Genomic DNA, 144,179 nt, shown 5'->3' on the forward strand with positions numbered 1-144,179 from the left:
GCAACAACTTTTTCACACAAAGGATGGTGGGTGTATGGAACGAACTGCCAGAGGAGGTTGTTGAGTCTGCCACAGCTCCCCTCCCCCCCTCTCCCCCACACACTACCACCCCACACTGACCCCTCCCATGTCCACCCCCACTGCTCCCTGTCCGTCTCCCCCTTCCCGGCCCTGCCCCTCCTGTCCTGTACCCACTGCCCCCCCCCCCCCCCCCCCTCTCCCTCCTATATCTAGAGCTGGACTGCAGTGTGTTATGCCGGCAGCATTCCCATTGGTGGTTGCCTCGTTCAGGTGAGTCAGTTACCTGGGCAGGTGAGTCTGTCACTGGGACAGGTACGGTGTGACCCCCCCCCCCCCTGTCCCCGCCCCCACCTCCCTCCCGCCGGCCCGGAGCCCAGCCAGCTACAGGCTGCCACTGAGCATGCAAGCCCTCCAGTTCGGAGCGCTCTTGGCCTCCATGGTCTCCACCGCCTTCCTGGTCGTAGCGACGTGGACGGACTGCTGGATGGTCAACGCAGACGACAGTCTAGAGGTGAGGACCGTGTGGGGTACCTCACCCGAACATGTCTTTGACCGCTAGACCCACGACCCACTCACTACATGCAGCCGGCTCACAAAAGCACAGAGTGCTGGAGTAACTCAGCGGGTCAGGTAGCATCTCTGGAGAACATGGATAGGCTACGTTTCGAGTCGGGACCCTTCTTCAGACTGATGGTGAAGGGGGGGAGCTGGAAAAGAGAGGTGGGGGCGGGACAAAACCTGGCAAGTAAAATATACACAATGAACGGCAGGTGCTGGATTACAAAAGAAGGCACAAAGTGCTGGAAGACTCAACGGGTCAGGCAGCATCTGGAGAGGGAATGGACAGGTGACATTTCGGGTTGGCTCCCTTAGAGTCATTGAGTCATACGTCGTGGAAACAGGTCCTTTGGCCCAACTTACCCACACCGACCAATATGTCCCATCTGCACTAGTCCCGCTTGTCTGTGTTTGGTCCATATCCCGCTAAACCTGTCCTATCCATGCACATGTCTAAATGGTATTTAAACATTGTGATGCCATGATTAGAATTGGATTGGAAGGTGAAGGTGAGGCTACAATTAGATCTACTGTCACCCTGTGGAAAGATGCCTGTTCTGAATTCATAGCGATCAATATGGGTGGAACCCAGGAACAGCGAGGGGGAGACGGTGGGATGTTGTCAGACACGGTGAGGGGTAGACAGCACTGTGGGGGTGTTGTTGATTTGGCCACAGACAGCTGGTCCTCGTACTGCATAGACCAAAGTGCTGGAGTAACACAGCGGTCTACGCAAGATTCCAGCATATGCAGTTCATTCTCCCCGTCTTCATGTTGGTTTATTATTGTCACGTATACCAAGATAGATCGGAAAGATTTATTTTGCGTGCTATCCAGTCAAATCACACCAGACACGAGTACAATCAATCGATACATGCGTACAACGGATAGAACAAAGAGAAAAAATAGAGAGCAGAATATTGCAGAGAAAAAGTGCAAGGTCTGCAATGAGGTTGGTTGGAAGATCAGGACCACGCCTTAGCTTATGGGAGGGACGTTCAGTAGCCTGATAACAGCGGGGAAGAAACTGTTCCTGGATTTAGTGGTTCGTGCTTTCAAGTTTTTGTACCTTCTGCCCGACGGGAGAGGGGAGAAGACGGAATGGCCGGGGTATGAATGGTCCTAGATTACGCTGGCTGCTTTCCCAAGGCAGTGTGAATTGGAGATGGAGTTGATCGTGGGGAGTCTGGTCTGTGTGATGGACTCCCAAACTGTTCCCTGTAGAGCTGTTCCCAAACCAAGCGGTGATGCAACTTATCAGGATTCTTCCTACTGGACTACATCAACATCTGTCGAGGTAGTGTTTGGAGACCTGCCGAATGCTCGTGGTCTCCCGAGGAAGCAGAGACACGCGTGTGCTTTCTAGGCCGTTGCTTCAATGCGGTTGTTTGTTGGTCTTTGATTCAATGTTTACCTGTCAGTTGCCACCTGGACCAAGTTTACAGGGAACAGTTGAGATTGTGTCTGTTAGAGCCAGCAAGAAGCCGATGGGCTGAATAGCCTGCGTCTGTGATGCAGTGTGTAAATGTGTGAGGGTTAATGGTGTGTTCCACGCAGAGGGTGGGGAGAGGCTGGGGGAGTTGGTGTCCCTGAAATCACTCGGCTGCCACGGGTTTGCAGGGACGGAGGTAAGGCAATGATTAACTCCATTGACCACTCATTAACCACTAATGTCCGCCTGACCGTGGCTGGCTCCGACCCTGCCTCTGGGCCGGAACGGGACCGGACAGCCTCACAGTCACCAGGGAGGGGTGGTCCCATCGACCCAGAGGACCCAAGCTGCCTCCAATAACGTTGCCCACCCCCGGCAGTGCCCCGCTTCCCACTGACCCACGACCTGGGATCCCGGTCTACACCCCTGCACCCACCCCTGCATCCCTGCACCCACCGCTGCACCCACCCCTGCACCCACCCTGCACCCACCCTGCACCCACCCTGCAACCATCCTGCACCCACCCGGCACCCACCCTGCACCCACGCCTGCATTCCTTCATCCACCCTGCACCCACCCGGCACCCATCCTGCACCCACCCCTGCACCCATCCCTGCTCCCACCCCTGCATCCATGCACCAACCCCTGCACCCGCCCCTGCATCCCTGCACCCATCCTGCACCCACCCTGCACCCACCCTGCACCCACGCCTGCACCCATCCTGCACCCACCCTGCACCCATCCTGCACCCACCCTGCATCTACCCTGCACCCACCCTGCATCCCTGCACCCACCCTGCACCCCTGCACCCACCCCTGCATCCCTGCATCCACCCTGCACCCACGCATGCATTCCTGCACCCACCCGGCACCCACCCTGCACCCATCCCTGCTCCCACCCCTGCATCCATGCACCAACCCCTGCACCCACCCCTGCATCCCTGAACCCATCCTGCACCCACCCTGCACCCACCCTGCACCCCCCTGCATCTACCCTGCACCCATCCTGCACCCACGCCTGGATTCCTGCACCCACCCTGCACCCACCCGGCACCCACCCTGCACCCATCCTGCACCCACGCCTGCATTCCTGCACCCACCCTGCACCCACCCGGCACCCACCCTGCACCCATCCTGCATCCACCCTGCACCCACCCCTGCTCCCATCCCTGCTCCCACCCCTGCATCCATGCACCAATCCCTGCACCCACCCCTGCATCCCTTCACCCACCCTGCACCCACCCTGCACCTATCCTGCACCCACCCTGCATCTACCCTGCACCCACCCTGCATCCCTGCACCCACCCTGCACCCACGCCTGCATTCCTGCACCCACTCGGCACCCACCCTGCACCCACCCTGCACCCACCCCTGCACCCATCCCTGCTCCCACCCCTGCATCCATGCACCAACCCCTGCACCCACCCCTGCATCCATGCACCCATCCTGCACCCATCCTGCACCCACCCTGCATCTACCCTGCACCCACCCTGCATCCCTGCACCCACCCTGCACCCACCCCTGCATCCCTGCACCCATCCTGCACCCACCCACCACCCACCCTGCACCCACCCTGCACCCACCCCTGCTCCCATCCCTGTACCAACTTTGTACCAACCCTGCACCTACGCTTCACCCCCTCTGCCATCCCACCCTCCCCCTCTATATCATCTCCCCTCCCACTTTACCCACTCCCCATCTGCCCCCTCCCCCACCTACTTTCCGCCCCATCTACCCCCTCCACCTGGCCTCTTCCACTGACCCCGTTACTCCCCCCAGGTGAGCAGCCGGTGCCGTGGGCTGTGGTGGGAGTGTGTGACCAGCACCCTGGACGGGATCCGTACCTGCGACGACTACGATTCCATCCTGGCCGAGCATTCTCGTGAGTACCCAGAGCACCCCCCCCCCCCCACACACCCACCCCACCCCCCCCCCCCCCCCCCCACCCACCCACCCCACCCCACCCCCCCCCCCCCCACACCCCCCCCCCACCCCACCCCCCCTCCCCTAACCCCCGTCGTCAATCTCCCTCCCCCACCCCAGCTCCCCCCACCGGTCCCTGAGTTACCCCTGGACCTCTCCTCACCGCTGGTCTCCGGGCAGGATCCTCGCCGGCCCCCCCCCCCATAACCGGAATCCCCTACCCCCTCTCCGTACCCCCCCCCCCCCCTCCCCGCTGGTCTACCGATATTGCCCCCCCCCCCTCCCCCTGCTGACCCTGCGTTTTCCGCCCTCTTCCCAGTGAAGCTGGTGCTGACCCGGGCCCTGATGATCGTGGCAGACATCCTGACGGGCTTTGCCTTCATCTTGCTGATCCTGGGGCTGGACTGTGTCCGTCTACTCCCGGACCACCCCCCCACCAAGGCCAGGGTCAGCCTGGTGGCCGCAGCCGTGCAGATGGCCGCAGGTAGGTGCTGCTCCGGCCTTGGGGGGGGGGGGGGGGGGGGGGGGTTCTGAGCTGTCCTTGCCCACTCGTTCAATGTGTTGTGTGTCCTTGGAAGTTCAGCTCCCAGTTCCAACCCTCCTTCAGCCACGTGATGCCCACAACGTCGGATGCCACTCACTCTAAGCCCATCCACTTTGTTTCATATACTGAGTGCGGTCCAATATAACACCTTTGGTTCTGTATTCACTTCTCTTCTCACAGTGGTCCCCGTTGTCTGACATTAGACTTTAGCTTTTAGAGATACAGCGCAGAAACGGGCCCTTCGGCCCACCGAAGCCTTGCCGACCAGCGATCATCCCATACACTAGCACTATCCTACAAAATAGAGACAATTTACAATTTACAGAAGCCAATAAACCTACAAACCTGCACGTCTTTGGGGTGTGGGAGGAAACCGAAAACCTGGCGCTGTGTGGCAACAACACTACTGCCGAGCTACTCCGCCATTAGATTCTCATCTCTTGCCGAACTTTCTGGCCTGTTTCTTACTCTGGAAACTCCAGTAACCTCTCCAACGTTCTCCTTCCCTTTAACTCGATTCCATCCTTTTCCAATATGTTGAACCCCCACCCCACTATTTAGGACTTTGGTTAGACTGTATTTGGAGTATTGCCGGCAGTTCTGCAGTGGACCCATTACTGGAAAGATGGGGAAACTCTGGAGAGGACGCAGAGGGGGTTTACCAGAAGCATGCATGGATAGGAGAGTATTAACTACGGGGAGAGGGACAGACATGGATTATTTTCTCTGGAACCCCCAAAAGTTGGGGAGGGGAGGGGAATGGGGAGGGTGAGAAGGGTGAGTGGACGGTCCTATGGGTTAGGGGGTCGCTCTGGAGATGTTGGGACGGTTCGGGGTGAGGAGACGATCCTGGGCTGGGCTGGGCTGGGCTGGGCTGGGGGGCGGGGATGGTTCTGGGGGTGAGCATGGGTGAGTGGAGGGCTCTGGAGGAGGAGGGGGGGGAAGGGGGCTCTGGGGCTGGGCGGAAGGGGGGGGGGAGGGTGGTGAGTGACCGTTGACGGTTGTGTTGGCCACAGGGGTGCCGGGCACGGTGGGCTCGGTGTGGTACGCGGTGGATGTATACGTGGAGAGGACCACGCTGGTGATACAGAACGTCTTCCTGGGCGTGCAGTACCAGTGGGGGTGGTCGTGCTGGCTGGCCATGGCCGGCGGCCTGGGCTCTCTGCTTGCGGGCACTGCTCTCTGCTGCTGCCTCTGCTCCCACACAGGTAGGGCACTCCCTCAGTACCGCCCCACCCTCACACTCGCCCACCCCGCACCCAGACACCACCCCTCCCTCTCGTCCCAGACCCACGCACAGGCTCTTCGGCCCACCCAGCCCAACACTAACCATGGATTAACTCAGCGGGTCCGGCAGCATCTGTGGACAACATTGAGTGGTGACGTTTCGGGTCGGGCTTACTCCTGCCCCTCTCCTCTTCCAGTCCGTCCCCCCCCCCCCCATAATATCTGAAGAAGGGTCTTGACCTGAAGCGTCACCTATCCACAGTCACAGTGGGTTCTGTGCTGGTGAATGGGCCGGAGTCTGGGGCCGCACTGATCACTGGCTCTGGCCACTGACTCTGGCCACTGGCATTGACTACTGCCTCACTCACCTCTGCGCCACTGATCACTGCATCACTAACACTGTCACTGACCACTGCATCAGTGGTCACTGCACCACTGACCAGTGCAACACTGACCACTGACTCTGATCATTGGGCACTGGCACTGACCAGTGCATCACTGGGCACTGCATCACTGACCACTGCCACTGACCACTGCATCACTGACACTATCACTGACCGCTGCATAACTGGTCAATGTCACTGACCACTGCATAACTGGTCAATGTCACTGATCATTGCACCACTGACCGCTGCACTGGCACTGACCGCTGCCCTCTCTCTCTCTCTCTCTCTCTCTCCTTCAGGCCAGGGCCACAGCCGTGCCCTGTACCAGGCGGGCAGGAGTGCCACCGGGAAGATGTACGCCTTGAATACGCGTGTGTAGACATCCCGATGTTCCCCAGGACCGCTCGAGTCTGCACCTCCCGCTGAACGGGAGAGTCACACACCCGGGCCAGCAGCGCACTGACGCAATTCAGCCCATCGGCCCCGACCGCGGTGTCAGCAGAAGGTTCCACTGGATTAAAGAGAAACAAATGTGAATTGCTGTGCTCAAAATAATTGACTGAGCCTCTCTCTGTAATAATAAGCATCTCTCTGCACTGTCCCACCACACACTCCCAGGGTCAGACACAGAGTGAAACTCTCGCTATAGCTCTGGTCCCCGTCCAGTCAACATCCCCGTAAATCTTATCTGCACTCGTTTAAGCTTAACAACATCCTTCCCATAGAAGAGACACACACACTCACATGATATCTATACATACGCACAGTGACACAGAACATAGAGACAAACATATATAGACACATAGACTCACAGACACTTAGACACTCACACACGTACATACACACACAGACACTGGTCTCAGCAGCAACGGGAGTGAGCACCGTGGGTGAGGCTCCCATGTGCTGAGGGAGCCGGCGATGGGTGGTGTCTGGCGCCCTCCCCTGTCCCCTCTGTGAACTGCAAAGCATAGTCGTACACGGCCCTGGACTTAGTTAGTGAATGAACGAATGGATGAATGAATACGTTTATTGGCCAAGTATGTACACATACAAGGAATTTGCCTTGGTGCTCCGCTCGCAAGTACCAACACGACATACAGTAACAATTAAGAATGACACATTAAACATTAAACATTAATAATAAACCATTATAGTTTAAACTATAACGCTGAATTGGCCAGTGGGGGGGGGGGGGGGGGTGCAGTGACCATTGGGGGGTGGGCTTGGCCACTGGGCCCAGCTGCCCACAGTATCTGCAGCAGTGGATGGCGCGTTAAGCAAAACACAACGTGCTGGAGGAACTAGAGGTCAGGCAGCATCTGTGGAGGAATAGGCAGGGTCGGGACCCTACTTCAGACTGATGGAGAAGGTGGAAGAAAGCTCGCAAGGACAGGTGGGGGTGGGGGGGGGGGGGACTTGGCAAGTGATAGGTGGTTACAGGTTAGGGGGGTGATTGGCAGATGGGAGGAGTAAGTGACAAAGGCTGGAGAACCAGGGGCCACAGTTTAAGAATAAGGAGTAAGCCATTTAGAACGGAGACGAGGAAACACTTTTTCTCACAGAGAGTGGTGAGTGTGGAATTCTCTGCCTCAGGGGGCAGTGGAGGCAGGTTCTCCGGATGCTTTCAAGAGAGAGCTAGATAGGGCTCTTAAAAATAACGGAGTCAGGGGTTATGGGGAGAAGGTAGGAACATCTGATTGGGGATGATCAGCCATGATCACATTGAATGGTGGTGCTGGCTCGAAGGGCCAAATGGCCTACTCCTCTACCTATTGTCTATTGTCTATTGAGATGAAAAGGAGACAAAGGGTGTCAGATAAGGAGGGAAGATGAACGAAATCTAAAGCTGGAGGAAGAGATATTGGTGGAAAGAGATACGTTAGGGGAAAGGGAGGTGGGGGGGGGAGGTGGAGAAAAACGGAGGACTCGGGTGGGAGATGAGTGAATGGAGGAGGCATGCGGAAGAGGGGAGTATGGAATCGGTGAGTTGGGCGTTGGTGTATTGGTATGGGATAATGGGGAGAGGAGCCTGCTGATGTCCAAAGGCAGGTGGCAGTGTAAGCTGTGAGGAGCAGGCGTATCTCAGGAGCCGACAGTCTGTAGACGGCAGATGCCGAGGCCACAGGGTGGAGATGAGGGTCTTCACTCTGTATAAACGTTGGGGGGTCTTCACATGGTGCGAGATTGAAATGAATCTGTTCAGAGGGATCTCTGTGTTTTTATACAGGAATCCCTGAAAGGTAACTTCCAGATATCGTGAACAGTTGGGAAGGCAAGCAGAGGTGGTTTGTGTCTGAAGAAGAGTCCTGACCCGAAACGTTGCCAGGGGTAGTGGTGGAGACGGATAGTATTGTGGTTTTTGGGAGGGACATAGATATGAGGAATTGAGGGGTATGGGTCATGTGCAGGTAGGTAAGAGTTGGTCTTGGCATTATGCTTGCCTTGGTGCTCCGCTCGCAAGTACCAACACGACATACAGTAACAATTACAGTAATACAATAAGAAGGATTCCTATGTTGTACCGTTCCATGTGGGCCGACGGGCCTGTTCCTATGCTGTATTGTTCTGTGTGGCGCCATAGGGTTGATTACAATTCACTGCAGTCCACATCCACATTCCTGCAGACAGGGTGGACGGGTTTACAGGCAGCTTCCTTTCATCAGTGCTTCACCTGGTTTGTTCCGAGAGAAACCTGCCTTCGGCAAAATAAAGCTGCGACTATGCAACACCTGTCAGTGTCAGCGATCTCCGCTCTGTACCCCAATCCCGGCTCCTGTACGGTTACCCGCACCCTCCCTCTCTCTCCGCCCACCCCCTCTCCACGCCCCTCTCCCTCCCTCCCTCCCTCTCCGTCTACCCCTCTCCATGACCCCTGTCACCAAACTCCACCAGTCGGTGCCATCAAATTGTAACATGGCCCCACCCTCCACGGAGGGAGCCCCACTGCGGGACCACTCCCAGAGAGGGAGCTTCCCCCACTCTTCCCATTACCGCTCTGCCCTTTGGGGTAAGGGAGACCCACCCTTTCGCTATCCAAGTGCTGCAGCTGACTTTGATTTGCCATTCATGCTGCCAGCCCTTCTCCAGTACAGCCACTATCACATTTTCACGTTGCTTCTACTTCTCGTGATCAGCCCGGATTCTACCGTGTTATTAAAAAAAACCGATTCTTGTTTAGATACAGTATGGAAACAGGCCCTTCATCCCACCGAGTCCACGCTGTCCATCGATCACCCGTTCACACTATTTCTCTGTTCTCCCAATTTCTGATCCGTCCCCTACATCATGCTAGGGACAATTTGCAGAAGCCGATTAACCTACAAACCTGCATGTCTTTGAGGTGTGGGAGGAAACAAGAGCACCCAGAGGAAACCTCAGCGGTTATAGGGAGAACGTGCAAACTCCACACAGACAGCATCTGAGGTGAGGATCGAATCCGGGTCTCCGGCGCTGCGCCACTGTGCCGCCCCAAATAAACACAAGGAACTGCAAATGCTGAAGGTTTGAGCAAAACACAAAGTGCTGAAGGAACTCAAGGGGTCAGGCAGCATCTGTGTGTGTGTGTGTGGGGGGGGGGGGGGGGGGGGGGGGGGGGGAGTGGACAGGTGGTGTTTCGGGTCGGGACCCTCATTCAGTTGTAAGCAGTCTGTTTGATTTGTCTTCCTCCGTATCTCTCTCACCATCCAGGGGTCCAGGGTTTGATTGTTGACCCTGCGGCCGGCTGGGAGAGAGCCTCCACTCTACCCCAAGCTCGACTCCACCCCAGACACCTCCTCCTTCCATTGATCTGCTCCAGCTCTCCCACTTCATCTTGGATCCCATCCCTTGGAAACCATCGTCACTGACACTGTTCACATGGGCACAGAGCACGGACACAGGCCCTTCGGCCCCTTGAGTCGCGTCCTGCAGGTCGCTGTAACAGAACACCCGTTTACTGTACTCGGCGGACAGCAGTTTCAGGAGCAGAACACCAGGAGATCAGGCGCTGTACAAATGCAGGTCTGGCGGGCAGAATTCACCCCAAACCATCCTCCCTCAGTAACCAACCTTCCCCACTCCCCCCCTCATCCCAAATCTCCCTCGCATCCCCTATCCACTCCCCCCCCCCCCCCCCCGCTCACACTCCCTTTCCCCACTCGCTCCCAACCTGCCCCTTACTCCTGCTCACAACCCCTCTTACCTCCCTCCAACTCCCTCGCCCCACATCTTCCTCCGCCTCACCCTCCCCTCCCTCCCCACACCGCCTCCTCCTCCCCCGCTCAGTCACTCCGACACCTCCAACTGGTTTTTCAGGTCGACTCGCATCAGAATCGCAGTCAGAATGAAGGTGAGGTCACTGGCTCCGCTCTCGGTGGCTCCGCGCTGCTGGGGAGGGGGAGACTGACGGACGATGCAGGGATGGAGGGAGTGACAGAGTGGGGGGTGGGGGGGGGGGAGTGGGGAGTGTGACAGGGAGGGGAGGAATGGGCGGGAGAGATGGGGGGGGGGGGGGTGACGGAAGCGGGGCGACGCGAGAGCCGCGGGTGCAGGTAAGGAGGCAACGGGCCGAAGGGGCGCAGCACGGCCGATGTGATCGTTGCTGATGCCCGGAGGGGAGGGGGTTCGCCTGCCGGGGATCCCCCGGAGCGGGACGCTAGGTGGATCCCTCGTCCTCCAGGACCGGGTCAGGGCGCGTTGTGTCCGGGTCTGTACCGGGGAAGGTGGTGGGTGGGTGACCGGGGAGGGGGCGGCTCCGGGTGGTCCCCGTCCCGATGAGGGGGGGGTGGGGTGGTCAATATATAGATCAGGTACCCAGTCTCTGCTCCTAACCTCACCCCTTCCTCGCACCCTTCCCTCCTGACCTCTCCCCTTCACACACCCCTCCTCACTCCCTCTGCTCCTCAACCCCCCCCCCCCCCCCTCACCCCTCCCCTCTCCTACACGGGGCCCCACTCCTGGGGCCACATCTCCACCCAGGGACCCTCGCTCCCAACCGCTGGGGAGGGTCCAGTATCCAGTGACAGAGTGGGGGGGGGGGGGGGGGGGGGGGGGGGTGGTCAGAGGTGGGAGGTGTTGATGTGCAAAGGGACCCGGGTGTCCGCTCAGACAACGGACAAATAGAGTGATGTTCTTCCGAGATACAAGGAACGGCAGGTGTCTTGAGCAAAACACAAAGTGCTGGGGGAACTCTGCGGGTCAGGGCGCATCTGTGGAGGGAATCGACAGGCGATGTTTCGGAAGTGATGGAGTAGGGAGGGGGAGAAAGCTGGAAAGGGGGGGGGGGGGGGGGGGGAGGGGATAAAGCCTGGCATATTGACTGAGGAATAAAGGTGAGGGGGTGATTGACAAATGGGTGGAGTGTGAGGCGGTGAAAAGGACTCTGAATAAGGGACCAGCGAGGAATTGTCTGACTAGAATGCGCTGCCACGGTCTGCGGTGGAGACAGATGTGTTAATGATGTTTAAGAGACTTTTGAATGGATACATGGATATGCAGGGAATGGAGGGATGTGGATCACGTTGGTCTTGGCATCATGTTCGGCGCAGACATTGTGGGCCGAAGGGTCAGTTGATGTGCTGTACTGTTTTATGATTTAATGAGTTTTTAAGACCTCTAGCATCTTCTCTTCACAATGTAGACGTTCTTCAACAATATCACCGTTCACCTAGGAGGTAAAATGATGTCAGATTAGGAGAGAAGATGAGATGAGATGTAAAGCCGGAGAGACATGGGTAGAAGGGGACTGAGGGAGGGGGATGAAAGGGGAATGGGGGACAGGGTTGGGAGCTGAGTGTAAGGAGGTGGGGAAAGGAGCAGAGTGACTGGACCGGTGGGAGAAGTGGGTGGGAACCCAAGTGGGGATGATCGTTTAGTTTAGTTTAATTAAAAGCTTTTTTGTTGCGTGCTATCCACTCAGTTGAAAGACTATACCTATGAGGTAGATAGTAGCTCAGGACACCTTTCTAGTTGTTGATAGAATGATTCGGTTGGGAAGAAACTGTCCCTGAATCCAGAGGTGTGCGTTTTCACACTTCTATACATCTTACCTGAAGGGAGAGGGGAGAAGAGGGAGTGGCCGGGATGAGATTCGTTCTTGATTACGCTGCTGGCCTTGCCGAAGTGTAGATGGAGTCAATGGAAGAGAGGTTGGTTTGAGTGATGGTCTGGACTGTGTCCACAATTCTTTGCAATGTCTTGCCGTCTTGGGTGGAGCTGTTCCCATCCCATGCTGTGTTGCATCCCGATAAAACTGACATCGGAATTACTTGGAATTGTAAGCTCCCCAAGCGGAATGTGAGGTGCTGTTCCTCCAGTCTACGTGTGGCCTCACTCTGGCAATGGAGGAGGGCCAGGACAGGGAAGTCAGTGCGAGAATGGGAAAGGGAGTGGTTCGCAACCAGGAGACCCAGTAGGCCTGCTGTAAAAACAGCTGGAATCTGGGAACAGGGAGTTCGCAGGGATATCAGCAGTGGGTACCCAGGATGCTGGGGTCACCGTACGGGGGAGAGACACAGCGAGAGAGAGACAGAGACACAGAGAGAGAGACAGAGACAGAGAGAGAGACAGAGACAGAGACAGAGAGAGAGAGAGAGAGAGAGAGAGGGAGAGAGAGAGAGAGAGACAGAGAGAGAGGGTGACAGAGAGACAGACAGAGAGAGAGAGACAGACAGACAGAGAGAGAGAGGGTGAGAGAGAGAGAGAGAGAGTCAGAGACAGAGACATAGACAGAGACAAAGAGAGACAGAGACAGAGAGAGAGAGAGAGACAGAGAGAGAGAGAGAGAGAGAAAGAGAGACAGAGAAAGAGAGACAGAGACCGAGAGAGAGAGAGACCGAGAGAGACGGGGAGAGAGAGAGGGGGAGAGAGAGAAAGAGAGACAGAGACAGAGACAGAGACAGACAGAGAGAGAGACAGAGGGAGAGGGAGAGGGAGAGGGAGAGGGAGAGGGAGAGGGAGAGGGAGAGGGAGAGGGAGAGGGAGAGGGAGAGGGAGAGGGAGAGGGAGAGGGAGAGGGAGAGGGAGAGGGAGAGGGACTGTGTGTGTGTGTATCGGGCACATCTCCTAATGACACAGGTGGGTGCCGTACATTCAACGCACACTAACAGGTTGTTGGATATTTTGCAACCAAAAGTGGCCCTTGTGTTAAAGGTGAGATCTGATCGTCAAATGACAGAGCAGGCACGATGGACCGAGTGGCCTACTCCACATTTTCTGTTCCTCCTTCATGTCTCCCCTGTGGGACCCTGGACTCGCATCATCACAATAACATCTCAGGGCCATTTTCCAGTTCTGCCCCCAATTTTGGGTGTAGTCCCAATTCCCCCAATCTACCTTGGGCAAAATGACACAAAGTGCTGGAGTAACTCAGCAGATCGACAGCATCTCTGGAAAAAATGGATATGTGATGTTTCCACACCTGAGGAAGGGTCCTGAAACATCACCTATGCTGTCTAACCATATATTGTCTTTCCACTGAATGGTTAGCACACAAAAGCTTTTCACTGTACCACGGTACATGTGACAATAAACTAAACTGACCTGCCGAGTTACTCCAGCACTTTGTGTCCTTTTCTATATTAACTAGAATCTGCAGTTCTCACATAGCTTTCCACCTAGCTGCAAGCTAATTTGCCGTATTGGGTCTGTATCCTTCAATGGTTTGCCTACTTGGTGTCCAAAATTTAAGTATCAATTTCTTTCCAATTATCAACCGATAATTAAAAAAACGTTTTGGTCTTTATTTAAATTGATATCTTCTACTATTATTCCAAATATAATCCATTCCGTTTTAGGTTCTATTCTTGACTTGAAAAGCTTTGTAAATATATCAAATATATCGCTCCAAAATTTATTCAACTTTGTACATCCTACAAATGAATGTGTTATATTAGCGTTTTGAAACAAACATTTATCGCATCTGGGAGAGACGTTTGGAAAAAATTGATTCAACCTCGTTTTTGAATAATATAGTCTATGTAATAATTTGAATTGAATTAAATTATGTCTTGCATTAATAGAACAATTATGTGTGTTCATCAGATACTTTTCCCATCTATCCTTCGAGATCTTTATCATTAGCTCATGTTCCCAATCTTCTCTTAGTGCTTCTGTTGAGGGTAATTCTCTATTTAATATATTATTATAAAAGTATGATATTAGTTTTTGTGAATCAGCCTTAATATTCATTGCTTCTTCTAATGGGTCTAAAAATATAGTTTGAAATCTATGTGTATATTTCTTCATAAAGTCACATATCTGTATATATTTAAAATATTGATTATCCTTCAGTTTAAATTTTAATTTTAAATGTTGAAATGATAACAGTTTGCGCAATTCATACATATCCCCTACTTTCCTAATCCCCAGTCTATCCCATTGTTGATATGTTTTGTCGATGAGAGATGGTTTGAATGCGGGGTTGTTCAATAGTGGGGTTAGTACTGATAGATTATTTAATTTCAAGGATACTTTTATTTGTTTCCAAATTCTTATTGTATTGTGAATAATTGGGTTCTTCTTATATATTATACTATTCAATTTTATCGGTGAGAGCAAGATCGTTCCTATATCGTGTGGATAGCACTCCTCTTTCTCCATTCTTATCCACTCCAACTGCTGAGTGGAACTATCCAACCAGTACATTATGTTCTTAATATGCACTGCCCAGTAGTAATACATAAAGTTTGGTAATGATAAACCCCCAACTTCTTTAGGTTTACACAAATGTTTTCGTTGAATTCTGTGTGCTCTGTAATCCCATATAAAATTAGTGATAGTAGAATCTAGTTTTTTGAAAAAGTATTTTGGAATATATATTGGGATCGCTTGAAACAAATATATTAATTGTGGTAAGAAAGTCATTTTTATAGCGTTAATTCTACCTATCAATGAGAGCGGGAGCGTTTTCCAAAATTTAATCATATCATTCAGTTTATTTAATTGTGGCATAAAATTGGCACTAAATAATGATTTGTGTCTTCTCGTAATTTGAATACCCAGATACTTGAATTTTTCTGTTGCGATTTTGAAGGGGAATTTTAGTAAGTGTCTCGAATCCTGTGGTTTTAAAGACATAATTTCGCTTTTATTCCAATTTATTCTATATCCTGAAAAAGAGCCGAATTCCTCAATGAATGTTAATAATGTGGGTATACGCGTTTGTGTATCTATTTAATACAATTTAAAGTACTACATAGACTGCATTATTCTAAAACAAAATTAAATAGAATTTTTCCTAATATCTCTCCTATCTGTGATAAATGTCAATACCAAATGGCTAACAACCCATACTTTTGTAAACTGTATAAAAATTAAAAATTACTGGATGGATATTTTTAAAATAATCTCTGTAGTTGTTAATATCCAACTGGATCACGACCCTAAATTAATAATATTGGGCATATCAGAACAATACCTATACAATAAACTCACAATAAACCAAAGAAATTTCCTTGATTACAGATTGATACAAATACATCGATAGATGCTCCTGAACACATCATCAGTGATGTAACCTGGGGTCATTGGGTGTTTCGGGTCTTTCAACATCAGACACCCTCACCCAAGCGACCCAGCCGTGGTTGATCAGACCACGACTTGTGTTCAGGTGGCATTCGCTCCTCCCCATGGACCTCCTCTCCTGATCCAGAGCCATCTTGATGCCTTCTCCGCTGCCTCTGTGGTGTTCTTGATGGCCCTTCTCCTTGCCACTCCGTTGATGCCCAGTGCATTCAAGGCTTTGTAGAGCGATTGCCCTGCAAAACCTCTGCAGCCAACCTCGATGGGCATACACCTTGCCTTCCAGCCCTGCTTACGGCAGTCTATGACCAGCTCTTCATTCTTGGCCATCTTCCTCTCGTGGGCCTCCTCCAGACGGTCCTCCCACGGCACTGTCAGTTCCAACAAGACGATGTTTTTGGTCGCCTCTGAGACCAGGAGGATATCTGGCCTCAGGGTGGTCGTGGCAATGTGCTGTGGAAACTTCAGCTGTTTCACCAGTTCTACGGAAAGCTGCCAGTCCTGCGCAGTCGCCAGGATTCCTGGCTTCTGCAATGGGTTTGAGAACCTGGTTGTGACGCCATGTGTACCGGCCCTGCCCAAGAGACTTTGGGCAACAGCTCAGGATGTGTTCCAACGTCCCCTTGCCTGAGCATTGCAGGCAATCTGGAGATTCCGCTTTGCCCCAGATGAAGAGGTTCCGTGCCCTTCAAATAATCTATAAATGGAGACCATATTCTAGTAAATAATTCTGGTTTGTCAATTAAGACAAATCTAATTTTTTCCAAATGTAAGGTCTCCGACATCTCCATAATCCACATCTTGATTGTGGGGGTTGTTGGGTTTTTCCAAAATTTTAATATCAAATTTTTCCCAATTATTATACTGTAATCAAGGAAATTTCTTTGGTTTATTGTGAGTTTTAGGTATTGTTCTGATATGCCCAATATTATTAATTTAGGGTCGGGATCCAGTTGGATATTAACGACTACAGAGATTATTTAAAAAATATCCATCCAGTAATCTTTAATTTTTATACAGTTTACAAAAGTATGGGTTGTTAGCCATTTGGTATTGACATTTATCACAGATAGGAGAGATATTAGGAAAAATTCTATTTAATTTTGTTTTAGAATAATGCAGTCTATGTAGTACTTTAAATTGTATTAAAGAATGTCTGGCATTTAACGAACATTGGTGTATATGTTGTGGGCTTTCGTCCCAAATATCTTTCGTTATGGGTTGAGCTAATTCCTTTTCCCATGCTAGTCTATATAATTCCGTCGACGGATTCTCACTGTCTACAAAAGTATTATAAATGTAAGATATTAATTTGACTGTGTTAGGGTGTTTATTCAAACATTCATCTAGAATCTCTGCATTTCTGATTCTGTATTCTCGTGTATGTGTTTTAACATAATCTTTAAATTGTAAATATCTAAAAAAATTATTTGAATGTAATCCGTAATTCTGTTGTAACTCCTGAAATGAGAGAAAAATACAATTTCTATAAAGATGTCCCATCTTTTTAATTCCATGATTTTTCCATTGTGCAAAACCTTTATCCAACTGAGGGTTTAAATGAGGGATTATTTGCAATGGGGAGAGAAAGTGATAAATCTCTTACCCCTCCGTAATGCATCTCCTATTTTTATTTTATTGCCCTTCTCCTTCATAGCGGCCCCCCTTCCACCCACCATTCATTCCTCTGGCTTTACATTTCCAGGCTAGTCCCACTAGCCTGTGTCTGGCCCATTTCCCATGAAACGTTTCCTATCCATGTAACACTCTAAGTGTGTCTTAAATGCTGGAATTGTACCCACTTCTAGTACTTCTTTCTGGCAGCTCGTTCTATATAAGCACCTGTGAAAACCCTCATGTCTCTCTTAACTCTTTCACCTTAAACCGATGCCATCTAATGTTGCTCCCCTACCCTGTAGAAAGACCATTCACCTTATCCATGCCCCTCATGATATTATAAACCTCCATAAGGTAACCCCTCAACCTCCTACATTCTAGGGGAAAAGGTGACAGCCTCTCCTTATCACTCCATCGTCCATCACCTGTGCCTCAACATATAGTTGATCCTATTAATCTTTAAGGGTCTCTGTTCTTTTCATGGTTATTCTTTTGCCATCAATATGCTTGTAGAATATCTTTGGAGTCTCCATGACCTTATGTGCCTAAGTTATCTCACGACCCTGTCTGCTCTCCTAATTTCCCTCTTAAGTGAATGTCTAGATCCAAGGGGTTATCTTGATCCTCCAGCCTACCCATATCCAACCTACATCTTTTTCTTGACTAAAGCCTCAAACTTTCTCATCGTCCAGAGTTCCCTACTCCTGCCAGCCTTACCTTTCACCCTAACATTACTAGGCAGCACACACACTTGGTTCACCAAGGCTTGCTGCATTTCCCTGTTGCTAACAATTTTAATTCCCCCTCTCATACTGACCTTTCTGTCCTGGGCCTCCTCCATTGCCAGATTGAGGTCACACATAAACTGGAGGAACAGGACCTCATATTCCACTTGAGTAGCTTACAACCTTAAAGCATGAAGATTAAATCCCCCAACTTTAACAGATGTATAACCCCCCTCCCCCTGCCTTTCTTGTGCTCCACCTGATGGGCATTCATTTCTCCCCTCACCTTCCATCTGTATTCCTTCCTCTGGCTTCACAATTCAGAATTCTATCCTGATCTCACACTTGGTCTTTTAATTTCTGGCCAATGTCCAACAAATTCATCTGCCAATGAAACCCCTCCCCCTCACTAGTATCGACCTATCACTTGCCATGCTTTGTTTTGCCCCTCTTCTCTTCCAGTTTTCTTGAGCCGCCCCCACACCCACAATCAGTCTGAGAAAGGGTCTCAACCCAAAAGGTCATCATGTTCTCCAGATATGTTGCCTGAGCCACCGAATTATTCCAGCACTTTGTGTCATTTGTTTTGTAAACCAGCATCTGCAGTTCCTTGGTTCTCCATATTACTAGGCAGCAAACACACTGTTTGATTCTTATCTCCCCAACTTCACGAGGCTGTGGTTTTCCTGAAGTCAGAAGGAATGATTTAATGTATAACAACCTTTCTCTTTCGCTGAATCCTTTAACAAGTTAAAAAGTGTCAATTTCAACAATGCATTAAATGAGCATTTCACTGAACAGAAATCTGTGAACTTCAATGCAATTGTTTGTGCCGAGTTGGAATTTACAAAAAGGAAACTGTTGTTCAAGTGTCAGATTGTCCACCCCACCCCAACCAGTGCCTGCAGTAATGTTCGTGACTTCAGTCATTGTTTTGGGTGGAGTGTATAAATCATTTCTCTGTGACTCAACCACGACAGACAACACTGCACCAATTAGGTATGTTGCAAAGCCTACCTGAAGCGTCGCTGAAAATCTGTCCCAGCCCGTGTGCGCGATTTTGGCGCCGTTTAGAGGGGGGCGGGTTTAAAACGCGATTTTCCCTAGGCTGTTCAAATCGCGGTTTTTCAGCCTAGTTGATTATTAACGAAAAATCGCTGGAAGATTCCCTCGCTTGAGCTATTATTAGTTTTAAGGGCTTTCCTTACTTGTTATAGTAGTTTAAAAATTAACCTCTAAACCCCCGACCGCCGACAACGGGCCAGATCTCATACAGGGGAAAACGGAAGGTAGGCTGTATATTTTTACGTTAAAAAGGGCTTCTTAAGATCCCTTTATACAAAGTTTAAAGTTGCGAGTAGCTCATTTTGGGCCCATTATATCCCGCAGTATTTTTCTCGGCATTTGGGGCACAAATCCACCGCAATGTGAACGTTCTAAACCAGCGCGTTCACAGGATCCCACTAGAAAGCTGATTTAAATGGACTTTAATTTACAGCAATTAAACACTAAATTCCTTCCATTTGGCCTATAAATTAATGTAAATGAGATTTAAAAATCATGTTTTATTGTGAATTATTTGTGAATATTATTTGGACACTTAGGCTATTTAAAAATGTTAATCATTTATTAAGAAATAGATAGATGTTTAGATCTAGTAATTGAAGTTTGGAATTAGCTACAATTGGGTAACTAACTAATTATATGCTTTAATTTCAGGTCATCCAAGTAAGATTATTTTATATTTGTTTCAGAATGCTTCAATCTATGATAACTGAAAATTTCATTCAGTTCCCTTAATTTTTAAGAAAGTTATGGGCTTTTGACTGTCCACGATCACAGCTTTTTTGTTATCTCCATAGAAAATCAATAGGGAACAAGATGCTAATTTCAAAGTATGAAAATGGCCATAACCTTTTAAATACTTGAGATATGAAAGTGAATTAGATGTCAAATTAAACTTATTTTTATGCTTTATCTGATGGGATAAATTGCAGACTTGATTTTTTAAATCTCAAAATTTTGTAACATTGCTACACCAATTACCCTCACCAGGTTACTGTGCAGCGGAGGCAGCAGGCACCGTGAGTTGCGAGCTGTTGAACTCGGGGTATGAAAAGAGGAACATGCAGCAGAAGCAATAACCAGTCATACAGCATGGAAAGAGACCCTTCGGCCCAACTCATCCATGTCGAGCAAGATGCCCCATCTACTCACCTGCCCCCATGCCCGAGTTTGGCCCTTATCCCTCTCAACCTTTCATATTCATGTACCTATCCAAGTGCCTTTAAAATTGTTATAATACATGCCTCAACTATCTCCAGCTGAAGATGGGTCTCTACCCGAAATGTCACCTATTCCTTTTCTCCAGAAATGCTGTCTGACCCGCTGAGTTACTCCAGCATGTTGTGCCTATCTCCATTAGACGTAGACGCCACTGGAAGCTCCTTTCATATACGCACCACCCTGAGTGAAAAAGAGTCACCCCTCAGTTTCCTATAAAATCCATCTCCTGTCACCTTGTCCTCTGCTTCTTAATTCTCCTACCCTTTGTAAAAGACTGAGGGGAGCCAGCAGTTTGAGCAGATCAACAGTGATGGCTGTACTCTGAGGAAGGAGAGCAGGTGAACATTCAACTCCCCCAGGTGACGATGATACAAGAGTTCAAAAACAACTGCTGGAGTGCACACATGGCAGGGCATTGCTAACTTCAAGTAGGACTTGAACATATATTAAAATCGCAAACCAGGACCAATCAAAGGCAGCACAGTGGTGCAGCTGGTGGAGCTGCTGCCTCACAGTGCCAAAAACCTAGGCTAGATCCCAACCATGGGTGCTGTCTGTGTGGAGATTGCACGACCGTCCTTTTTTTTGGCCTACCGCAGGGATTGCACTGCTGGGATTTCTGGTTCTACCAACAGTGCGGTTCTGGTGGTGTGAAGAGTGAGAGAAAGGGGCATGATCCAGAGGGTCTCACATTCCCCCATGTTTTGGGGCATTTATAGTTCATCCAACAATCATGGTGGCTCAGCGGTAGAGTTACTGCCCTACAGCGCCAGAGATCCGGGTTCAATCCTCACTACGGGTGCTCTGTGTGTGGAGTTTATACGTTCTACATGACCATGTGTGTTTTCTCTAGGTGCTCCAGTTTCTTCCTACAGTCCAAAATACCTACAGGTTTGGAGGTTAATTGGCTTCAGTAAGTTATAATAAAATGTCCCTAGTGTGTAGGATAGTGCTAGTGTACAGGGTGATCACTGGTTGGCAGACTCGGATTGCCGAAGAGTCTGTTTCCTCGCTGTATCTCCAAAGTCTGTGCTGGTCGTCTCACTGCTATCAATGGATTATCTGTCACGTTTATGCTGGGAGAGAAACACTAGATCCTTGCCTCCTCCCTCGCCACTGTTACAGCAAAAACTCTGTCCAAATCGTTTCAGCAGATCGAACCTCAATGGGATCAAGCACGAGTCCCGGCGAAGACAATGAAGAAGAGTCGTCACTGAGTCAACGTCAAGCAGCATTTCATGAGTTTATTGTCAGAAAAACACACAAGTGTTGTTGACAATATCAAACAATTAAAAAGATGTACAAAAATAATCTGAATCCCATTAACAGAAGCAGTTTGTTAGCAATCGGTAACGTGGTAATATAGTTAATAAACATAGATCAGAGCTTGTGATGAAGTGTGCTCAGAACAGCACAAAGTAATAATTTGGCAAATAAATGCTGCTATTGACAATAATATTTGGTCATATCTAGAATATATATAGATATATATGTGTGTATGTGTGTGTTAAATCAGCTGGAAGGAGCAGAGGTCAGACAGTGACATTGAGCAAAGAGAGCATTCAAACACTACTGGAGTACACTGGCCGGAGGCTCCAATCTAACTGCACCTTCGCATCACTTCACCACTCCCTGCCCCCCCTCAACTCCCACCACTTACTAAGCCTCAAAGCTTAAAACATGGCATCAACAAACCCTAGTTATTCTACTTCCTGATGTTGATGCATGTCTAGGATTCTCAATCTGAAGAATGAAACTATGAGACTACATTTGACCCCAGTCTTTGGCTTTAATTTTCCTGAGCCACAAGCCTAGACAGGAGCCAGCGATGTGGCCTCACCACAGCCGTGCCTCTTTAGGACACAAGCCATTCTCAGGAGGAGAGTGCAAGCGAAGCACTACTCGTGGGTAGAAAGTGAAAGCTGCTCTGATGAGTCCTATCACAGGTGTCCTGAATGAATTACAAATACCAGAGGCACAACATACCTCCCCTGCAAAAGCAGACAAAATTGCTTCTTCACGATGAATTTACCCTTTGAAGAATGATTTACTTTGCATCATACTCAGCCTGGAGGTGATGGAAGTGAAATCTCAAGTTGTATGTGGGTCGTGCATTGAAACGAGAGATTGAAAATCCAACCGGAGAATAATTAAACCTGCAAAATCCCAAATTACCTACCTGGGTCCCAGCTCTGAGCACAGAACCAACAGGAGAGCTCCTTTGGATGGGGAAGTCGACGATGTGTTTGGGAGTTTTGGGTGCAGGAAGGGGGCGTGGTTACTGTGCACCGTGATGGAGCCTTGGTGGGTGGGAAAGTCTGGGGGTTGGTGAGGAGCTTGACATCGAGGGTGTGGGCAGGGCAGGGCATGTGCAGGGACGGTCCCAACCAGTCAGCGAGCACCAGCATTGGTGCAAGGCCCAACTTGAAACTTGAGAGCAGCTTGAAGCAAACGGCGGGCCTTGGGAAGAGTGCCTGGTCAGATTGTCACAGAAGCTTCACAGATGCCTTTTGGGGCGGGAGCCCGCTGTTCCCATCTACCCTCCTCCCATGTGTGGCCCAGTTCCACGGCTGGTTCCCAACGGCCTTCTGAAGTCACCTTGCTGCGCTGGGCACTGAAGTTTAATGATTAACCTGACAATATCTCAGCTCACCTCGGGACTGGTGATAGTGACAGCTCAGGAATGGGGCAGTTCGGGAGCACCTGAGGAGTTGCCTGAGAAAATGCTGGGTGTTCCTCCAACTCTCTCTTCCTCTGCTCTAATACAGCAGTTGTGTGTGTGCAGCTGGCCAGATCTGGTTAAGGGTGGCGGACCAATGTGACATTATGACAAGGCGGCATTTTAACCAATAACCAGCATCTCTTTGAAATCCAAGAGGATTTACATAATTTAAATTCCACTCATGCCTCTGGGTTGCTGGTGCATTCGCCACCGACTTACTCCCTGACATAAAGGGCATACAAGAGGCTACACTGACATCCAATCCTATTCAGAGCAACATGTGAAACGGGATCAAAAATAAAGCGTTGAGCAGCAGGCTTTGAGGCAGGACTGTGAGGGGAGACAGAGAGGGGGGGGGGGGGAGCGACAGACAGATAGAGATAGGGACAGACAAACAGATACTGAGACAGTCACAGAGAGAGAGTGACAGACATATTCTCTATCTAGAGAGAGCCAGACAGAGAGGGAGAGACAGAGAAAGAGAGCAGAGAGGGAGAGACGGACAAAGAGAGACGGACACAGAAAGAGAGACACGCAATGACTGATCTCGACAGGACAGCATGGTGGTAACGAGAGCACATGAGAGCCTGAGCACCAAAGTGAGTGAAAGTCTCTGAGCAGTTTGATGTAATTTGGTCTCTCCCGACTGGGTGGGCACACAGAAACACAGGAACAGTTAAATCCATTTGATCGTTAATTGTTCATATTGGGATCCAATTAACTTTGTTTCTAAGATGGAGCAGAACTTCCCTGAAGATCAGAGTGAACTAGCAGGATCGCGTACCTGCGTCAATGTGGCTGTAATGCAGGCTCCTATCCCACTGGATCCCCCTTTCCCAGGGAAACGCTGGGCGCTAACTAAATCTGGAGACTGTGTACCATGAAAAGTGTGCCTCGTTTTCCTACCATGTTTAGCCTTCGAGCTTTCCATGGGTGATTGGATTAAAAGATTTGCAAAATGCAAAGTGCTGGAGGTACTCAGCGGGTCTGGCAGGATCTGTGGTGGGCATGGACAGATGATGTTCTGAATCGGAACCCTTCTTCAGACTGATGGAGTAGGGGGGAGAAAATTGGAAGAAAGAGGTGGGAAACAAAGCCTGGCAAGTGATAGGTGGGTATAGGTGAGCGGGGTGGTGATTGGCAGATGGGTGGAGTAAGTGACAAAGGCTAAAGGCCCATTTCCTTCCACAGATACTGCCTGACCTGCCAAGTTTCTCCAACACTTCATATTTTGATCGATAGCTACAGCATGGAAAAAGGTTTTTCGCCCACCAAGTCCACGCTGACCATCAATCACGGGTATACTTCTACGATATCCCACTTTCACATTAATTCCCTACACACCGTGGGCAATTTACAGGGAATCAATTAATCTACAAAGCTGCACGTCTTTGGGATGTAGGAGGAATCCGGAGCGCCAGGAGGAAACCCACACGTTCACAGGAAGAACGTGCAAACTCCACACACAGACCGCACGTGAGGTCAGGATCGAACCCAGGTCTCTGGCGATGTGAGGAGGCAGCTTTACCAGCTGTGCCACTGGGCTGCCCTGTTGCTTACGATTCCATCTGCTGTTTCATGTCTCTAAAGGATTTGCATAGCACTGCGAGTGACTCTGGTCAGTGCCTGAGGTGAACGGCCTGAGCTCATAGCCTCTGCTCACACCAGCTGCCGAACATACACCACGCAGCCTCAACACAACATGCATCAGTGACTTACATTGGCTTCACAAACACACATGCAGCATGCAGCACTGCCTGGACAGGCAGCACCTTCATTCACAGGGACACGTGGGGTCCTGAGAGAACATACAAAAGTCGCATATTATGTCGCAACTATTTCCTACACATCTATGCAAAGGTCATTCGATTCATAATGGGTTTGAGAGCCATTTTTAACTGTGGTGAAGGGTGGGCTTGTGACAATTTGTGGACAGCAGGACGGTGGTTAGGATTAAGTCTGCTTTCCCCTGATATGTGTAGCACACAAAGTGCTGGATTAACTCAGCGGTTCAGGCAGCATCTCTGGAGGAAGATGCGGCCCTGTGGCTTCCTCTGAAACATTACCAGTTTGTGCAGATCCTATATTTAGAACAAAAGTTTTCCCAGGTAACAACTGAACAGAGCCTGTGGTTTGTCCCTCACTGCATGGAGACAGTAGGCTGGTCCCATTTACCCTGGAGACTCAGGTTGGGTGGAAATGGACACCGTCCATGACTGTTCCACACACTGAGGAACATCCCGTCCTTCATTACCCAAGAGGGAAGAGTGAAGTAGCATGATATGCATTTCTTGAGGAGCTGCTCATCCAACAATGGAAATGGGATTGGGAAACGGCCCTGTCGAGGGGAAGGAGTCTCACCCACTGAATGTGCAGGTGGGGACTGATGTGTAGTTGCCACCGGCCATGGCAGGAACCCAGTCGTGCAGATCCTAACGCATTTCAAATAAAGCATTCTTCCAACGAGCCAATTAGTCACACAGTAGAACACCATTGGATGTCTTTGCTAATCCACAATCAAAATCTGTTCATACATCCTTCCCTTAGAATGCAGCCAGGTAGACTCAACCAGCAGTCTTCAGGCTGGAAAATCAGCTCCTTTGATCCTTTATATGCAGTGATTATAAAATAATATGGCCACATTACAAACTTGCACCAGACCATTGCCACTGAGACTGCAGCTTCTACAACTCTAGGAACCACAATGACAGCAAGAATAAGCGGGCAATTTCAAATTTAGATGTGGACACAGAAATTTATAATGGGTCAATGTTGATGGGAAGAGTATTAACTGCAGGATTTTAAACATGCTATAGATATGCAAAAGTGTTGATTATAATAACATTATATGCATTTCTTGAGGCAGCAAGTGCAGAGATATGGCAATTAATTACACATGCAGTAACATTTCTACTGTAACATAACAAAGGTCACAATGGACCAAATTACATCCAATGCAGCAAAGATTTTTGTGCTCCGAAGCCTGTTTGATTGAATCCTAACAGTAGCACCAACTCTCACCAGCACATCATGTGTTAATCCCTCCAATATCAAGTCATAAATTTACTCAAACATTCAGTCAAATGAAACCAATCCAAGAATTTGATGGCCTCATCAACATGAGGCAGAGCTGGAGGGACAAGAGGAGTGAGAAGTATCAGACTTCCATCACGAGAGCCAATCTTTGGTGCTGATGCAAGCCATTCCAATTGATGAGCACAATACTGCAGAGATCAACTGAAAGGCCCAGTTAAATGGTTAGAAACAAAAAAATATACAAAAAGTTAATACAACTTAACATTGTTAATTTAAAAACAAAATATTTTAGAAGTTCCCTCAAGTTATTTGTGCAAACACATTACATTTGAAGATTCTATTCCGCAAAGCAATACCGGAACTGTATACTGGCTCATTAAGGTCTGCTATGCCAAAGTCCAATGGTTTTCTCTCCACTTTGATGAGTCGAAGGGAAGCAATCTCTCCAGTTCTGCTGGCCCAATCCACACTGGATATAAATTGACGAAACTCTCAAAATATGAATCCCCTTCGTTCATGCAAGTGCCGGTTTTTCTCAATCATTGCCTGTAATAGGAAACTAAACACAAGCACCAGTCAGTAAATACGCAATACAAAATGATATGGCTGTCATGGTGGTCAGAAAGCCTCCGGGTGTTCCTGAGGTCTGTTCCAGGCCACCATACCTCAAGCAGGATGTTAGCCATGACTGTGAGCGGCACAGTCATATCATAGTCATACTTCGGCCCAATTTGCCGTTACCAACCAAGATGCCCCATCTATACGAGTCCCACCTGCTTACGTTTGGCCTATATCCTTTTAAACCTTTCCTGCCCAACTACCTGTTCAAATGTCTTTTGAATGTTGTTATAGTACTTGCCTAAACTACCTCCTCTGGCAGCTCGTTCCAGTTTCCTTTCAGGATCCTATTAAGTTATTCTCTGCTCACCTTAAACCTATGTCGCCTGGTTCTTGATTTCCCTACTCTGCGTAAATGACTGTGCATTTACCTTACCTATTCCCCTCATGATCTTATACACCTCAATAAGATCACACCTCATCCTCCTGTGCTCCAAGGAATAAAGTCCTAGCCTGCTTAACCTCTCCCTATAGCTCAGGCCCTCAAGTCCTGGCAACATTCTCATAAAAACTGTGACATGAGGAGCAGTGAATCAAATGGCACTGTTGGTTGTAAGTTCTAAGCTTGTACTCCTTTGTCGTTGGAAGGTATGATCTCCTCAGTTTAACTCGAGTACTGCATTGGAGAGTAGCCTTTGATTAAGAAGTAATCCAGGAAATGGTAGACTAGTGGGCCTCACATCACTTTGTCCAGAGATTTCTACACCGTGGACATTTAAGTATTTGTCAAACATATTGTGGAAGCACCTTCCCACATCACCCCCCTTTAGTTTAGTTTACTCTAGTTATACCTCATGGAAACACGCCCTTTAGCTCACCGAGCACCAACCAGCGATCACCAGTACACTAGTTCCATCCTACACACTGGGGACAATTTACAGAAGCCAATTAACCTATAGACCTTCACGTTTTTGGAGTATAGAAGGAAACCGCAGCGCCCGGAGAAAACCCCATGAGATGTACAAGCTCCGTACAGATAGCAGCCGTGGTCAGGATCAAACCCAAGTCTCTGGTGCTGTAAAGGCCGCAGCTGTACTGCTGCACCACTCTGCCACTTGTCAACTTCCCTTCTCAAATTCCTTTAAAATCTCTTAACCTATTATGCCAAAACAATACTTCCACCAGATCTCCCCTCAGTCGCCTACAAGGAATACAAATACAGCCTGGTCTTGCATAATGGACAATCATGACAACTATTTTTGATCTATCCCAGCCTTTTCAAGTACACTCGTTCATACCCCTCAGAGCTTCTTCCAATAACTCCCTAATTTCTGATATTACATCCACTTGGCTGCCCGGGTTGAACAGATGGACCACAATCACCGCGCCTGTGGGCAAAGATTTCAAAGCCTGTCAAGACCCCACCGATTCATCCATGCCGACCAAAATGCCTCATCTAAGCTAGTCCCATTTACCAGCATTTTACTCATATCCCTCTAAACCTTTCCTATCCACGTACCTGTCCAAGTGTCTTACTAATCCAACATTCCTTGGACTTGCTGTCCTTACCCCTCATCCTATGAGAATGCATTAACCCTGAACCTTCCTTGCTTTACTTCTGAATGACTCTCACTTGCCACAGGTACACCTTCACACAAGTAGCTGCTCCCTGTCTGTTGGTCAGGTCCTATCTTATGACACTGAAATTGACCTTCCATAATTCAGGACCTAGGCCGGCATGGATCAGTTGGGATGAAAGGCCTGCTTCCGTGCTAGATGACTACGACCTTATCTTCCGGGCTATCCTTATCGCTGGCAGGTGGTATTACAAGAGATAGGTAATGGATGGAGTTGGTGGGTTGAAGGGCCTGTTTCTGTTTGATACAACCCAATGACTCCGGTAGGCCACATTTTCCAGTTCCCCAAGTGGGGTATCAGGCTGCTCCAGGCCCATTGTTCCTGGATGGAGAGCTCTTAAGTGGACCTGACATCCAATATCGTTTACAGACTGCTGGAGTGTGGCATCTGCAGCTTGGTGAGCTCACACAATGGCTGTGACACAGGGGAGATCCCACATTCGATCATCTGAAGGGTCCCGACCCGAAATGGCATCTATTCCTTTTCTCCAGAGATGCTGCCCGACCCGCTGAGTTACTCCAGCTTTTTGCCACACTGAGTTACTCCAGCTTTTTGAGTGTTCAGTGAACTTTGCAACTTTGTCAGAGCCAAAACGTGGCGATGCTTGTGTACTGCCTTAGTGAGGTCTGCTATATGATTTTACTGTGTTGTATACAAACAACGCATTTCACTGCACCTAGGTACATGTGACAACAAAATATCATTGAATCATTGAATTGAGGATTATTAGCCGCATGTTACACGACTAGGAATTTAATGTCCACACATGGGAATGGTTAAAAATGTCTTAAAATCAAAGGTTTTACATTTAGAAGAGCAAACCACACGTAAAGAATTAAAGGCAGTGAAACCAACTAATGTAAACAAGCTCCCCATACCTTGCTCCTGATATTTCAATGGGACCATTGTGTGTATGCCAGGTTTAGTCTGGAGCTGGCTTCAGGATCTGGCTTCCCAGTCGGACTGTTGGGAAGTCGGCACAAGGTCAGGCTACCTGGCCCAACTCCAAGTGGGATCTGCCTGTGAGGCTGGCAGCCCAGCAATCGGCCGGGAACCAGGACTTATGCAAGGAAAACGTGGGCAAGTCCCAATATCAGCAACGGCGTGGGACATGATGACCCAGGCTACAACTTCTGCCAAACCCCCTTATTTTGCTTATCCGTGCGCACATCTGTGCTTTTAACCTCAAATATTCAATCATTGTACTCATTTTGGCTAAACACTGGGAATTATTTTTTGAGATGGATAGAGCACAGAAATAGGACCATCAGCCTATTCCAGGCAGGGCCTTCTGTCTGAAGAAAGAACTTAACCCGAAATGTTACATTCCCTTTCTCCAGAGATGCTGGCTGACCCGCCTAGTTACTCTAGCATTTTGTGTGTATCTTCGGTATAAACCAGCATCTGCAGTTCCTTCCTACACATTCAGCCACCATGTTTGTGATGACCAAGTTGGCATATTGCATGAGTCCCATTTGTCTGCATTTGGCCCAAATCCCTCTGAACCCTTCCTATCCATACCTCTGAACAAACGTATTTAAAAGATCATAATTATTTTTTCTTCTATAGCTTCCTCTGGCAGCTCATTCGAGATACGGACTACCCTCTGAGTGAAAAAGTTGCCTGGTCCAACATATCAAATAATTATATTGTATAATTTGAAAAAGACACAAATGTATATAAAAGCAGTAGTTTCAGTATTTTCCTTCTCAACCCTATTCTCCTGCCGTCTCCCCATAACCTTAAACGCCCTGACTAATCATGAACACTATCAATGTCCGCTTTAAAAATACCGAATGACATGGCCCCCCACAGCTGTCTGTCGCAATGAATTCCACAGATTCACCACCTTGAGCATTTTCTGGTCAATGTCTGTAACACCTGCAATCCTTTGCAATAGATCACTGAACTTTAATAAACCAGGTATTCTGGAACTGAATCCCATTGAAGAAACCATTGAAGTTCATCCCTGGAGAGTTCCCTATCCCAGCCAGTGTTCCCACCACCACTGTACGTTACCTTTCTGTGAGGACTCTGCAGACCTAGGGCCAGGACGTGAAGGACGCTGTGAGCTGAGCCTGTGGTCCAAGTCTTCAGACCCCGCTCGGTGGGCAGGAAGCCTGCAGGACAAAAAGCTGTAATAAGACTGACTGAATGAAGCCAAATAAAAACATTCTCAGTGGATTCCTCTGCACCTCCACTCCTCCAACAGTACAGTGCCAATCAGACATCGGAGAGCAAGACTGGGAGAAGAGATTTACTTTACATGTTAATTAACAAGGCAAATAACCCCCTCCGCCCTCCATATCTAAAGTGCACCCACTCACACACCCCTTCACTTCTCACCAGTGTTAGCAATAATGCTACTTGGTAATCAACTCAAACTTCAGTCAAATTTGGCTCTAATTTTAACTGTACAGGTTAAAAATTCACCCTGACAGAATTCACAAATGGCTACGAAAATATCTGAGGTATGTAATAAAAATGTGCTGTTTTGAAGTCAATGTGAAAAAGTAAATAAACACAACATGTTTAACTCTCGTTTCTTGACGCGTGCATTATTTAACAATGCAATGCCAACTATTTTCTATGAATGTAATCCTGCCCCGTAACTGAATCGTGGAGGGGCTATAATTTACAACAGGGAATTGAGGATTCGTTTTCATTGTTTAATCTGAAATTCAGTGGGTTTTAATAAGGTGTGACCCAGAGAATCTGTTTAAAACTTTAGCTATTTACAATCTCTGTCGATGATGAAGACACTGAGTGTGATGTATCAAATTTTGCTGAAGATACCAAGATAGGTGAGAACATGAACTGTTAAGATACAGTCTGATAAGAGACAGTGAAACATTCACTATCCATTTCATAATTATACCGAGTTCTACCATCACCTCTGGCAGCTCCACCCTCTGTGTGAAGAGGTTTCCCATCAGGTCCCCATTAAATCTTCCCCCTCTCACCGAAATCTTTGTCCTCTAGTTTCAGACTCCCCTACCCTGTGAAAAAGACTGTGACTCAACCTTATAACTGCCCCTCATTATTTAATTCAGGGACAGTTACTTCCCAGCTGTTATTGGGCAGCTGAACCAACCTATCAACAACATTGGAGACCCTAGGACTATTTTTAATCAGAGTTTCCTGGACTTTATCCCCTCTATCCTGAATCTGTATACTTTTGACAGCTTGATTGTAGTCATACATAGTCTTTCTGCTACTGGATAGCATGCAACAATAAAGCTGTTCACTGTACCTCAGTACACGCGACAATAAACAAAACACCCTTCAGCCTCCTTTGCTCCAGCGAAAACAGTCTATCTGGTCTTTCCTTATAACTGAAGCCATCCAGTCCTAACAACATTTTCGCTGGCAAGGCTCAGTCTCACACCCTTTAGATTCAGAGCCTCACTGTATGCATGCGAGCGTGTGAGCGCGCTGAGCACCAACACCTGCTAAACTCATTCAACTGTGTGTGAGCTGTAAGCCCTAGACAGGATGAAGTGATTGCTAAAAGTAGGATCGACCTCAGGTAATTTTCCCTCATTAGGTTGTTGTGCTCTCATTCTCTGGCACGGCTCCCATTGATGGGGTGATCAAGGTGTGTCAATTCCAGAGAAGGGCAACTGTTTAGGGAGGGGAACAGGAAACTCTGTGCACGAGCCAAAATTCCTGCATTTGGAACTTTGACTTAAATTTGGCTCAATGCCTAGGTTATTTTCAAAAGGTTATTTTCTGAATTTGATTCTTGAAGAACTGGCAATGCTGGGTCAGCCAGTTTGAAGAAAAAAAAGTATCTTTCCACCTCTACTCCCTTCATCTGGCAAGAGAAAAGGCAAGGCAGCTGGATTTAGTAACTTGAACGCATCCATCAAGTTTGCTGAGGCATCCCAAGTCATTTAGGATTCCACGAGAGAATGCACGGATAAACAATATCAACGGAATTCCAGTTCAATGTCAAATCAGGGAAAATTAGGGAGAGTTAACTTTGATGTTACTATATTCAATACATGAAGCATTTATAATTGGTGAAACTAATTTTTTCTTTCATCATTTGAATAGTTTTGATTTTTGACTGGGGGTAACAAGTCATTCAGCATGAAACAGGCCCTTAGCCCAATTTCTCGAATATGATGCCCCAACTAAACTACCACATTTAGCCGATATTACTCTTAAAAGTTTCATATCCCTATACCTGTCTAAATGTCTGTTAAATGTTCCTGCACCGGGCCCGTTTCTCACTCCCTATCTTCTCTCCCATCTGGCAGCTTTAAAAACGCATTCGGAAACAGTTTATTCCTAGCTCTTATCAGGCAACTGAACAGTCCTCTGATCAGCTAGAGTGTGGTCCTGACCTCCCATCTACCTTGCTGGAGAACTTTGAACTATCTTTAATCCGACTTTATCAGACCTCAATGTTATATCTTGCACTAAATGTTGTACTTGTTATCCTTCGTTTGTGCACTGTAGATGCTTGATTGCATTCATGTATGGCCTTTTTTTTGACTGGATAGCATGCAAAACTTTTCATTCTAACTCAGAATGCGTGGCAATCGTAAACAAAACTAAAACTAAACTAAAATGTTGTTTTTGTACCTGCCTTAACTACTTCCTCTGCCAACTCATTCCATATACCCACTGCCTTTGTGTAAAAAAATGTGCCCTTCATGTTCCTGTTAAATCTTTGCCTTCTCACCTTAAACATGCCCTATCCCTATACTGGGGAAAAAGCTCTTGTGCATTCACCTTATTTATTCCCCTCTGCAAGATCATCCTCAGCCTCCTGCATCCAAGGCATAAAGACCTAGCCTGCCTAACCTCTCCCTATAGTTCAGGCCCTGAAGTCCTGGGAAATCCTTAACGGCTTGTACTCATTAGAATTTAGAAGATTGAGGGGGGATCTTATAGAAACTTACAAAATTCTTAAGGGGTTGGACAGGCAATATCTTTAGAATGGAGATGAGGAGGAATTTCTTTAGTCAGAGGGTGGTCAGAATGTGGAATTCATTACCATGGAAGGCTGTGGAGGCCATCAATGTATATTAAGGTGTAGATTGATATATTCTTGATTATTAAGAGTATCAGGGGTTATGGGGAGAAGGCAGGAGAAAGGGGTAGAGAGAGAAAGATAGATCAGCCATGATTGTGCGGTGTAGTAGTTTTGATGGGCCGAATGGACTAATTCTGATCCTATAACTTATGAAATTGAAAGCTGTCCGAGTGTTTACCTGGCTGGCCGTTCGGGCTTCACCGTTGGTGACTCCAGCTCGTCCCACCTGGGCTTGACATACTCGCTGGTGTCATGCTGCACAGAGAGGAGAAAGAAAGAATATCACAGCACTGGAAATTAAATTAAATTTCTTTATTTATATAGCACATTTTTAGTCAACTTGCATTGACCCCAAAGTGCTTCACATAATTACATCCACACACACAGGCAAAGGTGGGTGAAGTGTCTTGCCCAAGGACACAACGACAGTATGCACTCCAAGCGGGATTCGAACCAGCTACCTTCCGGTTGCCAGCCGAACACTTAGCCCATTGTGCCATCTGTCGTCCTCTGGAAGACGGCATCAGCTCGCCCCCGGCCCACACAGAAAACCACTGCAGACATAATGGTGACAGGTTGTGACACTGGAACCTTCAGACTGCATAGAGAGGGCTGACCAACAGTTCCACACTGGATCCAACTAACCAAAGACTACAACACGGCACCCAAGCCATGCAACTTGCTACATGCTGGTCCCAGAAGTGGATCTGCAATCACTCATTAATCCACTCTTTTAAACCTCTGTTCCAACAGCAGCGTTTCTTACTTTAACTGTGCTCTTCTTAATTTCCTCTAGGATCTGTCAATTCTCCTTCTCCAGTGCGGTCTACTGCGACTGTCGAGACCTGCAGCTCAGTCATCCCAGAGCAACAACTGGAGAGCCTCCCTGACCTCCCATCTATCTCATTGGAAACCCTCGAACTATCTTTAATCTGACTTTACTGGACAATCTTGCACTAGACGTTTATCATGTATCTGTCTACTGTGGACGGCTCAATAGTAATTATGTATAGTCTTTCCGCTGACTGGTTAGGATGCAACAAAAAGCTTTTCACTGTACCTCGGTAACCGTGACATTAAACTAATGACTCCTACTCACCTGGCGAACCACTGCCCCTCCTATACTCAATGGATAGAACATTCATCCCACCACCGCATGGCCCTGCAATAACCAGTAAACCACTCTCGAGTTAACCAAACTTGAATTATCTTGAGTTTCCCTGAAGATGTAGAACTCGGAGAGCAGAGATGCTCTCATCATTTCTTCTTTACTCCAGCCCCATCCACACCCTCCTCTCATTCCTATCATTATTTATTCTCTTGCCAAGATCCAGTTTGAGATCAACACAATGATGCATTTACAAACCATCTCAACTGTAGGAAAACATTATTTGGTACACAAGAATGGTAAAGAAAACCCGATATGCAGTAGAAGAGGACACTGGGGCAGAGGACTAAAGGCTTGTTCAAAGGTAGCATTCTTCATAAGCATCTTAACAAGGAAAGTTAGCAGGGCAAGAGGTTGTGGAGATAATTCCTGAGCTTGGACTCTGGGCTGCTCATGGTGTGGGCACCAATAGTTGGGAATTGGAGGAGTGAAGGGTTGCGGGCAATGTGATAAGAGGCAGTCTAATTTCAAAGTGATTAGCGCCATTCCTTCATCAGCAGGGGAATGCCCAGGGGCTCTGTCAGACAGACAGAGGCGGCTTTACACTGCTGCCTGTCACCTCAGTCCCCAACTCCTAGAACTTAATTGAACTCTCGGAGGCCATTCACCCCATCATGTCTGAACCATCTCTTTGAAGTAAGCATTCAATTTGCAGTAATTCTCATATTCTTTGACCGCATGCCTCACTTGTTGATGAGGCTGAGCAGATGCATCCTCCTCTCTACCTACGTCTGTCCTGAAGAGTCCGATATCATAAAAACTATCACCTAGTTAATGAGCACAGAATCATCCATGAAAATGGGTTCTGATGGAACACCACCAGTCTGAAGAAGGGTTTCAACCTAAAACATCACCTATTCCTTTTCTCCAGCGCTGCTGCCTTGCCTGCTGAGTTGCTCCAGCTTTTTGTGTCTATCTTCAGTGTAAACCAGCATCTGCAGTTCCTTTCAACACATCAACTCTTTCTCTCTCCACAAAGGCTCCCTGGCCTACTGATCATTCTGATAGATTTCCTATAACCCGTACTCAAATTGTATGTTTGAAAGGAAATCAAGGCAAATGTTGGTAAGAGAAACAGTATATTACAGCCTGAACACTATACCTGCATTTACATTAAATAAAATACCAACAAAAACAGAAGGTAGGCCTTGGCAAATTATTGCATCAATGTAGTCTCCTCCTGCTAGCCACAAGATTGCAGTTCGACCTGTCAACATTAAATATCTAAAACCACGCATGGATTAAAATCTCACAACTGTTGTGTATTGTACTGAGTAAGCAAGCAGGACCACACGGGTTGGTGACTGAGGAGGGTAAATCCTTGGCCCTTCAGTGCACCATACGGAGTTCAACTGTAATAATGCACAAGTATGGTGTGGTACAGTACAATGAAAATCTTGCAGCAGCATCACAAGCATATAAACTCAGACAACACACAAAAACAAATGATACATAAATTGTGCATAAATTGTAAAATACAATGAAAAGAAAACTGCAAAAATGCAAGGGTATTAGTGCAATAGGAAAACAATTGTAAAAAAATCTATGATAGTGTGCTTTAGGAAAGACCCCTTCTTCTGATGGTGGTGTACAGCATCAGATGTACGTGATCAAACCAGGGCTTGGAAGGTTCACTGTAACCTCCTTGCTTTTGTACTCAACTCCTCCATTCATGATCCATCTAAGATCCCAAATCCTTTGCTACCGACTCCCAAACTGTCCCACAACCTTCAAAATCTCTGCACATAAATCTACTGACCGCTCTGCTCCTCCACACCTTAGATCCCCACCATTAAGTCTGTATTGACTTCCCTATCTCTACTGCATCATCTCATCTGCTAAACCTGCCTATTCTATGTTCTGCTACAATCAGTATCATACTTCATTTGTCAAAGCACCAATTTGTTTATCATTCATAAATATTGCAGTTTTACTCGGTATTGTAATACGCTCAAAGTGGCAATCCTAGCACTGAGTCTTCAGGAGAACTGTTCCTCCTCTCTTCCACTCTGAGAAACAATAGACAGCACAAAGTACCTGTCCCACTTGGGCGTCATTTGTGCGTCACGCAGGTGGCGCGCGAGGATTTTGAGAATCCCAAAATCCTGGGGCGCGTTTGACAGCCGCGCATTTGACAGCCGTTTTAACGAGCCTCACTGCCTACGCCACCACGCACCATGCACGCGTAAATGCACGCCATGCGCGCATTAAGAGCGCGGCATGACGCATAAATGATGTCACATAAATGACACGCAAATAACGCCCAAGTGGGACAGGCCCTTAAGTTTGTTCTCAAACCTTCCATCAAGAGGTCGACAGAGTCATTGCAGTGCCATCTAGTGACACTTCTCCTCACAACCCTCTAGCCTCCACATCCAACACATCAATCTCCCACATTTCCATGACCTTCAACGCCATCCCACTGCCGAGTCACATCGTCCCCTCCCCACCTCTTTCTGCTTTTGGTTGGTCTCAGAAGTGGATCTGCAATCATTCATTACAATTGCTCCACTCTTTTGAATCTCTACTCCAGCAGTAGCATTTCCACCCTTGGACTATCTTTAATCGGGCTTCACCTTGCACGAAATGTTAATCCCTTTATCATGTATCTGTATTCTGTGGATGGCTTGATTGTAATCATGTACAATCTTTCAGCTGACTGGATAGCACGCAACAAACCTGTTTATGAGACTATTCACTGTACCTTGGTATATGTGACAATAACAAGCTAAAGTTTGGTCCGCCTGCGATTCTTTGGTTCACTCACCTCTCCCCCTCCTTACGTTTGTTCCACTGCAATGGCAGGGATGTAGCACCCATCCCTACACCAGTTGGGACACCTCTATTCAGATACCCAAACAGCCCTTGTAAAACAGAGGTTTACATGCATCTCCTCCAACCCTGTTTATTGTGTTCAGACTGGAGGATGCTTGAATTGGAAAGGATGTGGCCTATTATACGTTGCCAAGCTTTGGCCAGGCGACCATTTTGCTGAACACCCGCCAAGGCCTGCTGGATCTTGCCAGCCATTTTAACCGCCATTCCCATACCGACCTTTCTGTCCTGGGACTCCTCCATTGATAGAGTGAGGCCACTGGAGCAACAGCACCCTCATATTCTGCTTGGGTAGGTTACAACCCAGCAGTATGAACATTGAATTCTTCAATTTCAGTCAAAAACCCCACTCCTCCTTCTCATCTACCCAGATTTCTCCCCACTCCCACCACACATCTTACTTTCACTGCCCACCTCCCATCACCCAGTTCATTTTCACATCTCCATTCATTCATTTCCTACCTCTCCTTACTCTGAGCGTACCCCACTTTTCTTCCCCATCCCATTACCCTCTACCGACCATCATTCCATCTAGTTCTACATTTCACTCCCCTCACATCAGATTCCACCATCCACATCGTTTTGTCGTTTCCACTGATCACCTCCATCATTGTTTATCATCTCCAACCTTCTCTCTCCCACCCAACTCATCTGTCAATCAACTGGCCTCCTAAGGCAGTGCAGCGTAAAACCATTCACCTTGCTACTTGCTATGCATCAGCAAACATTTCTGTGTTTATAACTTTAAAAAACTCCCACTGTCCCATAACTATCAGGTAGTAACAATTGAGCCATACAGCACAGGAACAGGCCCTACAGCCCACAATGTCCATGCCGAACATGATTCAAGTTCAAGTGAGTTTATTGTCATGTGTCCCTGATAGGACAATGAAATTCTTGCTTTGCTTCAGCACACAGAACATAGTAGGCATTTACTACAAAACAGATCAGTGTGTCCATATACCATTATAGACCAAGTTAAACTAATCTTCTCTGCTTGCATGTGATCCATATCGCTCCATTTCTGCATATCCATGTGCCTCTTAACACCACTAACATATCTGCCTCCATCACCACCCCTGGCAGTGCATTCCAGGCACCCACTACCTTGTGTGTGAAACATCTTGCCCGGCCCAGGAATAGTTACTTCCCCTCAGCCATCAGGCTATTAAACCTGGCTCGGACAAAACTCTGATTATTACCAACCACTTTCTGTTATTTGCACTATCAGTTTATTTATTCATGTGTGTATATATTTATATCATGGTATATGGACACATTTATCTGTTTTGTAGTAAATGCCTACTATTTTCTGTGTGCTTAAGCAAAGCAAGAATTTCATTGTCCTATACAGGGACACATGACAATAAACTAACTTGAACTTGAACTTGAAACTATGCCTGTCTCACCTTAAAGCTATCTCCTCTCGTTATTTGACATTTCCATCCTGGGAAAAATGACCAGGTACCTAGTTCTAGCTAAGGATCCAGTTAATTTCCCCCAGATTTTTCCCCCCGACAAATTTGAATGATGAACCGAGAATCAAATCTCACCACAGTGCAAGTTACCTTCCTTTCTACTTCGTGCTTCCTCCAGTCAGATGAACCTTTCCTCCTGTCTTCCTCTGCCCTTCGTGCAGAATCCTTCTCCTTGGATTTCCTGTGGACCTGCTTCTTCTCGTCTTCCGTCAGTAACCGAGCAATCTCCTGTCAACGACAAACAGGTATTAGGTTTGGCCACAAAGACTGAACAGAGAACCCAAGATAGACAAAAATGCTGGAGAAACTCAGCGGATGAGGCAGCATCTATGGAACAAAGAAATAGGTGACTGAAGAAGGGTCTTGACCTGAAACGTCACCTATTCCTTCGCTCCATAGATGCTGCCTCACCCGCTGAGTTTCTCCAGCATTTTTGCCTACTTTTGATTTTTCCAGCATCTGCAGTTCTTTCTTGAACAGAGAACCAATTACTTGCAGGATGAAGGTCAACATCCACTGCATTGAACATTATATAGAGATGATTCAAGGGCTCCAATTCTCGCTTATATTAATTGGAGAGGTTGGACAAACTCCGGTTGTTTTCTCTAGAACATCAGAAGCTGAGGGCCATATCGCATTTTTAATATATAAAATTATGAGGCATAATCAGACAGTCAGAACAATTCTCCCAGGGTGAAATATCAAAGATTACAGGGTATAGCTTTAAGGTTAGAGGGGAAAGGTTTAAAGAAGATGCGTGCGGCAACTTAAAAAAAAATACAGAGAGTGTTGGGTGCCTGGAATGCACTGCCAGTGGATGGTGCTGGAGGCAGATACAATAGTAGTGTTTAAGAGGCTTTTCAGTAGGCACATCGATATGCAAGAAATGGTGGGATATGGATCACATGCAGGCAGAGGACATTGGATTAATGTGGCATCGTGTTTGGCACGGACATTGTGGGCCGAAGGGCCCATTCCTGTCCTGTACTGTTTTATGTTCCATGTGGCCTATGTTCTGAACCCACAGGTTTACTTCCGTTTAGTTTAGAGATACAGTGCAGAAACAGATCCTTCGGCCCACCGAGTCCGTGCCGACCGGCGCTCCCCGCACACTAACACTACCCTGCACATTAGGAACAATTTACCATTTTAATCAAAGCCAATTAACCGAAAAACCAGTACGTCTTTGAAGTGTCGAAGGAAACCCGAGCACCCGGAGAAAACCCACGCAAGTCACGGGGAGAATGTGCATACTACGAACAGACAGCACCCTTGGTCAGGATCGAACCCGGGCCTCTGGCGCTGTAAGGCGGCAACTCTACCGCTGTGCCACCCTGCCGCCCCGGTTTCAGCAGCTATCTGATTGATGCAAGCTCTGAAGACAAATCTTACCTCGTCTTGTGCCAACTGAGCTGCTCTCTCCGAAATTTGAGTAGCCTGGATCAGGGAAGAGAAAATAAAGTTAGCTTCCTGCTCAGTGCTGTTACTTCACAGGTGCACACTGCATGCAGTCAACAGCTCCAGACGACAATCTCACATCTCTCCATTTTACACACAGCGGCTCACACACCAAAACCTCTCAACCAGCCCTCTTTCTCAGCTGACAAGAAGGAGTTATTGTCCACAAATACATGAAACACTACTATCATATCCATCAACTCCCCCCAGATTTACTTCCCACCTCCACCTGAGGTAACAGAGGAGGCACAGTGGCGCAGTGCTAGAGATGCTGCCTTACAGCACCAGAGACCCTGGTTCTATCCTGACCTTGGCTGATATCTGTCCAGAGTTTGTACATTCTCTCTGTGACAGCCTGGGTTTTCATCCACATTCCAAAGACATACAGGTTTGTAGGTTAATTGGTTTCTGTAATTGTCACTAGTGTGTAGGATAGAACTAATGTATGGGTGATCGTTGCGGAGTTGGTGGGCCGAAGGGCAGGTATCCATGCTGTATCTCTAAATTAAACTAATCTACAGCATCCAACTAGCTTACCAACCCCTACCTCTTTGGGACGTGGGAGAATCCCAAGGAACTAGAGATAAACAAAGGGAAAACGTGCAAACTCCACATGGACAGCAATCAACGTCAGGACTGAACTAGGTCACAGCTCTGTTCGCCGTGCCACCCATGACTGCTCTGAACTAGGTAAGAATACTGTGTCTATGACAATCAGGCCAAACTCCAAAGATTTACAGGATCGAAGGTAATTGTAAATTGTTCCTAGTGTGCATGATAGTGTTAGTATATGGCTTGATCGCTGGTCGGCAGGGACTCAGTGGGCCGAAGGGCTTGTTTCCACCCTGTATCTCTAAAGTCTAAAGTCTTACTAAAGTAAAGGCAATCTGCTTTTTTGTATTAATAACTAAGGGATAAGCCTCAGTAAGAATCCCTGTTACCTCCCATATTCTACTACCAGTCTGGTGTCTAATGGGACCATTTGCCGGCGCAGAGGGAGCTGATGGGGCCTGACGTTTAGCGGTCTCTCCGGCACTACATATTGCACACAGAGTGGTGGACACTGCCTGGTCCCTCACGGATACTGACCTCCTCACCATCGACGAGATTGGCAGGAGACCCTGCCCCAAAAAAGGCAGCCAGCATCATCAGAGACCCACACCACCCTGGCCAGGCTCTCATCTCATGTCTGCCATCGGGAGGAAGGTACAGAAGGCTGAAAACTATGACCGCTAGGTTCAAGAACAGCTTCCCAGAAACATCAAGCTCTTGAGCACTAATCTTAACTATCAATTTTATGGACTGTCTTTGGTTTCACTGACTTTGGACTCTTTTGTGCAATGGTATTGTGGTTTTGATTTATTATGTTTTTGTTTATTATATATTAACTACATGTATGTTTTCTGCAGGCCTACTATGCTGCAGCAAGTTAGAATTATTATTCCGTTGTTGGCACATATGACAATTGAAGACAGACAGTACAAAAAGGCACAAAGTGCTGATGTAACTCAGCGATTCAGGCAGCATCTCTGGAGAACAGGGATAGGCACTGTTTTGGGTCGGGAAGAAGGAACTCGACCAGAAAATCAACGATCCATATTCTCCAGAGATGCTGTCTGACGTGCTGAGTTACTCCAGCACTATGTATCCTTGTGTATTAACCAGCATCGGCAGTTCTTTATTTCTACAAAAATGGCCACAAGCCAGTTTTCTTCTCTCACCCTGATTTCTTCCTCCTGAAGTTTCCGTGCCAGTTCTGCATCCTTCCACTCCAGGTCCTTGGTGGTCATTCTCGAGATCCCATGCATGGCGTCATTCACTCCATATTCTATCCTGGGCTTCAGCCCTGCAGAATATTCATCAGTCAGACCATGATGAAAGTATGCCTTCCCCAAACAACACCTATTAATCCTCCAGCTGCTTCAGCCACAGCAGGGTGGCCTTTGATACCGGCTCTATGCAGCCTGGCCTCCCCTGGGCTTTGCACCCCACTCTCAAGATGAGGTGCAGGTGCTGAATTAACCAGCCCACTGCAAGATGTATTCCACTTCTCTGCAGTAAAGGGGTTGGATCTCTAGAACGCACAGAAGTACCACTGTCAGCCAATTCTCCCTATGCTGACATTTTGCTGAAACAAGTCAAAACTAATGCCTGCCTTGCTCTCCCTCCAAGGATCAGTTTCAAGATTTGCTCAATTGGAATGTCCAGGTTCAGGAGCAGCAGCTTCCCCACCTCATCAGGCTATTAAACACTACAACCTCCAAATAGGCTCAACTACATAGACATGGGGGCATTGTTTTGACTTTGCACTATTGATGAGCAGTGACAATAGACAATAGTTATCTTATAGAGGTGTATAAAATCATGAGAGGAATAGATCTGGTAGATGGACAGAGTCTCTTGTCCAGAGTAGCTGAATCGAGAACCAGACGGCATAGGTTTAAGATGAAGGGAGAAAGATTTTATAGGAATTTGAGGGTGTGCGCGTGTGTATATATATAGAACTTTATTGGTGTTTATTATGTTTTTAAAGAGTACTATGTTTACATATCTGTTGTGCTGCTACAAAGTAAGAATTTAATTGTTCCATTTCATGACAATAAAACACTTTTGCCTCTTGAGGATTCATCTGACAGAAGGGCAAATGAGAACAAAACCCAGGGGGCAAATGGAAAATAACTTCCAATTGCTGGATCACTTGAGACGGTTTACTTTATAAAGAACAAAAGTGATTTCTGATGTGTTTAAATTTATTATTGATTGTTTTGATGGTGTCATTGGACTAATGGATTATACGGGCAGCTGTCTTGCCCACTCAGGGATTAGGGAAGTGACACAAAAATCATCCCAAAGATTCAACATCACAACAGCCTCAATAACTGCTAGGCACTTTACAGCCAATTTAATACTTATTGAGATGAAGTTTCTTGCAATTTAGTTAATGTAAGACCTAACATGTCCATGGCCAGCTCTTACAAACAACAATAGTGCAATACAGATTAATGCCACTGGAGGTCACCAGTGAGCTGTACTGACCAACTCCATCACATTCACCACTGAAGTGCTGGTGGCCAACGTGACTCTTGTGCAGTTACGTATGCATTCTGGGGCGTGATTAAACAGGTGCAAAGTCATTGACAAATTACAATGGGCAGTTTCTCCTTGAGAAGGTTACTGAAATGGGCACTGGTACCGTCTCTCACAAAAAAGGTATTATGTGGGACAGGGTAAAAAAGGATAAATTGGGAACCGATGGCGAGAGAATTTAAGATCTCATGGCCTGTACGAATATCATTGTTCTGTTTTGGGACATATGGACAATAAAACACTCTTCACCCGAGAGCTGTGGACATGGACGTAGAACCAAAAGGGTAAACATTTGACAGCAGGGTGGGAACAAAGAGATCTGAGCAACTGAGGACACAAAGTCAAAGATAATGATCGAGTTGGAGGGACGGTTCAACCTTGGAATTATCAAACATCGTTTAAAGCATATTCCTCTATCACAATGGAAGATACAATAAAAGATAGACACAAAGTGCTGGAGTAACACATCCGGTCGGGCAGCATCTCTGGAGAAAAAGGATGGGTGATGTTTCGGTTGGGACCCTTCTTCAGACTAATTGTAGTGGGGCGGGGGGGGTTAGAAGAGGGGAGGGGCAGGACAAAGTCTGCAAGTAATAGGTGCATACAGGTGGGGGGGGGGGGGGGGAGTTGATAGCCAGATGGTTTGGACAGAGACCAGGGATGAATAGATAGGGAGCATGAGACAAATGGATTGAAGAGTTGTGAATTGTGAAGCTAGAGGAAAGAATGTAGGTGGAAGGGAATGGGGAGGAGAGAAATCAATGTGATTAGCCAGTTTGCATTAAGGAAGGCTTCACCCATTGGATGTGGGAACAATAACCGACACACTGACAATCAGAACTAACGTTCGCTGGGGTTCGTATGGTGCTCAGATGGAAGAGTGTACTGCGTGAGAAAAGGAGAATGGCCTCCAGCTTCTAGCAGCATAGAAGGGTAAGACAGCACAACACTGTGCCTCATGCAAGGCAATGTTGTGCCCTTTCATCAGGCATACTCCAAAAAAGCATGAAACTTCTCAAGGAGATATAGCGGGAAGATGTATGTTCAGTGGTTCAACACTTGGGAAGAGAGTACAATACGCATTTAATCTAAGAGGGTTTTGTGTGCACTGATCCAATCGTAAGTAGTGCTGGCAACATGTGTGCCGCTTGTGTCTGAGTATGGTACAAAATCAATGGTCCAAATTTTTATACCCTGAACTTCTTTTTGTTGTTTATTATAGTATTTACAGAGTACTATATTTACATATCTATTGTGCTGCTGCAAGTATGAACTTCATTGTTCCGTTTCGGGGCATGACAATAAAACGCTCTTGACTCTCTTTTGACTCTTGACACAGAGGTCATCTCAGGTGGGGCAAGAACAAACCATCTGGAATTCTTCAAGTGCTTGCCATCTCTGGACTCTCATACCCAACATTTTCTGATGAACTTATGGCCTCATAAGTTCCCCTCATTCTTTTCGGTGGAACAGGAATGGTACAGAACTTACACTGGGGTATGGGGTTTTGCCAATTTGTTACATGCCAACTTGATTCGTTTCTCGAGCTGGGTGAAGGCTGAGTGGGGTGGGCGGGGGTGATAAAACTACACATTGAATGAACAGAACGGCTCACTGTACCACATCCCCAATTTCCAACCAAAAATAACTTTACATTGCCCTCCCACCACCAAGTGGCCCGAGACTCCAACAGTTCACCGTCCGCACTCAGTGCACTGTTTGTCATTGGACACACCTGCCCTGATGGAAGTACCACGCTGAATTTCACACACTCTGCACAGTAACATGAGGGAAATGGAAGCCGATACCTTGTTCTGAGCATTCCTCTTCGCTTAGCTGCAGGTCCCGTGAGCGCGATCGCGCCTTCCTCCTCTTGCCACCATCTCCGTCCGCTCCCTGTCGTCCCCTCAGCTCATCTGCATTGTAGCCACACGCCCCAAGCACTTCTGGGCTACAGTCACGCCCTGCTCTGTCCCTGTGCTTCTGGCGGTGAGCTCCACGATCGGGTGAGTTGTGGGACCCGTCCCTCGGCCCAACAACCTTGGGTCGAGCGCCCTTGCCGTGGTAGCTGGAGCTTGGGTTTATGACTGGAGGAGGTGGTCTCATTGGGGGCTCCTTCTTGGGGCTGAAGCCCTCAACCTTGTGTCTTCCAGAGTCTGGGTGACTGTCTTCACAGTCGGCTTCAGGGCAGTGCAGCCTCTCAGTGGAGCCACGTGTTGCTGGCTCAGGGGCCAAGTCATTGGCTTGAACCTTTGAACTCGATCCTCCCACTGCTCCCCTCAGCAGGGAGTCCCCTGTATCTCTGCCCCTGTGGCAGCCACTGGCAAGCCTGCTGCTTCTATCAGGTTTGTGCACCCTACTTTTCACATGGCCTGAGTTACACATGGACACAACAGGACATGGGAACTGGTCAGAAAATGTTAGACATAAAATAAAACAAAGACAACACATTGATGGAGGACTCAAAAACATAAACGTTCAGGGCATGGTCACAGAAAGTCAAGCAGGTAAATGATTGGATTTCTATTAAAATTTAATTTTCCACCACAAAGCATAAAGCTGCAGTATTCAAGAGAGCTGGATAGGATCGGAAGGAAGGGAATTTGCAGTTAGGAAGAGGTCAAGGAATTATTTTCTTTGGAGCATTGAGTGGAGACCTGATAGAAGCATATACAATTATGAGACATAAATAGGGTAGACAGTCCAAATCTTTTTCTTAGGGTGCAAAAGTCAAAGACTAAAGGGCATAGTTTTAAAGTCAGTGGGAGAAAGTTTAAAGGATATGTGCTGGGCAAGTTTTATTTTTACAGAGGTGGTGTGTGCCTGGAATGCGCTGCCTGGAGTGGTGGTGGAGGCAGATACAATAGTGGCATTTAAGAGGCTTTTAGATAGACACATGGATATGCAAGGAATGGAGGGATATGGATCAAGTATAGGCAGAGGAGGTTGGTTTACATTGGTGTCATGTTCAACGTGGGCAGTATGGGGTGGAGGGCATGTTCCAATGCTCTACTGTTCTGTATTAGTTTTATTCCCAACTCAGCGGCACCCTGAATGCGTAGGAAGGAACTGCAGGTGCTGGTTTATACCGAAGATAGACACAAAATGCTGAAGCAACTCAGCGGATCAGGCAGCATCTCTGGAGAAAAAGAATAGGTGATGTTTTGGGTCAGAACCTTTCTTCAATCTGAAGAAGTGTATCGACTTGAAACATCGCCTATTATTTTTCTCCAGTGATGCTGCCTGACCCACTGAATTACTCCAGCACTTTGTGTCTACCTTCAGCAACACCCAGGCTTGCTCAGTTACGGGCCGGTGGACAAAGTTCTGGGCTTAGTGAGCGGAGTAAGGTCAGAGTGCATGCCATGGACTGTCAATGAGCAGCTGGCAGCTGATGTTCACAGCTTGGTTTGATGAAAGAACAAAGCCTGACCTCTGCCTATGCTATTAATGCAGAGCAGAAGATGCAGGGGCAGGACACTTACTCCTCACGTCTCCTCTTCTATTCACTAACATGGCTGCTCGGTTACTCCACCACCACTGACCACAAATCCTTTCATTCTCTTAGTATCCAAAAGTCTATCAATCCCTGCATAGACTGAACCGAGCATTGAACCCCACCCCACATCCCCTCTCCCACCTACCTCCCTTTCCTCTAAGTATTCCAAACTCTAAACATTCTGTTTAGTCCTCTAATGATTTGCTGGTCCCTCTTTTTCAGACTGGTGTCTAGGCACCCCAGGAATGGAAAACTTCTTCCCTGCATTTATCGTGTGAACAGAACATAGAACAGCGCAGCACAGGAACGGTCCCTCGGCCCCCAACGTCCATGCTGCACATGGTGTCAGGTTAAACTAATTGCCTCTCCCTGCACTTGATCCATATCCCTCCATTCCCTGCATATCCATGTGCCCGTCTAAAGACCTCCAAAGCGTGCCTATCGTTTCTGCCTCCACCACAAAGCCTGGAAGCACGCTCAAAGCACCCACAACTGTACTCGTATATATCTCCTTTAAACATTACCCCTCTCACCTTAAGAGAGCTATGTCCTCTAGTCTTTGATATTTCTACCCTGGGGAAAAAGTTAAAGAATTTATTCTAAATTGGAGAGCATACACCCAGTCTGCTTAATCTGTATGTACCAAACACTCCTTTCCCATATCAGTCTGGGGAACATTCATGCATTCCCACTCATTGCAAGCACTTCCTAGCCCCAGCAGGAAGAGCAGATGGACAGAGTATTCCAAAAGGAGACTCAGCAGGGCTCTATCTAATTGGATGAAGACGCCTCCGCCCTTCCACTCAAATCTTCTTGCAATTAAGGCCTTCATTCCATAAACCTTATTAATTTCTTGTTGAACCAGTCTGTTCACTCCAAATGATTCCTGTACAAGGAGAGGAAACAATGTGCTGGAGGAACTCAGTGAGTCAGGCAGCATCTGTGGATTCAGAAGCTAGTTGCCATTTCAAGTCGGGTGCCGTCTGCCACAGAGTTCCTCCAGCAGATGTTATTTTGCCCCAGATCCCGGCACCTGTACTCTCTTGTGCCTCCTGTATAGAAACACACGAGTCTCACTGAACAGTATACCTTTACTTTCTCACCATTTGAAACATATCCTACCTATTTTATCTACCAAAGTGATTACCGCACAATGTTTTCTATCTGCCATGCCCTTGCACATGCATATGGCAGTTTCTGTTCTCCCTCATACAAACTCAGTTTAATGGGGCCCATATTTACTTTGTCAACTCTTTCCCCTGCTGCATCCCGACAGACGCTCTGTTTGTCTTACTGTTTCGCTCAAACCTACCCTTGAATTCAACTTTCCCCCTCTCCTTCCATGGTTCCCTACTGAGTTCTGAAATTTAGTTTAGTTTAGTTTTATTGTCACATGTACCGAAGTATAGTGAATAGATTTTGTCAATTCTGCCAATCCTTGGGCTTAATGTTTTATTTGGTGACATTATAAGCCTTTTCCTTTGAGCACCAAGTTCTCAATATTCATGGCTAGACCACACTTCCGGATGCTTCCTTTTGCTTTAGAGAGATATATATTGTAAACAGTATATACATCATTTACTATACTATATACTGCTTGTGGACATATACAACACCTAATGTTTACTAACCCTTGCTACTTCCTTGTTCTACCCCACAACTTTATTTTGAGCACAGATTCTTCTGGTCTGCTACCTTTACCCCTATTATTTAATATCAGGGCTATTACATGCACCATTTCCTCTTGGTGTCATCTGTTCAAAGGACCCAGAATATGAACTGCTTTTTTTCTGCACAAATGCTACCGAACCTGCTGAATATCTCCAGTACTTCCTGGTTTTGTTCTGTCTAATTGCCTCAGATTCACCAGAGTGTTGATTCCTTAAGATAAATCCAAGACGAGTTAAAATGCTAAATTGGGGCAAGGTCAAATTTGAAGGTATGAGACAGGAACTCACTCAGGTTGATTGGAATAGGTTGCTGGAAAAGGGATGTTGGGAAAGTGGGATGTTTTTAAATCTGTGCTGACAAGAGTTCAGGACATGCACGTCCCTGTTAGAGTGAAGGGCAAGGCAGGAAAACGTAAGGAAGTCTGGATGACGAGGGAAATTGAGGCTTTGGTCAAGACTAAGAAGGAGGCATGGTACAGGTATAGGCAGCTGGAATCAAGTGTTTACCTGGAGGAGTTTTGGGAACTAAGAAGTAAGCTAATCAGAAGGGCAAAAAGGGGATAGGAGATAGCACTGGCTTTTGGCATTAAAGATATTTCCAAGAGATTTTATAAGCATAAAGGGGAAAAGGGTAACCAGAGACAGAGAGAGTGGGACCCCTCAGGAATTAAAGCAGTCAACTCTGGGTGGACACACAGGAGAGGGCAAGGTCCTCAATGGGTATTTCTCCTCTGTTTTTACCATGGGGAAAAATGGGAGGACGGAGGATCTTGGGATAGTCACTGGAAGTGTCGTGAGTGCAGTCAGTATAACGGTTAAACAGGTGCTGAAGATCCTGACAAGTATGAAGATAGACAAATCTCCCGGGCCTGATCAGATACATCGGAGAACGGTGTGAGAAGCTAGAGAGGAAATTGCAGGCGCCCTCGTGGAGGTTTATAAGTCGTTGTTAAATTCAGGCAAGGTGCTGGAAGACTGGAGGGAGGCAAATATTGTGCCTCTATTCAAGAAGGGCTGCAGAGAAAAGGCTAGAAACTAACTACAGGCCAGTGAGCCTGTAGTTGGGAAATTGCAAGAGAGTATTCTGAGGGATAGGATATACATGCACTAAGATGGACAAGGGTTTATTGGGGATAGTTAAAATGGTTTTGTACGTGGTAGGTCCTATCTCATGAATCGGAGGATTTTTTGTGGATGTGGCCAAAAAGGTCGATGAAGGCAGACTTGTAGACGTTGTATACATGGATAATATTATGGAGTTTGACAAGGTAAGCTGCTCTGGAAGGTTAGATCCCATGGGATTCAACGAGAAATAGCTCAATGGATAGAACATTGGTTTCATAGAAGGAAGCAGAAGGTGATGGTGGAAGGTTGCTTTTCGGACTGGAGGCCTGAGACTGGTGGTGTGCCTCAGGGTTCGGTGCTGGGCCCATTTGCTGTTTGTCATCTGTATCAATGATTTGGATGAGAGCGTTCATGCATGGTTAGCAAGTGTGCAGATGACACAAAAGTGGGTGGTATTATGGATAGTGCAGATGGTTGTCAAAAATTGCAGCAGGATCTGGATCGGTTGGGCAGGTGGGCTGAGGGATGGTTGATGGAATTTAATACAGAGAAATGTGAGGTGTTGCATTTTGGCAGTATTATCATGGGCAGAACCTACATAGTGAACGGTTGGGCTCTGGGGAGTGTTGTAGAGCAGAGGGATCGAGGAGTACAGGTACACAGTTTGTTGAAAGTGGCATCACAGGTAAATAGGGTAGTGTGGCGGTCCCTGGGGGTTAGGCCACTCCTTGGGTCTGGCCTTTTCCTGACCTCGTCCAGGCCGCTACAGTAGTCTAGTTTTCGTCCCACCGAGTCCGCGCTGTAAAGCGATCCCCGCACATTAACACTATCCTACACACACTAGGGGCAATTTACTCATATACCGATAGTAGATGGGCCATATTGGCCTGTGTGGGCAAGTTGGATCAAATCCTGTTTCCACTCTGTAAGACTCTATGACTCTTTGATTGTAGGTATTGTATGGGTAGGGAACTGTTCAAGTTGGATGTAGGGGTGGAACACATGGTAACAAACAACAAAACTAGCAAGAAACAACATGCAAAAAAAAGACACAAATAAGATAGAAACGATGAACCAGCAGGCGTAGATCAGAGTAGAGGCTGGCGAACGTCGAGGAATGTACAGAAGGATCACGGTGTCAAGGTTATTCCATAGTTTCCAATCATGATCTTCACAAATCTCAACATGCAGTTAGCATTGGGATGATCAGCCAGTTTCCTTAACATTTGCTGATTTCCATCACAAACCCATCACCAAGCACCTATTACACCACCAGGCCCTGATCAACAGGGGCACAGTGCCAGCAAGTTCCCCCAGCAGCTTCCAGTCACCACACACCACCACGTAGCTGATTAAACAAGCTCAACTGCTGGGTCCCGTGAAGCTCCCAGGATCAAGACATCATCCCAGAATATAGTGCCTTTCACGTTACTCCAGATACTTTTTCTCCTTGTTCTCAGGATGATGAATGAGCATCTCTAATCAGCTGTCTCAGAAAACAAGCCACAATCTTGAATTTACAGTTGATCCCATAGCCAAATCTTCACGAAGCTTCAATTTAGCAAGCAGAGTGAGTCCCTCTGGTCGAACTAACTCATTTGACGGCAGTGTTTTACCCAACACAGCCCTGCCCAATCAATTTTATTCAAGTCACCAGAACGTACTTGGAATCATTACCTCCATTTCCCTCAAAGACAGCCTCCGATGGTTCACGGTCGACAGCCTGCTGGTGTTTCCGTCGTAGTTTTTCCTCCTTCTCTTGGAGTTTACGTGCAATTGCCTGAGTGAGGGGGTTAGAGAGAGATGAGGCTGCATCCCAGAAAGTAATGGCAACACTGCACAAATCTGAAAACATTTGCACAGTTGTTTATAGTACCTGCCTCAACTACCTGCTCTGGCAGATCATTCCATATACCCACCATCCTCTGTGAGAAAAGTTCAAGAGTTAAGAATGTTTAATGGTCATATGTACCCATATGTACTGAAGAAATAGAACAATTAAATTCTTACCTGCAGCAGCATAACAGGTCTGTAAATGCAGTTGCCCCTCAAGTGCATGTTAAATCTTTCCTCTCTCACCTTAAACCTATGCTCTAAAGGAACCTAAAGCGGCCAATTCGGAAACTCCAAGCCGCTGAGACGTTCTTCCGTTCCGACGTCGGAGTTTCACCATCCCGACGAGAGGGCCTGAAACATCGGGCCGCCGTTGTGGTGACTGAGGAGGCCTCAATAGGCTCCGACCACGGGTGAACATGAGGAAGAGGACTGAACTTTTCTTTTTTGTTTGGCTTTGTAAATATTTGATTAGTGTATAAATGTAAATAATTTGGTGTACATATAGTGGCTGGTGTACATATGGTGTACATATAGCTGCTAAATTTGTATAAGATAATTACAAGCAGTTGAATAAGGGGTGGGAATTAATAAGCTTTGGCTTCTTCCTGCTCCTTTTCGGACATATACGATTTCATTTATTTATAGATATTGTTTATGACACTTTATAAATATTCTTGTTTTGTTTTTTGTATGCTGTTTCACACTCGCCTTTTATTCTTTTATTCTGTTCGAAATAAATAATAGAACAAATAAATAAACTTTATTGCCTTCCCTCACAGTGGGGAAACGTTGATTCCGCTGTGGGGGATGTTTTATGTTAAATTCTACAGTGTTGTGTTTTATCTTATTTGTGTGTTGCATGTAACTCAAATTTCACTGTACCAATTGGTGTATGTGACAATAAATGTCCTTTGTCCTGTAGTGCTTGATTGAGAAGATTAACTAATATTGATTAAGGAGGCACAACAAACTACAAATGCTGGAGTGTTGAGCAAAACGTATAAAGTGCTGGTGTAACTCAGCGGGTCAAGCAGCATCTGTGGAGGAAATGGATAGGCCACATTTCGGATCAGGACCTTCTTCAGATTTTCAGATTTAACAAATTCCTGCTGGACTGTTGCGAGAGTTCCATCACCTATTCGGGCAGCGCGGTCCACATTTATCTTTGCTAAGGGAAATGTTTCTTCATATCTATTCTATTCACTCTACTCTACCAGCTCCAGTTAGCGTCCTTTCCTCCATGGAAAACAAACCCACCCTCTCATTACTGAAATGATTCCAGCCAACATCTCAGAGATTCTCCTCTGCACCTTCTCCTGTGTATCCCTTAAGGGCCTGTCCCACTTGTCGATTTTTTTCGGCGATTGCCGGCAACATTGATTGACGTATTAGGTCACGGAAATATTTGCGGCGTGATGCGGCGGTGACGTGGCATGATGACGTATGACGCGCTGTGTTTTTTCAGGTGTCGCAACATTTTTTTGTCGCTGCTGGATTTTGAAATGTTCAAAATCTTTTGCCGACACTGATATGACGCCGACAGTCGCCGAAAAAAAATCGTCATGTGGAACAGGTCCTTTTCTCTCTCATTCTGACCTACCCATGTTCTCACACCCATAACAGGATGATAGGGAGTAGGGGAGGGAGTTAAGGTGGGAAGAAGAGGGTGAGAGGACCATCGATCCTCTCTCTCACAGCCCATCCCATGCCCATATCACCCTGGATCCTTTCTCCCCCACCACTTCTCCCACTGATACTTCCTACTGCTCACCCCTCCCTTTCCTCTGCTGTTCCCATCTGCCCGTACTTTAATTGGTTCCACTCATCACATTCCTTTCCTAAGATTCCAAGAATCTGTAGCCTTTTGTTCTTCACCTACCATCTCGCCCCTTGCCTCCCTCATCGGACTCTGTCTGCCAATCAATCCCTCCTCACCAACAATGTTTTAGTTTGGTTGAGAGATCCAGCATTGAAACAGGCCCTTCGGCCCACCGAGTTCATGCCGACCATTGATCACCCGTTCACGGTGGTTTTGGAGGGCAGCGTGGTCGTGCAGCGGTAGTGATGCTGCCGTACTGCGCCAGAGAGCCAGCTTCGATCCTGACTACGGGTACTGTTTATACAGAGTTTGTGCGTTCTTCCGGTGGCCTGCGTGCGTTTTCTCTGGGAGCTCTGGTTTCCTCCCACACTCCAAAGATGTACAGGCCTTGGTAAAAATTGTACCAAGTGTGTAGGATAGTGTTAGTGCGCTTGGATCTCTGGACGGCGCAGACTCGTTGGGCCGTACTGTATCTCTAAACTATACTAGTTCTATGTTATCCCACTTTTTCATCCGTTTCCTACACACAAGGAGCAATTTACAGAGGACAATTAACCTACAAATAAACACATCTTTAGGATGCGGGAAGAAACTGGACCAACCAAAGTAGACCCAAGCAGTCACAGAAAGAATGTGCAAACTCCACGCAGACAGCACCCGAGGTCAAGATTGAACCCAGGTATCTGGTGCTGTGGGGCAGCAGCTCTACCGGCTGCGTCACTGTGCCACCCTCGACCTATCACTTGCTAGATCTTCCTCCTTTGTTCCTCCCCCATCTCTTTATACTGGCTACTTCTCATCTACTCGTCTAGATTAAGGGTCTTGATTTGAAACATCGACTGTGCATTTCCCTTCACAGATGCTGCCTTCCTTCAGCTGCTCTCCTTTGCTACAGATTCCACTTTCTGCAGTCTCTTATGCCTCCAAAAACATAGTCTTTTTTTCTTATGCCTCCAAAAAACAGTCTCCAGAACTGGGGCTGAAAAGTGGGAGAATGTATATCTTTAATAAAAATAGAACCAAGTTCAGAATTCTCATCAGGAATAATGTGCTGTGAATTTTATACAGCCATTTTATTGGCTTGAGGAACTGCCACTGATCCCAGATGCAGTGCCTTGCTGGAAATCCAGAACATTGAAGCACAAAGTTACTGCCATTCCCTGGTGCCTACCTCATCCTTTTCCTCCTGGCGCCGTCTTTTCTCATTTTCCAGAGACAGCTCGTCCTGAATCACCTGAGCCATCTGATTGTCATGGTGCTCCCTGCAACATCGGACACAAGCAGTCAAGAGAAGAACCATGGCAAAGTTATCTGACGACAATACCATCAGAACCTCAGGTTTATGCATCGCAATTCCATTGAGTCTTTGGAGCAAGAGCTGGCACTTAAAGGTTATCTTTCCCCACAGAACCCAGATGAAGTGTGGTTTAAAAGCATTGCCTTAAATATGACAAGGCAGGTGAGACAAATTCACATAGATCAATTCTTAGCATCATAAGAAATAGGACAAGAGTAGGTTTTTCAGTAAGATTCTGTACTGATTAAAATTCTATCTTAGCTTTGAATAGTGTAAGAAGGAACTGCAGATGCTGGTTTATACCAAAGATAAAGGAAAATGCTGGATTACTTAGTGGGTCAGGCAGACCATGTCAGTTTATTTTCAGTCTGAAGAAGGGTTCCGACCCAGAATGTCAACTATTCATTTTCTCCAGAAATGTTGCCTGACCTGCTGAGTTACTCCAGCATTTTGTGTCTATCTTCAGCTTTGAATAGATTCAAGGATTCAGCCTCGTCAGCTGGGTCAAGGAATTCCAGACTGTGAGAACAAATTCTTCCTCAAACGAGCACCGCTTAATCTAAGAGTAGGTCCCTCTGGTTCTCAACTCTCATTTAGCCTGAAAAACCTTTGATGAAATGTTGCCTATTTCAGTCAAAATGCCTCTCATCTGAACCCCAATTAATTCAGATCCAACCTTTAAAATCTTCCCTATTAAGATAATCCCTCCTTATCCAGAACTATCTCCGTGAACCTTGTACAACCTCCATAATTATATGTTTACTTAAATTAGGGAACAATAGCTCTACATAGTATTCAAGATGTGGCCTCCATGGTGCTGTGTATAGTTGCCAGTGTTGTACTCCAGCACCTTGAAGCTCAAGGCTTCAGTCCATTAGCCTTCATGCCTACCCGCTGTGTTTCATTTCAAGTAATTAAATCTCTTTGCACTGTAGCTTTCTGCATCCTTTCTCCATTCAAATGATAATCTGCTACATTGTTCTTCCTTCCAAAATGAAGATTTTTCCCCATTATGTTACATTTCATTTCCCAACCTTTTTTTCCCCCATTCGCGCAACTTTTAATCTACTTGCAAATGATACCAATAGTCAAAAGTGTTTTATTTGCCTCCTCATACTCGCCTCCCCAATGCTTCTCCCCTTTTTACATCTGTAAATTTAGCTGCAGCAGATAACTCCCTTCTGCTGGATTGTGAATATTACAGCAAACAGCTGCAGCCCAACTCTGGATTCATGCCAATCTGTACACAAACCCTACTCTCCACCCCTTCCTGCTCACTCTCCACAGATCACAGGATGTGTGTGAATACATTATCTCCAACATCGTGAGCTCTTATGTTGCAAATAACTTTGGGTGGCACCTTGTTGAATACCTTTTGAAAATCAAAATATATCACATCTACTAGCTCTCACCTGTCACTCTTACTGATACTTCCTCAAAATACTCAGAGAGGTATATTTGGACAGGTACATGGATATGACAGGTTTAGAGGAATGTGGGCCCAACGCAGGCAGGTGGGACATGTTGGTCAGTGTAAGCAAGTTGGGCCGAAGGGCCTGTTACAACGCTGCAAAGCTCTATAGTCCATTAAATTTGTCAGACATGCTGTGCTTACTCCACTTGATCAGATTATTACATTCTAACACTCTACTGTAATTGATCTCAGCATTTTTCTAACAATTATCAATTTGCTAACAACCTTATGGTGACTTGTTTTTGCCTCTGACCCTTTCTGAATATGGGTATCACTGTGGCAGTTTTCCAAACCTGCAACACCTCTCCAGCATGCATGATTTTTCGTGAAAGATGGCATGCACTTTTTGTACCATTTATCAGAATCCCACATGCCCTGTCTTTTGATTTGCCAATGAAACTGCATCCCCTGCTGTTGTACTTTGGCTGCGCACGTGAAATTTAAATTAGATATCATATTTTCATTCATTCTAAAGACTACAGAACCAATGACTGTATTAACAAATCACATTCAAAACATGTAAATCGGCCAATTCATCGGTGAAAACAGTTTGTAACAGCTTTCACTCTCGATGGCTGTTTAATTGTGGGGCAGGTGGTAATATTAGGAAGTGCAAAATGAATCAGAATGAAAATTATTTGAGCGGAGGTGGAGCTGATGGATTGTGGCCGGGGAAGGGAGGAGGGAGGGAGGGAGGGAGGGAGGGAGGGCAGGAGCGCATGGGACTTGAGATAAGCATGGTGCAGCAGATAGACAGACAGTGCTGGAGTAACTCAGCAGATCAGGCAGCATCTCTGGAGAAAAAGGATGTGACATTTCAGATCAGAACCCTTTTTCAGACTCTGGTGCATGGTGCAGCAGAAGCGTTTGAGGACTTCAACTCAGCCTCCTCACTTTATGATCTATTCCACAATCTGATTATTCTTGAATTGACCTATAACATGGAGCGTAGCTTGTAGACTTGCTCCCTAACCACTCCAGCAACCCAGGTTCAATCTGACCTGCTGTATCACCGACGTGAAGTTGGCACTTTCTCCGTGACCACATGGAGTTACACTGAGCCGTCCGGTTTCCTTCCATATCTCAAAGATGTGCAGTTTGGTAGGTAAATTGGCCTCCATAAATGACCCTACGTGGTTGGCGAGGCAGTAGAATTTGGAAGAGTTGACTTAGATTACTGTAGAATTAGTACATGAGTATTTGATGGTCAACATGGACCTGGTGGGACAAAGAGAGTGTGGCCATATTCTCAATTGCCTTGATCTCTGAGACTTAATAGAACCTCTCATCTTAAATATGTAGGAACTGATGAAATAGTAGAACCTGCAGGGGTTGTACAAGAACAATACTAATTTAAATCCCTCCTGTGAGTAACGAGAATCCAGATGGGCCATGTTCTCCTTACACTGCAAGGTAAATCCAAACCAAGTTAAGGCCAACGGTCCCTGCCAACATTGTCCCACTACATGGCTGGCCACCCACACACATCCCCAGGAATACATCAATGTGACTTGGTCAATTTCCCAAACAGTCAGATCTTAGCAAGTACTCCTGGTACTGGCACAAACATCAGATTAGTCCCTCCTGCCCTGAACGGAGTTTAATGTCAGAATAGGGAAAGAATATGGCCCTGATAAAAACTATTATGCTCAGGATGAGAATTTCTTTATTTAAATCCCAGCAACAGTATTGTCAAATGCTATGACTGTGATTTTAAATTCAGTTGAGGAGAACCATTTGGAATTGGAGCCTGCAACTTGCACCTGGATTTGGTCAGTATGATCACAGCTCTGTGCAGTATGTACGATGCTCTGTTGAAGCGATGGGACATGTGTTGGAGGCAATGCAATGATCTGAGATAACACTGATAACGTTTTGTTAACTGGCTGCACCAGGTCTATGCTGCAATCAATGCACAGTCACACCAAATAAAGGTGTTATTAAAGAACGTTTTATTCATTAATATAACCTCAAGCCAAATTGGTCAAGGCTTTCGACAACTTGTCATTTTTATCCTAATAGTTTAATGCTGGAAGCTTGCACAAGGATCGCCAAGCCCTAATCTCAGTGGAAGGGCAAGTGTAGAGGCGTGTGAAGTATGCCGACAGTGGTTGAAAGAGCAGGAAGGACCCCAACACTCTCTGCAGTCATCTCCTGCAAGCTCTCAATGTCAAATTATGGTCTTATCTAAACCACCCTTTGTTCACCATACCCTGCCTGAACTCTTTCCGTTTGCAATATTTATTAATCACTAGACTAAGTGCAGACCCATTGGGTCTGCTACCCCAACGCAATATTCCACTACTCACCCGTTCCCCAGACGCAACCCCCCAACGCAATATTCCACCACTCATGCATAGCCCCCAACTGCGCAGGCACGTTTCCCCTCATCACCCAGCACTCCCTCCCCCTCCACCTTCCCTCTCTTCCTCCCCTCCCCAATCCTTCCCTTACCTCTCCCTCCCTCTCGTTTCCACTACCCTCAGTCACTCCCTCCCTGCAGGCAGGCGGGCGGGCGTGCGTGTGCATGTCAAACTGCTCGGCCACCATGCAACCAGACTCTCCATCCCTCCCTTTGCCCACTCCAGCTCAGCCGCCGCTCGGCCTGTCCCCGCCCTGCCCACCTGCCTGCGTGCTTGCTGCGGCCGCCGGGGGGATGGAGTCGGTGTTGGTCACGGTGGGCACCACGCGTTTCGACGAGCTGGCAAAGGAGATCTCCTCCGTGAGGGTGAGTTACCGCAGCAGTGGCGGAGGAGACGGATGGTCGCAGCAATTCACCCGTGGGGACGGGTAGATGGATCTGCCATTGCTGCAGAGGGCGGGCGGGGGAGAGGGGCGAGTAAGGGAGAGACACAGGACCAGGGCCTCCACTGAACCCAGCCCCTACCCTGCACCCCCGTGGCCGCCGCCGCCAGTGGTGGGGGAGACGGTAGACAAGTTACTGTGAGGAGAGGAGAGAGGAGTTTGTGAGTGAGGCGGGAGAGGCCGCGGTGCAGGAAGGGGTGTCGCATTGACTGACAGGAGAGGAGACCAATCTGAGCGGGGTTGACAGACAGGAGAGGAGACCAATCTGCGTATGAGTGGTTTTAAAGATTTTTAAACCTTAATAACTTTTAAAATATACCATCGATTGGAACAAAACTTATTTCAATTGCAGCACAGGCGAATGGTGAGTAAGGTGGCAAAAAATTGTAGTGCTATCTCGTACCGTTTTTGCGCAAATTGAAAAACCACGCAAACCGGAAGAGCACAAGATCAGTGTTTTAGTTGTGTATATAGATAGATTTGAACGTGGGAATTAAGTTTCCACGTTTGTGGAGATGCAAAAGCAGGGTGGGAGAGGAAGGCTCGCGGGTACAGAGAAAGTGGGCAAACTGAGAGAATGGTCAGATTCATGGTAGATTTACAAGTGAGAGAAACATCAACTGGATTTTTTTTTTACATAAGGGTGGTGGGTGTATGGAACAAGGTGACAGAGGAGGTAGTCGAGGCAGGTACTATCCAAATTTTAAGGAACATTTAGACAGGTAAATGGATAGGATGGGTTGAGAGGGATATGGGCCAAATGCCGGCTGGTGGGACTTGTGTAGATGGTCAGGGTTGGCAAGTTAGGCTGCAGGGCCAGTTTCCACACTGAATGACTGACTGAGATAGAAATCTCACTGAAAATAATGAAGCAAAGAGAACTGCACTGTGCACAGATTAGATGAAAACTGCCCAACGGATCACCGGTTCCTCACTCCCCTCCATTGAGTCTGTCCAGAGCAAGCGATGTCTGCGAAGCATCGTCAAGGACTGCTCTCACCCCAGCCACAGACTGTTTACCCTCCTCCCATCCGGGAGGCGCTACAGGTCTCTCCGTTGTCGGACCAGCAGGTTCAGGAATAGCTTCTACCCTGCAGCTGTTACACAACTTAACTCTGCGCCTTAGTGATTGCCAGTCATATAGAATAGATCATTGTTAGCTAAGGGAAGGTGACAACAAAGCATACAAAGAAAAAATTTAATCAGGAGGCCAATCAGACTGGTCAGAGAAGTAGGATGGGGAGGGATGGAGAGAGAGGGAAAGCAAGGAATACTTGAAGTTAGAGAAGTCAATATTCATACCGCAGGGTTGTAAACTACCCAAACAAAATTTGAGGCGCTGTTCCTCAAATTAGCATTGGGCCTCCACTGTCAAGAGTGGTGAACCTGCAGAATTCTCTACCATGAAGCTAAGTCATGAAATGTAGTCAAATGAGAGATGGTTTTCCCACGAGAGGGAGAAAGCTGGAACACAGTATTGATTTGGTTGATCAGCCCTGGTGACGGTAATAGGGAGGTTAGAAGCATGCTGTACCTGCACCCTCTCCCATTTCCCCACGGTTGTTTACAAGCAGTGATGCACCATTGCTTACATTTCTCGCTGGTGCCTCTGAAGGCGGATTTGGGCTTTCCTATTCTCCTCCTCTTGTAGCTTCTTGGCCACCTGCAGATCATTCTGAACCAAGCGGTTTCGCTGCACGTTCGATGCCAAGTGATGCTCAACTGGGAAAGTGGCAGAAAATCAAGTTATAATTACATGTCCTCTCATTCACCAAATACGCAAACAACTCAACATCTCAATCATGCGCCCATTTCATGACAAAATATATAAATATATTTCACACTGGCTAATACCAACGATTCAAACTGTTTCAACTGAAATAATCACAAAAGACACAAAATGCTGGAGTAATTCAGCATGTCATACAGCATCCGGTGTGCTAAGTTACTCTAGCAATGTGCCACATTTTATAAACCAGCATGTTTAATTTATTATTGTCATGTGTACCGAGGTACAGTGAAAAACATTGGTTTGCATGCTACCCAGTCAAATAAAAGACTATACATGATTCCAATCAAGCCATCCATAATGCAGATAAAGGATAAAGGCTATAACATTTATTACAGGATGTAACGTTGAAATCCGATAGTCCAATTAAATCTGCAATTCCTCGAGTCTGAAATTTTCCAAAATTTCAGCACGGGGATTTTCAAACAAACCATAGGATTGAGAAAGATTTAGAATGCTGAATTTGCCCATTTGCTCCCCCATTGAGACTCATAGATTGGTCTGCCAGGGGGAGCTGCAACTGGGCTGCAATTGTAACCTGGTGTTGTGTCCGACGCCCCACTCGTCTATGCCGACCGAATTGCCTTGTGCAGTACGGAAAGGTACTGCGCCCAAGATATTGCTCTTTGTCCTCACAGCCGGACTTGAGACGGAAGGAGCTCTTTTCCTTCAGGAAACTAGTCATAGAAAATACATCCTGGTATCCCAAGCAAAAATGTACTTATTATAGGAAAAAAAGAACAAGAAATCCTGGGCCCTTCACTGTACGTAACATCGTCATAATGCTCACACATCAGAAGTACAAGTTGAAATTTTTTTTTGGAGGCGTACACTGTACCCTGAAGTTCTCATCTTTCTGGATTGCACAGGCTGTGGGTTTGAGAGTTTGGGGAACCTCACTGCATTCTCATAGACTGTACTGCAACCTTGGTGTGTAGGTGGCAAATCGGCAGCTGGTGTCCAGATGATGGATTTACAGCCTTGGTGTATAGATAGTGAATCTACAGCTTTGGAGTACATGGTGGATCTACAACCTTGGAGTAGATGGTGGATCTACAGCTGGTGTGGTGATGGTGAATCTACAGCCTTGGTGTATGGATGGTGTGTCACAATGCAGGACACCATTCAGCCCATCGTCTCTTTATCAATAGACAAAACAGCAACCCAACCTCATCCTAACTTTCATTATTTAGTTCCATAGCCCTGTAGATTACAGCTCTTCAAGGATATTTTTGAAATCTTGAGTTTCTCTATTCACTGGCCCTGGTGCCAGATGCCTGGTAATTTGATTTAGCTGGAGTGGTTTTATAATGCTTATAAATTTCTGTAACAAGTTAAATGAAGCAAGAGTCGTCTCCAGGGCTAGGGCATTACTGAAATATTGTGCGGAAGAGGGAGAGAGATGAAATGTATTTGGCGGTTGCATCATTGAATGTTAAATTATGAATCTGGTGAATGTGGAGGCGAGGGAGGAACTCGTGTATACTCCTCGGGGAGCCCAGTCATTGAATGACTATCTGTTTGCCAAAACACCTCTTCGTCCATGTGTCTTCACAAGTAACACTAACTTTCCATCACCCACTTACCACGGCCTCCTGCTGTTCCAGTATACCTCAAAGCAATTTTGAAAAGCACCTTGGCTTTTAACTCTGCACATTACAGCATAGACTCTAAGCTCAACCACCTCAGACACACGGAACTGCAGATGCTGGTTCACAAAGAAAGACACAAAGTGCTGGAATAACTCAACGGGTCAGGCAGCATCTCTGGAGAATATGGATGGGTGACGTTTCGGATCGGGACCCTTCTGCAGTCTGATTGAAGGGGAGGGTAGGGATGAAAGCTAGGAGGTCAAAGCTTAGCAGGTAATCGGTGTGTACAGGTGAGGGGAACTTTTGATAGGCAGATGGATCCCCAATTTCATCCCCACTTTGTCTTGATTCATTGCTTTGTCTCATACCCTATTGTCATCTAATCACTCCTGCTTTCCACTCTGTGAAACACAACCCCACTTTCATTCTCTCTTCATTTCCTCACTTTCATTGCACCAGAATGTACTTTGTCACTGAATCGTTCCCTGTTCTGATGAGACGTCACATGCTTTTCTGTCTATAGATTAACTACTTAACCTGCTGAGGACTTTCCATGTTTTCCTGCAGCAGTAAAAATAAGGAGCTGCTGGAGGAACTCAGCCTCTGTGGAGAGAATGGACATAGAACGTTTTAAGTCAGGACCCCTCATTGATGCTAATGTTGACTGAATGACCTGATGAGTTCCTCCAGATACTCTGCTTTTTTTGCTTCCGTTTCCAGCACTAGCAGTCCCTTGTGTCGTCCTTCCAGATTTGCCTGTTCGGCCTCCCACAAAGTCTGAGCGCTTGAAGTAAATATGAAGATTTTAGTTTTAACCTTTCCCCACTGAGATAATTTTAATGACAGCTTTTTGTAATAACCCCTGCTGCCCGAACAGGTGCGGGCTCAGATATTGTGGTCCTGACTCTGAACGGACTGACCCAAACTGCACTCAACTCCTGTTTCAAAGATTTGCAATTGAAAATGGAATACTCTGATTTGACCTAATTCCACAGTTTAACATATTTTAAAATGGATGCTTTTGTAATTTATTTTTGGCTAATATGTGGAGTGTGCAGTCCATGAGATGTTTTATGCAAATGTATTCACAAATCAAATGTTTCCAGATCTGTGACAGGCACTGCTGTGCACTAACTGAGGACCTGACCTATATTCAACTCTTCTTACAATAATTGAGACTCTTGGAGCAGGTGGGGGTGACATGAGCTCCCCACGCTGCACTCAGCAAAGGATTAGAACTCTGTTGTCTTTCCAGGGAAAAAAATGACAAGAAGATACAGCAGTCCACATATATCAGTATCACCAATACCACAGTTCCGATTAACTTATTTTAAATAAGAAATATCTCACAGAGAAAATGGCAAAATTAATGTTATCAGATTCTAGTACGAAATGGACATAAAACCGGTTTAGAATCAAGGAACTGCAGATGCTAGTTTTAAAAAAAAGACAAAAGGTTCAGGCTCAACTCAGTGGGTCAGGCAGTATCTCTGGAGAACATGGATAGGTGACGTTTCAGCTCGGAATCCTAATAGTTTTAGTTTTGGAGATGCGTGGAAACAGGCCCTTCGGCACACCGAGTCCATGCCGACCAGCGATCCCTGCACACTTACACTATTCTACACACACTAGGGACAATTTTACATTTATACCAAGCCAGTTAACTTACAAACCTGTACATCTTTGGAGTGGGGGAAATCTGAAGATCTCAGAGAAAATCCATGTAGGTCATGGGGAGAGCGTGCAAACTCCATACAGACAGTACCCATAGTATGGATCGAATCTGGGTCTCTGGCTCTGTTAGGCAGTAGCTCTACCGCTGCGCCACTGTGCCGCCTGCAGCTTCTTCAAAACTGGGTTACATCAATATAGTCAGCCACCTCAGAGGACTATTCAGAGTTAACAAGGTTTAGTTTAGCTCAGAGATACAGTGCGGAAACACGCCCTCGGCCCACTGAGTCCGTGCCGACCAGTGATCACCACCATGCATTATTGTTCCTAGTAAATGACACTAGGAACAATTTACAATTTTAACAAAGCTAATTAATCTCCAAACCTGTACGTCTTTGGACAGAGCACCCGGGGAAAACCCACACGGTCACTGGCGCTGTAAGGCAGCAGCTCTATCGCTGTATCACCATGCTGCCCCAAGGTTGGTGAGGAACTGAGGCACATATAGGTCCAGACTGGGTAAGGACTGCGAGCTTTCTTCTTTAAAGAATTTCAGGACATTCTGAGAGCATTGCAGGGCTTGACCCAAAATGTTGTCAATTCAACCCCCAACACAAATATTGTCCCCCTCACCCCAACACAGATGCTGCTCGACCCATTGGGTTCCTCCAGCAGATTGTTTGTTGCTCCACATTCCAGCATCTACTATCTCATGCCTCCACTCCGACATCATTAGAGTCACGATAATCAGCAACAGCATTTTATCTCCAGACATATTTCAGTCGGCAAGAGGTTCACCCATGAGAGGGCTTTGCGATGCTGCAGCAAAGTGTTTTTATAATACTCACTCTCTTGTTCCTGAAGATTGTGGGCAAGGCTGTGATCTTCGCGAACTGCAAACTGACGACACACTGAAAAAAAAAATTAAAGGTTAAACTCCAACCCGACGCACGTACAAGCCCTGAGTGGTGGATGATTCAAAGCCACCAAGAACCTAGGCTCACCTGTTTGATTTCAGACAAGAGAAGGCAAGAGAAGGGTTATATGCAAGAATTGAACATTTTACTGTATGGCAGGAATTCTCCAAAACGTTAAATTCAGAACAGGACTGATCAGGTAAATGTTGAGAGATTGCATCCTTATACAAGAGGATTGACAAGCAAGTTATCAGACAGAGAGGCCATTTATCATCAGGTCCCAAGAAATCACTTCCAGCAATGGATGGTGAATCCTTGGAAATTTCCACTCCACAGGCATTGGGTGGCCAATTGCTGGACCAAGATCATGAGATTTATAGTGCAAGGGAATTAAGGAATACAAGGGTAGAACGGGACCTGAAGTTAGATAATCAACCAGGATCATATTGGATAGCAGAGTAAGATCGAGTGTTACCTAACTGCTCATACAGCCTGTATGCTCATAGGCATACAGCATGGAAACTGGCTCTACAGCCCAACTTATCTATGCTGACCAAGAGTCCCATTTACACTAGTCCCACCTGCCAGCATTTGGCCCATATCCCTCTAAACCTTTCCAATCCATGTACCTGTCAAAGTATATTTTAAATGTCTCAACTATTTCCCTTGACAGCTAGTTATATATACCCACCACCCTCTGTGAAAGAGTTGCCCCTTCGGATCCTATTAAATCATTCCCCCTCTCATTTTAAACTTATGTCCTCTGGTCCTTGATTCCCCTACTCTGGGTAAAAGACTCTGCATTCTGTAAAAGACCCTATCAATTCCCCTCATGATGTTATACACCTCTATTAGATCACCCCTCCTCCTGCACTCCAAAGAATAAAGTCCTCGCCTCTGCAACCTTTCCCCATAGTTCAGGCCTTGAAGGCCTGGCAATATCCTCGTAAAATACACCAAATCACACACAGCAAGTTCCTTGGGCTTGGGCAGTAATGGGCTGTTAGTGAGCTCCAGCAAGTGAGGAAGTGGGGAGAAGCATGGATGAAAGATATGAATAACAAGTGAGTAAAGTACTGGCCTGACAGGAAGCAATGGGATCTAAGTGCTCACTCCACTGCAGAAACAGTGACAAAACTGTATTGCATGAATTCAATTGGCTACCCAGATGATAAATCAGTCCAAGAAAGAAAAAACAATGCTCTGCCTTCAGGAACAAGTATAGAGGCAATTATTCCATTCCATAATATGAATATAACCCTCAGGTGGTTCACTCTTGTGCAATGCAAGCACATTATCTCACACAACAAACCAGTGTAGTACTGATAGAATGTTGCATTGCTATATGTTCTGACTTTTGAATAAAGTTCCATTTGCATTCTCACCCGTCTGTCTGTGGTTGAGGAATTTGAATCCCTTCCTCAGACCAGACATGTTGTGTCATCTGGGACTCGATTATGTATTAAACATTTTCGTTCCCACAGACTGGAGCCAAGAGGCTTGGTGAGGAGGAGGAGGAATATATTCCAGAATGCACATCGCCTCTCATCACATCACAAAACGCGTCTCCAGGCATGGCCAACCGCTACATCACCGACCTAGTGCCACCAGCAGGACAATGGGCCTTTCAGGCCAAGATTGGACCTCAGAACTTGATACTTGAAAGTTGCAAGATGCTGCTGGAAATGTGGCGACTCTTTGTATACTACCTCAATAGAAATCTATTCAATCTTATGTATAGTATGATTTTACTGGATTGTATGCACTGTATCTAGGTACACGTGGCAATGATGTAACTACAATAAGCCAGTTCGGTATTCCGAAAAACGCAAGGAATCATGGGATTTGTCAAAGGTCACTGACAGGACAGCGGCCTGGAGCAGTGGCGACCCAAGCTTACAGCCAGCGCGGAGAAGAAGCGCTAACTCCAGTTCAACTCTGCCTGTCCCGCAGGGTTAACCGACAGCCCTGGACTGACGGGACATCGGGCCAGAGCAGTGGCGTTAGAGCTTCTTCTCTGCGCTGGCTGTAAGCCTGGGCCTCCACTGCTGCTGCAAGCAAGATTCAAGCGATTCAAGATTCAATAGAGTTTATTGTCATGTGTCCCAGATAGGACAATGAAATTCTTGCTTTGCTTTAGCACAACAGAATATAGTAGGCATGAATACAGAACAGATCAGTGTGTCCATGTACCAATATATACACACATGAATAAATAAAACAGATAAAGTGCAAATAAACAGATAATGGGCTATTAATGTTCAGAGTTTTGTTTGAGGAGTTTAATAGCCTGATGGCTATTTAGACCTGATTTACACCTGTATTATAGAATAGAATAGAATAGAATAGAATAAATGATACTCCGAAGTGCAACAGCCTGTGACTTTATTATGTTGAAAAGGTTTACCCACTTCATTCTAAAAACACTTGTTCAGCCCATCCTTAGCAAACAGTAAGGAAGAGATTTCACACATTTGGGATCTCCTGTTGTAAATGCACACATAGATTGGTACTTGGATGCGATCCTGGAAATACCTGGATGGGGAGGAAGGGGAAGAGGGAACAGGCGAGGGAAGGGACTCTGTCATAGCCATTCATCAGCCTTTCAAAAAAAACATCACACCCACAGATTTCCTGTCGGTGCTGACTGATTGTATGGTTGCCCTGCTGAACACACATCAATTTCTACATCTTCCCACAACAGCACTAATTAGAAACCCCACACTGACCTTTCTGAAGTGATTTTACATCCAACAATTTCACCATTGACTCTCACCTCCTGCAGTAACTGCTGCTGCGAGATCTCATGTTCTGAGCTGCAACCCATGCTACATCTGAGGCTCACAAGGTGCACACTACACCTGAGGCTCACAAGGTCCCAGTTACACCTGAAGATCACAAGGCCCCAACTACACCTGAAGCACATGCACATGAACGTATCAGAACCATTTCTCCGTGTCATCTTCGTCGGGAAAATCATGTTACCAATTACTAGGCAGCCCCGCACATCCACGCACTGTATCTCAGCCTCTTGAACACTGCACGACACTAACCTCAGCAACGATGATATTCGGTGGACTTAGATTTAGATTCAGAGATACAGCATGGAAACAAGCACTTTGGCCCACTGGGGCCACGCCGACCATCGATCCCCTGCTCACACTAGTCCTGAGTTATCGCACTCTCTCAACCACCCCCTGCATGCTTGGGGCCATTTTACAGAGGCAAATTAACGTGCACATCTTGGGATGTGGGAGGACACCAGACTGTGCCTTTGGTTGCATTATGAATCATGGTTTTTGCACTATTATGGTTACCATAATATTAATTTATTATATTTTTCAATGTTATATATTATCTGTGTATTGTTGCATCTATGGGCCTGGTAATCTGCAGTATTGTACTGTGATCAGTATATATGACAATTAAACACTGTTTACTCTTCCCCCTTCAGCATTCCCAAAGGACCATGACATCTAGAACACCCATTCATCAATGCCAACATCTTCCCTGATCCAGAATTGTTCTGTGGAAGTGCAGATGATGCAACATAGTTTTTTAAATCACCTCCATTCCCACACCGTCGCCACAAACACAGTTACCCAGTGAAGCAGTGATTTAACTGTATTAGTTTCAACATAATATACTGCACGTACTGCTCACAACGTTCCCTTCCCTATGCTTTAATTGGCTGACTGCTGCATGGAATATCTCCAATCAGTCTGCAAACAGGACTCTGAACTTGCGCCAGCTTGGGCTCAATCTCCAGTCCCTTCTATTGCCAACACTAGTCCAATGACTCAACATGACTTTGAAGAACAACACAACAATGGGGCGGCACAGTAACGCAGCTGTAGAGTTGCTGCCTTACAGCGCCAGAGACCTGGGTTCGATCCTTACTACGGGTGCTATCTGCATGGAGTTTGTACGTTTTCCCCGTGACCGCGTGGGTTTTCTCCGAGAGCTCCGGTTTCCTCCCACATTCCAAACACAAACAGGTTTGTAAGTTAATTGGCTTGGTAAAATTGTAAATTGTCCCTAGTGTGTAGGATAGTGTTAGTGTGCGGGATCGCTGGTTGCCGCGGACTCGGTGGGCCGAAGGGCTCGTTTTCATGCTGTATCTCTGAACTAAACTAAAACTAAACAATTTTCTGATGTAATAAGAGTACAGCCTAGACTGAACACATAAATTCAATGATATCTGAAGTTGATTCTGTTAATCGTACACTAAAGATTAGATGAAAATTTAGTAAACATGGTGAGTAAGATTTTCATTGTTCTGTTTCGGGACATATGACTCTTGACTCGAGTAGATTTGCAGCTGATTCTAACTGGAACATCTCTGGACCCATGTTTTGTTCCCGTCCCAGTCCCACCCCCTTTTGCCTTGAACTTTGATATATCTTATTTATATCCTTCAGCCTTTGAGATTGTCTTCATAGAGTCAAAGTCAAACAGCATGGAAACAAGCCCTTCAGCCCAACTCATCTGTGCTGACCAAGTTTAGGCGGAACTGGTTCAATTTTCTTTCTTTACCACCCTGCCTATCCGTGTCACGACTTCCAGCAAACCTTTCATTGTACCTGCACCCCGAGGCTCGTTATTCAAAAAACACTCTCCATGACCGTACCCTTCACTGCACAAGCCCAGTCCAAGTCTGATTTACCCAAATGAACCACTGCATACTTGTCACTTCAATTCTGTCTGCCACGTTTATACATTTTTGAGGTTTAGAAAGGATAGTCAGAACCTCTCTTTCCCAGGGTGGAAATCTCAAATACATTTAAGCACAACTTAAGAGGAGTAAAGTTTTAATGTGATATGTGGGGAAAGATTTTTTATTACACACACAGTTGTGCGTCCCTGCAACGTGTGACCTGGAGCGGGGAAGAAGCAGATAAGATAGTGGTGTTTAAAAGGCTTTAAGACATGCACATGGATATGCTGGAAATGGTGGGATATGGATCACATGCTGGCAGAGAAGATTAGTTTAACTTGGCATCATGTTCAGTGCAATCATTATGTGCTGAAGGGCTTGTTCCTGTGATGTACAGTTCCATGTGCTGTTGTTCTGTGTGCAAGGTAGAATCTGCTTGACCCGCTGAGCTCCACTGATATATTCTGTACTGACCTCACCACTAACTGTGCATCTTAAAAGTCATGTGATTTAGTAAATATCCCCAGTTTTGACAAGAGGTCCAAGTGAAATACCTTCGCTTTCCAGAAAAACTATCTACCGGCTGATCGTTTCCAGCATTCTGTCAATTTGTTATCAGATTACCGGTGCAAACTCACACTCTTGTTATCACACTATCAACTGAGAAATATAACATTTCCAGGAAATACTATTTTTAATCAAGATTTTCACAGCACTTTCTTTAAAAAAATGCTATTTCTGCATTGAACGCAAATTCCTTCTGCCCAAAGGAGCTCACAGGAGCTCAAATGGACCAACCCTGTAACAGCCCATCAGGTTCAAACCACAGAGCAATCCCGTCAGCCCCACTCCCCTCTCCCTATTGCCTTGTATTCCTGCAGCAGTTTACATTTATTCACTGGGTCACTCCAACAGAAACATGTGTTGAACACGGCTGCAGTGGGGCGGGTACTGTTGCATTACTCCAACACAGCCTCCAGAACACTGAAAAGCTGAGTCGTCAACTTGGTGAAAGGAAGATAGGTGGCTAAAGCAGACCTTGTGACAGGAGGTTTTTGAGTTAACAATTTGTTAGAATTAATGTAAGTTTGCAACTCTATTTTAATTGCAATCAAAGAGGAATAATCAACTGCGTCTCAAAGTCTTTGAATGTTGTATTACACCGAAATGGACTATAGGGAGGTTTCACGGCAGTCGGGTCACGACCCATGACCCGTACGGTTGCTAGGCTACTCCAAATGGATTACACACGATGAACTGCAGGTAGGCACTTACCATTGCTAAAACCCGCTGAAGTTGTCTATTTTTGCGCTGTAAATAATTATGGAAATCGGGATAAGCGTGTGAGACATTTAGCATACTTCAGAATTCCAAAAGTGAGGAGAAATTATGGTAGATAGAAGCGAGAGCAGAAGGGGCAACAACAGCCAGAGTGCTTGGCGAACATTGGCCATTTGCTCACTGCATTTCATCAACAGTAAGGCAGTATTTGTGTTTTTTCTTGATTCCTTTGGCATCTAAAAAGTTTCAGAAGTGATAAATCTGGCTGTAATCTTTTTAAATCGCCCATGGTTCTCGTGGGTTTTTACATGCAAAATGAAAACGCATCTGAAGAAAAATTTACAGCCAGATTTATCACTTCTGAGAAATTTTAGATACCAAAGGAATCAAGAAAAAACACAAATAATGCCTTACTTGATGAAATGCAGTGAGCAAACGCGATAATTCCCAATATTTTCAATGTTTACCAGGCACTTTAGCTGCTGTTGTCCCTTCAGTTCTCGCTTCTTTATACCTTCATTTCGCTTCACGTTTGGAATTCTGAAGTTGGGTACAGGTCTCTCACACTTACCCCAACTCCCACAATTTTTTTCAGCGCAGAAATTCACCATTTTGGCGGTTTTTAACAGGTAGGAAAGTACGCGTTTCTAGCATTAATAACATATACCGGAAGTGACGGATGTCTTCCAGTTGGATTTAGCGGCTCCGTGCGTCAAGCCCTATGACCCAGTGACTTTCGTGCAACCCCCCTATTGTGAATTAGAAAATCAGACCTTGACAGCAGAGTAGTTTAACTGTGGCAGCAGTGGATAAATATTTTTTGGGGGGGGTTCTTTTTAATGATAACATCATGAAGACATTCCACATCCAGGGTGGTAAGGTCACAGCCAGAGGACACAGAAGTGAGGTGACAGGACAATAAATCAGAGTGGACAGTGGGAGAGTGAGAGACAGGCAGAGAGACAGGCAGACAGCGAGACAGACAGACAGCGAGACAGACAGACAGACAGACAGACAGAGAGACAGACAGCGAGACAGACAGACAGACAGACAGACAGACAGACAGACAGACAGACAGACAGACAGACAGAGAGACAGAGAGACAGACAGACAGACAGACAGAGACACAGATAGACAGAGACAGACAGAGACACAGACAGACAGAGACACAGACAGACAGAGACACAGACAGACAGAGACACAGACAGACAGAGACACAGACAGACAGAGACACAGACAGACAGAGACACAGACAGACAGAGACACAGACAGACAGAGACACCGACAGACAGAGACACAGACAGACAGACACACAGACAGACATACACACAGACAGACATACACACAGACAGACACACACACACACACACAGACAGACAGACACACACACACAGACAGACAGACAGACAGACACACACACACACACACACACACACACAGACAGACACACACACACACACACCTGTGGTAATCTAGAATATTTTCCCATATTGCCCAGAAGTGTTTTAGAATCAGAATAATAGCTTTCACAAATAAATTACTGAAGCACTGGAAAAAGTAAAGCTCATTGCAGGCTCTGAGGAATAAGAAAGAAATGAATTGGAACATTTTCAAAACGCTTGCATAGTCACTGGCTGAATGATTTCCAGCTGTATAACACAATTCTGTAACGTCTCTATGTTGGTAAGTGGGCGGTTGGGATTGAAGGGGTGGGGCTGCACCATCTAGTAATGCTGAAAGTGACCATGGCAATGTATATTCAACCTGCCACGGTGGAAATTAGCAAAAGAGTCAAGAGTGTTTAATTGTCATATGTACGAAAACAGAACAATGAAATTCTTACTTTCAGCAGCATAACACGTCTGCAAACGCTGTCCTCAATAGATAATAAAACAAATAAAAAGTTAAATAAATAAAAATCCAATATTAGCGCAAGACAAAAAAAAAACTAAGTCCGAAGAGCAACCACAACAGTCCGTAGTTTGAAGTTTAGTTGGCGTTTGGAATATCAACATAAAGTCCTGGAGCACTTCAGCGGGTCAGGAGAACAGACAAATAATGTTTTGGATCGGGACCCTTCTTCAGACTTCAGATCCATAACGTTGTCTGTTCATTCCCTTCGCAGATGCTGACTGACCTATTGAGTTTCTTCAGCACTTTGCGTTTTGCTTAAGATTCCAGTCTCTTGTGCCTCCACAGAAGGGTGACTTGAAGGTGTTGGAAAGGCATCTCATCCCAACTGGGAAAGTCAGATCAGAGTGGTGGGTGGTCACTTCACAGTTTCAAAATTACCTTTAGAAATGTTTGGGGGAAAGAATGTGAAAGAAGTGTTACTTCAATTACTCAAAAATATTAAGAGAAGGATTGAAGCTGAGCCATTTGCCAAATGTAACAGAAAATAAGATAAGAGGCTCAAGAAAAATATTCAGGGTCAGAGAGGAGAATGAACATTGACTAAGAAATTAGTTCCTATTTAGAGCAGACGGACACAAAGATGCTGCCGTCTGGAGCTAAAGATAAACTGCTGGACCTCAGCAGGCCAGGCTAACCCATTTGATCAACCCAAAACTTCAACTATACCTCTTCTCCACAGTTGCCTGGCTCACTGAGTTCCTCCAGCAGTTTACTTTGTGCTCAAGATTCCAGTATCTGCAGTCTCTTGTGTCTCCAGGGTAATCGAGCCAACCTGTACAACAGCCCCCCAATTTGTTTCTGAAACTGAGGAAAGGACCACACTCCAATCTCATTGCAGAGTTTTTCCAGCATCTTCAGCAGTAAAACATTCCATTCAGTCAGTTGCATCTCCACATGTCTCAGTGATAGCCCGCACCTGAAGCTGTGGACTTGTGCCCCAAGCCAGGTCTTCACATTGCCCAGACTTCCCAATTCAATGGACATCTGAGGTGACGGATTACTGAAGCATCCACCAAACTGAGACCAAGGACTTCTGCTGAAATGGATGAAAATTAGCTTATACTGATGTTCAAGGAAACAAAGGGATTATGCCCGGCAACCTGCTCAAGAGTTCATCTGCAAACAACTAATCAGATTAAGCAATTAGTTTTCGCACTGCTGTGGCTAAGCCCTTGCTATGGAGTCTTACAGCACAGAAACAGGACCAACAGCCAAACTTGTGCATGCTGTCCAAGATGTCCCATCTAAGTTAGTCCTCTTTGCCTGCATTTAGCTCATCTTCTTCTAAATCTTATCTATCTATCTGTCTATCTGTCTATCTGTCTATCTGTCTATCTGTCTGTCTGTCTGTCTGTCTGTCTGTCTGTCTGTCTGTCCAAGTGTCTTGTAAATGTTGTTAGTGTACTTGCCTCAATTAGCTCCTCTAGCAGCTTGTTCCATATACTCACCACCTTCTGTGTGAAAGTGTTGCCCCTCAGGTTCCTATTAAATCTTTCCCCCCTCACCTCAAACCTATGTCTTCTGGTTCATAATTCGCCCACCCTGGGTAAAAGACTGTGCATTCACCATTTCAATTCCTCTCTTGATTTTATATACCTCTACAAGATCACCACTTACACGCCAACCAATGTGCTCCAATGAATTAAGCCGTAGGCTACCCAATCTCTCCCTCGTGTCCTGGCAACATCCTCGCAAGTCTTCTCTGCAATCTTCTCTTCCTGGAGATAGATTGATTGAATTTATTTAAGGCAGAAATTGAGAGTTTTGAACTTCAGAGGGGTTAAGGATAAGGGGAAACAATGGGAAAGTGGAGGCCACGATTAGATCATCCTTGTTCACATGGGATGGTGAAGCAAACTTGATGGGCAAGGAGACTCTCCTGTTCCTGTGTCTCGTTTTGTGTGAAAGATTGTTCACTTTTATGAATGAACAAGTGACTACAATTCAAAGCAAAGTTACCCTGACCCACCAAACCCTAGTACCAGCTTGACTTTTGTCTTATTGCAATTTAATCACAGTTAATTCCACAAAGGGCATCCAACAGGCACCAATAGCTGGAACTTGGAACACATCGAGATGTACAGATAAATATTAAGGATCCTTGTTGGGCAGGCTAGTTTATTCCTTGGAACACAGAGTGGAGACAATGCAAAGAACTAAATATTACAATTATCAATTGGGTAATACCGAAACTAAACATCTCAAAATTAGAGCTAGGCTATTCAAGAGTGACAACACAATACACCTTCAGCGGGGTGGGAGATTGCAACCTTCACGTGGTCCGCCCTGTTTCGACGAATGCAATCAGCCTGGCGTGCACCATCAAATAAGATCAAATAGAACAAGTTGTCCTTCAACTTTAGGCTGTGCACGCCATACGCAAGAAGAAGAAACCTTATCATTCCAAAGTTGTCAAACTGATATTTCACAAGCACAGTGGGCTGTTCCAACACGGCGGTCACGGTGGCGCAGCGGTAGAGTTGCTGCCTTACAGCGAATGTAGCGTCGGAGACCTGGGGTCGATCCCGACTATGGGTGCTGTCTGTACGGAGTTTCTACGTTCTCCCCGTGACCTGCGTGGGATTTCACCGAGATCTTCAGTTTCCTACCACACTCCAAAGACGTACAGGTTTGTAGGTTAATTGGCTTGGTAAATGTAAAAATTGTTCCTAGTGTGTGTAGGATCGTGTTAATGTGCGGGGATCGCTGGTCCGCGCGGACCCAGTGGGCTGAAGGACCTATTTCAGCGCTGTATCTCTAAACTAAACTAAAAAAAAAAAAAACAGCCAGACAAGTCACCCCAAGTGCAGCAAACTTTAATATGAACCATTTTGTGGTTTTATAAAACAAAATGTATTACTGTTTACAAGTTGTCATCCAGAATATTTAACTCAGTATATCCAAGCCACAGTGTTTCTGCAAATGAGTCAAGCATTAACTTTAGCCACATCTCCAGATGCTGGGCTGGGTGTTTTCCAGAGGGTTGCTGCCTTGACTTGCTCATCAATGGGATTTCACCAAATCGACAAGAAGCTATCAGCAAGTGTTACCCACCATGGAAAGGTATTCAGTAATAGAATGAAAAGGGTTCTGATCGACAAAGCACTCAACACATCTGTGGCACGGGACCTAAAACTTTGACTGTATATTGTAAGCAATCTAGTCTTATGATGGCAATAGCCGCAATGCAAATCACCCACACATATCCACAACCACAACCGACTGCGATTGTGACAACCATCCAAGCCCAGATGCTCAATGGCAATAATGTACTACTGATGCACACAGAACATACATGTTTCTGTATTGTAATGGGTCTAATGCGCTATTCAAAATCAGTGGTAATTTTAACTCATCGAGTTAAATATAATTAATATTTCAATTGTGAATAACATGCCTTTAGAGTAGAATTGTACAACACAGTCTACCTAAATGCATCTTCATCATCACCATTGTCTCTGCTTCCATCATTTCCCCTGGCAGAGTGTTCAGGCACACACTACTCTGTGTAAAACAATCTCCACAAATGTTTGTGTCATCCACAATCTTACTAACCAACCTATCTATATTTTCACCCTAGTCTGAAGAAGGGTCCCAACATGTAACGTCGCCTATCCATCTCCTCCATAAATACTTCCTGAACTGCTGAGTTTCTCCAGCACTTTGCGTTTCGGTCGATGCCAGCATCTGCAGTTCCTCATATCTACATTTTCGCCCAAGTCATTTATCACAAACATCAGAGGTCCCCACGTAGATCCTTGCGTTACAGACCTCCAAGCCCGAATAAAGTCCTTCCACCACTACCCTGTCTTATATGGGTAAACCACGTCTGAGTCCAATCTACGAAGTCACCATTAATCCTATGCTTCTTAATCTTCGGGATCAGCCTACCACTTTGTCAAATGCCTTACTGAATTCCATAAACAACATAAACTGCTCTACCCTCATCATTCACCTTTGTCACTTGCTCAAAAAGATCAATCAATTTGTCAAAGCCTCATCAATCTCCCCTCTTTCCTCTTCTCAATAACATTGAATAGATCCCATCAGGCCTGCTCCTGCAATGTTTTGTTCTTTGTTCTATATTTAGTACCTAGCCTACATTTTCTGACTCCAAGTCGAAATTCTCTCGTTTATCTTCTCTCCATTGTTACTTTCTGGTTTTTAAGGTGTAAAATACCTTGGGATTCTCTTTAATCCAAGGTCATTTCATAGTCACTTTGGCCTCCTAATTCCCTGCTTGAGTTCTTTGCTGCTTTCTTTCTATTCCTCAATGCCATAATTAATTTCATCTTCCTCACGAGCTTCCACATATGCTATTCTCTTTTTGACCAGATTTACAACCTCTCTCATTGTCTAATTTAATTTTTTCAATGTAAACATCCAACACATTCAAGCCCCAACCAAACTAAGCCAAACCAGAAGTAAATACAAAACACTATGACAAATTATGTGGTGGAAATCCCCCGATATTCTAGAATGGGGATTCTTGCTAATCTCTTGAACAAAACATTTCCCTGGGGAGATTCAATGAAAGATATCAAACATACTACTTGTTAGCTTTTTAGACTTTAGAGATACAGCGTGGAAATAGGCCCTTCAGCCCACCGAGACCATGCTGACCAACAATTGACCCATATATTCGCACTATCCTACACACTAGGGACAATTTTACAATTTCCAGAAGACAATTAACCTACAAATCTGTATGTCTTTGGAGCATGGGAGGAAACCGGAGCTTCCAGAGAAAAGCCACGAGGTCACAAGGAGAAAATACAAACTCCGTACAAATAGCACCTGTGGTCAGGATCGAACCCGGTGTCTCTGGCGCTGTAAAGTAGCAACTCTACCGCTGCACCACTGTGCCATCCTTAATTGCCCTTAACTCAGCTCTTGAATACAAGTAAAATGGGATATAGAGGATGTCTAGGGAGAAAGATAACCCATAGGAACAGAGGAAATAGGAGTAAGAACTCTGTGCACTACTCTGCATTAAGCCCATATTCCTTAATTCATTTTCATTAAAAATAAATCACTGCCGTAAACATACTCAGCCACAGAGTCTCCATTGCCTTCATGTACAAAGAATAAAAGAGATTCATTCACCACCTTTGGAAATATCTGTCTCCAATAGTCAACTCCTGAAACTGTCAGCCCAGCTCTAACTTCATAAGAATTTTATACCTTTAAAATAATTTCTCCTTCCAAATTAAAAGAGTGTTCTGCCTAGGCAGCTTGATGTATCCTCATAGAAGCATCCCACAAAACAAGTTGGTGAACCCTCAGCAAAAAGCAAACAGCTGGATGAACTCCGTGGGTTAGGCAGAATCTGTGGAAGGGTCTGAATACGTGAAATGTCAATTTCCTTCCACAAATGTTGCCTGGCCCTCTGAGTTCCTCCAGCACTTTGTTCTTTGCACAAGATTACAGCAGTCGCCTGTATCTCTGGTGAACCATCAATGAACTCCATCTGTCACTAACACATTCTTCATTGGCAGAATTTATATTCATAATTCCAAGTGCAGTTTCATCAGAGCGCGAGGACATTTCCCTGGAATGTTATCACTCACATAACCAAATCTTCTTCAATAAAAGACGACATACCTAATTCTACCTTCACATTCACTTTCAACAAGTTATGCACAAGGACATCCAAGTCCCTCTGAACATCAGCATCTTCCCTCAAGTTACACAATACCCAAAATAGATACAAACTGCTGGAGTAACTTAGTGGGTCAGGTGGAAAACAAGGTTAGATGGCATTTCAGGTCAGAACCCTTCTTCAGACTCTTCTCTTACCTATTCAGTCTGCAGAAGAGTCCTAACCCGAAATGCCACTCAGAGTCTGAAGTAGGGTCCCAACCCAAAATATCCATGTTATCCAGAGATGCTGACTGACTTGCTGAATTACTCCAGCATTCTGTCCATTGTTTTGTAAACCAGCACCTGCTGTTCCTTTTATCTCCCTTGCACAACACCCGCTCTTCTGTATTTTCAGTTGACCTCAGTTTTTCTATTATATTTCTCTCCTATTTACTTTAACGGTCTCTATCCCCGATGCACCTCTGCTTCCATCTCACAGCCTCCACTGGCACCCAGCTTGACACTACCAAATTCAGATTTAGGACTTGGAGGAACAGCACCTCATATTTTGCCTGGGCAGCTTACAATGCAGCGGTATAAATGTTGATTTCTCCAATTTCAAGTAGCTCCTGCATTTCTGTTCCTCCCCCCTCTTCCTCTACCCTAGTCGTCCAACTAGTTCCAATGTTTGTGTCCTTATATCCCAGTCGTTAGTGCATCTTCCCCAGCCAACAATGGGCCATTATGGACCCCATCCCATCCTTCCTGAGGTCATCTGTTGCCGGCCCTATTTTGTTCTGACCTTTTCTATGTTTTAGTCTGAAGAAGGGTCCCAACCTCAAACATCACCTATTCCTTTTCTCCAGAGATGTTGCTTGACCCACTGAGTTGCTCCAGCACTGTGGGTCTATTGTGCTTGCCTTTAGCATTACTGACATAGACTGTGAACAGCTGGGGGCCCAGCACCAATCTCTGTGGTTCCTGTCACAGCCTCTCAACTGAAAAGTAATCCCTTTGCTCTGCCGGTTTATTGCCAGACTGGTATGCTCCTTCATGCTCATTTAAACCAGTATATTAATCTTGCTTGACCTATTACAAGTCTAGTGAAAGTGCAAATGCATCACCTCTAGTGTTTAAAAAAAATGAATACAGTTGTCCAACATGACTTCCCTTTCAGAAATCCATGTATCCTGACTGGTTGCAATCCCAATACACAGGAACGCAAGAGGCTGCCGAGAGTGGTGGACTCAGCCTGGTCCATCACAGCCCTCCCCACCATCAAAAGCATCAAAAGCAAAAGCTGCCTCAAGAAGACGGCGTCTATAATTAAGTATCCCCACCATCTGGGCCGTGCCCTCTTCTCGTTGCTATCATTGGGCAGGAGGTACAGAAGCCTGAATTCCCACACACCAGGTTCAGGAACAGCTACTTTCCTACAACCATCATGTTCTTGAACCCACCTGCACAACCCTAAGCCTGCCCAAGGCAGCACTACGGACCACCTCTTTCACTACCGTAGACTTGAATTTCTAATTGAGCTTTTTTACTGGTGTTTTTATTTGTATTTTTTAAAAGACGTTTTCCGAATACTCATTCCAAAAACCCACCACACTCTGCGGGAAAAAAAGGTGCCCATCAAGTTCCTAATAAATCTTTCCCCTCTACCTTAAACGCATTCTCCAGTTCTTGATCCCCAACCCTGTGCATTCACCCTATCTGCTCCACACGTTATTTTGTAAACCTCATCCCCTCCCCCCCCCCCTCCCCCCCAAACATCCTGGACTTCAGGAAATATCCTAGCCTGCCCCACCTCTCTCTTAACTCAGGCTCTCACGCTCGAACAACATCCTCGTAAATCTTCTCTGCACTCTCTCTAGCTTGATGGCATCTTTCCAAATGGCAGGGTGACCATAACTGAACACAATACTTTCTAAGTGCAGCCTCACCAATGCCTTGTACAGCTCGAAACACAACGTCCCAACTTCTATACTTATCTGACAAACCTTCTTCGCCACCCTATCAACTTATGATGCCACTTTCAGGCCACTATGTACTCTTAGATCCTTCTGTTCTGCAACACTCTGAAGGGCACTACCGTTCACTTTGATGGTCCTGCTCTGGTTTGACTTCTGAAAAGCAACACCTCACATTTATCTGCATTAAACTCCATTTGCCATTCCCCAGCACTCTTACCCAGCTAATCAAGATCCTGCTGTAATTCTTGATAACTATCTTCACTGTCTAACTTATTTTCGTGCCACGTGTCAGCTAACCTCTACAACCTCCAAAACTGGCCTTGTCCAAATTTAGGAACTTAACATGAACTAATCCTATCTTTCCCCATAACTATTTATAAAACTAGTATAAAAATGGTCACTGTTCCAAAAGTGCTCTTGCACTAACCCTACAGTCACCTATTCCTTCGCTCCATAGATGCTGCCTCACCCGCTGAGTTTCTCCAGCATTTCTGTCGACCTTCGATTTTTCCAGCATCTGCAGTTTTTTCTTAAACATCCAGTATTGCATCCTCTCTAGTGGGATCCTCTCTATATGGATTAATGGCCATGGCCCACTGTACGAGTTCATTCAAGTGCTCTACCGAGTTTAAAAAAAAATCAAATTCCTGGTAAGCACATAGAATGAACGTAGGGGGTACGTCGGAGCTTGGGGACGTCTCTTAGCGGCTCGTAACGCTAACAGCAGGTACTCGGGAAACGCAGTAAGCTCAGGAAGACTCGTGAAGATTTTTCAACGTTGAAAATGTCCACGAGAGCCCCGAGTACAGACGAGCGGCCATTACCGTAAATCTTCGAGTTCGAATCAGGGCAAACTCGGGAAAACTCTTTGAATGAACTCGTACAGTGGGACAGGGCTTTAAGGAAACTTTCTCGGACAGGCTTAGCAAATTCCATCCCGTCCAAGCCCTTTGCACTGTGGTTGAACCATTCAATATTCTGGAAGTTAAAATCTTGCACTAATACTACACTATTATTCTTACAGCCAGTCTCAGATTTCTCTACACAACTGCTGCACAAATTCTCACTGACAATCAGGGGCTCCATGATACACTTCCAAAGTGATCACCCGCTTCATGTTTCTAAATTCTATCCATATAGCCTCACTGGACAATTGCCCATGAATATCTTGTACTGTTGTTTTGACCTCCCCCATCGACTGACAGCGGGAAATATCTGTGCTTTTCTAAAAAGACACAGAACTGTGGAGTCCAGAGTTTTTATTTAAATTTATCACAACATTTGCAGGAAGAACATAGTCAATTATAAAATGATAAATGTTTCTTAAGAATGTGATCATAACTTGAGATAATGCTTAGAGTTCACGTCAGCTTATTTTCTACTTGATTATCTTGAAATGAATCTGAAACAAAATCTAAAGTTTGCAAATTTTCAGCCCTCTCATGGCTGGGTTGCATGAGATCAGTTTATGTGGTAATCTGCTTTCATGCCAACAGTCTGGAACACTCCCACGGAAAGCAGTCAGCACATTTTCAGTTTCCTTTGCATTCGAATCATATCCATGTATCTCCATCGGTGGACCCATTTCTAATTGCTAACCCTGGCCCCGTCTAATCACCATCTCGGCCCTGATCTGTGATTCCAGTGGGGAAGGTGTCTCCCTGTAGTTTGTCCACCCTTCCCCCTCTGAAGAAAGTAGTCTTGTTGCAGTGAACTATTCAACATGCCAAACCTGACATCAAGTGTCACACTGGAAAGTTGTGGTAATGAGGAAAAGGATTTTTATAAATTTACTGGCATCGCTTGCTTTGTCTATACAAAATGAAAGCTCCTTTCTGTGAAACAGCAACAAAGGGGGTTCCAACTTGGTATGTGGTCAATGCTGGGAAGGTTGACATTTACTGACTATCTTTATGTGCTGGAAGGTTTCTCTAACTGCTGCAGTCTATGTGGTGATATTGCACCAGACTGGTTAGGTTAGGAGTGGTAAAACTATGATCAAGAGTCTTATCATACAATGCAGGAAGAAGCCCTTCCGCCCAACATGTTCTTGACGAACAAGCTGCTTAAGCAAACTGAAGGAACAGCACCTCGTATTCCACTTGGGTAGCTTACGATACCAGCACTAAATTCTCCAATATTAGGTAATACCTCCCTATCCCCCCCTCCTTCTTTCCTGTAACCCCCACCCCTACCTCAGTGCACACCCATTTTTCCCACTATCCCACTCCTGCCCACTCTCCCCAGTCCTCTTCACCTACAGATGGCACAATGGGCTAAGTGTTCGGCTGGCAACCGGAAGGTAGCCGGTTCGAATCCCGCTTGGAGTGCATACTGTCGTTGTGTCCTTGGGCAAGACACTTCACCCACCTTTGCCTGTGTGTGAATGTGTGTGAGTGATTGGTGGTGGTCGGAGGGGCCGTAGGCGCAGATTAGCAGCCACGCTTCCGTCAGTCTGCCCCAGGGCAGCTGTGGCTACAGAAGTAGCTTACCACCACCGAGTGTGACTGAGGAGTGAATGAATAATGCGATGTAAAGCGCCTTGAGTATTAGAAAGGCGCTATATAAATCCCATCCATTATTATTATTATTACATCCCCTTCATCTGGCTTTACATTTCACTCCTCTCCTTATTTGATGACTTTTTGTCTCCTTTTCATCTCTAGCCTTTATCCATCCATCTGCCAATCAACTCCTCCACCCCGCACCATCTGTATCCAGCCAACTCTTGCTAGGCTTCTTGCCCCCACATTTTCCAGCTTTCACCCCTACTACAGTCAGTCCAAAGAAGGGTCCCGATCCAAAACGTCATCTATCCATGTTCTCCAGAGATGCTACCTGCGCACTGAGTTTCTCTAGCATTTTGTGTTTTGCTTAAGCAAGCCAGTCCCACGTGGCTGATATCCCTCCAATCCATGTACCTGTTAAGTGTCTCCTGCCTTCTCCCTTTAACTTTTGACTAATCCAGAATCTGTCAATCACTACCTTAAAAGTATACATCGATTTGGCCTCCACACCAGTCTGTGGCAATGAATTCCACAAATTCACCACCACCATCCTTATCTCCTTTCTAAAAGTACGGCCTTTTATTCTGAGTCTATGGCCTCTGGTTCGAGACTCTCCAACTGGAGGAAACATCCTCTGCATATCCACTCTATTCAGGGTAATAACATCATTCCTATAGGTTCGGGTTATGGATAGTTTTCAGTAATAGAATCCTGCCACAACATACACTCATTACTTCATATGTGAAGCAGAAGTTCTGCTTAAACAGTCTTGATCAATCTAGCAAAGCTTCAGAATGTCTCTCATCAGCAGAATTCCAGCTCCGGTTCACCACGCTTGAACCTCGAAGCAGCTTTGCGGCAGGGAGATTCAGGAAGAACATCTGGAGGTTTGTTTAACTTGACTGCCCAACAGCATTAATCAGAGAAATAGGTGATTCGTTCCTCGCTGGTCAGTAAAGGGACATTTCCTCCAGCACCAGGGACAGAAAATGTCAGAGTTGTTGACAGTGAAGAAAGTTGTCAAAGGATACAGTAAGATTATAGATCATTGGAAAATTTGGCTGAGAAATGGTTTAATCTTGATAGGTATGAGGTGTTGCAATTTGGGAGGTCAAATGTAAGGGAAAGTACAGAGTAAATAGCAGGATACTTAAGACCATTGATGTACAAGAGATCTTAGGGTGCAAATCCTAAGGTTGCTAAATGTGTCAACACTAGAGGATAGGGTGGTAAAGAAGACATACAACATACTTAATCAACTTCATTGGGTAGGACATTAAGTATAAAACCAGTAAGTCATGTTGCAACTTTATAAAACTGTGTTCAGCCACATCGGGAATATTGTGTGCAGTTCTGGTTACCGCATTACAGGTAACATGTTTTTTTGGAGGCTTTTGAGAGTGCAAAAGAGGTTTATGAAGATGCTGCCTGGATTAGAGGTTATTAGCTACAATGAGGTTGGGTAAACTTGGATTGGTTTCTCTTGTCCATCAGAGACTATGGGGAGACCTGATAGTATATAAAATTATGATGAGCATAGATATAATGGATAGGTGAAAGGTGCGGGGGGGGGGGGGGCATCAAGCTGGCAAGTTTATTTTACATAAAGAGTAGTGTGTGTCTGGAACAAGTTGCCAGGAAAAGTATCTGGTGGAAGCACCATATGAAAGTGGTGTTTAAGAGGCTTTTAGACAGGCACGGACAGGCTGAGATTAGATGGATATAGACCAGATCCAAGCAGATGGAATTAGTTTAATCTGGCATCATGGTTGGCAGACATTGTGGATCAAAGACTCTGTTCCTGTGCCTGTTCAATGCTCTACATCTGAATTAAATCTTCCCTCAACCTTTTGTTCCAAAAAAAACCAATGCCACTCTTTCTTGTGGTTGCAATGTTCCAGAAATCTCCTCTGCACACTATTCCCTGTGCATTCACATCTTCGCTGCAATGTGGTGACCGGAACAGTACGCAATGCTCGAGCTGTGGTCTAACTAATTCACCTTTCACATCCTCTGCCTTGACTAATAAAGGAAAAAAAAACATCCATCTCTTTGACATTATTAACCAGCCCGAGCCTCTAAGGTTCTGTGGCAGATATTTCAAAGGCATCTGCTCCTCCACACCACTTAATAGCCTTCATTTTGCATTGCACCCCGTTAAAGTTCCACAGTGTGCCAGTGTTACACAACTACAGACTTGTATTAGTTACCACATCATGCAGTGACAGACTGTTCCAACACCTGCTTCACCAAGGTTATGTGGCAAATACGTACAGTACTAATGCAGTACCATCATCACATTGCAAAGGACCTGCACTATATTCTACAACCACCAGCTCTACATCCCCGTGTGCAGACAGACCTGTACAAATCACTGTTACCTCAGTATTACACAAATAATCAAAATTACAATCCAGAGGAAACATCCCAACGCCAAAGGTTGTCTGTGCATTTCCCTCCATCGATACTGTCTAACCTGCTGAGTTCCTTCAGCAGATAGTTTTATCCTCAAGATTCCAGCATCTGCAATCTCTTGCATCTCCATTCCTGACTTCAAATTCACTGCATTCCCTGTATTTAATTCTTACACCAGTTTTCATAATACAAAGCATTACTGAGCTTGGTGGAAGGTGGAAATCAGTGTGGATACACAAGAGACTGCAGATGCTGGAATCCTGAGCAACAAACACAGTGCTGGAGAAACTCAACGGGTGAGGCAGCATCAGTGGAGGGAATGGATAGACGACATTTTGGGATGAGATCCTTCTTTAGGTTAGAGAAGGGTATGAGGAAGGGACCCGACCCGAAATGTCGCCTGTTAATCCCTCCATAGATGCTACCTGACCTGTCCTCCTGCAGTTTGTTGGTTGCTCAATGTGTGGAGTGCTTGATGCCCCTCATCCCTGTTAAATTACCCCATTGCTGTACCCACAAATGAAAATCTAAAAACTGCAATTGTTGGAAATCTGAAATGAAAATTGAAAATATTAGACAGATGGCTTGTGTGGATGTTTCCACAGTTTTCTGTTTGTATTTCTGCACTCATGGGTACTGTACCCCAACGTAATCCTACTACCAACATCGATGGTGTAATGGAGGGGGTAAGCGCGATGAACCCACCATTACAAAGGGCAACCAGGTCCCACCCACCATTCACTTCCATTGTAATGTCAGTGACAGTGCAAAAGTATGATCAAAATTAAAAATATCTATGATAGACACTAAATGCTGGAGTAAGTCAGTGGATCAAGCTGCATCTCTGGAGAAAAAGAATAGGTGATGTTTCAGGTCGAGACCCTCTTCAGACTCAAGATATGCCTGCTTTAAAGAGGTTCTCCAACAGGAATTCTGCAACACCCTCTCTCGCTGCCACTTTGATTGTCTGAAGGAGGGACTTGACCTGAAACATCACCTATTCCTTTTCTCCAGAGATGCTGCCTGACCCGTTGGACTGTTACTCCAACATTTTGTATCTATCTTTGGTGTAAACCAACATCTGCAGTTCCTCCCTACACTACTTCAAAATATCTACATTTTCCAGCTGGAGAGGACAAAGAGAAGAACATTATCAAGGGTCAAGAGTGTTTAATTGTCATAGGTACCAACAACAGAATAATTAAACTCTTTCTTGCTGCAGCATAACAGGCCTGTAAACAATACGCACAGATCATATATAATAAACAAAAATGCAATTAATTTATAACCACAATACTAGTGCAATTTAACCAGAAGTCTTCCACGTGTTCAGATGAAGAAATATGAACATCAAGCACTTGTAAATCCGGTGCCTGTAACAATGTGAAGTTTGGTCAACGTCCTATCTCACATCATCAAGAGACAATCCTTTCCTGCAAGATCACTGCTAGAACCGATCACAATTGAGGTTGAGGAACATCAGAGCCAAGCTTGAGGGCGCTGAGACATTGCAGCAACTTGCTCACGTTTGAGAAATAAATTAAAACACTGCAGATACTGGAATTATGAAAGAAATACAGAAAATGTTGGAAAACCTCTCGGTCAGGCAGCATCAGTGGAGTGGGAAAATGTTAACGATTCTGGTCAAAGAACCTTCGTCAATACTTCTGATGAAGTACCTTCAACCTGAAACATTAAAGGGCTTATCCCACTTAGGCGACTTTTTCGGCAACAGCCGGAAAATAGGCTGTCGCCACATGGTCGCGGGGGTGACACGGCATGACGCCTGTATTGTCGTGAGCTGTTGCCTCAAGTATTGTGGCCTTTTTCTTGTCACTGCTACTGAAGCTTCTCGGCAACAGTTAGCTTGACGTAGCGTGACTTCTCCTGGCGTAGGCACTGTCGTAGGTTGTCGCCAGGTTGATGCCATCTGATGTCGGCTGTCGCCGGGTGCTCACTTCAGTGAATTCAAGTGGCAGCAGCCTATGTCATGCTACATCAAGCGGCGACAGTATTGGCGTCACGAGAAGTCACGTTGTGTCATTTGAAAAAAAGTGCACCGTTCCACCGGTCGTCAGTTGACGCCGTCAGGGTCGTAGCTTGTCGCGGGCTGACGTAGGTTGACCGGATGTCGTGGGCTGTCGACTATATTGTCATAGGCTGTCGTGCGTGTGGTCGCGGGTTGACGTCGCGTGTCGCAAAGAATTGGGACGCCGGTTGACGTAGCTTGATGTCGACTAGGTGGCAGCCTGTTGTAGACATTGTCGTAGGAGGTCGGTTTCTCGGCGTCACGCCACGACAGGGACTGTCGCCGGCTGTTGCCGAAAAAGTCGCCTAAGTGGAACAGGGCCTTAACTGTTTGTCTCAGATGCTGACCGACCTGCTGAATTTTTTTCCAGAACTTGCTATTATTCCTCTGAAGATGGTGCTGTACTCTGAGATCATTGGCCGGATATATCTACTGGTGGTGGAAATACGGCTTGGAGTGTCTATCACGTTCCCTTGCCTCAGTCGTCTTGCATCACGCTGGCTGAGCCTCACCAAGACATTATTGCGCTGAATTTATTTTTGGTGATTCATATTAGGAAACATCAGCGAGAGATGTTAGCCCTGGGCTTCCCAAATAAATCTGACCACAACCACAGAGAATTCCCTGGCTGGTTTTTAGCAGTAACTCATGACCCTCTCACATCATTCCCACCTCACCTTAAACCTATGTCCTCTGATTCTCGATAAAGTAAATCTTCAACCTCCTATGCCCCAAAGACAAAAGTCCCAGCCTATCCCAACCTCGACCTATACCTCAAGCCCAGGTAACATCCGGGTGAATTTCTGCTGCACCTCTTCCAACTCAATAACACAAAATGCTGGAATAACTCAGTGGGACCGGCAGCATCTTTGAAAGAGAGGGACAGGTGACGTTTCAGGTCAGGTCATCAGTCCAAAGAAGGGTTCCAACCCAAAACGTCACCTATTCCATTTCTCCAGATGTTGCTTGAACCACTTACTCCAGCATTTTGTGTCTATCATCGGTATAAACCAGTATCTGCAGTTCCTTCCCACACATCTATCGTGTAGCTTGGTGACCAGAGCCACACGCAGATAGTGGAACCAAGTCAGAAAATAAACAGTAGGGTCACATGGTAAATGATCTTCGGATGAGAAGTGGGCATAATTGGAAACAAATTTTTGTGAACAATTATAGCATGAAATTGACACTATTTGATAATAAGTTGCCTTTGGCTATTGCGTAAGGTCAGTTGGTAGCGCGGGAAGACACTGTCCTTCATCACAACTGTTGCCGTTTGAGGCAAGGAAGTGAATGCATCCTGATGTGGCTGTCAGTGGCACAGATGGCGTGCACAAGCCAGCCCTAAACACCCACATCACATTTGGACATACTGCCAGACCGCACAGGAGTCAGTCCCAGTTCAGGGAGTCATATACAGTGCTCTCCATAATGTTTGGGACAAAGACCCGTCATTTATTTATTTGCCTCTGTACTCCACAATTTGAGATTTGTAATAGAAAAAAAAAATCACATGTGGTTAAAGTACACATTGTCAGATTTTATTAAAGGGTATCATTATACATTTTGGTTTTACTATGTCGAAATTACAGCTGTGTTTATACATAGTCCCCCCATTTCAAGGCACCATAATGTTTGGGACACATGGCTTCACAGGTGTTTGTACTTGCTCAGGTGTGTTTAAATGCCTCCTTAATTCAGGTATAAGAGAGTTCTCAGCACCTAGTCTTTCCATCACCTTTGGAAACTTTTATTGCTGTTTATCAACATGAGGACCAAAGTTGTGCCAATTAAAGTCAAAGAAGCCATTATGAGACTGAGAAACACGAATAAAACTGTTCGAGACATCAGCCAAACCTTAGGCTTACCAAATTCAACTGTTTGGAACATCATTAAAAAGAAAGAGAGCACTTGTGAGCTTACTAATCACAAAGGGACTGGCAGGCCAGGGAAGGCCTCCACAGCTGTTGACAGAATAAATATCTCTATAATAACAAAATATCCTCAAACACCTATTTGACATCAGAAACACTCTTCAGGAGTCAGATGTGAATTTGTCAATGACCACTGTCCGCAGAAGTCTTCATGAACAGAAATACAGAGGCAAGATGCAAACCACTGGTAAGCTGCAAAATAGGATGGCCAGGTTACAGTTTGCCAAGAAGTACTTAAAAGAGCAACCACAGTTCTGGAATAAGGTATTGTGGACAGATGAGACGAAGATTAACATATCAGAGTGATGGCAAGAGCAAAGTTTGGAGAAGAGAGGGAACTGCCCAAGATCCAAAGCATACCACCTCATCTGTGAAACATGGTGGTTATGGTCTGATGGCAGTAGCATAATGAATTCTGAAGTGTATAGACACATCCTATCTACTCAAGATCAAATAAATGCCTCAAAACTCATTGGCCGGCGATTTATTCAACAGCAAGACAATGATCTCAAACATACTGCTAAAGCAACAAAGGAGTATTCCGAAGCTAAAAAATGGTCAATTCTTGAGTGGTGAGCATGCCTTTTATATGCTGAAGGGAAAATTGAAGGAGACTAGTCCCCAAAACAAGCATTAGCTAAAGATGGCTGCGATATATGTTTGGCAGAGAATCACCAGAGAAGACACCCAGCAACTGGTGATGTCCATGAATCGCAGACTTCAAGCAGTCATTACATGCAAAAGATATGCAACAAAATACTAAACATGACTACTTTCATTTACATGACATTGCTGTGTCCCAAATATTATGGTGCGCTGAAATGGGGGGACTATGTAGAAACACTGCTCTGAACACAGAATATAAAGAAGGGTCTTGACGCAAAACATCATCTATTACATCTATCTAGAGAGGCTGCCTGTTTTGCTGAGTTACTCCAGCATATTGTGTTTTAAATCACTTCTACTAACACAAGCTTCTACCAAATTTGAAAAAGAACTCTCCAATTTGAACCCATATTTAGTATTGTTTGTGTTAGATGAAGGATGGGGAGATTATGTGAGTGGTGGGGAAGAGATTGGGGAAATTGGGTGGGTGGTGGGGGAGAGATTTGGGAGGGGGGGAGATATGGGGGGTGGGGGAGAGATTTGGTGTGGGGGAGATTTTGGGGGGTGGGGGAGAGTTTGGGGGGGGGGGGGAGATTTGGGGGGATGGGGGAGAGATTTGGGGGGGATGGGGGAGAGATTTGGGGGGTTGGGAGAGGTTTGGGGGGAGGGTGGGGGAGAGGTTTGGGGGGGGTGGGGGAGAGGTGGGGGGGGGGTGGGGGAGAGATTGGGGGGGGGGGTGGTGGAGAGGTTGGGGGGGGTGGGGGAGAGGTTTGGGGGGGGAGGTTTGGGGGGGGAGAGGTTGGGGGGGGGCTGGGGAGAGGTTTGGGGGGGGGGGAGAGAGGTTTGGGGGGGGGGGGGAGAGGTTTGGGGGGAGAGATTTGGGGGGGGGGGGAGGGAGGTTTGGGGGGGCGTTGTGGTGGAGAGGTTGGGGGGGTGGGGAGAGGTTGGGGGGTGGGGGAGAGGTTGGGGGGTGGGGGAGAGGTTTGGGGGGGGAGGTTTGGGGGGGCTGGGGAGAGGTTTGGGGGGGGTGGGAGAGAGGTTTGGGGGGTGGGGGAGATTTGGGGGGGGAGAGATTTGGGGGGTGGGGGGAGAGATTGGGGGGGGGGAGAGATTGGGGGGGGAGAGATTGGTGAGGGAGGGTGATTGGTGAGGGAGGGTGATTGGTGAGGGAGGGTGATTGGTGAGGGAGGGTGATTGGTGAGGGAGTGTGATTGGTGAGGGAGGGTGATTGGTGAGGGAGGGTGATTGGTGGGGGGAGAGAGATTGGTGGGGGGAGAGAGATTGGTGGGGGGAGATTGGTGGGGGGAAGGGTTGGAGAAGAGGTGGGGGTAAAGAGAGGAGGGGTAATGAGAGGAGGGGGTAAAGAGGTGAGGTTAAGAGATGATGTGGTCAAGAGAAAATGGGATTAAGAGAGGAGGGGATTAAGAGAGGAGGGGTAAGAAAAGAGGAGAGTGGAAGGAAGGGGGAAGAGAGGATGTGGGGGGTAAAGAGGACAGGGGGAGAAGATGAGATGATTGAAGAGAAGAGAACGAAGGGGAGTAACATGGGGGGTGAAGCGGAGGAGAGGAAAAGCGGTACGGATTGAAGAGAAAAGTGAAGCAGGATGGGAAAGGGAAAAAAGAGAAGGGGATGAGGTGGGAGAGGAAAGAAGGGAAGGGTAGAGGAGACATAGGCGGTGGGGGAGAGGGAGGTAGATAGGTAGACAGATGTTGGGAGGAGATAAACAGAGGTAGGAAGAGGGTAGACAGCGGTAGGGAGGGGGTAGACAGAGGTGGTGGGGGCGGACCGGCTCCTACCTGCGTTGACGGCGGGGAGGTTGCTCTGGTCGATGCTGAACTCCGCCATGGCGCTGCTCGCGACCGTCTCCCGTGCGTGGCCCTACCTCCCTCCTCCCCCCTGCCGCCGTGCGTGGCCCCGCCTCCCGTCCCTCCCCCTGCCGCCGTGCGTGGCCCCGCCTCCCGTCCCTCCCCCTGCCGCCGTGGCCCCGCCTTCCGTCCCTCCCCCTGCCGCCGTGGCCCCGCCTCCCGTCCCTCCCCCCTGCCGCCGTGCGTGGCCCCGCCTCCCGTCCCTCCCCCCTGCCGCCGTGCGTGGCCCCGCCTCCCGTCCCTCCCCCCTGCCGCCGTGCGTGGCCCCGCCTCCCGTCCCTCCCCCCTACCGCCGTGGCCCCGCCTCCCGTCCCTCCCCCTGCCGCCGTGCGTGGCCCCGCCTCCCGTCCCTCCCCCTGCCGTCGTGCGTGGCCCCGCCTCCCGTCCCTCCCCCTGCCGCCGTGCGTGGCCCCGCCTCCCGTCCCTCCCCCCTACCGCCGTGGCCCCGCCTCCCGTCCCTCCCCCTGCCGCCGTGCGCGGCCCCGCCTCCCGTCCCTCCCCCCTGCCGCCGTGCGTGGCCCCGCCTCCCTTCCCTCCCCCCTGCCGCCGTGCGTGGCCCCGCCTCCCGTCCCTCCCCCTGCCGTCGTGCGTGGCCCCGCCTCCCGTCCCTCCCCCTGCCGCCGTGCGCGTCCCCGCCTCCCTCCGTGCGCGTCCCCGCCTCCCGCCTCCGTGCGCGGCCCCGCCGAGCCCCACTCACGCGCACGCTCGGCGCGTAACCGGTCAGCGGCTTCGAAACCGCGGCCTGCAGGCCCGGCAACAAGGAGGAGAGATAGGGGAGGGCAATGATTATAGAGGAGCGCTCCTCTAGTATCTTTGGGGGAGGGGAGTGAGTGAACGGGAGTGACGGAGGTCACTAACTCATGAGGAGAATGTGAGGAGTGATGGAGGTGACAGATTCATGAGGGGAGTGAGTGGATGGGAGAGTGATTGAGGTCAATAACTCATGAGGGGAGGCTGGAGATGTAATGTATGTGACAGACTCGTGAGGAGAAGGTGAGGGAATGATGGTGGTGGGAGACTGATGAGGGGAGGGTGGGGAGTGATGGAGGTCACACTAACTCATGAGGGACAAAGTAAAACGTTTTCCTCAAGCAGAGACGACAAGACAAGCATGCAGAGATTAGGCTGAAAGGGGTAGGAGTTTTAGAGGGGACCTGAGAAGGAATCTTTCCTCCAGAGACCGTTGGGAGAACTGTCAATGAAAGCATCCGAATCAGGCAGGCAGAGAAGTCTGCGGACTAAGTACTGGTCAATGGGGTCAGTATAGATGAATGCTTGATGGTCGGCATGGACTTGATGGGCTGAAGGGCCATCAAGTCCATTTTTTGTTTGTGAAAGGCTATATAAATGAGACAGTCTCCCTAGTCCTTACCATCCACCCCAACACATAATCCTCCACAATTTCCGCCACCTCCAACGGGATCCCACCACTAGCCACATTTTCCCATAGAAACATAGAAATTAGGTGCAGGAGTAGGCCATTCGGCCCTTCGAGCCTGCACCGCCATTCAATATGATCATGGCTGATCATCCAACTCAGTATCCCGTACCTGCCTTCTCTCCATGCCCTCTGATCCCCTTAGCCACAAGGGCCACATCTAACTCCCTCTTAAATATAGCCAATGAACTGGCCTCGGCTACCCTCTGTGGCAGGGAGTTCCAGAGATTCACCACTCTCTGTGTGAAAAAAAGTTCTTCTCATCTCGGTTTTAAAGGATTTCCCCCTTATCCTTAAGCTGTGACCCCTTGTCCTGGACTTCCCCAACATCGGGAGCAATCTTCCTGCATCTAGCCTGTCCAACCCCTTAAGAATTTTGTAAGTTTCTATAAGATCCCCTCTCAATCTCCTAAATTCTAGAGAGTATAAACCAAGTCTATCCAGTCTTTCTTCATAAGACAGTCCTGACATCCCAGGAATCAGTCTGGTGAACCTTCTCTGCACTCCCTCTATGGCAATAATGTCCTTCCTCAGATTTGGAGACCAAAACTGTACGCAATACTCCAGGTGTGGTCTCACCAAGACCCTGTACAACTGCAGTAGAACCTCCCTGCTCCTATACTCAAATCCTTTTGCTATGAAAGGATTTTACACTATTACACTAGCCACATTTTCCCATCTCCACCCCTTATCTTCGATATATATGTAATATTTGAACATTGGTTTCAAGTGATGAGTTACATGTGAACCTCAAGAGGATGCAAATGCTGGTATCAAGTAAACAACAAAGTGCTGGAAGAAAGGGACGGTGTTGGAGTAACTGGAGAATATGGATAGGTGATGTTTCAAGGTCTGAAAAAGGCTACTGACCCGAAATGTCACCTCTGCATACAAGAAGGGTCTCAACCCGGAAATCACACCTACACATGTTCTCCAGAGATGCTGCCTGACCCACCGAGTTTAAGTACTTTGTGTATTTTTATTGTAAACCAACATTTGCAGTTTCTTGTTTCTCCAAAGTGCTGGAAGACTCAGCAGGTCAGCAGGAGGGAAATGGACGGTGGAGTCTGAAGAAGGGTCCCGACTCAAAACATTATCTGGCCACCTTCCTCCACAAAGCTGTCTGACCCACTGAATCCCTCCAACACTTATTTTTTTTACTCAATTGCAGTATCTCAGTGGAGTTTGTTTCTCTGCACCTTCACTCACTTCACATCGTCTCTCAGAATCAGGAATTATATTGTATAGACACAGGCCCTTCGGCCCACCAAGTCCATGCTGATCATTGTACCCACCTACATTCATTCCAGTTACCAGCATTGGTCCATAGTCTTGACAATTCAAATGCTTGTCTCGATTCTTACCACTTGTCTCTGCCTTGACCACCCCTTCATGCAGAGTGTCCAAATTCCATTCACCCTATGGGCAAAGAATTTAGTCTAGAATCTCAGGTAACTCAGTTAATGAAGTAGACGTGATTTACTTGGTCAGAAGGCTCAGAAATGGAAAGGACGAATGCAGGCTCATCGAAAAGGACTGAAGAAAACACAACATCTAAATGCGAATGGAACCGAAAGATATAGACCTGGAACCAACAGAACTCAGAACTGCTATCGAACCAACATAATGCAGAACTGTTTAGTTAGCACCCAATTGGTGATGATCTCAGGTAATTTTACCAAGTGATAGATGAGGGGAGCAGATTAAATGCAGGTGTAACAACTCATAGCTCAGGGGAGGAGTGTGCAAAGAGTCTCAAGTGTCTGGAGACGTGGCAAATGCTCAGTGCCCTCCAACAAATGCCTCCACCTCTCCAACGCCAACTTCACTGCCAGCAGCTCTCTGTTGCCTGTGAGAGAAGAAGGTATGGGGAGCATCTTCTGTTCCTTGGAGAAGCGTTAGGAAAGCACCGCCCCAACTTCAACATCAGAGGGGCCAACCTACACCACAATCAGACAGACCGGGCCAGCATGCTCCAGGATGGGAGCGGTAGTGAAGCGTTGCTTAAGATCCAGGAATGCCCCCTCAGCAACAGGGGACGAGGCAAACTTGAAGGAGGTAGACGTGAGAGCAGGGAGAGGCGCAGCCAGGATAAATCAATCAATTTAGTTTAGTTTTGAGATATAGCATGGAAACAGGCCTTACGGCCCACCAAGTCTACGTCGACCAACCACACACTAGTGTCATTCCACCAGGTCAAATAACCAACAAACCGGTACGTCTTTGGAATATGCGAGAAAACCGGAGCACAAGGAGTAAACCCACGCGGTCACAGGGAGAAGGTACAAACTCCGTACAGACAACACTCATAGTCGGGATCGAACCAGGATCTCAAGAGCTGTAAGGTGGCAACTCTACCACTGTGCCACTGTGCTTCCCTCAGCTGGAAAGTTTGGGCAGAATGGTGGCAGATGGAGTTTAATCCAGAAAAGTGTGAAGTAGCGACTTATGGTATGACATAACATACAGAGAGACCTTGGGGTTCAAATCCATAGTTCCCAAAAAGTGGCAACACAGGTGATAGGGTAGTGAAGAATTATTTTGGTATACTTTCCTTCATATGCCAAAGCATCAAGTATCATAGGTACACAAAATTGCTGGGGAAACTCAGCGGGTGCAGCAGCATCTATGGAGCGAAGGAAATAGGCGACGTTTCGGGCCGAAACCTTTCTTCAGACTGATGGGGGGTGGGAGAAAGAAGGAAAAGGGGAGGAGGGGGAGGAGCCCGAGGGCGGGCGGATGGGAGGGTGGGAGGAGACAGCTAGAGGGTTAAGGAAGGGGAGGAGACAGCAAGGGCTAGCAAAATTGGGAGAATTCAATGTTAATGCCATAAGGACGCAAGGTCCCCAGACGGAATATGAGGTGCTGTTCCTCCAATTTCCGCTGTTGCTCACTCTGGCAATGGAGGAGACCCAGGACAGAGAGGTCGGATTGGGAATGGGAGGGGGAGTTGAAGTGCTGAGCCACCGGGAGTTCAGGTAGGTTTTTGCGGACTGAGCGGAGGAGTTCGGCGAAACGATCGCCCAACCTACGCTTGGTCTCCCCGATGTAAATCAGCTGACATCTAGAGCAGCGGATGCAGTAGATGAGGTTGGAGGAGATACAGGTGAACCTTTGTCGCACCTGGAACGACTGCTTGGGTCCTTGAATGGAGTCGAGGGGGGAGGTGAAGGGACAGGTGTTGCATTTCTTGCGGTTGCAACGGAAAGTGCCCGGGGAGGGGGTGGTGGGGGTGGGAAGGGAAGAATTGACGAGGGAGTTGAGGAGGGAGCGGTCTTTGCGGAAGGCAGACATGGGGGGAGATGGGAAGATGTGGCGAGTGGTGGGGTCACGTTGGAGGTGGCGGAAATGGCGGAGGATTATGTGTTGTATTTGGCGGCTAGTGGGGTGAAAGGTGAGGACCAGAGGGACTCTGCCCTTGTTGCGAGTGCGGGGATGGGGAGAGAGAGCAGTGTTACGGGGTATGGATGAGACCCTGGTGTGAGCCTCATCTATGGTGGCGGAGGGGAATCCCCGTTCCCTGAAGAACGAGGACATTTCCGATGCCCTGGTGTGGAATGTCTCATCCTGGGAACAGATGCGGCGTAGGCGGAGGAATTGGGAGTAGGGGATGGAGTCTTTACAGGGGGCAGGGTGGGAAGACGTGTAGTCCAGATAGCCATGTGAGTCAGTGGGTTTGTAATGTATGTCGGTCAGGAGTCTGTCCCCTGCGATGGAGATGGTGAGGTCAAGGAATGGTAGGCAAGTGTCGGAAATCGTCCAGGTGTATTGGAGTGCCGGATGGAAGTTGGTGGTGAAGTGGATGAAGTCAGTCAGTTGTGTGTAGGTGCAGGAGGTGGCCCCAAAGCAGTCGTCAATGTAACAGAGGTAGAGGTCGGGGATGGGGCCCTGGTACGTCTCGAACAAGGATTGTTCAACGTACCCGACAAAGAGGCAGGCGTAGCTGGGGCCCATGCGTGTGCCCATAGCTACGCCTTGTGTTTGGAGGAAATGGGAGGAGTCAAATGTGAAGTTGTTGAGGGTGAGGACCAACTCCGCTAAGCGGAGGAGAGTGTCAGTGGCTGGGTATAGGTTGCTCCTCTGGTCGAGGAAGAACCGGAGGGCTCCGAAGCCATCCTGGTGGGGGATGGAGGTGTAGAGTGACCGGACATCCATGGTGAAGATGAGGGGGTGAGGGCCCAGAGAGTGGAATGCGTGGAGGCGGCGGAGAGTGTCTGAGGTGTCTAGAACATAGGTGCGGAGGGATTTAACCAAGGGGGATAGGATGGAGTCAAGGTATGTGGAGATGAGTTCGGTGGGGCACGAACACGCAGAGACAATGGGTCTGCTGGGAGAACCGGGTTTGTGGATTTTGGGGAGAAGGTAAAAATGGGCCGTGCGGGGCTGGGGAACGATGAGGTTGGAAGCTTGGTCGGGCAGGGCGTGGGAATTGATGAAGTCGGTGATGGTGCTAGAAATGGTGGCCTGGTGCTCGTCAGTGGGGTCATGGTCCAAGGGTAAGTAGGAGGAGGTGTCCGAGAGTTGGCGCGTGGCCTCAGCTTTATAGAGATCGACGCGCCAGACTACCACGGCACCTCCCTTGTCTGCTGGTTTGATGACCCAATCTGGGTTTTTGCGGAGTGATTCAATGGCAGTGCGTTCAGCGGGGGAAAGATTAGAGTGAGACAGGGGAGTGGAGAAGTTGAGGCGGTTGACGTCGCAGCGGCAGTTCTGGATAAAGAGTTCCAGAGCCGGGACTTTTTTATGAGGGGGGTTCCACGAGGAGGGGGTGCGTTGGAGACGGGAAAGGGGGTCATCATTGGGGGGCGAGGACTCCTTCCCATGGAAGTGCGCTGTGAGGCGGAGACGACGGTAGAAGCGCTCCAAGTCATGGTGGGCGCGGAACTCATTGAGATGGGGACGGAGGGGGACAAAGGTAAGACCTCTGCTGAGGACAGACCGTTGGGTGGTGGAGAGGGGGAGGTCGGGGGGGATGGTGAACACCCAGCAGGGGTGGGAGTTGGGGCCAGAGGAAGGCAGGTGGGTAGACTGGGGACGGGGCAAAGTGTGCGGGGGGGGTTGTGGGTGTTGGAGGAGTGGTGGGTGGTCAGGGTGTGGGGGGGAGAGAGGGCTGTAATGTGGGTGGGGAAGAGCGGGGGTGACATGGTTGGGGGGGGTGGGGGAGGGTCAGTGGAGCAGCCACTGAGGTTAGCAAGGCTGGGGAGGTCATGTTGCAGCTGTACAAATCTATAAGTCTGAAGAAGGGTCTCCACCCGAATTATCACCCATTCCTTCTCTCCAGTGATGCTACCTGACCCGCTGAGGTACTCCAGCATTTTGTGTCTACCTGTACAAATCATTAGATGGATCACACGGAATATTGAGGTTACCATACTACAGGAAGGATGTGAATGCAATGGAGTGTAAAATAGATTCACCAGGAATGGAGAGCTGTAGTTATAAGGAGAACTAAACTAAGTGGGACCCATTGGGACCCTGTCATACTTTGGAGGCTTGGTCCCCCAACACAATATTCCACCACTCACCCATAGCCCCCAACTGCATGGGCGCAGCTCATTTCCCTTCATCCCTAGCACTCTCTCGCACCCTCCCTCTTCTTTCCCCGCTCCTCCTTCCCTCCCCCAATCCCTCCCTCACCTCTCTCTCCCTCTCCTTTTCCCTACCCTTAGTCACTCCCTCCCTCCATAACTTCTCTCCCCTCCCTACGCCCCACCTATCCCTCTATCCCACACCTCCCCCTTTCTCCCCACTATCCCTTCGCACCTCCCCCATTACCCTCTCCCTCTATTCCCAACTCCCTATCTCCCCCACTCCCCCCTCCTGTACTCCCCCCTACTCTCCCTCTATTCCACCTCCTCCCCCACTCTCCCTCCAAACCTCCTCCCTCTTCGAGTCCCTCTCCTCCTACCCTCCCCCAATCCCTCCCCCAATCCCATACCTCTCCTATTCCCTACCCTCAGTCACTCCCTCCCTCTATAACGCCTCTCCCTTCCCTACTCCCCTCCTCTCCCTCTATCCCCTCTCTTCCCCCACTCTCCCTCTCCAGGATCTCGAGGTTGCCACTCCTCTCCTTTCTTGTGTCCCTCTGAAAATTGTGTCTGGTTGGAGACTTCCGCCGGCCACCTACAGCGCCCCTCAGCTCCAGTAAAGATGCGATGGCGCAGGAAGGGGCGGACTGTCACGCGGAGTGACAGGAGAAGAGACCAATCTGCGTGGTGCTGACTGGCAGGAGAGGAGATCGATCTGTGCACACGTGATTTTTATGATTTTTATACCTCACTAACTTTTACAATATACTACCGATTGGAACAAAACTTGCTGCACTCGCAGCAAAGGAGAACGGTGAGTGAGCTGACAAAAAACCGTAGCGCTATCGCATACGTTTTTGCTCAAATAGTAAAACCGTGCAAACCGGAAGGGCACAAGATCAGAGTTTTAGTTACGTATAGATAGATAGATAGATAGATAGATAGATAGATAGATAGATAGATAGATAGATAGATAGATAGATAGATAGATAGATAGATAGATGATATATAATAGAATAGATGGACCTCCTGTGGCCATCTCCGCCAGCACAACTCAAGGCCACTGCAGGCGCCTCCAGTAACCTCTTTTGCCCAAGGTGGACATGTCCAGCTCCCATGTGAACCGTGACACTCTAGGGCCCTCTGTGGGTGCAGGAGGTAAGCTTCCCGACCGCTCACAGTCACTGACAATCCCTCACATTCCAGCGACGCCATCTATACATCTGTCCCAATCTTTTAAAAGTCGTAAAACACAATATGTGTATCCGCTTCTATAACTTCCTATGGAAGCTCATTCCCGATACAGATTATTGTCTGAGTGAAAAAATTGCACTTGAGGTCCCTCTTAAATCTCTCCCCTCTCACAAGCCTATGCCTTCCAGTGTAAGGAGAGATTGGATCAGCCTGGTTTATTCCCACTGGAACATTTGGTTTAGGATTTTGATTTAGGTTTATTATTGTCACGTGCACCAAGATTTTTTTTTGTAAATTAGCTTCTGCAGTCTTATGTCTCGTTATACTGCCCCACTGCATAATCTACTCAAGGTATGCCTACTTTGAAGAAGTTATCTCTCCGAGTTCTGTGAGACCCACTCTCTCTCACTGCACTCCCTCTGTGATTCCTGCTGATCTCCTGCTCTTTGACAGAAAGAAAGGTCCTGAAGTGAAACGTCATCTATTCATCTTCTCCAGACATGCTGCCTGACCAGCTGAGGTACTCCAGCACTGACCAAACTTCACACGGCTGTTGTGCAGTTTAAGGCTTACTGACATCTGCTGGATACCGAAGGAACTGCAGGAAATCAGACCGAGGAAAACAGAAGGGTTTGGGCCCGAAACGTTGCCTATTTCCTTCGCTCCATAGATGCTGCCTCACCCGCTGAGTTACTCCAGCACTTTTGTCTACCTCCAACTAAAACAGCCCTGGTTAGTGGTCAACCTGGCGAGTGCTCAACCTGGCTGTATTAGTTCAGTTCAGGTTTTATTTGTCATATGTAGGTTAACACAGGGTCAACGGTACAATGAAATGTTTTTTACAAGACAACGGGTCACCTCAGCAATGATATTACAAGGATAAAATTAAGGTAAAAAATATATAAGATAAGAGTGACATTGGTAGGTAAAAGACAATAATAAATAAAAGAATCAACATATATGATGTGTTTATGAGTTCAGAAGCCTGATGGCATGATGATAAAAACTTTTCTTAAGTCTTTTGTAGCCATGCTCCTATATCGTCTGCCTAACGGTAACAAGGAGAACAGTCTGCGTGCTGGGTGGCTGTGGTCCTTGATGATGCTGTGTGCCTTCCACAGGCTCTGCCTGTGGAAAATGTCCTGAATGGCCGGGAGGCAGTTGCCAGTGATGTGCTGTACCGCCTTCACCACTCTCTGTAGTGATTTGCGGCTGTGGGCAGAACAGTTCCCGTACCAGACTGTGATGCAGCCCGTCAGCAGACTCTCAATGGTGCAACTGTAGAAGTTTGTGAGGATGCTGGCGTTCATGCCAAACTTCCTCACTCTATTCAGTAAAAACCGAAGAACTTGAAGCTGCTGACCCTTTCAACCTCAGCATCACCCCTCCCCTGCTGTCTCCTGTAGTTCACGATCATCTCTTTAGTGGGTCATCCCCAGTGGGTCAGGTCGCTGGACACTGTCACAATAGTCTGCTGGTTGTGGATTCCAAACCAGTAGTAATGTGAAATGGTCAGTGTATTAAGTTGGAAACTTGGTGTCATTAATGTCATTAAGTTGGAAAGGGTGCCAAAGAGATTTACCAGGGTGTTACCTGGGCTCGTCGACTTGAGTTATAGGGAGAGGTTGGAAAGGCTGGGACTTCTCTTCCCCTCCACAGATGCTGCCTGACCCATTGAGTTCCTCCAATACTTTCTTTACTCAAGATTTCAGCATCTGCAGTCTCTTGTGTCTCCATAGAACCTTCAAGCTGTACTGAATCATCCTACTACAACCAGAGAGCAGTGCTGAACTATCTTTGGCGATCCTTGGACTATATTTGATTGGAAATTGCTGGATTTACATTGAACTAAACGTTATTACATTAACATTTATCTATACACTGTAAATGGCTTGATTGTAATCATGTATTATCTTTCTGCTGACTGTATTTCATGCAACAAAAGCTTTTCACTGTACCTCGGTACATGTGACAATAAACTAAACTAAACTATGACATAGAAACAGGCCCTTCAGCCCACCAAATCCATCAAGTACCTCTATATTAATTTTATTTTCCAACCTGTAGCTTTCTACATGTTGGCAATCCACATAATAACCTAAATACTTCCACGTAATAAGCTAAACAGTCGAGTGCTTGCCATGATTAAAAATCAGATTTCAATCACACTCAAAAAGAGTTAATTAAATTTAGGTCTCCTACCCCTTGCCTCCTGATTATAGTCACCTCTGCAAACAGTGAAAATATGTCACCATCATGCCCTTCATAATTTGTATACCTTTATCAGATTCCCCTCTTTGCCTCTCCATCCAATAAAAAACAAACCCAGCCTATCCAGTCTTCTGAGGACTATATTCTGCACTCTGTATCTTCCCTTTTGAATACCTTATTGTACTTGAGTTTGACTTGATTGTATTTATGTATAGCATGATCTGATCTGATTAGATAGCACGCAAAACCGAGCTTTTAACAGTACTTTGGTACACTCTCTTCATACCTGGTGAATCTCCTCTATACCTCCAGCACAACCAGATCTGCACACATTACTCAAGCTGTAGTGTTTCACATAGATGTAATGTGACCTCTTTGTTCTTATAATCTATGCCCTGACTATGAAGATGTATCCCGTATATCTTCTTATGCACCTCAAGTACCTGAGCTTCAACTTTTATGGATCTCTGGAAATAACCATCCACTCAATGGCCAAATGCAGGCAGGTGGGACTGTTTAGATGGCCATATTGGTACAGTGCGGGCAAGTTGGGCAGAAGGGCTGACCTTATGACTAACTATCTTCTAAACCACCTTACCTACCTGTGCTTCCACCTTTAGGGATCTCTGGACATAACCATAAACTCAGTGGCCAATAACCTTGTTTACTGCATATCCCCATGGTCACCCTGGTTTTTCCCGGTCAGGGACCATCTCCTTCCCCACACTCACTACAGCCCCATGAGCTTCTTTTGTCTCCTTCCCAATTCTATCAAAGGGTCTATGACCTGAAATGTTGTCTCTGTCTCTTTAGATTTTAGAGATGCATCGCAAAAGCAGTCTTCGCCGACCAGTGATCACCCCGTACGCCAGCACTATCCTACACACTGGGACAATTTACAATTTTACCAAAGCCAATTAACCTACACATCTGCACGTCTTGAGTGTGGGAGGAAACCAGAGCAGCCGGAGGAAACCCACATGGTCACAGGGAGAACATACAAACTCCATACAGACAACACCTGTAGTTAGGATCGAACCCAAGTCTCTGGCGCTGTTAGGCATGAGTTCTACCGCTGCGCCACCCTGCCGTAACCACAAATTCCTCTCTCTCCACAAATGCTGCCAGATCTTCTGAGCGTTTCCAGCGTTTTCTCTTTTTAGTTTAGATTTCCAGCATCTAACGCTTTCTTTTGAGTTGTTTTTTTTTAATCATAAAATTATGTTATAGGAGTAGAATTAAGCCATTCGGCCTATCAAGTCTACTCCGTCATTCAATCTTGGCTGATTTATCTATTCATTCTAACCCCATTCTCCTACCTTCTCCCCATAACTGCTGATATATGTACTAATCAAGAATTTATCTATCTCTGCCTTAAATATATCCACTGACTTCATCTCCACAGCCATCTGTGGCAAGGAATTCCACAGATTCACCACCCTCTGACTAAAGAAATTCCTCCTCATCTCCTTCCTAAAAGAACATCCTTGAATTCTGAGACTATGGGCTCTAGTCCTAGACTCTGCCACGAGTGGAAACATCCTCTCCACATCCACTCTATCCAAGCCTTTCACTATTCTGTATGTTTCAATGAGATCCCCCCTCATTCTTCTAAACTCCACCGAATATAGGCCACGTGCCATCAAACACTCATCATATGTTAACCTACTCATTCCTGAAATCATTCTTGTAAACCTCCTTCGTCAGATATGGTGCCCAAAATTGCTCACAATATTCCAAACATGGCCTGACCAGCACCTTATAGAGCCTCAACAATACATCCCTGTCTTTGTATATAAGCCCTCTTGAAATAAATGCTAGCATTGCGTTTACTTTCTCTACTACTGATTCGACCTGCCGATTAACTTTCTGGGATCCTGCACCACCACTCCCAAGTCCCTTTGCAGTTCCGATTCCTGGATTCTCTCTCCATTTAGAAAATAATTTACTACCAAAATGCATGACCTGCCACTTCTCCAAGTCCTTCTGCAGAGTCTCTGTAGCCGCCTGAACTTCCTAGATCTAAAGAAGGGACCTGACCCGAAACGTCTCTTTCCCCAGAGAAGGTACCTGTCCCACTGAGTTATGCCAGCACTTTGGGTCTTTTTTTGTAAACCAGCATCTGCAGTTCCATGTTAGATTTCATGTTCGGGGTCTGGGGGTGGGGGGGGGGGAGAGGGAGGGGGGGGGATGAGGGAGGGGAGGCGGCTAGTGTTAAGTGCAGGAGGGGGGGGGGGGGGGGGGGGACAAGGCCAGCATTTATCGCCCACAGACACCTGGGACTGAGGCCAGGCAGTAAGGAGTTCCTCTGTGGAAGGAGCTCACTGTGGGATGGGAGCAGCAGCCGGCCAGAGTGCCGACAGTACATGGTGTCTGTCAAGAGCTGGCCGCTGCCAGCTTGCCTCTGAAGTGCCCTCACTCCTCCTGTTATTGATCTGCCCCACAGCAGACCCCACCACTCAGTCTTCATGCCTCACACGCACAGGTCAGATACTCAGCTTAATGAGGTTACGGTGATGTAATGGTAAAGCAGGAGAAACATTGTGCTGTGCATTAATGAAGGGTGAGGGGACGCACAGTGCATCGTTCCCTGACGTCACCAGCACACTAAAGAATCGGCTCCCAATAAATCAATCTGCAGCGCATGATAAAGGGAGCAGAGTAATGAGAGTTGTCAACGAGTGGAGCAATCTGACAGCGACTCTCCAGTGAGGAGCCCGGCTCCAATGCACAGCTTCCAGAATGTTCTTTCTGAGTGCCTCCATCGAGGGTGGTGGCGATGAGGATGGGTAGAGGGGTTGGGGATGAAGTCGACAGCAGAGGAAAGATGAAAAGATTGCCGCTAAATGATGTCTTTCCCATCTCACCCTAAACCTATGCCTTTTGCCTCTTGATTCCTTTTCCTTGGGAGAAAGTGTGCATTCCCCTCTTCCCCTCCTTAATTCCTTCCACCTACTTCCCTTCCTCTAGCTTTACATTTCACTCTTCTCTCCTTAACTGACATCCTTTTGTCTCCTTTTCACCTATAGCCTTATGCCCCTGTCCCACTTAGGAAACCTGAACGGAAACCTCTGGAGACTTTGCGCCCCACGCAAGGTTTCCGTGCGGTTCCCGGAGGTTTTTGTCAGTCTCCCTACCTGCTTCCACTACCTGCAACCTCCGGCAACCACCTGCAACCTCCGGGAATTGCACGGAAACTTTGGGTGGGGCGCAAAGTCTACAGAGGTTTTCGTTCAGGTTTCCTAAGTGGGACAGGGGCATTAGTCACTTACTCCATCTATCCAACAATATAAACATATATATATATACATATAAACACAAACACACACATAAATGCACTGTATATATTAGTAACTGTAAAGGGTTCGGAACTGATTTCTGCAGTTTTCCACTTGTGACCGGCTTCCAGTCAGAAAAACAACCGTCCACCATAACTCTTTGCCTCTATTCCCCAACCCATTTTGAGTTCAGTTTACCAATATGAATGCCTCATGTGGATGCCTCATGTCCCAACCTTCTACACCAGCTTATCATGCACAAAACTTGTCAAAAGGCTTGCGAAAGTACAGTGGGGGAGATGGGAACCAAAGACAACCAAGTAGAGACAGGCATACAACAAAATGGACGTTGCCAGAACTCGAGAGCCTGAGCTATAAGGAGAGGTTGGGCAAGCTAAGACTATTCCTTGGAACACAGGCTAGGACTTTATACCTTGGAATGCAGGAGGCAGAGTGATGACCTAATGGAGGTGTATAAAATTATGGGGGGGGGGGGGGGGGGAATAGATTGCAGAGTGCACAGTCTTCTACCTAGAAGACATGGATTTAAGATGAGGGGGGCAAAGCTTAATAGGAGGTACATAAAAATGCTGGAGAAACTCAGCGGGTGCAGCAGCATCTATGGAGCGAAGGAAATAGGCAACGTTTTGGGCCGAAACCCTTCTTCAGACTGATAGGGGGTGGCAGGGAGAAGGAAGGAAAAAGGAGAAGGAGGAGCCCGAGGGCTGGGGGATGGGAGGAGACAGCCCGAGGGCTGAGGAAGGGGAGGAGACAGCAAGGGCTAACAAAATTGGGAGAATTCAATGTTCATGCCCGCAGGATGCAGACTCCCCAAGCGGAATATGAGGTGCTGTTCCTCCAATTTCCGGTGTTGCTCACTCTGGCCATGGAGGAGACCCAGGACAGAGAGGTCGGACTGGGAATGGGAGGGGGAGTTGAAGTGCTGAGCCACCGGGAGGTCAGGTAGGTTCTTGCGGACCGAGCGGAGGTGTTCGGCGAAACGATCGCCCAACCTCCGCTTAGTCTCACAGATGTAGATCAGCTGACATCTAGAGCAGCGGATGCAGTAGATGAGGTCGGAGGAGATACTCCTCCAACCTCATTTACTGTCTCCTAGGAACCTGAGGAGCAACTTTTTCATTCAGAGGGTGGAAGGTATATGGAACGAGCTGCCAGAGGTGGTATTTGAGGCAGGTACAATAACCGTATTTAAAAGACACGACAGGTACATGGATAGGAAATGCTTGGAGGAATTTGGCCAAATGAGGATAGCTAAAGCGGTCTCTTGATTTGCATGGATGTATTGTGCCGAAGGGCCTGTTTCGGTGCTGTATGATTTTACGACTGAGACTTTATAAGAGTGTCTCAAGGTCGAGGCAGATCTGCAAAAAACAGCAAGACATTAAAACTGATGGCCCTTGGAATGCACACAGAATTTGTAACAAGTGAATGAATAGAAATTAAATGAATTCTTGAAAAGTGAATCATGTTTGATTATTTTGAGTCATGGTGAGTTGCAAATCATAGAAATCATCTCTTCGGCTGAACTAGTCCACGCTGAACACTTTGCCCATCTGCACAAATCCTGTTTGCCTGAAATATGGCCAATACCGCTCTATACCTATTCCTGAGCCTGTCTAAACGCCTCTTAAAAATAGTGATTGTAACTAATTCCACCACCTCCAAGTATACAGATATCAACCACTCCCTGTGTGAAAAAGCTACCCCTCAAATTCCCTTTACAACTCCTCTCACCTTCAATCTATGCCTTTTTGTTTGTGATACCCCTACCTTGGGGGAAAAGATTCTGACTATGTATTTAGTCATCATTTTATATGTCTTTATCAGGTCACCCCATAGCCTTCTTTATTACAGAGAAAGCAAGTCCAGCATATCCAATCTCTCGCCACAGCTAAAAACCACCACTCCAGGCAAAATCCTGGTGAATCCCCTCTGGACCCTCTTCAGAGCAATCACATCCTTCCTATAGCATGGCGATCCAAACTGTGCATGATACTCCAAATGTGGTCAAATCAATATTTTGCGACGTTGCAAATCTTACTTTCTACCCTCCAATCTATGAAGGCAAGCATACAATTTTCCATCTTCACCGCACAAATATACCTATGTGGCCACTTTCAGTTAGATCCATAGGTCTCTCTGTTTGTCAACATTTCTTGTGCCCCACTATTTACATCCATGTCCTATCCCTTTTGACTTCTCAAAATACATCGACTCACACTTGTTAGGATTCATTTCCATTTGCCAACATTAGACAACCTTCCTCACTCCCTACACACCATTAACTTTCATGTCATCTTAAACTTACTAACCACACTTCATGGCTAAGACAAATGAAACAGAGATGTGCAAAAAGCAATGACAATCAAGGGAAATTGGAGCTCACAATGGTCCATTATTGGCTGTGGGATAGGTGATAACAAGTTATACAGACAGTGAAACCCCAACAGGACAACAGTGAAACTAGTACAACGACTAGAGTGAGGGTGGGACTGAGAGAGAAGGGAAGGTAGGGTTACTTGAAGTTAGAGAAATCAATATTCATACTGCTGGGTACGTAGGGTAACCATATGTACCACCCTGTCTCCATCACACTTTGGTTACATCCTCAAAACATTCAATCAGATTAGTATGACATGATCTCTCCACACAAAGCCATGCTGACTCTCCCTAACCTGGCTGCTTCACCCTGGGTCGATGCTGATGGTGCGTTATGATACTGAGTTCTCCACAGCTGCTGGAGTTAACTATGTGCTGTTAGGTAGGTGCTGAGATGGCCCAGTTGTGTCACCTTTTCCTGCAAACACCTCCACCACTGGTGGACTACATTGTGTAGTCACGGCAGGTCCGATTACGTATTGTCCCACTGAAGGTCCATGAGCTGATTTACTTTCCTCTGCTCCTCCCTATCTGCTGAAGGAATATCCTCATGTCCTTGCGCTCGGTAACCTCATCCTGAATCATCACTGGCCACGTAACCACAGTTCCGCTACTGACGGAAGATTTACAATGACAATTTAATTAAAACGAGGTTTGATTTTGGGAGAAAACTTAATCCTCTTTAGGTACAAGATGATCTGCTTCCTCCACGTCACTGCTGGTGTGACCGTTGCCGATGATCAGACCCCCTGCCCCCACATGCCAAGCAGGGAAGGGTCTCAGCCTTGGGTTCACACCCATGACTACACCCCTGGGAGCTACTCGACAATTAACCCCTTCACAATCTGAGTTAGAGAAATGAACCTGGATCCCAGTAGATCTTGGCATCATGTTGGCATCTGCCCCTCCTGTTTGACAGCTTGCTTTTCCTCCCCTTGCAATCGGTCTGAAGGGTCCTGACCCAAAACATCGCCTACCCATATTCTTCAGAGATGCTGCCTGACCCACAGAGTTACTCCAGCATTTTGCCTCTTTCTTGGGTCATGCATCATGTGCCATACAGATATTGTGGGCTGAACCACCTGTTCTTGTGCTGTACTGTTTTATGTTACATAGAAACATAGAACATAGAAAATAGGTGCAGGAGGAGGCCATTCGGCCCTTCGAGCCAGCACCGCCATTCATTGTGATCATGGCTGATCATCCCCTATCAATAACCCGTGCCTGCCTTCTCCCCATATCCGTTGACTCCACTAGCCCCTAGAGCTCTATCTCACTCTCTCTTAAATCCATCCAGTGACTTGGCCTCCACTGCCCTCTGTGGCAGGGAATTCCACAAATTCACAACTCTCTGGGTGAAAAAGTTTTTTCTCACCTCAGTCTTAAATGACCTCCCCTTTATTCTAAGACTGTGGCCCCTGGTTCTGGACTCACCCAACATTGGGAACATGTTTCCTGCATCGAGCTTGTCCATGTTCTGGGTGACAGGCTAAATCAAGTTGTCACCTCACCCGGGGTGAGTGATAACAATCCAAAATAAAAACAGAAAACCTGCTCGGATGAGCGACAATAGAAACTGGCATTGATTGAATCAGTCTGAGGAAGGAACTCAACCTGAGAGGTTATACTAGAACCGGAGATTACACCAGTTACATAGGATCATCATCATCATTGTTGAAAACATCAATGGGCACGGTGCCTTACAATACTACGTACGACAGTGATCACAACTTCTACTGAAGTTTGGGTGGCCGTTGGCTCGCTGGGAGAGGTTATACTAGAACTGGAGATTACAGCAGTCACATCGATACATAGAAAATAGGTGCAGGAATAGGCCATTCGTCCCTTTGAGCCAGCACCATCATTCAATGTGATCATGGCTGATCATCCATAATCAGTATCCCGTTCCAACCTTCTCCCCATATCCCTTGATGAAGAGCTCTAACCAACTCTCCTTTGAATGCATCCAGTGAATCGGCCTTCACTGTCTTCTGAGGCAAATTCCACAAATTCACAACTCTCTGGATGAAAATGTTTTTCCTCATCTCAGTTGTAAATGGCGTACCCCTTATTCTTAAACTGTGGCTCCTGGTTCGGGACACCCCAACATCGGAAACATGTTTCCTGCATCTAGCTTGTCCAATCCCTTAATAATTTTCAAAGGTTCAAAGGTATTTTATTGCCACGTGTATCAATTAAGGTACAGTGATATTCGACAATGTTATATGTTTCTATAAGATCCACTCTCATCCTTTAAATTCCAAGCCCAGGCATTCCATTCTTTCATTATATGACAGTCCCGCCATCCCGGGAATTAACCTTGTGAACCTACGCTGCACGCCCTCAATAGCAAGAATATCCTTCCTCAAATTAGGAGGCCTAAACTGTACACAATACTCCAGGTGTGGTCTCATTAGGGCCCTGTACAACTGCAGAAGAATACCTTTGCTCCTATACTAAAATCCTCTCGTTATGAAGGCCAACATGCCATTAGCTTTCTTCACTGCCTGCTGTACCTGCATGCTTACTTTCAGTGACTGATGTACAAGGACACCAGGCCTTGTTGCACTTCCCCTTTTCTAATCTGACACATAGAAACATAGAAACATAGAAAATAGGTGCAGGAGTAGGCCATTCGGCCCTTCGAGCCTGCACCGCCATTCAATATGATCATGGCTGATTATCCAACTCAGTATCCTGTACCTGCCTTCTCTCCATACCCCCTGATCCCTTTAGCCACAAGGGCCACATCTAACTCCCTCTTAAATATAGCCAATGAACTGGCCTCAACTACCTTCTGCGGCAGAGAATTCCAGAGATTCACCACTCTCTGTGTGAAAAAAGTTTTCTTCATCTCGGTCCTAAAAGATTTCCCCCTTATCCTTAAACTGTGACCCCTTGTTCTGGAACCATCTGGACACCATTCAGATAATAATCTGCCTTCTTGTTCTTGTCACCAAAGTGGATTTATCCACATTTATCCACATTATACTGCATCTGCCCACGCACCCAAACTATCCAAGTCACCCTGCATCCTCATAGCATCCTCTTCACAGTTCACACTACCACCCAGCTTTATGTCATCTGCAAATTTGCTCATGTTACTTTTAATTCCTTCATCTAAACCATTAATATATATTGTAAATAGTTGTGGTCTCAACACCGAGCCTTGCGGCACCCCACTCGTCACTACCTGCCATTTTGAAAGGGATCCGTTAATTCCTACTCTTTGTTTCCTGTCTGCTAACCAATTTCTATCCATGTCAATATCCTACTCCCAATACCATGTGCTCTAATTTTGCCCACTAATCTCTTGTGTGAGACCTTATAAAAGACTCTCTGAAAGTCCAGACACACTACATCCACTAGCTCTCCCTTATCCATTTTACTTGTTAGATCCTCAAAAAATTCCAGAAGATTAGTCAAGCAAGATTTCCCCTTCATAAATCCATGCTGACTTGGACCAATCCTGTTAATGCTATCCAAATGCACCGCTATTACATTGACGCTTTAATAATTGACTCCAGCTTCTTCCGCACCACCAATGTCAGGCTAACTGGTCTATAATGCCCTGATTCCTCTCTCCCTCCTTTCTTAAAAAGTGGGATAACACTAGCTACCCTCCAATCTACAGGAACTGATCTAGAATCTATAGAACATTGGAAAATGATCACCAATGCATCCATGATTTCTAGAGCCACCTCCTTGAGTATCCTGGGATGCATACCATCATTCCCTGGGGATTTATCAGCCTTCAGTCCCATCAGTCTACCCAACACCATTTCCTGACAAATGTGAATTTCCTTCAGTACCTCCGTCACCCTAGATCCTTTGTCCCCTGGTACATCTGGGTTGGTCCTCCGTGCAGTTTTTTACTACATTACAGAGAGGATGTCCAAAACCCGGGACATTCCCTCAGCACTGATGCTAGTTTAGTTTAGTTTAATTTAGAGAGGCAGTGTGGAAACAGGCCCCTTGGACCACTAAGTCCACGGCAACTAGCGATTACCCATACACTAGTTCTGTCCTACACACCGGGGACAATTTTACAGAAGCCAATTAACCTACAAACCCCGACGTGGGAGAAAACCGGAACACCCAGAGAAAGCACACCAATCTCACCCACAGGGAGAACGTCCAAACTCCGTACAGACAGCACCCGTGGTCTGGATTGAATCCAGGTCTCTGGCGCTGTAAGGCAACAATGCCACTGTGCTGTTTAGCTTGCTGAGTGTTTCCAGGTTTCTCTGTGGGAATTGTGACTGAGAGGGAGACAGGTGATTCATGAAGATGGAGACAGGAAATGTAGATGCTGGAATCCTGAGGGGGGAAGAAAAACAAAGTGCTGGAGGAACTCAGCGGGTTAGGCAGCATCTGTGGAAGGAATGCACAGGTGACATTTCAAGTCAGGACCATTTAGACTGATCGAGTAGGGGGGAAGGGGGGAGAAAGCTGCACAAGCGAGGTGGGGATGGGACAAAGTGACTTGGGGGGGAATCAGCAGATGGGTGAAGATGATGACAAAGAGTAGAAATGAAAAGGATTCTGAAAAAGGGTTTTAACTGAAATGTCACCTGTCCATTCCCTGCATTCCTCCGGCACTTTGTGGTTTGAAGCTGTGCTGATGAAATGTCTTTGATCTGAAGCATTGGCACACTTCTTCTCTTTGGAGATGGCCTGATCTGCTGAGAATCCCCAGTGTTCTCTGCTTTATGTGAAAGAGGATGGGATTCAGAGTGGAGACTGGTGACATGGTAATGGAAATGAAAAGGGGGAGGTAGTTTGTGTCCTCAATACTGTTCCCCATCAATCCCAGCTGAAATTTGCTTCAAATCTAATTTCGCAACTTTGCCTTATTGTCCTTGATACCATCAGCCCAACAATTCACCATCCCAGGTAGACAAAAGTGCCGGAGAAACTCAGCAGCATCTATGGAGCGAAGGAAATAGGCAACGTTTCGGGCCGAAACCCTTCTTCACCAATTCACCATCCCACTTGTGTTGACTCTTCCAGAGGCTGAAAGATTGCGCATCTTGTTCTGATCTCCCCACCCTGGGAAACACGTCACCCCACATGTTAGATTCAATCATACACTGGTACCTGCTCCCTGCCTTCCCCACCTTCTCAAGCACGAAACTTCACTCGATAAGCACCTGCCATGGAACAGTACAGCACAGGAACAGGCTCCACAGCTCATAATGTCCATGCCAAACATTATGCCAAGTTAAACTAATCTCCCCTGTCGGCACATGATCCATATTGCCCCATTCCTTGCATATCCATGTGCCTATCTAAAAGCCTCTTAAACGCAACTATTGTATCTATATTTACAAGTCAGGATGGTGTGTGGCTTGGAGGGCAACTTCCAGGTGGTGGTGTTCCCTGTGCTGTTGCTGCCTTTGTTCTAACTGGGAGAGGGGGTGGGTTTGGAAAGTTGCTGTCCGTGGAGGCATGATGAGTTGCTGCAGTGGATCCTGTGGGTGATACAAACTGCTGCTGCTGTGTGTCGCTGGTGGGGCGAGTGAATGTGTGGGGATGTGGTGCCTAACAAGTGAAGTGCATGCTATATCCTGTGTTGTACCGCGCTAAAAAAGTCACACAGCATGGAAACAGGCTCTTCTGTCCTACTCGCACACACCGACCAACATGTCCCATCAACAGTAGTCCCACCTTCCTGCGTTTGTCTCATCTCCCTCTAAACCTGTCCTATCCATGTACCTGTCCAAATGGTTCTTAAACATTGCACTCAACTACCTTAAACCTGCCTCAACTACCTCTTCTTAAATCTGCCTCAACTACCTCTTCCGGATGCTCACCCACCACCCTTTGTGTGAAAAGGTTACGCCTCAGTTTCCTTTTAAATATTTCCCCCTACACCTTAAACATACTGTATGTCCTCTGGTTCTCGATTCCCCTACTCTAGGCAACAGATTCTGTTTATCTATTCCTCTGATGATTTTGTACACCTCCATAAGATCACTCCCCATTCTCCTGCGCTCCAAGGAACAAAGTCCTCGCCTGCTCAACCTCTCCCAATAATACAGACACTCGAGTCCTGGCTACATCCTCGTAAAATCTTCTCTACACCCTTTCCAGCTTGACAACATCTTTTCTATAACATGGTGCCCAAAACTGAACACAATACTCCAAATGCCGTTTCACCAACATCTTATATAACTGCAACATAACCTCCCAACTTCTATACTCAATACTCCGACTGATGAAGACCAATGTGCCAAAAGCCTTGTTGACCTTCCTATCTATCTGTGCTCCCACTTTCAACCGAGCCTCTTGGGCATTGTTGAAGCATCACTCACCCAGGCAAGTGGAGGGTGCCCTGTTACATTCCTAACTTGAGCCTTGTAGATGGTGGACATCTACACCCCTTTGGGGAGTGAGGGGGTGAGTTACTCACAACCGGAATGCCAGTCTTTTACCTGCACATTGTGGATGTGACTATTCCAGTTCAGTTTCTGATCAATAGTAACCCCCAAGGTATTGATAGTGGGGGGATTAAGTGATGGTGATGTCATTGAACATCAGTGGGATAGAACCGGCATTGACACTTGGTGGTGTGACCATTACCTGTTATATCAGCCCAGGACTAGATAGTGCCAGGGTCTTTATGCATTTGCAGGGTCTTTATTCATTATATGTTACTCCAGCACTTTGTGTTTTTTTGTCCCCCCCCCCCCCCCCCATCTCCGACACTTGGCGCGTCTCCAAGGACGTCTGAGCGCCACCGGTGAGTCAGGTGCTGTCCGTGTCGTGCGTTTAAACGCGCAGCAGACCTGCCCAGGGTCAGGCGGCGGGAGCGGGCGGGCGGGTGGTTTAAAAGCTCCGCTCTCCGCTCGGCTCCACTCCAGGCGGAGCAAGCGGACGGGCGGCATGGACCGGGCGACTGGGCTCTCCACCCGGACACGAGCTGCGCTGCTTCTGTCCGCGCTGTTAGTGCTGGAGACCATCGCGCTCCCTCACCGGGGTAAGTACCGGCACCGGTGGCGCTATCCCTCACTCCTGTACCCCTCTGTTAGTGTGGCGCTCCCTCACTCCTGTACCCCTCTGTTAGTGTGGCGCTCCCTCACTCCTGTACCCCTCTGTTAGTGTGGCGCTCCCTCATCGGGGTAAGTACCGCCGCCGGCGGCGCGCTCCCTCATTCCTGTAGTCCTTTGTCAACGTAGCGCTCCCTCAACTACCCCTTTGTCAGTGTAGCGCTCCCTCAGTCCACTGCCCATGTCAGCATAGCGCTCCCTCAATCAGTGTGGCGCTCCCTCTGTCCAGCCCTGGACCCCTCAGTCAGTGCAGTGCTCCCTTTGTCAATTGCCTCCGTGGGACTGGGTGCAGCTCTGCCCCATCTCCGACACTTGACACATCCTCGGGGCTGCTCAGCGCCGCCGATGTCCGGCTTTGTCCACATTAGACCGGCCCCGGGCGGGGGGGGGGGGGGGGGGGGGGGGGCGGGAGCCCGGGGTGCTTTATAAACTCGGCATCCACTGTGTAAACCCTATGTCCTTCAGTCTTTGACATTTCTACCTGAGGGGGGGAAAAATCACAGCTTCTCATAATGTGGTATACTGCTATCAGGCATCTCCTCAACCTCCGACGCTCCAGACCAGAGAAATAACCCAAAAAGCCATTCCCTCTTTGTAGTTGATCAAAACAAAATACTGGAGAAACTCAGCGGCTCAGGCATAACCTGTGAAGGGAATGGATAGACTATGTTTCTGGTCGGGACCCTACTTCAGACACAATCCGAAACGTCGTCTGTCCATCCCCTCCACAGATGTTGCCTGACTTACTGAGTTCCCCCAGCACTTTGCATTTTTCTCAACATTATAGCATCTGCAGTTCCTTGTCTCTTCTTTGGCAAATATACTCATCCACACTAATCCCATTTACCCGCGTTAGATCGCTATCCTTGATGTATTGCATCGAGTGTCTGTCTCAATGTCTATTAAATGTCTCGTAATAGTGATTGTATCTGATTCCACCACCTCGCCTGGAACCTCCTTTATCAGCCACTCTGTATAAAAACTTACTCCTCAAACCGCCTTTAAAACTCCTTCCTTTCATCTTAACCTATTCTCCAAAAAACCTGAAGGGTCCCGAAACATGGCCTGTTCATGTTCTCCAGAGATGCTGCTTGATCCGCTGAGTTACTCCAACACTTTGTGTCTTTTTTTGTTTACCCTACTCCCTCTTGTTTTTAATACCCCTACTATACAAAAGAAGATTCGGACTATTCTATCTATGTCTCATCGCCCCTCAGCCTCCTTCGCTCCAGGGAAAACAAGCCCAGTCTGTCCAATCTCTCGCCAGACAAGACCCGAGTTTAGGATTGAACCCGGGTCTCTGACGTTGTGAAGCAGCTGCTTTACCTGCTGCGCCGCCGTGATTATTGAACAAAGCTGAACCATGGGCTGTTGGTTTCAGGAGGCAACAGGCCCATGGTATGTGGGCGTGGAGGGGGGTATACCACATTTGCGAAGGTGGGTCAGACTGGGTATTATCATGCCTTACTGTTATAGGAGCAGAATTTGGCCATTCGGCCCATCGAGTCTACTCCGCCATTCTGTCATGGCTGATCTATCTTTCCCTCTCAACCCCATTCTCCTGCCTTCTCCCCATAACCGATGACACCCTTGCTAATCAGGAAAATGTCATTCACCGCCTTAAAATTACCCAATGCGTGCACAGCCGTCTGTGGCAATAAATTCCACAGATTCACCACCCTCTGCCTAAAGAAATCCCTCCCCCTCTCCTTTCTAAAGGTACATCCTTTTATTTTGAACCTGTGCCCTCTGGTCCTAGATTCACCCACTAGTGGAATCATCGTCTCCACATCCACTCTATCACTATTCGGTATATTGCAGTGAGGTCCCTCCTCGTCTTTCTAAACGGGCTCACTCTGAGGCAGCTGTGAGAACATTGTTATTCCAACCTATAGAAGAGGTCGCCACCCCTGTCGGTGACACCAGTGTGGTAGGGGTCTCAAGCCAGCTGCTGGCGATTCTGCTGGGGAGGCGGATGGAGACGGAGACGGAGACGGAGACGGAGGCGAGGAGCGGCCGGGGTCCGCAGGTGGCTTCACGCGTGACGACCGGTCTGGAGCGGACAGATATGGACACAGGTGGAACACCAGGTAAACCTCAGGCACATCGTCCCACACCAGTCTCACACCTCCTATTTTCCTGTAGCCCTGCAGTGGGATTCGTGTGGGGATTGTTACAGGGCTGTGGGAAAAGAGCGGGGCAGTCGGTTTAGTTTTGGCATTGATACAGCGCTGTACGTGGAGTGTGAGATCCACGTGGTCACAGGGAGAAAATCTAACGACACACAGACAGAAGCCACAGTCAGGATCGAACCCGTGTCTCTGGCGCTGTATGGCAGCAACTCTACCGCTGCGCCACTGTGCCGCCCTGTCCCTATCTGGCTGTGTTTCAGCACAAGGGTCCAGTTTGCAATCGCCTACTCTGGGATTTCACAACTGATTCTACCTTCCCCATTTAGATAATTGGGATCGTGTGGTGTTGAGCTACTAGAGAGGGTGGGAGAGGGGGAATGTGTAGGGTTAACCTGACATTGCCCTGCTAGTCCCTTCACCCTGGCTCCGGTGCCTATGAACTCCTTGGGTCCCGTCGCCGTCTCGTTCGGCTGAAGCCAGCAGGAAAGCTGTCCCAACTCACGTGCACACGCCCGGGTGAATCACACCTCGTCATGGAAAACCGAACGAAGATGAAAGAAGCAGAATCTTCTCATCTGTCTAATGAGAACCCATCCATGAATTCGTGGCTAAAGTTCCCTTTCATACCCTTCCATTCATATTCAAACAACAAACACTAAAACCTGCCCCATTTCTGCCGTACGGAATTAATCAAATCTTTTCATTCATTCATTATTTGCCTTCCTGCGCGTTGGCTTCAGGTCGTTTACATTCAACAGGTGGGCAAAGGGAGTGGGGAAGGGGCAGTGAGAGAGCCTGTCTTCTCTAGCACCAGTAAACAACAAAGTGCTGGAGGAACTTAGCAGGTCAAGCAGCATCTATGGAGGGAATAAGGGAGAGAAAGCTGGAAAAGAGAGGCGGGGGCAGGACTAAGCCAGACAAGTGATTATGTTTCTCGAGAAAAGGAATAGGTGACGTTTTGGGTCTGAAGAAGCGTCTTGATCTGAAACGTCACCGATTCATTTTCTCCAGAAATGTTGCCTGACTCGCTGAGGTACTCCAGCATTTTGTGTCTATCCAGGCAAATGATTGGTGGAGATTTGGCAGGTCCAATCTCCCCCTTCAGCCGGTCAACGCTGCAGGGGCTGACATTGAGGTGGTGCAGACATATAAATACCTTGGAGTGCACCTTGATAACAAACTGGACTGGTCTGTCAACTCTGACTCCCTCTACAAAAAAAGCCAGAGCAGACTTTTTTCCTCAGAAGGCTCAAATCCTTCAATGTGTGTAATGATATGCTGCACATGTTTTACAACACGGTGGTTGCAAGTGTTATTTTCTACGCTGTTGTCTGCTGGGGCAACATCATTAGTGCAAAAAACAACAAGAAGCTGGTCAAACTGGTTAAACGAGCTAGCTCAGTGCTGGAGGGGAGAGTAGACTCTGGGATGGATGTGCTTGAGAGGCGTATGAGGCACAAGGTGCAGGTCATCCTGAAAAACCCCGGGCATCCCCTCCATGTAATTCTGGAGAGTCAAAAGAGTACTCGGAACAACAACCGGCTCCTCTCCCTGCCCTGTAGAACGGAGCGGTTCAGGAGATCCTTCACCCCTGCAGCCATTAGATTTTATAATTCGGACCGCTAGGCTGTAGGGGGATGCATTTTGCAATTTTTAATTTTTAACTGTTAATTATTGGTCTTTTTAAATATTTATTGCTCTCAGGTAGTGTCCACATTGTATTCTATGTATTTTCTGTCTGCGTTCGTTTTGAATCTGTGGGTTTGTTGGTTGGGGGCTTCTGGACATCTGAATTTCCCTGAGGGGATCAATAAAGTATTTATTATTATTATTATTATTATTATTATTATGATAAGAAGGAACTGCAGATGCTGGAAAATTTGTGTACGAAATGATTGGTGGTTACAGGTAAAGGGGGGGGGGGGGGTTGATTGGCAGATGCATGGTCTAAGTGACAAAGGCTGGAGGTGAAAAGGAGACAAGAGGGTGTCAGATAAAGAGAGGAGTGAAATGCAGAGCAGGAGGGTGGGATATGGATGGAAGGGAACGGACGGGAGGGAAAAGATTGAGGTAAAAAATAAATGGGGGACTTGGAGTTAAGGAGGATGGGAGATGAGTGGAAAGGGAATAAGAAAGGAATGGGGTGATGTGGTAGTGGGGGAAAGGAGTGCGCATGAGGGGGCGGGGAAGTACAAGAGTAGAGAGCAGCCAATAACTCAGAACATGCTCTTTATCTCTCCAGAAATAAAACTGAGGCAAAAACTGGCCGAACTTGCAGAGGTGAGTCAATCCAATAATTAATAACTTAACATTACCATGACAATCCACAAACCAGGCATTCTCTCATTCCCCAGTCCCCAATAATAATAATATAATAATAATAACATATCTTTTATTGTCATTGCACGTCAGTGCAACGAGATTTAGTGTGCAGCTCCACTGATGTCCAAGAAAGGTAAATAAATACAATACATAAATAAACAAGCTGAATTGATTGACGTGACCATCTGAGGGAGACTGTCCAAAGGGGGTGGGTGGGGGGCACTCATTAGGGCCGGTTCAGAGCCGCTATAGCTCTTGGGATGAAACTGTTCCTGAGTCTGGAGGTTCGGGCGTAGAAGGCCTTGTAACGTCTGCCGGAGGGAAGAAGTTGAAACAGACCGTGGCAGGGGTGTGATGAGTCCTTATGGATGCTGAGGGCCTTCCTGAGGCACCGCGTGTGGTAGATGCCCTCCAAGGCTGGTAGCTCTGTCCCGATGATCCTCTGCGCTCTGTTGACGACGCGCTGAAGAGCTGTCCTCTCCGCCTCCGTGCAGCTGAGATACCACACAGAGATGCCATACGTTAGTATGCTCTCTGTGGTGCAGCGGTAGAACGTTGTCAGCAGCTGTTGGGGCAGACCAGTCTTTTTTAATGTCCTCAGGAAGAACAGTCGTTGCTGTGCCTTCTTGACCAGCGCGGCGGTGTTTGTGGACCATGTGAGGTCTTCTGAAATGTGAGTGCCCAGAAACTTAAAGCTGGACACTCTCTCCACACTTTCCCCATAAATGGAGATTGGGTCGTATTCTCCAGAATGGGACCTCCTGAAGTCAATGATCATCTCCTTGGTCTTGGAGGTGTTTAGTGCCAAGTTGTTATTGGCGCACCAGACCGCCAGGTTCTGCACCTCCGCTCTGTATTTTGTTTCATCACCGTTGGTGATCAGCCCAATCACTGTTGTGTCGTCTGCAAACTTCACGATGGTGTTGGTGTCGAATGCAGGGACACAGTCGTGAGTGAAGAGGGAGTAGAGCATGGGGCTTAGTACACAACCCTGTGGTGTGCCGGTGCTCAGGGTGATGGTGTGGGACAGGTGCGGGCCCAGTCTCACTGCCTGCGGTCGCTCCGTGAGAAAGTTCAGGATCCAAGCGCATATCGGTGAGCTGAGGCCTAGCTGGTGGAGTTTGGTGGTGAGCTTGGTGGGGATGACCGTATTGAATGCAGAGCTATAGTCAATGAAGAGCATCCTCACATACGTGCCCTGTCTGTCCAGGTGAGTCAGGACAGTGTGAAGGGCCAGAGAGATGGCATCCCAATAGTCCCTCAGTCGCCGGTGGTAGTGGGGGAATCCCAATATCCATCCTAGTCTCCAATCCCAATATTCCCCCAGTCTCCAATCCCCAATCACTGGGTGGGAAGACCCGATATGTACAGATTATTTCAGATACAAATGCCTGAGACTCAATAGTTGGAACAGGATGTCTCTCCACTTGTACTCAAATCCTCCTGCAATCAACGGCAGTGACCATTTACTTGCTGTAGCACCAGGTAACTTTCAGAGATTGCTGAACAAGAGCACACAGATCCCTCAAACACCTGAACTATCATCACTCACGGAACAGACTGCCTCTCTAGTTTTCTCACCAAAATATTTGACCTCCGTTTTCTGCTACATTCCTTTGACCTGTGACTACCTGTAGCAGCTCAGTGGTCCCAGGGGAACTTCCCTCCTTTAACCTGAGCATTCCCTGGAGTGGATGAAACGCACTCAGCCTTCTGATCCAGTGGAGCGGGCACTGGCCTGGGCTTCTGTCCAGGCCTAAAGTTTGCGGCCCCTTGCTGGTGAATGGACTAACTTTAGACTTCATTTTAGACTTTGGAGATACAGCATGGACAATAGACAATAGACAATAGGTGCAGGAGTAGGCCATTCGACCCTTCGAGCCAGCACCGCCATTCAATGTGATCATGGCTGATCATCCACAATCAGATATGCCTTCTCTCCATATCCCTTAACTCCACTATCATAAGAGCTCTATCTAACTCTCTCTTCAAATCATCCAGGGAACCAATCTCCACCGCCCTCTGAGGCAGAGAATTCCACACACTCACAATTCTCTGTGTGAAAAAGTCTTTCCTCATCTCCGTTCTAAATGGCATGCCAATTATTCTTAAACTATGGCCCCTGGTTCTGGACTCCCCCAACATTGGGAACATGTTTGCTGCCTCTAGCGTGTCCAAACCCTTAATAATAATCTTATATGTTTCAATAAGATCCCCTCTCATCCTAAATTCCAGAGTATAAAAGCACAGCCGCTCCAATCTAGCAACATATGACAGTCCCGCCATCCTGGGAATTGACCTTGTGAACCTACGCTGCAATCCCTCAATAGCAAGAATGTCCTTCCTCAAATTTGGAGACCAAAACTGCACACAATACTCCAGGTGTGGTCTCACTAGGGCCCTGTACAACTGTAGGAGGACCTCTTTGCTCCTATACTCAACTCCTCTTGTTATGAAGGCCGTCATGCCATTTGCTTTCTTCACTGCCTGCTGTACCTGCATGCTTACTTTCAGTGACTGATGAACAAGGACCCCAGATCCCGTTGTTCTTCCCCTTTTCCCAACAACACCATTTAGATACTAATCTGCCTTCCTGTTTTTGCCACCAAAGTGGTTAACCTCAGATTTATCCACATTAAACTGCACCTGCCATGCATCTGCCCACTCATCCAACCTGTCCAAGTCACCCTGCATCCTCATAGCATCCTCCTCACAGTTCACACTGTGTCATCTGCAAGGGGTTACTTTTAATCCCTTCATCCAAATCATTAATATATTTTGTAAATAGCTGCAGTCCCAGCACTGGGTTTTGCGGTACCCCATTAGTTACTGCCTGCCATTCTGAAAGGGACCCGTTAATCCCTATTCTTTGTTTCCTGTCTGCCAACCATTTTTTAATCCATGTCAGCACCCTACCCCCAATGCCATGTGCCCAAATTCTGCCCACTAATATCCTATGTGGGACCTTATCAAATGTTTTCTGAAAGTCCAGGTACACTACATCCACTGGCTCTCCCTTGTCCACTATCCTGGTTACATCCTCAAAAAAGTCTAGAAGATTTGTCAAGCATGATTTCCCCTTCGTAAATCCATGCTTAGTAAATCGGACCGATCCTGCTACTGCAATCCAAATGTGCCACTCTTTCATCTTTTATTATTCACTCCATCTTCCCCTCCACCGATGTCAGGCTAACTGGTCTATAATTCCCTGTTTTCTCTCTGCCACCCTTCTTAAAGAGCAGGACAACATTAGCTACCCTCCAATCCACAGGAACTGATCCTGAATCTATCGAACATTGGAAAATGATCACCAATGCATCCACAATTTCTGAGACAAGTAATTTATCTTGGACGTCTTTGTAACTCTCTCCCTCGAAGGCCAGTGAAAGCAGAATACTGAAATATTTTGAAGGAAGATATAAAATAGATTATTTGCAAGACAATGGTGAAAGATTGTCAGGGAAGAAGGGACTGCAGAGTTGATAATGCAGTCAGATATGCCGTGGTCTGCTTGAATGGCAGAGCGAGTCACGAGTCTTTACTTGTCATCTATACCAAGGATGCAACAATGAAAATCTTATGTTCATAAGATCATAAGACGTAAGAGCACAATTAAGCCATTCAGCCTATCGAGTCTGCTCTGCCATTCAATCATAGCTGATCTATCTTTCCCTCTCAACCCCATTCTCCTGCCTTCTCCCGTAACATTTGACATCCTTACTAATCAAGAACCCATTAATCTCCACTAAAAATATCCTATGACTTGGCCTCCACCGCTGCCCATGGCAATGAATTCCACAGTTTCACCACCCTCTGGCTAAGGAAATTCCTTCTCCATTCTAAAGGTACACCTTTTTATTCTGTGCCCTCTGGTTCTAAACTCTCCCACTAGTGGAAACTTGCTCTCCACATCCGCACTATCCAAGCCTTTCATTATTCGGTAGGTTTCAATGAGATTCCCCCCTCAGCCTTCTAAACTCCAGTGACTACAGGCCCAGAGCCATAACATATGCTCTTCATATGTTAACTCAATCATCCCCAGGATAATTCTCATAAACATCCACTGATCCCTCTCCAGAGCCAGCACATCCTTCATTAGATATGCGACCCAACATTTGCTCACAATACTCCAAATGTGGTGAAGCTTTGCTGTAGCTTTACTGGCTTGTAGGTGTTATTACACAGAGATAAGATAAAATAATTTAAAGAAATGTAATAATATAATAAGCTTGATACTAGGTTGGAAATCGAAGTCTGTGGTGTAACCAACAACAGTCCATGGAAGCTCCTAGTTGCTGAGGTTGGTGGTGTGTAGTTTTCAGGAGCCTGATGGCCCTCAGTTGTTGGGCCTGCATGAAGGTATCTTCAGGCCTGTTCTGGAGGACCAAGGGAGGAGACTGTGTGGGACTGTCTCTGCCCTCAGTGCCTGATCATGTCCCATTATTCTCCTGTGGCAGGATGAGTTGGCAGCCCGTCAGTCTCAGCTCAGCAGGCTCCACACCCTCAGGAGGCGACCTCAGCTGAAATCCAAGAAACGAGGTGAGCTTCCTCTTACAACCCAGGCATTCTCAACTCCAATCTTCACCAAATTGCTTGATTAACTTCTGGTAGTCTTGCCCCATGGCCATTGCGCTGGGACAGGGATATTCCATGTAGAAACCGCAGGTGCTGGTTTACAAAACAAAAGGCACAAAGAGCTGGAATAACTCAGCAGGTCAGGCAGCATCTCTCATCTCGGGAGACCATGGATAGATGACATTTCGAGTCAGGACCAGTCTTCAGTGATGGTAGGGGTGGGGGGGAGGGGTGGGGGGGTTGGGGGAGGGTTGGGAAGGTGAAAGCCGGAAAAGAAGTGGGGAAGGTCAAGGTCTGGCAGGTGATAGGCGGATACAGATGAGGGAGTTTGGTGACCAGCAGGACAATAGACAATAGGTGCAGGAGGAGGCCATTCGGCCCTTCGAGCCAGCGCCGCCATTCAATGTGATCATGGCTGATCATCCCCAATCAGTACCCCGTTCCTGCCTTCTCCCCACATCCCCTGACTCTGCTATCTTTAAGAGCCCTATCTAGCTCTCTCTTGAAAGCATCCAGAGAACCAGCCTCCACCGCCCTCTGGGGCAGAGAATTCCATAAAGGCCGGAGAAGAAAAGACAGAAGGTTTGAGGCAGAAGGATTGAAGAATTGCGAATTCCCGGTCACTGTTGGGGGGTGGGGCGCAGAGACCATGGGGATTGGGAGGGAGGGGTGGGTGGTTGAGCTGATGAGGATTGAAGCTGGAGGAAAGAATGTAGGTGGAAGGGAGAGCAAAATAGGTGCGAGCCCAGATGGAGCACAGGGGAAAGAGGTTGGGGGGCAGAAGGGGGGGGGGGGGGGGGGTGGTGGGTTATAATTATCTAAAATTGTAGAATTCAATGTTCACCCATCGGATGTTAGCTATCCAAGCAAAACATGAGGTGTTGTTCGTCCTGAACCATTCTGACCAACCCCGGATCTCCTTTCCAGGGAAGCTGAATCCTGAAACCATGGGACTGGAACAGTATCTATCCCATAAAAAGATAGATAGTGGGAAAGACAGTGAGGCCACACACAGTTTGGAGTAACAGCACCCCATATTTAGTTTGGGCAGCTTACAACCCAGCGGTAGGAACTGTGATTTTTGTTAAATTTCAAGTCACTGTTGCTGTCCACAGTTCCCATTCTTGTATCCCTATCATTAGTACATCTTCCGCAGCCAACACTAGTCCATTATGGACTCCACCTTCCCTCAGGTCACCTGTTCCCGGTTCAGTTTTGTCTGGCCTTCCCTATCTTTCAGTGAATGAAGCAGCGTTCCAACCCGAAATATCACATATTCTTTATCCCCAGAGATGCTTCCTGACCTGCTGAGTTACTCCAGCATGTTGTGTCTATCTTACATCTAATAGATGAGCCGTATTGGAGGGAGACGGCATGAGATTCACCAGGCTCAATCCTGGTTTGTGAGGATTGCCCATTAGAGTCGTGTAGATCCCATCAATGGTGGGGAGGTCAGTACCCGTAATAGACCGGGCAGCGTCCACCACTTTCTGTAGATGCTGCCTAGTCTCCGACTCGGGATCGTGGAGCCTCTTCTCATTCACCATCTCCCCTCATTCCCCTGGGTGGGATATCCTGCCATCACCTTCCATGTCTCTCACTGCCTTCTGTTTTCCCTTCCCCCGGCAGCTTGCTTCTGGAAATACTGCGTCGGACGGAGGAGGCGCTCCACCGACCGGTGATGGAGTCGGCCCGATCCCCCCACCCCCCCCCCCCCCCCACTCCCCCGGCCGCGGCGTGGACAGCAGGGGTCGACTGGTGAAAGGCCACAGCGCAGTGAGGTCGCTTCCTCCTCCCCATTCTCCCCTCTCCCATTCTTCCCCTCTTTCCGCCTCTCCTCCACTCTCTCCCCTTCCCTCCTCTCACACCCACCCGCTTCACTCTCTTCTCTCCTCACCCCTCTCCTCCCATTCCTCCGTCCCCCGTCCCCCTCCCCCGAGGGCGGATCATCGGACTCCGCAGGTTAAAGCGGACCCGCCGCCAGGAACAATTCGGACGGGACATTAAAATCGATGCCATTTTAATCTGTTGCCTCTGTTTCATTCACTATCGGGGTGGGGTGGGGTTGGGGGCGCAGAGATCGTGGGGATTGGGGGATAGGACGTGGGGTGGTGGAACTTATGAGCGAATCGGGAGGCGTGGGGGCGCTCCCTCGCTCCGCTGCCGAACGCTCCCTGACACTTGGGGACAATTGACTACATTGGTCGCTTTTAATAAACAGGTCGCTGTGACACTGCACACGCCGACGTTATCCGACACATATATGTGCTTTTGACCATAGAAGGAGCGCCGCGTTGTTGGGGGGGGGAGTCCCGAGGGGGGGGGGGGGGGGGGGGGGGGGGGGGGGGGAGTCCCGAGGGAGCGCCGCGCTGCTTTATCTATTGTATTTCAGTTTGATTGGATTTATAGTCATTCAGCATGAAAACAGGCCCTGCGACCCAACTTGTCCACGTCGACCAACATGCCCCAAATTTATGTATAGTATGTGTGTGGGTGTTTATATATAGATATACTTTTATTTATATGTATCCTCCCCTACATATATACATATTTTATATATACATATGTATATTTTTAATATACATTTAAAAAATAGAATTGCATTCTTCCATTGGTGTTAAATATAACTCCCACGACCTGCCATCTGCCTCTGCCTCGCGGTGAAGCGGCATCACAACCACTTCTCTCAGGGATTTGGGCGACCTGCCCCCACTCTGGTTCTGTGGGTCCTCAGGCGGCTGTGGAGGCCAACGTGGGACTACAGACCCTTTAGACTTTAGAGATACAATGCGAAAATAAGCCCGTCAGCCCACGGAGTCCGCACCGAACAGCGATCATACTAGCACTGATAGGGCGGGCAGAAGTGTATGTGAGGTGCTTCTGTCCCGTTGCATATAGCAGGACTCCATGTGTTCCTGATGCAACGAGTGAAGATACCGCCAGACTCAGAACGGCTTCTTCCCGGTTCTTATGTGTAACTTAACTGTATTAAAGTACAGTATTGTCTGATTTGACTGGATAACACGCAAACAAACGCTTTTCACTGCACTGGAAATCAGTGGGCCAGGCAGCATCTCCAGGGGGCATGGATAGGCAATGTTTCCGGTCGAGGCACTTCTTCAGGTTTAGACGACATAAGTTTAAGTTGAGGGATCAAGGAGATTTCCACGGCAAAGATGCATAGAACGTGCTGCCAGGGGAGGTGGTGGGAGCAGGTACAATAGCCTGTGATGTACCGCTATATAAAGTATAGTAAATATAGTATGGATATTATCCTCAGACACAAAATATCTTCTGCTTGAGTTGCAAAAAAAGATGTAGATTCACAACAAGCATGAAAGACCCTGCATTTACAACATCATCATTCGACCAGCTCACAGTATATATATAAATCAAATATCTGCAGATGCCCAAAGTCTGAAATTTAAAAAAGAAATGTTGGAAACATAAGGGGTCAGGCAGCATCTCACCAGAATGGTCGTCAACCTGAAACATTGATCTGTGTTCTGTTTCCAGTGTTTTGACGGAGACTCGGTGGTTAGAGCTGCTACCTCACGGTACTCGGGACCCAGGTTCAATCCTGACCTCGGGTGTTGTCTGTGTGGAGTTTGCACGTTTACACGTGGGTTTTCGCCTGGTGCTCCGGTTTCCTCCCACATCTCAAAGAGGTGCAGGTCGATGTACTGGCCCTCTGTACAATGTCTCTAGTGTGTTGGTGAATGGTGGAATCCGGGGTAAATTGAAGATAATGTGGGGAGAATTAAAGAAATGAATTAATTTAGGATTGATGCGAACAGGCAGTTGAGGGGTAGCACTGAATGGTGGGCTGAAGGGCCTGTTTCCATTAGAGTTGACTATATGACTATGTTTTTAGGTTTAGGTTCATTATTGTCATGTGTACCGAGGTACAGTGAAAAGCTTTGTTTTGAATGCTCCCCAAACAGTGGCACCGCGGTAGAGCCAGAGGCCCGGGATTGATACATTCTCCCCCCGTGCCCGCGTGGGTTTTCTCCGGGTGCTCTGGTTTCCTCCTACGCTCTAAAGACATGCAGGGTTGTTGGTTAATTGGTCTCTGTAAATTGCCTCTATTGTGTAGGACAATACTAGTGATCGCTGGTTGGCGTAGACTCGGTGAGCCGAAGTGTCTGTTTCCACGCTGTATCTCCAAACTAAACTAAAACCAAGATCAGATACACCACACATAGGCAGTCAGTTCAAACTCAAGTACAATAGAGAGAGCAAAGGGGAAGAATACTCAGTGAAGATTGTACCTAGCATTTATCACATTGCTATGCGGAGTTTATTCGGAACCTCCAACACCAGCACAGAGACTGCAACATTACTTCCCTGCTTGCAATGGCAGTGGCTGTGAAAGATGCTTCACTCATCTCTCTTGCTTAAAATCCATTAAAATTTAATCGTGAAAATACAAGGAGGAGGGGTGAGCTGTTCGACGCGTTAATGGAAATAGAGCATTAAACAGAAGCAGAAACGCATGCATCTCGGGGAAGTGGGTGACGTTGCTGCAGCTTTAGCAGGTACAATCCAAACTTGGACGGTGAACTGTGGAGAGAGGTAAAGAAAGTATCTCAGCACAAGGGAATAAACCTCCCTTCCTTGCCTGAAGCCGCGGACTTGCTTCCAAGCTCTATGTTTGCAGTCATAGAGTCGTACTGCTCTGAAATGGGCCCTTTGGCCCATCGTGTTTGTGCCGACCTTTTGGGCGATCTGCACTAATCCTCTTTACCCGCATTAAGTCCAGACCTTTCCTCAATCCGCCTTGGCCTACGCGATCTCCCGATTGCTAAACATTTTTACTCCCATTCCCATACTGACCTTTGTGTCCTGGGCCTCCTCCACGGTCACAGTAAAGCCACATGCAAATTGAAGGAACAGCAACTCATATTTATCTTAGGCGCCTTACAAGCCAGCGATTTTTCTCATTTCAAGTTACACCGGCATTCCCTCCCCACCCATCTGTGTCTGTACACGGGGAGGGGGCTCTGCACACGAGGAGAGGGGCTCTGTACACGGTGAGGGGGGGGGGGGGCTGTACACGGGGAGAGGGGGGGGGGGACTGTGCACAGGGTGAGGGGGGCTGTACACGGGGAGGAGGCTGTACACGGGGAGAGGGGGCTGTGCACGGGGGGGGGGGGGGGGGGGGTGTACACGGGGAGAGGGGGCTGTGCACGGGGAGGGGGGGATGTACACGGGGAGAGGGGGCTGTACACGGGGAGAGGGGAGCTCTGTACTAGGGACGTGGGGGCTGTACACGGGGTGAGGGGGTTGTACACGAGGAGAGGGGGGGCTGTACACGGGGAGAGGGGGCTGTGCACGGGGAGGGGTGGGGGGCTCTGTACACGGGAAGGGGGGGGGGGGCTGTACACGGGGAGAGGGGCATGTTGTCTCCGCACCTACCCGGGATCGGTCAGCGTTTGATCTTCGGTAAATAGCTGCGGCCAATCTTATCCATCGGAAAACTGATCCGTCTCCTCCGGTTCCCGAGGGTTTTCCTGCGGGAGAGACAGAGGTCAGAGCATGGTGCTAAACCTCCGTAAACCACCAGAACAGGATCACACACGGGCCCCAACACCCGACTCCCCACACATTTCCCACAGGGTCACCCAGCTCCTCCTCTCCCCACGTTACACTCTGGGCATGAGACGACCCTTAACCAGGTCTGGCTCCAACCAGACCTGTCCCTTCTAATCTGTGTGAGAAGGGGTCCTTTTGCTGCTGGAGTCTGGTGGGGTCAGGATACCTCCCAAACAAGTGGACGGATATCATCCCAAAGGGGCACATGAGAGGCAGGGGCGCCTGGTTTAAGGATAGTTGCGAACACTTCAGAATGTGCCACTAATGAAAGTATAGACACAAAATGCTGGAGTAACTCCGTGGGTCAGGCAGCGTCTCTGGAAAATATGGATAGCGACGTTTCAGGTCGGGACCTTTCTTCAGACGCGAAACGTCACCAATTCATTTCCCCCAGAGATGCTGCCTGAACAGCTGTATTACTCCAGCTTTTTGTGTCTATCCTCTGTATAAACCAGCATCTTCGCTTCCTTCCGACACAATGAAAGTGTAGACGCTGACAATGTCTGAAGAGTTTTTGCACAATTTTGTTTTGTATATATTTCGCATTCTGAAATAAATTTATTTTTGGAAGTAAACAAAATCTTTTCAAAGCAGCATGTCATTGGACTGTGTTCAGAGCTCCTGCCATGGGCCTTGAGGAATGGTGACTTGTAGACCAGCTCCAATCTACTTGCCCCGAGAGTACTCCCTCCTGGTACATGGTCAGTGTGACCCACACTCGCTCTCCTTCATTAAGTGTATGATCATGAATCAGCATGATTATAATCATATATAGTCTTTTCGCTGACTGGATACGGGTTTACAAAGCCGTCCCCCTCCCCCGCCTTGGTCAGTCTGATCACCTCTCATTGTTCCTGCTCCCTAAGTACTCCCCACTCATCAGACGGGTTAAACCAACTGTGAGGACAGTTAAAGTCTGGTCAGAGGAAGCAGACTCCACACTTCAGCAGTGTTTTGGAAACACTGACTGGAAGGCGTTTGCAGCCTAGGCCACCCTTGACTCCCACACGGACATTGATTCCTACACATCCTCTGTTCTGGACTTTATAAACTCCACCATCAATAGTGTCACCTCCCTCAAACGGGTGACCATATTCCCGAATCAGAAGCCATGGATGAACAGCGAGGTCAGGCTACTGCTGAAAGCACGGGACACCGCTTTCAGCCTAGGCCACCCTTGACTCCCACACGGACATTGATTCCTACACATCCTCTGTTCTGGACTTTATAAACTCCACCATCAATAGTGTCACCTCCCTCAAACGGGTGACCATATTCCCGAATCAGAAGCCATGGATGAACAGCGAGGTCAGGCTACTGCTGAAAGCACGGGACACCGCTTTCAGGTCAGGCGATGCTCGAGCCTACAGTTCATCCAGGGCTAACCTGAAGAGGGGCATCAAGAAGGCCAAGCACTGCCATAAGCTCAGGATTGAGGAGCACTTCAACAACAACTCTGACCCCCGACGCATGTGGCAAGGCATCCAGGCCATCACGGACTATAGACCCACCAACACCACCCCCACATCCAGCGACGCCTCCTTCCTTGAGGAGCTTAACCACTTCTATGGCCGCTTCGACAGGGACAATCTAGAGACAGCCATCGAGGCTGTGCTCCCTGCTGATCACCAACCCCTCACACTCACCCCCTACGACGTGTACGTGGCACTGAGTAGGACTAATGCACGTAAGGCTGCTGGCCCTGACGGCATCCCCGGGCACGTCCTCAGGGCCTGTGCTGCGCAGCTGACAGACGTCTGGACTGACATCTTCAACCTGTCACTTGCCCAAGCAGTTGTCCCCACGTGCCTTAAAACCACCTCCATTGTGCCAGTGCCAAAACACTCCACTGCGGCAAGCCTCAATGACTTCCGCCCAGTTGCACTTACCCCCATCATCACCAAGTGATTCGAGAGGCTGGTCCTGGCACACCTCAAAGGCTGCCTACCCCCCACACTGGATCCCTATCAGTTTGCCTACCGCAAGAATAGGAGTATGGAGGATGCCATCTCAATGGCACTTCACTCTGCCCTCTCCCACCTCGACAACAGAGACACTTACGTAAGAATGCTGTTCATCGATTACAGCTCAGCATTCAACACCATTATACCATCTAAACTGATCACCAAACTCGGTAACCTGGGCATCGACCCCTCCCTCTGCAACTGGATACTGGACTTTCTAACCAACAGACCCCAGTCTGTTAGGTTAGACAAGCACACCTCTTCAACCCTCACCCCGAACACCGGCGTTCCACAGGGCTGTGTGCTGAGCCCCCTCCTCTACTCCCTCTTCACCTACGACTGCACACCTGTACATGGTACTAACACCATCATCAAGTATGCAGATGATACAACGGTGATTGGCCTCATCAGCAACAACGATGAGTCGGCCAATAGGGAGAAGGTCCAGCGCCTAGCAGCATGGTGCGCTGACAACAACCTGGCCCTTAACTCCAAGAAGACCAAGGAGCTCATTGTAGACTTCAGGAAGTCTTGGGGCGGCACGCACACCCCCATCCACATCAACGGGACGGAGGTGGAACGTGTTTCCAGCTTCAGGTTCCTGGGGGTCAACATCTCCGATGACCTCTCTTGGACCCACAATACCTCAACTCTGATCAAGAAGGCTCACCAGCGTCTCTTCTTCCTGAGGAGACTGAAGAAGGTCCATCTGTCTCTTCAGATCCTGGTGAACTTCTACCGCTGCACCATCGAGAGCATCCTTACCAACTGTATCACAGTACGGTATGGCAACTGCTCTGTCTCCGACCGGAAAGCACTGCAGAGGGTGGTGAGAATTGCCCAACGCATCACCGGTTCCTCGCTCCCCTCCATTGAGTCTGTACAAAGCAAGCGTTGTCTGCGGAGGGCGCTCAGCATCGCCAAGGACTGCTCTCACCCCAACCATGGACTGTTTACCCTTCTACCATCCGGGAGGCGCTACAGGTCTCTCCGTTGCCGAACCAGCAGGTCCAGGAACAGCTTCTTCCCTGCGGCTGTCACTCTACTCAACAATGTACCTCAGTGACTGCCAATCACCCCCCCCCCCCCCCCCCCCCGGACACTCCTCCCACAGGAAAAACACTATGTCTGTATACATGTAAAAAGATCTATTTATTGAAATCATATTCTATGTCGCTCTTCCAGGGAGATGCTAACTGCATTTCATTGTCTCTGTACTGTACACTGACAATGACAATTAAAGTTGAATCTGAATCTGAATCTGATCTGATACCCCGCAACAAAAAGGCTTTCCACTCTATCTCGGTACATGTCACAAAATAAATACTAAATAAACTAAACTAACTTAGTTCACACCACACATATTCTGAAATTATATCTACAAATCTCCGCTCTGAAGACGTCCAGTGTGTCTATATTGTAAAGATCCACTTGCTCAGCGATTCTCCTCACTCTGTCAACCCAAGTGTCCCAGCTGGAGTATGCTGAATGAAACCCACTGAATGTAAAGTAATCCCCCTCCTCCCCTTGCACCCCGGTGTAGACATATTTCCCCACCGTCTCCCACCACCCCAGTCACTCTGCTCCTTCTCGTGGTCATAGTGTGGAACCAGGCCCTTTGCTCAATTTTGCCATGTCAACCACCATGCCTCAGGTTCTTACTAAATCTCCCCCCCACCCCCCTCACTTTAAAACGATGTGCTCTGGATCTCGATTCTCCTACTCTGGGTAAAAGACCCCCCCCCCCCCCCCCCCCCCACCACACACCCATCCCTTGCTCCCAACGCTCATCTCCCATCCCCGAGTCCCCATTTCCCTTTTATCCCCCTCTTTCTCCACAATCCATCCCGTTCCACCCATATTCCTCCCTCCGGCTTTACATTTCACTCCTCCTCTTCTCTCCTTATCCAAAACCGTTTTGTCTCCTTTTCACCTCCAGCCGTTGTCACTTCCTCCACCCATCTGCCAATTACCCTCTCACCTGTATCCATCCATCAGTTGCCAGGCTTTGCCCCGCTCCCACCTCTTTTTTCTAGCTTTCTCCCCCCAACTCCATGAAGAAGGGTCCTGATCCGAAACATCGCCATTCCCTCCACAGATGCTGTCTGACCTGCTGAGTTCCTCCAGCACTTTGTGTTTTGTTTCGCTGAATAGGAAGGTTACGAGAATGTCCTTTATCTTTGCCTCTGGTTTATAAATTACAGGAACTGTTCCAAAATATTTTCCAGCCAAAGGCTCTCAAATCCCACCCCTCAAATTCCATCACTCAAATTCCACCCCTTAACATCATTTTTACCAGAGGGAGCTATATAAGCAGATATTAAAAGTCATTTAGACAGATATATTGATATAGGAGCATAATAAGGCCATTCGGCCCATCGGGCTACTCCGCCTTTCAATCATGGATGATCTATCTTTCCCTCTCAACTCCATTCTCCTGCCCTCTCCCCATAACCCTTGACACACGTACTAATCGAGGTTTCGAGGGATATGGGTCAAATGTAGGTAAATAGAACGAGCCCAATATGGGCATGGACAGGGTGGGCCGAAGGGCCTGTTTCCGTGCTGTGCAGCACTATTTCACTTTGGCCTTTTGCATCACTGAGAATTGATGAAGTGGCAGACGCGGAAAGACAGTCGCGAAGGAGACCAACTCACCGCGGCTTGGGTTTGAGGGTCCTGGGCTTGGCCGCGCGTCGGTTGAAACCGTCACGGTGGGTGACGGACCTCTTCCTTCTTCTCTCCGCGGCTCTGGGGGCGACGGGGTGGTCGAGGGGAGGGAGCCAGAGGGATCTGCCCATCACCGCCCCCTGCATGGACGTTGGAGCTCGGACTGCCGTTGCCCAAGGAGACAGCTCTGAGGACTGAGAATGGTTCACAGTTCAGTACAAAGTTATGGAACAAGGCCAGTAGGAGTGCTGGTGACCTCACCCCGTGCCGATCCCGCTTGCTGGTAGATACACAAGGATACTCCAGTGACATCTCCCAATACCTTGTGGTCATCACTCCCGAAGAGTCCACCAGGGACTATACTGAATACAGACCTTACACCTATACATAGTATAACAGCAGATGCTGGCTTACACCCCCCCCCCCACCCCCCCACGCCCCCCCCCCACCCACCTCCCTCCACATTCCCTCCACAAATGCAGCCTGACCCGCTGTTCCTCCAGCACTTTGTGTTTTGCTCAAGATTCCAACATCTGCAGTTCTTTGTGTCTCCACACCGATGTATGTTCCCCCCATCACGCTCTTTCTCTCGCTCAAAATCCAGCACCCGTATCTACCTATCACTTGTCCGGTTTTGGCTCTCCCCCCACCTCTATTTACCAGCTTTTTTCCCCCTCCCCCCACAATCAGTCTGAAAAAGCGTCCCGACTCGAAGCGTCACATTCATATTCCCCATAAACTGAGCCGCTGAGTTACTCCAGCACTCTGTTCTACCCGAGATTCCAGCATCCGCTGTTCGCCGTGTTTCGTGCACTCCCAGGCCCCCTCTCTGTCCCACACACACACACACACACACACATAAACCCTCTCCCTGCCCTCTCCCTCTCTGTTTACCTCCGCAGCCCCCTCGGTCTCCAGTGTGGCACCGTCGACCCATCCCGTGGGCACTATCAACAGGAACAGGTGAAGGAGGGTTCGCCGCAGGCTCAGCATCTGCGAGGAAAGTTGTAGCAGTGAGCGAGCCGGCTCCCGGGTACGCGCGTCAGACACATTAATAACATGAAACAGTATCTAAACACATCGGAGGCGGAGATTCCCGTGGAAACGAATAACCCCGAGCGTGTCTCTCATCTCATGTCTGAAACATTTGGGGAGCGAACGTGTTTCATTAAGAATGAACACAACGGAAAACCGCAAAGTGCCGAATTCTCTTTTTTTTTAAACTTCTAACGGGATAATCACTATTGGGATAAGAACAGCAAGGAATTCGCGCTAAAACATTGCAACAAAGAACGCGGCTTTAACACGTTGGTGTTTCCAGCTTTTGCTCTTTGCAAAAGATTGTTAAAACCGGTGGATTTCAATGTGTGAAATAGTTTTCTTGTCCCGTCTCCCCCCGCTCGCCCCTCGCCCCTCACCCTCGCCCCTCGCCCCTCACCCACGCCTCTCACCCTCGCCCCTCACCCTCGCCCCTCACCTTCGCCTCTCACCCTCGCCCCTCACCCCTCACCCTCGCCTCTCACCCTCGCCCCTCACCCCTCGCCTCTCACCCTTCGCCCCTCACCCTTCGCCCCTCACCCTCGCCCCTCACCCTCGCCCCTCACCCTCGCCCCTCACCCTCGCCCCTCACCCTCGCCTCTCATCACTCGCCCCTCGTCCCTCGTCTCACCTTCTCAGCGCCGCGCTGCGAAGCGTTCGCAAACTGTGTCGATGCGCTTTCGCCGCGGTTGTATTTATACTCAGCGGGCGGCGGCCCCTCGCTGCCCTCCTCCCGGTAACTGGGCGCCCGCCGGCTGGGAGGAGCGAGTCCCGGACGCCCCCACGTCTCCCCCACCGCCTCCCCCGAGCGCTCTCCCACAGAACTCTCCAATCACTCTCCACCCCGCGATCTCTCAGGAACACAGGGACAGGAGCAAGCTTTTCGGCCCTTCGAACCGCAACCATGAATGACCCGTGTAATGGACCTCTGCCCTCGCTGCCTCCATTAGCGTAGAGCCGCGCCTTTCCCACCCCTCCAGTCTCTCCCCAACCCTCCTCTCGTCTTTCCTCACCCCACCTCGACACCCTCCCCACCCCTCCTCCCCAGTCTTACCCCAGTCCTCGACACACACCCCAACCCTCCTCTCGTCTTTCTCCACCCCACCTCGACATCGTCTCCACCTCTCCTCCCCATCCCCAGTCTTTCCCCACTCCTCCAGTCTCTCCCCAACCCTCATCTCGTCTTTCCCCACCCCACCTCGACACCCTCCCCACCTCTCCTCCCCAGTCTTTCCCCACTCCTTGCCACTGTCCCCCCGTCCCACTCTTTGCTGCATACCCAACGTATACAAAGTGCTGGAGTAACTCAGCACTCAGGCAGCATCTTTGCAGAACATGGATAGATGCTGTTTAGGATCAGGACCCATCATATGCACTCGCGTACAAACTGCAGCAAGTAAGAATGTCATTGTTCAGTTCAAATCCAGTGCATTTGACAAATAAATACCCTCGACTCCTGGCTGAACTGCTGCCATCAGCTCTGTTGAACTAGTCCCTTTGCCCACATTTGGCCCGTATCCACCTAAACCTTTTCTTTCCACGGAAGAAGAGGGTGATGGTGGAGGGTTGACTTTATGATCAGAGGCCTTGACTAGTGGTGACCAACATGTATCAATGCTGGGACCTTATTGTTTGGAAGACACAAAATGCTGGAATAACTCAGCGGGTCAGGGTTCACAGAGTGGGAGCAGTGAGGGAGGCATCACACATGGGGAGCAGTGAGAGGGGGTGTTGCAGAACTCCCATCACTGAGAGGAGAACTTCACAGTAGGCATACCTTCAGGAGATCTCATAGTGGAGCAAGCAAAGTGTGTAGTAAGTAACTGCACATGGTGCTTTATATTGAAACATAGAAAATAGGTGCAGGTGTAGGCCATTCGGCTCTTTGTGCCGGCACCGCCATTCAATATGATCATGGCTGATCATCTTAAATCACTACCCCGATCCTGCTTTCTCCCTATATTCCTTGATTCCGTTTAGCCCAAAGAACTAGATCTAACTCTCTATTGAAAACATCCAGTGAATTGGCCTCAACTGCCTTCTGTGGCAGAGAATTCCACAGATTCACAACTCTCTGGGTGAAAACGTTTTTCCTCATCTCAGTCCTAAATGACCTACCCTTATTCTTAAACTATGGCCCCTGGTTCATGACTCCCCCCACATCAGGAATATTTTTCCTGCATCTAGCCTGTTCAATCCCTTAAGAATTTTATATGTCTCTATATGAATCCCTCTCATCCTTCTAAATTCCAGTGAATATAAGCCCAGTAGATCCATTTTTTCATCATATGTCAGTCCTGCCATCCCAGGAATTAACCTGGTGAACCTACGCTGCACTCCCTCAATAGCAAGAATGTCCTTCCTCAAATTTGGAGATCAAAACTGCACACAATACTCCAGGTGTAGTCACACCAGGGCCCCGTACAACTGCAGTAGGATCTCCTATACTCAAATCCTGTCGCTATGAAGGCCTACATGCCATTTGCTTTCTTCACTGCCTGCTGTACCTGCATGTTTAGTTTCATGCTTACACTGAAGATAGATACAAAATCCTGGAGTAACTCAGTAGGTCAAGCTATCACAGAGGCGGGAACAGTGAGAGATATATCACAGAGGGGGTATATACATTCATGGTTTGAAAATGAATGTTGTAGTCAGTAGAGGGTATGATATTGGTGATCTGGAAACTAGCTAGAGGATTATTAATATAATTTAATCCTGGCAGGTGTAAAGTGAGGCTATCAGAATTGTCCACCATACCCTATGAATGGTTTCAGATAATATACTTTGCAAAACAAGAATAAGGGCAAGGGAAACGTGCTGAGGGTGGCAGCAGAGGTGGGCAAGGTGGTGAACAGGGCATAATGACTTGCTGCCTTCATTAGCCAGGGCACAGAAGGCAAGTGCAGGGGGATTACAGTACAACTTTATGAACCATTCATAGGGCATATCTGGATTGCTGTGAACAGTAGTGGTGGCCACACCATTAGATGGACACGGAGAGGCTGCAGAGGAGATTCATTGGGGGTCCTGGGATGGAGTGTCTCGTCATTGAGGAGAGACTGAATAGGCTGGGTTTGTTTTCCTTGGAGCGGATGACTGCAAGAATGATCCAAGGAATGAGTGGGTTAACATCTGATGAGTGTTTGACGGCACTGGGCCTGTACTTGCTGGAGTATAGAAAAATGAGGGGAGGACCTCATTGGAACATATCGAATACTGAAAGGCTTGGATAGAGTGGATGTGGTGAGGATGTTTCCACTAGTGGGAGAGTCTAGGATCAGAGGTTATAGTCAAATAATTAAAGGACGCTCCTTTAGGAAGTAGACGAGGAGGAATCTCTTCAGTCAGAGGGTGGTGAATCTGTGCAATCCTTTGCCACCGAAGGCTGTGAAGGCAGAGATAAGGCAGAGATAAATAGATTCTTGATTAGTATGGTGCAAGGGGTTATGAGGAGAAGACAGGAGAATGGGGTTTGCAGGGAGATGGATCAGCCATGATTGAATGACGGAGTAGGCTTAATGGGCCGAAAGGCCTAATTCTGCTCCTATCACATGACCTTATGAGCTGAGGGAAAACCTGACCGAAGTGCATAGAATGATGAGCGGCACAAATAGGACAGACAGTGAAAAACCTTTCCCTGCATGGCAGAATAGAACCAGATGACAATGGTTTAAGGGATACGATGTCTACTGGGGATCGACACAATATGTTGGGGGTAACTTAGCGGGTCAGGCAGCATCTCTGGAGAAAAGGAATAGGTGACGTTTTGGGTTAGAACCTTTCTTTTGGTATAATCTATTCCTTTTCTCCATAGATGCTGCCTGGCCAGCTCAGTTACTCCAGCATTTCATGTCTATCTTTGATATAAACCAGAATTTACAGTTCATCCCTACACAGGTTAGGAATTATTTTCACCCCGAATGTAGTTGGAATCTGGAATACATTGCCTGAGAGGGTGGAGGTAGAGTCTCACATCAGTTATCCAAATCTAAATCTAAGATATTGAAATCTTTAAGACTGTGAGCTATTGAATCAATACCTAGTGCTGCTCAATGGGATTAGTATAGAGCCAAGAGTCAAAAGGTTTAATTTTCATAAGTACCTAAAACAGAACAATGAAATTCTTACTTCCAGCAGTATTGTTGTAGACGCAGCAGGGTTGTAGCTATGGAGAGAGAGGGTCCAGGTGGGGTTGTTTTGTTTGGAAAAAAGAACACTGAGGGTAGATTTGACTGAGGTGGGTAAGTACCGTGAGCCCACCATATCAAATATCCATATATGTAAGTAAGAATTTCATTGTTCCTTTATTGGTACACATGACAATTAAACATTGTTGACTCTCTTGATTCTTAAACCACACATGGATGCTCTCTCCTCTACAGCAGCCTATCGTGAGGTCTGAAGAAGGGTCTCGATTTGAAACGGTACCCATTCCTTCTTTCCAGAGATGCTGCCTGTCCTGCTGAGTTACTCCAGCATGTTGTCTATCTTCTGCAGTTATTTCCTACACATGAGGTCCATTCACATCTTCCCTGATCAGAGGTCATTTAGTTGGGTCTGTTTGCTGATGTGCACGCGTGTATCTGCATTTGCTGATGTGCACACATGTGTCTCTGATTGCTGATGTGTACGCGTGAGTGTTTGCTGATGTGTATCTGCGTGTGTGTACACGTGTCTGTGTTTGTTGATGTGTACACATGTCTGTGTTCGATGTATACAAGTGTCTGCGTGGGTTAATGTGCATGCATGTCTGCGTTTGCTGATGTGTATGCGTGTCTGCGTTTGCTGAAGCGTACACGTGTCTGCGTTTGCTGATGTGCATGCATGTGACAGTTTGCTGATGCGGTTGCAAGTGTCCGCATTTGCTGATGTGCATGCATGTGTCAGTTTGCTGATGTGTACACGTGTGTTTGCATTTGTTGATGTGTACGTGTGTATCTGCGTTTGCTGACGTGCACGAGTGTCTGCGTTTGCTGATGTGTTCGCATGTGTCTCTGCTGATGTGTACGCATGTGTCTCTGCTGATGTGTACGCATGTGCCTCTCTTTGCTGATGTTTGCACGTGTCTCGGTTTGCTGATATGTATGTGTGTGTCAGATGAAGACGGGGATACAGTCCAGGAACACCTTCTCACACCAGGGGACACGTCAGTCACACAATGTCAGAGAGAGCTGGTAGAACTACACCCCAACCTGCGTCAGGAGAAGTGGAGAGAAAAACCACAGCCAACAAAAAGAGAGAGAGTGAGAGATCAGTCGGTGGATTGGCACTGCCATGAGAGGGCTGTGAAGCACAAATAACATGGTGGAGTGTTGAACTTGGAGACTGGTTGAACATTGGTGTTATGACTGGATGAAGAACCTGAGCTAATCAGTGGAGATGGGAAGTCACTTGTGTACATTGGAAGTGAACATTGAGTGAACGCCACAAGGAGCCTTCAGCTAACGCAACCTTCAAACACATCTCTCAGCTCGCTCTGGCTGTTGTGTTTTCTTTCCATTCACAGTTAAACAGGCCTTTTCTTTTCTTACACCCAACTCAAAACATTTCATGTTTCATGTATTTGGTGTTTTTGTGTTTTTATGACTTGGCAGTTCAATTTCCCTCCTGGGATAAAAAAACGTCTATTGTATCGTATCGTATCGTATAACTGCGATTCAAAGAACAGGGAGGCAGAAGAACGATGAAAACAAAACCAGAGGACTTTCAACTTACTCCCTCTATTTCTCGAGACATGTGCAAACTCAAAATAGTTTCCAACACCTTTGGACTGAGAAGTGCAGCCCAGAGAAACTCTTTAGAGGACAAAGCTACGATTATAGGGGAAATAACTCAACAGGAAGGAAGGGCGGGCAAACTTTTGAATGCACCTCAGGCTCAGACAAAGCCAGAGCACATAGGTCATATGTTGCAGTTGTACAAGAAGTTGGTGAGGCTGCACTTAGAATATTGTGTTCAATTCACCCTGCTATAGGAAATACGCCATTATAAGCTGGAAAGGATGTGGAGATTTATGAGGGTGTTGCCAGGACTTGAGGACTGAGCTATAGGGCGAAATTGGGAAGGCTTGGACTTTTTCCTTGGAGCCCAGGAGGCTGAGGGGTGAACATATAAAGGTGTATAAAATAAAGAGGGGAATAGATAGGGTGAATGCACACTCTTTTACCCAGATCAGGGGAATCAAGAACCAGACGAAATAGGTTTAAGGTGAAAGACAGAAGATTTAATAGGAATCCAGGAGTTACTTTTTCACACAGAAGGAGGTGCTGAAAGATTGTGCCCATAGGATCCAGAATACATTGTCAAATTGATGCAACATTGGCTTGGTAATGGCAGGCAGGGGTGTTGATGGAGTGTTCTTTTAGTAATTGGAAGTGTGTGACCAGTGGTGTACCATTGTGATTAGTGCTGGTGCCGCCAGTTTGTTAAATACATAAATGAATTTGATGTAATAAGAGGAAATAATTTTGCAGATGACACACAAATTGGAGGCATTATGCCGACCAAGATACTACATCTAAGATAGATCCATTTGACCGTGTTTGGCCCATATCCATCTAAACCTTTCCTATCCATGTACCTGGCCAAAAGTCTTTAAAATGTTGTTATAGTACCTGCCTCAACTAATTCCTTTGGCAGCTTGTTCCATAGTTCCACCTCCCTCCGTGTGAAAAAGTCATCCTTAGATTCCTATTAAATCTTCCGCCTCTCACATTAAACCTATTCCCTCTGGTTCTTGATTGGAAGCATTTTTGGAGGCATTATTGATCATGAAGATGATTGTCTTAGACCACAGAGTGATGAAACTTTGTGAACCACTGGTTTGCCCACAGCTGGAGTGCTGGGCCCAGTCCTGGGTGCTGGACTGTTGGAGTGAAGTGAGGGATCTGGAGAATGTACAGAAATAATTTTGGAGATGAGGGACGGGTGAATCTGTGACTGTAGAGGATGCTACAAGGGGATCTGATAGCCGGATTTAAAATTTGGAAGGGTGGAGACAGGTGTGAAAGAGACAGAAGTAACAAATAAGCAGTTAGAAGAACTCAGTGGGTCGAGCAGCGTGTGGGGTGGGTACAAATTGTCAGCGGTTGCAATGAGGGCCTGCATCAGGACTGACAGTGTGCAGGGGAGATAGCCAAGATAGTGGAGTGGAGAGGATGGGGGGGTGGGGGGGGGGGGGGGGGGGTGGAGGGGGTGTAGAGTAAGACAGGGGACAGTGGGTGATAGGTGGGCCAAGGAGGGGTAAAGGATGATGGGCAGATGGAACCAGGTGGGGAACGAGCGTGGTCAAAACTAGGGGACCTAGAGTGAAGCAGATTGTCAAAAGCACCTCTGGCAAGCCGAGGGAAAGCTTCTGTAGCGATGTGGTGGAATGAGGAACGCATGGCTGGAGGAGAGGGAAGTGGAGGCAGATTCAAGCATAATCGGGCCAGGATCTGAAAGAGAAGAATATCGAAGAACTGTTGGGTGAGATTTGAGGGAAACATTTCCGAACCGCTCGCACAGGGCCAGCATGGGTTTGATGGACACAATGGTCTCTTTCTTTGCTTCTGTAATTCTTTTGTGACCTAAATCTCTGGGTGAACATCAGATGACTGCTCAGTTTCCTTTCAAGAACATACAATATTTTAAAGATATGTTTTTTGGAATACTCTAATTTTCTTTCTAAATGCAATTCTAAATCTGGGAAGCCAGAACAAACATTTACTGTCTCTTCCAATGAGCCTGGCCTTAGATTCCCTGCACTTGCATTGCTCCTCTAGGGTGGACCCGAGCTCGCAGGTTCATTGTTTTGCTTGTGGGCTGTACAGAACATTAGTTGTAGTGTCTAGATTGGACCCAAGTCAAAATAAATTACTTGCAATTTCTCTAGTGGCCAACACTTTTTCCAACCTCCATGTAATGCGTCAGTATTAAGGCTGGACCTCTCAGTGCCAGCTAAGCCTTTGACACAACTCTTTGTTCAACAGTGTCGCAGGGTGGAAGCATCACCATGTAACATGAAGGGTAGGTTTCCCAGCAAGAATATGCAGTTTTACTTTAGCAGCCTGAGCACTGTGGTGGAGCAGTAGTAAAACGGTGGCCTCATTGTCTTGTGGTTGCTAGTCTCAGCTGGAAGTGGAGTTTCAGTTTTCCAGACAGCTACAGGTTGATTCTGGTGGGTTTGCTCTGTGCCGAGGCAGTGGGAAATGGGAGCTGTGGTCCCATCGTGCATGGCCCTCATCATGCATTCAGCTCTCTCTAAATGTCATCCTTAATGCTCCTGACAGGTTGGACCATGGTGGGCATATTAACCCATCAATTTCTGGTCTGTCCAAGTCTGGACAGCCTGCTCCTTTCCCCTCCTCCATACACTTATCTCCCCCTCATCCCATCTCCGAGTCGCCCATCCACTCTCTATACCCGCCTACCTGTCCTCTTCCACCCATATCCCTCCCTCTGGCTTTGCACTTTATTCGTCCTTTTCTTGCCTTATCTGACACCATTTGTCTCCTTTTCACCTCTAGCCTTTGTCACTCCACTAATCACACCCCTCTCACCTGCAACCAACTAAAACTTGCCAGATTTGTCCTATCCCCTACCTCTCTTTTCCAGCTATTACCCCTCTCTGAAGTCTGAAGAAGGGTCTTGACCTGAAACATCACCTGTCCATTCCCTCCACAAATGCTGCCTGACCCGCTAGGTTCCTCCAGCACTTTGTATTTTTGAGCAGCAATTCATGCAAGATTTTCATGTTTCCATCAAGTAAACCTCATGTTATCTACCATTCCTTTGTCCAAGTTCCCAGTTGATCTAGATCCCGCTGTAACTTCAGGCGACCATCTCCACCGTCCACTATCCCACTAATTTTGGGGATATGCGTAAACTAATCTTGTCACCTATATCCTTATTAAAATTGTTAACGTAAATTTCTCCAAAACTGTGGCAATGAGGTCCAACGCAAAGCTGAGGAACAAAACAAGATGTGTGAGTTGGTAGATCAATTGGCCATTGAAAATTGATCCTCTTGTGTAGGTGACAGGTAGAATCCGAGTGATGTGATAGACATCAGTAGAATGGGATTAATGCAAGATTGATATAATTGGGTGGTTGATGCTCGGCACGACTTGGTGGGCTGAAGGGCCTGATACTCTCTTTGTCACTTCACCTTTGATTGGAGTTTACTGCAGCTGTCAGGAGTTGATCTCAATTCTTTACTTCCAGCAACTCTCTCTCTCTCTTTGTCTGTCTGTATTCAAACTGGCCAAGTCTGCCTGTCATTATATTGGCTCAGCTGTTTCTTATTCTACTTGCAGGGACTGGTATCCTAGGCGTACCCCACAGCCTCACCTTAA

General features: G+C 47.3%; 2 protein-coding genes across 5 annotated transcripts; one reads left to right on the plus strand and one right to left on the minus strand.

Annotated features, from left to right (window-relative positions):
• Positions 1-227: 227 nt before the first annotated feature.
• On the plus strand, positions 228-6,627 carry LOC116979830 (claudin-16-like). Its single transcript, XM_033031715.1, has 5 exons — positions 228-532; positions 3,790-3,892; positions 4,253-4,417; positions 5,494-5,685; positions 6,390-6,627. The coding sequence occupies exons 1-5, from the start codon at positions 422-424 to the stop codon at positions 6,467-6,469; spliced, it is 651 nt and encodes a 216-aa protein (XP_032887606.1). The 5' UTR covers positions 228-421; the 3' UTR covers positions 6,470-6,627.
• A 14,813-nt stretch (positions 6,628-21,440) lies between these two features.
• Positions 21,441-91,479, minus strand: ccdc50 (coiled-coil domain containing 50). 4 transcript variants are annotated; one of them, XM_033031699.1, is made up of 12 exons: positions 91,376-91,467; positions 64,609-64,671; positions 60,301-60,430; positions 54,304-54,394; positions 51,155-51,257; positions 45,052-45,615; positions 41,878-42,002; positions 40,091-40,135; positions 38,789-38,926; positions 33,396-33,472; positions 30,190-30,290; positions 21,441-26,533 (listed from the first exon to the last, which is right to left on the minus strand). In XM_033031699.1, the coding sequence occupies exons 1-12, from the start codon at positions 91,422-91,424 to the stop codon at positions 26,514-26,516; spliced, it is 1,506 nt and encodes a 501-aa protein (XP_032887590.1). In that variant the 5' UTR covers positions 91,425-91,467; the 3' UTR covers positions 21,441-26,513. The 4 variants fall into 4 exon arrangements, with proteins under 4 accessions (XP_032887590.1, XP_032887589.1, XP_032887591.1 ...); XM_033031698.1 differs by having other exon boundaries at positions 38,774-38,926; XM_033031700.1 differs by lacking the exon at positions 45,052-45,615 and having other exon boundaries at positions 38,774-38,926.
• Positions 91,480-144,179: the final 52,700 nt, after the last annotated feature.

The sequence above is a fragment of the Amblyraja radiata genome, chromosome 13, assembly GCF_010909765.2.
Source record: "Amblyraja radiata isolate CabotCenter1 chromosome 13, sAmbRad1.1.pri, whole genome shotgun sequence".
In the NCBI taxonomy this organism is placed as follows: Eukaryota; Metazoa; Chordata; class Chondrichthyes; order Rajiformes; family Rajidae; genus Amblyraja; species Amblyraja radiata.

Excerpts from the sequence above, each read along its gene's own strand:
- LOC116979830 (XM_033031715.1), top strand. The coding sequence starts at position 422 with ATGCAAGCCCTCCAGTTCGGAGCGCTCTTGGCCTCCATGGTCTCCACC. Across the intron at positions 533-3,789 it reads ACGCAGACGACAGTCTAGAG|GTGAGCAGCCGGTGCCGTGG; the intron begins GTGAGGACCGTG and ends TACTCCCCCCAG. Across the intron at positions 4,418-5,493 it reads AGCCGTGCAGATGGCCGCAG|GGGTGCCGGGCACGGTGGGC; the intron begins GTAGGTGCTGCT and ends TGTTGGCCACAG.
- ccdc50 (XM_033031698.1), bottom strand. The coding sequence starts at position 91,424 with ATGGCGGAGTTCAGCATCGACCAGAGCAACCTCCCCGCCGTCAACGCA. Across the intron at positions 54,395-60,300 it reads CAGAGGCACCAGCGAGAAAT|GGAGCACCATGACAATCAGA; the intron begins GTAAGCAATGGT and ends CCGATGTTGCAG. Across the intron at positions 33,473-38,773 it reads GGAAGGTAACTTGCACTGTG|CATGACACCAGCGAGTATGT; the intron begins GTGAGATTTGAT and ends CTCTCTGTGCAG.